The sequence below is a fragment of the Thamnophis sirtalis genome, unplaced genomic scaffold (assembly GCF_051295495.1).
Source record: "Thamnophis sirtalis isolate CommonGarterSnake01/CBP01778 unplaced genomic scaffold, rThaSir2_p1.2 scaffold_6, whole genome shotgun sequence".
Lineage (NCBI taxonomy): Eukaryota > Metazoa > Chordata > Lepidosauria > Squamata > Natricidae > Thamnophis > Thamnophis sirtalis.
The window spans coordinates 38,023,187-38,167,365 of NW_028261386.1; the positions used below are offsets into that span (position 1 = coordinate 38,023,187).

Here is a 144,179-nt window from a genome sequence, read left to right on the forward strand (position 1 = left end):
TTCCGGAGCCTATCCGTCACCCCCGTGGAAAACATAAGCACGCAAGCACAGCCGACACAATTACAGCCCCAGAGAGTGGAGACTCTCGGAAGGAAACCAGAGGCAGCGGGGCAGCTGGGTCCCTCGCCCTCAGAGGGAGGAAGGGCCAGTTGGGAGACGGGCTTTGGTCCTGTTGCCTCTGGTAGACGAAGCTTTACTGGCCCACGGCGAAGATTCCGTCCCTCATCCCGGAGCCTTCAGAACTTGTTCTCATTCGCCCTGGCTTGTGTAGAGGATTCACTCTCTGGGCCTGTAATTGTGCAGGCTGTGTGTGTTTGCATATGTTTTCCACAGGGGTCACAGATGGGCTCTGGAGTTGCTCCATGGCATGGGGCCATGGCTGGAACACGAGGAACATGAGGGGGACCAGCGGGGCCTCATCCTTCTGAAGAGAACCTGTCCCCAAAGAGGGCAGATGTGGTGGCATTGGTCTTGGGATGTTCTGCGGAGCCCGCCAGGGAAGAACACTGCTGCCAGGTACTTTTAACCATATATTTTGCTCCCATGTCTGCGGAATGCTGCAAAAAACCATGAATACAGGCCAGTTGTTGAGTGTTTCAAATGTGATTGGAACACTCAACAAGGTGACCACAATATGTGTGTGTGTGTCTGTTTCTGTGTCTATGTGTGTGTGTGATAGAGACAGACAGAGGCACAGAGAGATAGAGGGAATGAGAGACAGACACAGACACAGAGAGAGGGAGGAGATACACACACAGAGTGAGAGAGACAAACAGACAGACAGACACAGAGAGAGAATCACATAGAGAGACACAAAGGGAGGGAGGGAGAGGCAAAGAGCCACACACAGACACACACAGACACACAGACTCACACACAGAGAGAAAGAGAAATAGAAAGAAAGGAAGAAAAAATAAAGAAAGAAAGAAAAAAGAAAGAAAAAATGAGAGCTGAAAGAAAAAAGAAAAAAGAGACAGAGAGACAAAAGGAAGGAGAGAGAGAGAGAGAGAGTGAGTGAGAGAGTGAGAAAGAAAGAAAACACATGGCCAGCAAGCCACTCCCACCAGATCACATGGCCGGCAAGCCACTCCCACAAAGGAGGCCACACCCACAGAATAGATTCCAAATTTTTTTGAAACCCACCACTGTCACAAATGTAATAATTCACCACACCCTATAATGTTACATACATACATACATACCAGTACATCTTCCTATAACCAAATATTTATTCATATGTAAATCCATAAACCACTGACATTTCAATGTTAGCAAAAAGCCCATGAAATAATTCGATTTATACAAACATCTCATTCTAACAAACAAACTTCATATTCTTCCTTCTTAAGTCTTAATCTTTAGTTCATTCTGTAAAAGCCTCCAAACTTTACTTTCCAGCCATTACAGAATATTTTATTTTTGCCAGTCATCAGAGAGACATTGGTTGAGAATGAAATTATACAACTCTTGAGGTTGAGTTCTAAATCCAAGATATATTTTTCAAAGGTTCTAACACTTTTCAGTATGTATAGAATTTACTTTTGTGAGTTGAATAAATTAGACCATTGGCAGATCAATCTATATTTGATCATTAGATTATTCAACTGATGAATTTTATGCTATTCAGTATTAAAGAATAAATTTACTGCTCAGCAGAGTAGAATAGAATAGAATAGAATTCTTTATTGTCCAAGTGTGATTGGACACACAAAGATTTTGTCTTTGGTGACTTTGGTGCATATGCTCTCAGTGTACATAAAAAGACAAGATACATTCATCAAGAATCATAAAGTACAATACTTAATGATAGTCATAGGGTACAAATAAGCAATCAGGAAGCAATCAATATCAGTATAAATCATAAGGATATAAGCAACAAAGTTACAGTCCTTCAGTCATGTGGGAGGAGATGGGTGATAGGAACGATAAGAAGACTAATAGTAATAGAAATGCAGCCTTAGTGAATGTTTTAACAGTGGTGAGGGAATTATTTGTTTATCAGAGTGATGGCATTTGGGGAAAAACTTCTCGTGTCTAGTTGTCTTGGTGTGCAGTGCTCTACAACATCATTTTGAGGATAGGAGATGAAACAATTTATATCCAGAATGCGAGGAGTCTGTAAATATTTTCACAGCCCTCTTTTTGACTCGTGCAGTGTACAAGTCCTCAATGGAAGGCAAGTTGGCAGTAATTGTTTTTTCAGCAGTTCTGATTATCCTCTGAAGTCTGTGTTTGTCTTGTTGGGTTGCAGAACCAAACCAGAGAGTTATGGAGGTGCAGATGACAGACTCAATAACTCCTATGTAGAACTGTATCAGTAGCTCCTTGGGCAGTTTGAGTAATTGTAGGCATCACATTATTTGTAGGGTTCTTCCATTTAAAAATCAAACTAGCTTCAAGAAGGAGGCCTACATTCCAAAATGCTTATTAATCCTGATGTAGACTTTAATTAAATTTTCAACCATAATAAATGTGTTTGTTATGGTTGTTAAGTATGTTAGTAAGTTATATGTACTGAAGTCTGGTTCCTGTGATATTTGTGTAACTAGAGAGGGTTTGTGGTACTGAGAAATTTTGTTAGCCAAACAAAGCAATTTTAATTACACTTTGCATTTAATAAAAAGTGCCATTCATTAGCTTCCTATATGCCAACTATTTTTATTGACAACATAGAATGCATGAGTAAGAAAGTTAGCACCCACCATCTCCTAGAAGAATGAAATATTCTAAGAAATATTAAAAAGGCAGAATATTATATTTCCTTGAATGAGATAAGGAGAAACATGTTTTAAAGACAAAGCAGCTGCCTGCAATTCCCTGCCCCCCCCCCCTTCAGCTCCAGGGTGATGGGATTAAGACCTTCACATTCAGGTCATGATAGGATTAGCTTCATTACCTCATTACCTAGGAAGATTCAACTAAGCCTGGGACTCAAACAACCTACAAAGTTACCCCTGCATGGCCCCATGGGAGTCTGACAACCATTCAGGATACCTGCCCTTACACAAGAACAGGAAGCTCTAAGGCAGGCCCCAAGAGAGGGTATAAATCTCTCTGTCTCTCACACACATGTGCTCAATTGCCCAGGACCTCAAACCATGTGATCCTGTCCACCATTAAACCATCTTTCCAAACAGCTTCCACATTTCCAGTCTTTTTCCTCACTTGGAACTGAACCCAGATGGACATTTCTTCCAACACATGTAATTTATGGCTGTGTTTTTGGAGAGCTTATTCTTTCCATAGCTGTATGAATTGAGCATTTATTTTACACTTGCAAGAGAAAAAACAATGCCTTCAGACAAGACTTCTGTCTGAAGTCATTGTTGAAAGGAGTACAACACAGTCCTTTCAACAGTTCCAAGAAGGCTCCACACCAATTTGCACCACTCAGGTGACCCTGAGGACACAAATAAATCTCCGGGTGATCTTAATGACCCACTAAAAGAATGCAAATGACCAGTTGTCTGCAAGGAGTATAAATCCTTCCATTCCCCACCATCTAGTTAGAGCTGAAGAAGCTTCTTGGATGAGAAGCAAAAGCGAAATGTCTTCAAAGAAAAACAAGAAAGTCCAGTTGCCTTTTGAAAAAGCACCTTTGGGACAATGACTTCAGAGTATAGTTATATTTATAAACTAAGAGAATACAGCAGTGGTGGGTTCCGGATCCTGTTGCAACTGGTACAATTGCAACGGAGGCTGGTGTCCACCACATGAACATGCGCAGCACATGCGCACCACACACATGCATCCTTACCTCTTGCGACGCCTCCGCGAGCCTGTGATGCTCCAGCTGCTTAGCGGAGCATCGTGCAGGCACCGTGTGCATCATGCACGTGTGCATAAGCGCTGAAGAGCTCAAATACAGATAAGGAGCTCGGGCGGGCAGGTGGGCCCTCCGGAGCACCATACCGGACCGGTACCTGGTGCTCCAGGCAGTTTTGCTGCACAATTCTACTGCACTGAAGTAAATGCAAATAACTTGCGCTTTGATGAATATTTGTTTAAGACAAACATTCCTCTGGGTTATATCACATCTTTATAAATTCTTTAATGTAGCTTCCCACATTCTGGTGCCTTCCAAGGTAAGACTAAGGTGTTAGTCTAATTCTTGGAGATAATCCATCAGGAAAGTATCTGATTTTTTTAAAAAATAAATCATTATGGACTAACTTTACACAACCAACCAACAAAGCCGTGTCCGATCCATTGCAACCTCATGGACAATGTTCCTCCAGGCCTTCCTGTCCTCTACCATCCACTAGAGTAAATTTAAGCTCACACCTACTGCTTTGTTGATTCCATCCAGCCACCTCATTCTCTGTCGTCCCTTTCTTATTTTGTCCTCAATTGTTCCCAGTATTAGGCTCTTCTCCTGTGAGTTCTTCCTTCTCGTTAGGTGGCCAAAGTATTGGAGTTTCTTCTTCAGGATCTGGCCTTCTAAAGAGAAGTCAGGGTTGATCTCCTCCAGGCCTGCCAGTTTGATTGCCTTGCAGGAGTCTTCTCTAGCACCATAGTTCAAAGGCCTCAATTCTTTGGCGCTCAGCCTTTCTTATGGTCCAACTTTCACAGCCATACATTGCAACTGGGAAAACCATAGCCTTGACTATACACACTTTTGTTGGCAGGATGATGTCTCTGCTTTTTAGTATGCTGTCTAGATTTGCCATAGCTTTCCTCCACAGGAGCAAGGATCTTTTTTATTTATTTATTGGCTGCAGTCCCCATCTGTGGTAATCTTGGAGCCCCGGAAAATAAAATCTGTCACTGTGTCCATTTCTTCCCCAGGAATTGAAAGTACCAGATACCATGATCTTAGTTTTCTTAATGTTGAGTTTCAAGCCAACTTTTGCACTCTCCTTCTTCACCCACATCAAGAGCCAAACTATAATTTGGTTTAATGTAATATATGGACTTACCTATAGATGGCACAGATTTCTTGTCCCCATTGCTTTACAAAACTTAAATAAAACTATTAATAAACTAGATGGTCTAAAAGGTGATTCCAAATGCTATTATTTATATGGCAGGGTAGGGGGAGAGGTGGTGTGCCACTATATTTAAAAACCATATAAACTTTCAAAAACTTTGCCACAAGACTCCTTGCTGAATTTCCTCTTCACTGTAAAATAATGGTTTCTCTGTACTGAGAGTATTGTCAGTATTTTGTTTGGAGAACGATAATTTCTTTTCTATCTGAATGGTTGTAGTTTGTTTTAAAAAACCATAAAAAGCTCAAACATGCCTCCTGGTGGACAAGAATAAATAATAAACTTATCAAGATAGACTTAGCAATAAGGATATTTTCCCCAACTTTTCTTTTTAGGTCTGATGGGGATGCAGTTAGGAATGACAGTTTAACATATTTAGAAAGCACCAGACTGAAAAAAAAGGAGCAATAAAGAATATAGATAGATAGATGATGAGAGAGAGAGAGAGAGATAGACAGACAGAAGACATATGGCATGGCCAGCTCAACATCACTCATCTCGGGTACACCCTTGGTGGCCCGGGTAGGATTGGGGTAACCCATTGCAGGAGCCTGTTGCGGTTGAATACCTGGGGGGTGGGTACAACGGCCTCCTGAAGGCCAGCCCTCCCAAGCTCCATTTTTGCTAGCAGAGGCACCGTAGGCCGGTTCTTCGCTGTTTCCAGGGCAGTCGCAAGGGCCAGATCTAAGCACCCTGTGGGCTAGATCTGGCCCACGGGCCTTGAGTTTGACACCCCTGTTCTAACAGGTCTGTTGGCACTGCATTTTGAACCATTTAAATTTCAGAATCCATATGGCCATGAATTACCATCACTAAGCCTTCCAGCTCCAAATAGGGCCACATCTAGAGCACCAGCCTGACTCTATAGTTATGCAGTAACCATGAGTCCTTCCCAAAAGGAAGACTGAATGCCATCAGAGAATTGAAAGGCTTTTGGACAATCAATAATTCAGCTTGCAGGATGAGGCACAACCATTTCATCCCATCCAGATTTTGATAGCCGTTAGTCATCTGGACAAAACAATCACTTTATTTCCAGCCAAATCTGCCCAATCTGAATAGCAATGAACAACTGGGTATCACCTATATTGATACACCTCATCCCAAACCAATGATTTCCCCATATAATACACATACATACATACATACACACACACACACACACATATATATAGCAATAGCAAGTAGACTTATATACTGCTTCATAGTGCTTTACAGCCTTTCTAAGCGGTTTACATAGTCAACATATTGTCCCCAACAATCTGGGTCCTTTTACCAACCTTGGAAGGATGGAAGGCTGAGTCAACCTTGAACCTGGTGAGAATCAATCTTCCAAACTGCTGGCAGCCGGTGATCAGCAGAAGTAGCCTGCAATACTGCACTCTAACCACTGGGCCACCGCGGCTCAGTACATATATGTTGAATAACATGGGGGGTAGGGTGCTTTGTAGTAGTTTGTCCAGAAAGAAGCAGGGAGTTGAATAGATTGCACAGAGGTACAAGATCCAAAAACACTCTGAACAAATGGGGCTATCCAGGGCTTGTTCTGTGATTATAGTGACATGCAGATAACAGATATGTGTACCTGCCCTTTGTGTCCTGATCAGTGTTCACTTGAGGACTTCATGGCAGTGCAATAGAACACAATGTTGCTAATTTCTGGGCAAGATCTATTTAATTTGTACATATTTTAATCTTGTAATTTTAAATTTTATGTCATATAGTATGCCTTATTTTAATTGTGATGCTTCTAACACAAATACATAAATAACAAGACATTAGTATCTCTTCAGATGTTATCAATTTGAGCTGTGCAGCACTTGATTTGATTCCATAAGAGTTTTTGGCTATGCAGTAGCATATATAGCACTATTCTTTTAACTTCTTAAAGCAGCTACATTCTTTCCTTGAGATTATATGGCATTTGCTGAGGATCAAGAGGCCAGAATAATAACATGAAATGATTACATTGAAAGGCTCTTATTTATTTATGTAGAACTTCATTCTTTATTATCTCTGACAACCTGTAATATTACAGATAAGGCAAATGTATTATGGAGTGAAATGTCTTTAATTATATTTCTTTGGAATATAACATAGCCTGAATAACAATTAGAAGAAAAAATAAGATTGCATAGCAAACAGATACAATAGCTAAAAGAATATGCCAAATAAATGTATATTCCATGCGAAGTATAACTTTTCTCATAGAAAAAGCTTTCATCTAACTCTGAAAGACTGTTATATATTCTAATGCAGCTTCCTAGACAACTTCCATAATTCGGATGTAGCCATTGCCTGCATCAAATGGACCTCCACCATTGATGAGCCAGCTTCTCCATGAGAAACCAAGATGCTTGGATGGTAGAATTTGGATGAGTAACCACCATAAACCATGGAGGACCCTTCAGACTGTCACTCACCATGTCCTGGTCAGTTCAGTGCTTGACTATTGAGATGTACTCTACATGTAAGTACCCTTGAAGATCTCCCAGAAGCTTCAACTGGTCCAAAATGCAGAAGCATAAGCAGTGGTAGGCATGCCTTGGTATTTCCATGTAACACGTTTGCGCTAGTAGTACTAGTTGCCAGTTTGCTTCTGGGTGTGATTCAAGTTGCTGATTGTACAGTAAATCCAATCTGGCAGGGTTAGCATACTCCAAGTTCCTTTGATTAAACAATGCATCTATCCTAAAACCTAGAAGCACAACTCCCTATAGCAATGTCTTCCTTGAGATTCAAGCAGACCCCACCCTACTGGTGTTTCAAGGGGCCCAGAAACTCTTAAGATTATGGGGCTTGTTTTTTCTTTGTTCTCATCCAATATTGCCATCTTTTTTTGGTTGTCCCCTTATTTTTAGATGTTTTTAACAATTGATAAACTACTCACAAGTTGCTAGGAATTGGGGGGGGGGGGTTTATAAATTTAATAAATAAATAAAATAAAATTGATCAGAACTATAGGCTAGACTGGAAAGTTAGAAAAATATACTGGAAAAAGACAATGGCAAACCACTTCCATACTGTTGCAAAAAAAATGTATGAAAGTGTTCAGTAACACACCAAGGATTGAGCTTGCCTCAGACATACAACCTTTCTTGGGTAAGCATGTAGCACAAAATATTTTACTTTATTTAAATACAGTAAAATTATGCAGATTAATTATGCAAAATAATACAGATTATTTAAATTTAAATAAATTTAAATAATCTGCACAATTGTTCTCCAATCGCTTAATAATCTATTGTCTCAAAAAGTTAATATTTGGTAAAACTTTTAAGAGGGCCGGGTGCTGCATAGAATCAGAAGTCAGGCTATGTATCTGCAATATAAAAACAGATGAAGTACTAAAAGGTAAAGTATACTAAACACAAGTTCAGCTCCTGGTGATAGGATGGACACAAAGATATTGCTTATTTGACAGTAATAGAGACCAAGAGAGAATGCTATAAAAAGCAAGAGAGCTTGCCCTTCGCTTCTTCAGGATATTTTTATTTATTTATTTTTCAGTCCACGCTATAAGAGGTTTCCTAGTGGTCTTTCATCTAAAAAGTAACCATGCTTAACGATGATAGTTTTGCCTTCCCCTTTTCCGAACACCTGAGTGAATCCATTTCCCCTTTTGTTTTCAGTGCGGTCCTACCATTACTGAGCGTGAGTAGGGACTGACTATGTTAAATAATCAGTTTCCCTGCTTTTCTTGTACAAGTATGTCCCTTTCTCGTCCTTCTCTGAAGCCAAGGCGCCGCCAAGAGAAGCCCCAGAGCCGAACCTCTCCATGCGTGTGTACAGCGCTCAATCCCCTCGGAGAGCGATTGCGCCACCGCCATGTGGGCGCGCGCGCGCTTTTCGCGTTCCCTTTTTTTTTTCCCCTAGCGCGCCCAACGGGCATCTTGCTCTCGGCGGCGTGAACCAATGGCAGGCGGGGAAGCCTTTCCTATATCCGATGACGACAGCGAGGCACAGAAGAGCGCGCAACCAAACGCCTCATCGGTCACGGCGACCCGAAAACTGCCAGGGAGAAGCTGGCTGTTGTTTTTTTTCCCTTCCCATCCTTGCTCGGCGCTTTGTGAGCGACGCCAACTGCCGCCATTTTGTGAGCGTGTCCAGCCTCCGCCCCCATCCCTGTCCATTCCGCGCGCGCCATTGGTCCTTTTTTCCCGTCTTTCTCTCTCTCTTGTTAGCGAGCGGGCGGGCGCCATGTTTGTAAGGAAGACATAATCAGAGCAGCTCATCTCTCCGGCCAACGTGTCCCGTCTTCCTCCCTTCCGCTCTGCCTGTTTCTTCCTGCTGCCTCCTTCCTCCGTATGGTCTGTGTGTACCGAACTCCTCCTCATAAGCCGCATTTATCTCCCATCTCTTTTTTCCCCCGTGAGGTGCAGGACAGCCTCCCCTCGGACGGCCGTTTAAAAAAAAGTGTAGCTTATTTTTGTGTTCCCCCCAATTCAGTAAATCAGTGAGGGAAGTCTTGTTCGCCGTTGCACGGAGGGGACACCTCGCGTCGTCCACCCTTGTAGACGCAGCGCCGCCGCTCCCTCGTGTGTGTTTGTGTGTGCGCACGACTGCGCGCCGCCTCCACCTCCTCTCCCTGCGCCCTACGACTGGCAGCAGCGTCCTGCCTTCCTCCCCCCTTCCTCCTCCTCCTCCCTGCACACAGGCACAGCCAGCACAATGGCCTTTGAAAGCCTATTCTCCAAGCCCCCAAACCCAGTTCTTGACCAAAACATGCCCGACTCTGACAGGCAACATGCAGGGGACGAAAGGTCGAGTAACGTTCTTCTCTTTCTCTTTCTCTCTCTCCGCTTCTCAATGGTGATAATTAACAGTGATAATAACTAAGAATGATGGTATGCTATGTGATGATGATGATGATGATAATGGTGGTAATGACGATGTCTTAAATGTGCCTAGGTGAATTTAAGGAAAGAAAATGTCTATAGTATTGTATGGGGGAAAGTCACCTTCAGCCTGAGGTAGGGGTGGGTTTTTTTTTCTTTTTAGTCTAGATACAAGGATGTTTTTAAGGGTGGGTGATAACTTCAAGGTGCATTTTGCATGCATTTTTTACATTTCCTTTTTTTTAACATTTTTTTTTCATAAAATGCACTTTACATTGGCTGTGTGTAATGTCACTGTTGTTCTTAATCCCCTGTCTCATTGCCATTTGAACTCAAAGGCAGACTGTATCCCCTCATATATGTAACATATATGAAGCTGTATAACAATGTATACACCTTACACATTAACTAGAACTCTTTGTATGTGTGTATATATGAGGTTTTGTCAGATTTTTCTCTTTGCCAGTTTACAATTCTAATTCCATAATCTGACAAACCAGAGGCATTTGCTGGTTTGAGGTCCTGCTCCTTTTCTCTCTCTCTCTCTATCTGCCTGTCTCTCTGCAAATGTTTGCTTTCATACAGATATGGCTTTCTTCACTAATTTGTTTTTAAACATGTGGAAACCTGAAATTATTTCTCCCACATTTTCCAACATGTATGCAAAAAATTTCTTTACATCAAGATTTGTAATGGAGGTCCCATTAATAGACAAGTCTCCTATAATCCCGGTGTCCCTCCACAAGTATGTACAATGCTATTTTATGAAAGTGATACAAAACATTACATAATACCTTATTCATGCAGCAACACAGTAAGTAGGATATAGCCTTTCCCCTTCTACAAACAGGAATACCAAGGAGAATAGCAATTCAAATGATTTGCCCATAGCTACAGTGAATCAGGTCTGGGCCTCATATATCATGCCTTCAAATCAGCACTTGTTCACTAACATAGTTACAGTGTTAGATTGTTGATTAAACAGTGAATATTTCAAAATGGTTACTGCAGTACAGCATTGTAACTTTTAATACAGGTGGTCCTGGACTTACAATGGTTCATTTAGTGGCTGTTCAAAGTTACAAAGGCATTGAAAAAACTGATTTATGAGCATTTTTCACCCTTATGACTTTGTAGTATCCCGATGATCATGTGATCATAAATTCAGATGCTTGGCAACTGGTTCATACTTACGGCCATTGCTGGGTCCCAAGATCCTGGGATCACCCTTCTGATGAGCAAAGTCAATGGGGAAGCCAGATACACTTAAAAACTATGTTACTAACTTAACAATTGCAGTCATTCACTTAACAACTGTTGCCGGAAATGTTGTAAAATGGGGCCAAAACTCACTTAACAAATGTTTTACTTAACAACACAGATTTTGGGCTCAGTTGTGGTCGTAAATCAAGGACTACCTGTATTAGTCAACCTGAACTGAACTGTCCAGCAAGATAAAGTTTGCATGTTAATTAGTAGAAACAGAACAAAATACCGTGATCTTTTGATAAGTTACAAACTGCAATAATGAATCCAAGATGTATGCAAAACAAAACAAGCTTTTTTCTATACGATTGGACAAAATTTTTACAAAATTATTCATGAAGTATATTGAAGTTGACCAGCCAATCTAAATCTATAAGTGGATCTGTTTAGATAAGTGGAATTATACTAAGGCTAAGAAGGACACCTAAGGCTTAGAAATTGTATGACTGTGCAAAATAGCCCCTAATTAAATTATTCCTGTTAACCATGACAACTGCAATAAAAAGTTCTTATATTCTTTCCTTTTAACCTTCAAGATGTCTCTAATCAATGAAACATATTTTAAATGAATAACTTTAAAGTTGAGGTTACCTTAATTATTTTTGACAGAATAGTAGACAAGAATTGTACTTCCTTATTTTGAAGTAGGAACCTTTCCATGCAATCTATCTCCCCCTCCCCTTCTCTCTTATTAGAAAAGTCAGGAATCTCAAAACAAGTAGTGAAAGTCCACATTCAACTGTGGTATTTCAAATACAATGGAGTTTATCTTGTTCACTGACTTCCATGTAACATTTTGAAGGAAACAAAGGGATGTGCTCTTTTCATTTCAAGAGAGCTCTCATTTTGTTTCAATAAAATGATCTAGAGACAGATCTCAATTATTTAACCTGATGACCCACCTTAGTTCTTAGATACAGCTGCCCATTCTCCTGTTCCATTTTTGCACTGACATAATTAAATATATCTGGAATAGATAAGATAAATGCTTAAACCATTCACTAGTAACTGCCTGAAACTGGATTTCTTGACTATTTTTCTACATGAGAATTCATAAATAAATTGAATTAGTGTACAAAACTTAAAATTTAAATATAGCTTATTCATTTGTAATTGTTTTAACATTTACATATTTAAATATTAATTCAAATGATTTTAATTATCCATTGGCTAATACATTTTCCAATATGCATGCATTAATCTTTGTCTTCATAATATAAAACAATTTGGAATTTAAGATACAAATGAAATTCTATTAGCATCTCTTCGAAAGCATAGAAGTAACAGTGACAACCCCGTATTATATTCCATAGAAGTTCATAATATTGAAGTCTTAGAAGGTATCATAAAAATTTACAGCTATATGGGAGTATTTGGTGCTTCTATGGTTGTCAGAGTTAAATTAATTTCCTTTTTGAAAATTAATACATCATTAATTGCAAGAAGTATGCCACCACTGCACTTAACAGTAAGTGGTTAATGGGATCAGTTTTCACTGATGTGTTTAATATTTTTATATAATTTAAATATTTTTAAATGAGTAATTAAAAGTTTGGTTAAAGTTTGCTATTAAAAATTTGAAAAGAGCATTTCTCAGCTATGCATTATCACATTGTAGTTTATTAGTTTAAAAAACTGATGTAGTTTCAAATGTAAAACTATTTATAATATAGTTTTATAGAGGTCAATTGAAATAATGGAAAGCAAATATATTTTTGCATCTTCATTGTTTACTTTCTATCACGTTTATTATTTTAAAAATCTTTATTGATAGGATCAAGTTAAAAATAGGTTTTGGAGATTTGTCTTCAAAACAATATTTTTCTCTTAAAGTAACAGTATAAGATATATTCTTGTTACACTGTTACTCTGCTTTTGTAATATGATATATAGATACACACACACACACACACACAAACACACACCAATGTGGCAAAAGTATACTTTGTAATTTAAATACTATATATAAAGTTCTTGTATGTCTAAACTATAGATTAAAATTACATCAGTTAAGTTCCTATGGCAGGCATATTGTTAAGTAACTATTATAATATTAAAGGCATAATTACAGTATGTTACGTTTTGAAAAGATCATCTTGTTTCACTTCACTTTGGAAGCTGGATATATTGAACACATCTGAATATTTATAAATTAAGAATCTTATATAACTGTAACCCGAAAATGATTTCGTTTATACCTTAGGGAGCTTATTGCATGCCTGAGCTAAGTCACTTTTCTGAACACATCCTGTTTCTTTGCCAGCTGTGCCAATGTTTCCATTAGCTGTGTTTATTTATTTCCCTTTGTTCTAAGTTTCCCTAGCTCTGTGCATTTTAAATTGGCCTTCTTCAACTTGATACTGTCCAAAAATATTTGATTACAATTCCCAGAAGTTGATATGGAATTCTGGGAATTACAGTTCAACATATCTAGGCAATGCCAATTTGGAGAAGGCCAATTTAAGTGAGCATGAAAAGTAAGGGAATTAAACTTCAGTGTATTATTATGACCTAGAACACTTTGTTCTTCAAAAGTAGCTTTAACTCTGTACCCCTTACTAATTGTGAAAATAAAGAATATTGTAAGAACAGGATATCTTTGTCAGAATATCATACTAGCTTTTGCTACAGGTCTAGGCATCATTTACTAATGTGTGAGATATAGCAATAGCACTTAAACTTATATACTGCTTCACAGTGCTTTACAGCCCTTTCTAAGTGGTTTACAGAGTCAGCATATTACCCCAATAATCTGGGTTCCCATTCTTTTGACCCACGAAATAAGTGCTTGGCCTTCATTTCGGGGAGGTCTTATTATTTTTGAGGTGCGGGAGGCGATGAGTATGGTCACCTCATGGCTGCTGCTGTGTTGCAATATTTTCGGGAGGGTTATTTTAGAGCATGTGCTCAAAAGCCCAATTATTATCTGGGAAGGTCTTATTTTCAGGGAAACGGTAAATAGACTTGGTTTTGGAGTACAATATTTCAAACTGCAAGGCATAATTATATTCTGAATTATCAGTTTGGTGTCTATGATAACAGTATACCTGCTAACCCATTTATAATGATTGCCAAATTCCCTAACCCAAGGAATTTTCTAAAATAACTTGTAATGATAAAAATGGTGGCAAACATGATAAAATACCATCTGCAAACTTATCTTGTATTTCTGGAACTTTCCCAGGATCCAACATAGACCCCAAAGGGCATTCTCAAAAAACAAAACAATAGTGGCTGCTGTTGCTGTTTTATCTACTTTAGAATCTATTCTGAATTGTTTTATGTATTTTTAATTGAAGAACTTTTTAACAAGATAAAAACAATTCAAATAATAGAAAAATCTAAGAAACAAAGACTAGTGGATAAGAAAATAGAGGAAATAGAAAAAAAAAGAAAGAATCTATTATAAATAAGCAACTTCCAATCTTTTTGTTAGCAATTATAAATTCATTTGTATTTTACTCTCTTTTTCCAAATTTACATCATGTAAATTTCTGCAAGCTTTCTTTTCTAATAGCCAGACTCATAAATCACAAGGTCATTTTTCTTTTATCTTTTTTTTTTCAGCAAAAAGGCCATAAGGGTTTCTAGACACCATTTTTGCTAGTTCTATCGTCTTTCCCAATCTTTTCTCCGTTGTGGGTATTTCAGATTCTTTCCATTTTTGTGCATATAAAAAAATATTACAGCAAGAATCATACATAAAAATAATCTTCTATGGTTCTTTTTTTATTAACTGTCCATTAACCTTGGCAAACAAATTTCTAATTTCAGTTGAATGTTGATTATTAAAATTATTTGTTTGCTTATATGTACTTGAACCCCAAAATGTCTGATTTTTTTTACAAGTCCATAGGCATGATAAAATTACTCCTCATTTTGTCCACATTTCCAACACAAATTTGAAATACTTTTATATATTCTAGACAATTTTTCTAGAGTCATATATCAGTGATATATCATTTTATTTAAAAAAATCTCTTTTAAGGTATAACAATGTAAATTTTAATCCCATAAACCACATTTTCCCACTGTTCCATCAGTATATTGTGTCCAAAGTTCTTACACCAATTTTACAATCTTCCACTTGTTGTTCTGCTTCAAATTTCAATGAACATTTATATATTTATTCAGTTACATGTTTATCATTTGTACATAGTTGAATTTTTGTTCTGCTATGTGCCAAATGTCCTATTATCTGCTTTAAATCTTTTATAAAAAAATGAAAACTAAATTCTTCAGCAGCCAATTGCTCTCTTGATTTTATCTTATGTATTCTGTGTTTGCATTCTATCAACTCTCAGTATTTAACCAGTTTTCTTTATGTATTCTTTCTTTCCTGTATGTTTCCTATGCTGAGGTAAAGGCATTTTCAGACACAGTCAGGGTTTATATTTGTTCCATATTTTCAGCATAGCACTTCTGATATGAATCTTAAAATCTGCATTAGCCTGTACTTTAGGTTGTACCATAGAAAACTGCCAAAAATGTTCCCCTAATACAATTTTAAAAGCATAAATTATAAACAGCCATGAATAAATTTTCAAGTTAATACCAACAATTTATTTTGTTTGAATCAGTTTGGTATACAGCTAAGGTGCTTGGTAGAAACCAGAAGATAGTCTTTTTAGTCTTCTCTTAAACATGAAAGCCAATTGATTGAATTTGGATCAGTCAAGCTCTTAGTCCATCTCACAAGATTATTCTGTGGAAAATCTGAAGTGGAGCATTAGTGTATATGCTGTCTTGAGTTCAGCAAAAGTAAAATAAATAAAATAATACATAACTATAATGTATGTAAAGTAACCTTCAAACAAAGGAAACAAACATAGCAACATTAAAAATACTATTTGGCTTATTTAATTGGGTAAACTAATATGTTTACTAATATAATATTTCATAATTTTATGTATTTATACATATATTGTAATTATATATTATAAAATAAATGGATAATTCATTTAGTCCATTATTTTTAGCAATATTATTTTTATCTGGTATACAATTGTAACTTCAGTACAAAGTGTATTTTTGCCCCACAACAGCAATTTTTGATGTAGGGCTTAGAGACCAGAATAGAAACCAGTCTCCACACATATAGTATCACAGCTTATTTCATTGTACTTTACTGTCTCAAAAAAATATTTCTTTCAAATTTTAAATCAGAATGTCTTAATCTTCTAGCAGATATTGTAGTGATTGTGCCACTGAGAAAGATCTAAATAATTTGTAATGTTGGATTTTAGTCTATATGTTTTGCTACTTTCTGCTTCTATAAGTAGTCCTCAACTTATGACCAGTTGCTTACAAACAAAAAATTACGATTCACCCAGACCAATGCTTAACAGCCTATAAAGCACTTCTGGCCATCACAAAATGTCATCCCACGTACAAACATATATCCTTGTTGTCACATAACTGCATGTCAGGCATTTAACAACCAGCCTGCCTTTAACATCAGTTGGGGCAGCCCATGGTAACATGACTGTAATTTTTGTCATTTTTTGCCAGTTTCCTGAAAAAACTACTCATTTGGAAGAATGGATTTGCATTTATGACTGTGGTATTCATTAAATGACCATAGTGATTTGCTTAATAGCTGCCATTGAAACAAATCAGGTCTAGTCACATTGCTGTCTTTACTTATGACTGTAAAAACATATAACCAGAAGTCTGGTCCCTATTGTGATTGTAAGTTGAGGATTACCTGTATTAATATATTTGTATATTGGTAATTAGGAATTATATAGTTCTGAAGTATTTTGAGAATTAGTTATATTTATTAAGATAATACTAAGAAAATTGAAATTGCATGGTCTGATATAAGAAATACAATAAACATGAAATATTTAGAAATATGAAATATAAATAAATATATTGCTAATTTAGGGTGAACATATTTAAATGCATGTCACTATTTTGACTAGTAGATACATGGAAGTAAAACAATTTTGCATTGTTTCCTGCAATCTTCCAAATTCTTATTTTATCTAATTTTATCTTTCTTAAGCAGAGAGGATGGTGAACTTGAAGATGGTGAAATAGATGATGCTGGACTTGAGGAAGATAAGGAAGAAAAGGGCACAAAAGTTGAAGATAAACCTAAGAATGAAAAATCTCATAGGAAATCACGAAAGAAGCGCAAAAAGGAAAAAGAGAAGAAAAAATCAAAAAGGAGAAGGCGAGATAAACATAAGGTATGAAGTGCTCTTTAGCATGCTATGCAGTTTATTTCTAACTAATAATTATTTCCCATTTAAACAAAATGTAAAACTATACTGGAATACTTCTGCTTTAATTAGGTCACTGAATATTAACTCCTTAAAACAGTCCACTGAACCTTAATCACATGCTGATTCTAACATTCTTACCCCCATGTGAACTGAAATGTGTACTGGCAAGGCTCATTAAGTTTCCAATACTTCATAAGACTATATTCACAACCTTAATTGGTGATAAACTGATCTTTGTGCCAATTTGTCTTGTATAACCCTAGCTTGCACTTGTAGTAATTTCAATCATACAGATAGATATGTGTGAAATCTCTCTCTCTCTCTCTCTCACTCACACACACACACAAATACACACACAATACTACAGCAATCATTGTATAAATGTTATTCCTTTTCAGCATAATTCACCTTCTAGTGATGATAGTTCTGACTATAGCATTGACTCTGATGTTGAACGTACAGAAAGATCTCATAAGAAAGGAGCTGGTTTCTATAGAGATTATGAGTCTTCATTCCTTCAGGTACAGCTTTTAAAAAAACTTCATTTTGTTTGTTTTTCCATGCTGTTTAAATAGTTGCTTGATTATTTTTCTCAAAAGATGTGAACTATTTTTTAAATTAATTATATTGGATTAGTTTAGACATATAAGTGCACTGTATTATTTTCAAAAATATGTAAATATAGTTTATTTATTCCCTAAACAAATAATTCTTATTCCATGTTTGCTACTCTTCACAATGTGGAGGTAAGGGATAAGTACCGTATTTCCCCAAAAATAAGACAGGGTCTTATTTTCTTTTGACACCCCCCCAAATAATCACTTGGCCTTATTTTCGGGGAGGTCTTATTATTTTTGAGGTGCAGGTGGCAGCGAGTGTGGTTACCTCACGGCTGCTAATGTGTTGCAGTATTTTCGGGGAGGGCTTATTTTCGGGGGAGGGCTTATTTTAGGGCATGTGCTCAGAAGCACAATTGGGCTTATTATCCAGAGGGGTCTTATTTTGGGGGAAACAGGGTACTGTAAATATAACACTGCTAGTCGTTGACTTACAACCACAATTGGGACCGAAATTATTGTCAATAGTCATTGCCATCATAAATTAAGTCAGATCCAAATTTATGATAATTTTACAGCAGTCTTTAAATAAATCACTGCAGTTGTTAAGCAAATCATATGGTCATTAACCAAATCCAACTTCCCCAGTGGGGTGTGTTTTCCTTTTTTTTTGGTCAGAAATTAGTAAAACAGGTCAAAATTGCGATCACATGATCACAGGACACTGCAACTGGAAATAAATATGAGCCAGTTGCCAAACTCTCAAATTGCAATCATGTGACCGCAGGAATGCAACTGTCATAAGTGTAAGTACGAGTCATAAGTCACTTTTTCCAAGGCTGTCATAACCTTAAACTATTGTTAAATGAACGGTTGTAAGTCAAGGGCTACCTGTATAAAGGACTATAAAAGGATGTCGCCTTTTTGGAGTGACTAAAATTTCCAAGCCTTTTTCAGGTGAGTAAAATCTCCGGTCAAAATGAAACAATTTTTATTTCTGCCCTTTTCCCAGTTTGTATAAAAACCTTCATTTAATTCATGTGTTTTGAAAGAAAATGGATATTATTTTAGATTTCTGATAATCTGATATCTCTACCATATTATTTTTTGTAATAGCGTATAGTGAAGCTGCAGATACATGTTGATTAAATAAGTTTCCATGAATTCTGTACAGCTGCGTGTTACACCATGTATGATATTGACAGTATGAGATAAAAGACAAGCAAATCCAATAAATATCTCTTACGGAAACAGACATTTCAAAGCTTCTTATGTTCCTCAGTTTATAAGAAAGTCTCACAGTTTGACTATTGTAATACACTCTACATGAGCTATACTTGAAGAGTATTTGGAAGCTACAGCTGCTGCAGAGTGCAATGGTGCAGGCAGTTCTTGGGGCCGAAGAATGGCCCATAGAACACCACTGCTGCCAGTTTGCTTCCAAGTGCAATTCAAGGTGTTGGTAATCACCTTTACAGACCTTCAATAGCAATAGCAATAGCAGTTAGACTTATATACCGCTTCATAGGGCTTTCAGCCCTCTCTAAGCGGTTTACAGAGTCAGCATATTGCCCCCACAGTCTGGGTCCTCATTTTACCCACCTCGGAAGGATGGAAGGCTGAGTCAACCTTGAGCCGGTGAGATTTGAACCGCCAAACTGCAGCTTAGCAGTCAGCTGAAGTGGCTGCAGTACTGCACTCTAACCACTGAGCCACCTCGGCTCCTTCATGTTATGGGTCCAGGGTATTTGGGGCGCCACTTCATTCAACTGAGATTGGCCTGCCTCACCCATGCCAGCAGAGGAGGCATGCTGCAGACCCTGTCAGGCCCCTTATTCCAGCGGGCAAAGTTCAGAAGGAGGACCTTTTCTGCCATTGCATTTGCCCTCTGGAACATTTCCCCCCTCTCCCCCTGGTGTCAGATCAGCCCCAATCCTACTGCTCTTGTGCCAGCTAGCTTGGGGGCCCAAATGGGGGAACATCCAAAATGGATAGTGGAGAAGGTTGATCAACTAACAACAGTATTATAAATGTTTCACTTCAGAAAAAATAATTTAAATCAAATCATTTCTACTTAACATTTTCAGCAATCACACAAACCTAATATGATTGGAATTAATGTCAACATTTTAAAAATAAATAAAAAGGGAATCCAGAAGGGAAATTTTCCAGGCAGTTTAATATAATACTGATCTTTTTCTTCTTTCTGGAGTTCATCAAATTGGCTATTGTCCTGTATAAACAGGAAATGAACATTGGACAAACAAAAGATATGAAAGTACAGTGCCTCTAGAATAAGAAGGTACAGGTTTTGTATGTATATCTTTATCTCCCACCAGAATGAGTGAAAAGAGGATGTAAGGGAAAACTGCTTGTACCAGAGGTGTTTGTATCCATGCAGGTTTAATTTTATTGCAACAAAAATGATGCAATCAAATGAATATTCAATAATGTCATGTTACTTTGACCTCAAACAGAATATTGATTCAAATCTATTAAAATCTGTGTTTCAGAGGAGCTCTTAACTACTTTTAAAACTTTCTTATCTATCTTAATAGCTTACATATACAGTATATAGTTAGCTTCCCATGGAGAAAGAATCTGCGCTTTGCTTGAAAATATATTGTCTTCTATAACCCACATTACATGAATTATATATACAATGTGGAGGAAACCATTGATTTTGAAAAAGACATGGAATAATCCAATTATTTCATTTTAGAATCTTTCAACACTACTATATACTCATAATTAAATGAGCAGACATCTTACCCCAGTAACTGTCAATTTGTCTGGGGGTAATCACTAGAAACAGTTCCCCCCCCTTTTTTGAAAATTTGTAAGAATAATATGCCGATAGTATATTTTTTTAAATTACAGTAAAGAAAACTTTAGAAGAGTAAATGCTACTATATATATATATATATATATATATATATATATATATATATATATATATATATATATATATATATGTAACTCATGTAGAATCTTGATATCTTGTTACATTAATATACTAGAGATTTATTCTTAATTAGTATTCTCATATGCTTCTAATTATCTTTATGTTTTATCCAGCAAGGGCATATTTCAGGAAAATATAACCCTTCACAGAAGATACAGCATAATAAAAAATCAAAAAGCAAAGATTATGATAATTACAGTGATGATTTTGGCTACAATGAAGATGAAAAAGATGATTTTGCTGACCAGTTAAAGCAATATAGACAAGCTAAAGAAACTAATGAGTTAGAAGTTCCGATTTCAAAAGAACCAGGGAAAAAGCAAGGGATGAAAGGGATTCACAAAGGTAAGGCAGTAATCAAAGAACAATTAAATCTGGGTTTGTACCTATCTATGCAGAATGGAATACAGAGTCACATTTATTATTACAGAACTTCACTATTAATCCATTAGTGGCAATAAAAATGGTCAATAATCATCTCACCATTAATCATACCACCATTATATTTCCAGTGAGTTTAATTATATTTTTATAGGTTCATTAGCCTTATGGCTTTTGTCTTCCAATCTAAACTGCTTTCCTATGTCCAGAAAGGTTCATTCAGATATAAATCATCAGAAATTTTAACATAAGAGAACATAGACAACATAGTTATATTATTCCAGTAGGACAATTACATATGAATAAAAAAGGAATTATATGTATAATGTTTTTACCTGAACGTAATTTTTGTAAGTAAGCATGTTACTTGAGAATGGCTAGCATTATTATTGACGATACATATCCTTTTATGCCTTTCAATGAGAGATGTATGCTTTTTCTCAGAACTCTGCTTAATTGAAGATCAGGTGAAAAGCAGAGAATTCCTTTATCTTTATTATTGCTGAAAAGTCCCTTTCCCATACAGTTATTGAATTCTGTCATGCGTTTAGACATTCTACAGAAATGTATTTGCCCTGTAAATTAAACATGGATCATGGATCTGAAAAGCCTAAAACTTTGGGGAGTAAATGAATTGATTTTGTAACTTCAATCGTATGTCTAATCGTTAAATAGTCTTGTGCAAAAAGATTCCAAACTGCTCCTCAGCTAATACTCTGAAGAAGCACATTAAAAGCACAATTAAGTTTTCCTGCTTCAAAAACAGTTTGAATACTTACTTTACTGTTTATCCAAATTTAAGTTGCCAGAACATTAAAATTGGGAATGGAAAATTTTCAGAAAGCACTTTTTTTCCTAGATGGTAGTTGATTGCATTTAATTATATAGCTGGTAATCAAAACAGCTTCAAGGCTTAGTGATAACATTAATTTGTTTATTTAGAGCATATTTATCCTGTAGGGTCCCATGTAGCTTGCAATAAAAATACATAAAAAATCACAAACCAGAATTACCAAAATAGCAATAAAATATTTAAATATTAAATAAAGCAAGATTATACATGAGCGAGATTGTATGTCCCTTTGTTTATATCTTATATTTTGATAAGTTAAATAAATTTATTTAAAAATGAAGCCTAGATAAATTTATCAAAAAGATGTTCTTATTCCAGTCATACAGATTGTGGAGTTTTGAGATGTACAAAGAATACTCTGAAAATTATTTCAACATGTAGGATTCATACAGAAGCAATCCATTAATATTCTGCCCATAAATCTTTCAAATATTTAAAGGTCAGTAATGCCAGCACTTTTGATTAAATTCAGAAACAAATTATAAGCCCATGTACCTATTTTAGCAAGAGAGTTTTACACTCCATTTATGCAGTATTTGATAGTAAATGAACGGCAGCCTCCTAGCCCATTTCAAAATAATGTCAGAGGCAGCTTTATATGAAGCACATTGCAATAGGCCAGAAGTAATGTAATCAAAGTATGCATTATTTTGGAAATAAGCTTAACATGGCCACATAGCAGGAGATCTATCTATATAATTGATATAGCCATGCACTTAATGGATAGGTCTCTGGATGGCATACAGTTGAAACAAAACAATTACTGTATTTTTCAGAGTATAAGATGCAACTTTTTTCCTCAAAAAAGAGGCTGAAAATCTGGGTGTGTCTTATACATCGAATACAGCATTTTTTGGCTCCCAAAGCCCCGCCCCTTCACAAAAATGGCCACGCATATCCTTACGAAGGCTTTCAGAGAGCTCCTAGGGGCTGGGGAGGGCAAAAATGAGCAAAAAATGGGCCATTTCCCCAGCCCCCAGCAGCACTCTATAAGCCTCCATAAGGCTATGCATGCAATTTTTTTGACAAAAACGGGCCCATTTTTGTGAAAAATGGGCCGTTTTTTGCTCATTTTTGCCCTCCCACCTCTTCAGGAGCACACTGCAAGCCCCCCCCCCAACTATTCATGCCTTTTATTTGAAAAAAAAGGGGGGCATTTTTGGGAGGTTTGCAGAGTGCAGAAAGTTTTTTTTTTCCTTTCGGAAAGCTCTTTAGTTAGAGTGATTGATGAGAATTAGATTGATCAAGTGCTGTGCCACCAGAAACAAGTCTTAGGTGCTGCAGGTTGATTTCCTTCTCCAGTACATGGATAAATACACCTGGAAACATCTCCCTACCTACCTATCTACTCTCTCTCTCCCTCCCTCCCTACTGTATTTCTCTCTCTCTATCCCTCTATCTACCTACCTACTCTCTCTCACTCCCTACCTACCTACTATATTTCTCTCTCTCTCCTTCTCTATCCTTCTATCTACCTACCTACTTTTTTAAAAAATTTGCCTCTTCAAAACCTTGGTGCGTCTTATACTCTGAAAAATACGGTAAAAACACAGCTTTATAAACTTTTAAAATTAAAAATATGAATATATTCACTGCAGAGTGAATGGGAGAGTGCATTCAAGGTCCATATAGTTATAATATACTTCTATTTACATTGGATCTCCAAACTTGCTGACAAAACCATGTTTTAAGAGATTTCCGGAAAGTCAGTAGGTCTAGACCAGGGGTGTCAAACTTGTGGCCTGGGGCCCCGATGCATCACATGCTGGCCCCGTCTGGTTTAGCTAAGGAGGAAAAGTACGTCAATAGCAATAGCAATAGCAGTAGACTTATATACCGCTTCATAGGCCTTTCAGGCCTCTCTAAGCGGTTTACAGAGAGTCAGCATATTGCCCCCAACAATCTGGGTCCTCATTTTACCCACCTCGGAAGGATGGAAGGCTGAGTCAACCCTGAGCCGGTGAGATTTGAACCGCTGACCTGCTGATCTAGCAGTAGCCTGCAGTGCTGCATTTAACCACTGCACCACCTTGTCAGTACATCATGTGACGCTACCGTGACAACACAAGTTTGACACCGCTGGTCTAGGCAATCTCATCAAAGAGCAGCTGTTATAGCAGAGAAGGCTCACTTTTTGGATCCATGTCAGATGGAATTCCTTAGCAGATGTGATCTTGCTCTTCCTGCCAGACTTGACTGGATAGGTAGATGTAACCAGGACAGGTTGTCCCACAGATAATCCAGCCCCATACCACATAGGACCTCAAAGGTTAAAAAATAGCATTTTGAGTTGAATTTAGAAGCAATCTAGCAATCACGAAATAGAGATGTAAGATACTCAAGTTCTAGCAGCACACATTTGATCTCACTACTATATTTTGCAGAAGTTGAAGCTTGCAGATACTTCCCAACTGTAACCCGACTTAGAGCTCATTTCAGTAATTCAGGAGGAGACCAGGGTATGAGTAATTGAGAGTAGAACCTCCCAATTCAGGAAAAGGCACAATTGGTGCACAACACAGAGTTGTGCAAAGGCTTTCCTAGCTACAGCTGCTACCAAGCAGGAGTCATGAGTTCAGGAGAACCCCCAGATTGTACACAAGGTCTGTTTGGCACCATGTAATCCCATCCAACACCAAAATGGTACTTTCTCAGATTCAGGAGACTTTGAAACCTCAAGCCACTCAGCCACTCAGATAAAGATGTATAACTGGGTATCATCAGTATATTGTATTGATGATACCTCATCCCATGGCAATGGATATTCTTACACAGTAGTTTTATCTAGAACTAAACTGGAGTGGAGAGATTACTGAATATATGGAATCTTACATAGAAGGAGTCAAGGGTGGGATCTCTCACTCCCAAATAACAGCTGGGGAGGATGAAAGAGATCCAGCACAATACAGTGCCATCCACTTCCACCCTATGGAGCTGATCCAGAAGGATACTGTAGTCAGTGGTATCAGAGGCCACCAAGACGTCAAGTAGAGCCATATGTGGACTGTCCCCATCCTACTCCTACTAGAGGTCATCCAAAAGCATGACCAATGCTGTTTCAGTCCCTATACCTGAATCCTCACTGAAAGGAATCTATATAATAGATAGTATATATGAGGCATCCAGATCTGGGGACATAATATTTGTATGGAATAACTTTAAAAATACTTTTCCTATATACAAATTATATGTAATATTTTGCAAATAGGTTCTAAACTTGCCAAAATTAATTACATTGTTTTATAAACTAAATTTTGACAATTTTCTTAGTGGCTGCCTGGTCCACACACATGGCTTTTCAAAACAATACTTTGTACAGCTACCTTGACTCCAGTCATTCAAATGAAATGATGCTTCAGTATGGAAAAGTGATGTGCTCAGTCTTGATACCTCCAATTGAAATTTTGAGGCTCACCAATTTGCCTCATCAGAAATATTTAGAAGGCCAGTAAAATAGCTGCCTCAAATAACCTGGCCAGTTCCATTGGGATGTTTTTTTACAAAACCTGGATTTGCCAATGGGCCTGGGGACCCCAGAATGGGATGGAGCCCATCAAGTGGTTTATTTGATGGATTGATTGTTGTTGCCAGGAGGGAGGAGTATTTTTTATTGTTTTTATATTGGATTTGTATCTTTTTAAGCCACACAAAGCACAAAGTCATTGAGACTGATTTGGGGAGCTATATATATTTTCTTAAACAAATAAATGACAAGCAGGGTGATGTTTCACTTTGGAAAGCTATGTTGAAGGGGTGTTGCACTGAAGGCTTTATCAAAATAAAAACTGAGTATAATGCAAAATTTGTGTGTTACACAATTTTTTTTTAAATATATCAAAATCAGAAACAACAAATAACAATTTGTTACTAGATAATCTTAGAAAATTTTTAAAAATCCTTCACAGAATAACTTAAAGCTGGTGCATGTGGTGGTAGTTTCCAGACCTAATGCACTATATGTGGGGTTCCCTTTTGTCTACTCTGGACATTTTACAGGTAGTTCTCATCTTACAACAGTTCATTTAGTTCAAAGTTACAGTAGCACTGAAAAAAGTGACATGACAATTTTTCACACTTATGACAGTTGCAGCATCCCCATGGTCATATGATTTACATTTGGATGCTGGACAACTGACTCACATTTATGATAGTTGCCGTGTGATCGCCTTTTACAACCTGACAGGCAAAGTCAACCAGGAAACCAGATTCATTTAACCATGTTATTAATTCAACAACTGCAGTGATTCACTTAACAAATGTGGCGAGAAAAGTCATAAAATGGGGCAAAACTCACTTAACAAATATCTCACTTAGCAACATAAAATTGGGGCTTAATTGTGGTTGTAAATTGAGGATTATCTGTATTTGGTACAGAAATTAGAAGTCAGGTTGGTCTCAAGAACAACACAAAACGATTACGTTTTGGTTGCCAATTTGTTCCAGGCCAAAAAAGAAGAGCCTACTTAGATTACGCCAAGGCTACTTGAGAAAAAAAATTTTTTACAGGAAGCTCCACAGCTAGTTAATACTTAGAAATACTAGAAAATACTTGCTTGCCTACTGTTGCTGCAATGTATATGCTGGCATTTAGGGTCAAGCCTTTTATGTTACTGCTTTAGTTCTTTGAAATTCAGTCTCTTACATGATTGAAGGATACAACTTCCTTATTAATTTTCAAGAAGTCCTTAAGTCATCTTCTTGCACAGACTTAACAATTAAGTTAATGGTCAACTTTATCAATGGACATTATTTGTGTTAAATTTGCTTTACTATAAACTGCCAAGAAACTTTAAAAGTTGGCACTATATTAAGTTTAATGAATAATCACTAAATAGAAAAATATAAGTGGTATGTATTATAGTTTTTCTTCTGCACCATAATAAGTAATAAATCATTATATTCATCCAGAAATTTGTAATCTTTTAGGTGCTACACAAACAAGCAATAGTTATGGCATTGGCCGAGGGCGCAGCATGCAAAAGAAACTGAAACGTAAAGATCGTGGAAGAGGAAGAGGGGTAAATAAAGGATCTGAGGAAGTAAGTGGAAATGGTTTAGTGCATTAAAAATAGTGGCTTTATCAGCTTAATTCAAAACTGCAGTGTAAAATGCTGTGCATTGTAGAATGCTTTATTTTTCTTTTAATGGTCTTAGAACTAAGATAACTGTATTATGAAAGTAAAAGTAACATAACTAAGATAAATGTTAATAGTCAATGATAGCTGCATTTGCAAAATCAGACTAATACAAATATAATCCTGGTGAGCTTACTAGCAGGAAAATTTGGTTGGACAGCAGCCAGTGGTTGAATTGTCACTTTTATATCCCTGCTACTTAAGACAAAACAATTTAAAAAATCAGTTTTATTGGATTTTGATTTTCAAGATAGCTTTTTATTATTTGCTTGTTTATAAAGATGGAATCCTTCTCTATAGCTGTACCCAACATTGGTATCTTTTATGATAAGATATATGTTCATATATCTGTATCTATGTATGCATGGAAATTGGAACATCTTACCCCTCTGAGATGAGATCAACTACCAACTTTCTGACCTTTCCATAAGGATCTGAAGACATGGCTTCACCAGATGACTGTAGGGCTCCAATAGGGGAGCGTCACACTGGAGGTGGTTGATGAATTAAGAAGCAATCCTATCTCCCCTCTGCACATCCTTTTCCCTCCCTCCCCATCTTTTAACTATACTATTTTTCATTGTAATTTTCATTTTTATTGTTTTAGAAATATTTATCTTTTATGACTTCAATGCTTTTAATTCTATAAATGCCCTGAGTTGTCTGAAATGAGATGGGTTGCAAATAAATTTAATAAATAATAAATGATTAGTTTAACCATGAAATAGGTATTTTATCTTGTCTTTAACTGTTTTGTGTTTGAGTGAACCTTTGAGGAATAATCACATTAAAATGGAGCCTTTATTTAACAGGAAATGAAGCCAGTAAAGAAATGGCCAACTATGAGTCAGGCATTCATAAACCAGCATACTGTGGAACACAAGGGAAAACAAATTTGTAAATATTTCTTAGAAGCCCGATGTATTAAGGTGAATATATAATTGTACTTTTTCTCTCAAAAAAGTAAGCAGTTTATAGATTTTATTTTAGTTTGTTTAAAGTTTAATTATTTATTACATCATTTTACTCTGCTAAATCCATTCATTGTTATGGTAATCAAAACCCAATGTTCATAAAAATTATATCCAGCATTTACTAGATTTGAGGGAACTTTTCATGTATTCAGCATAAATGATACTAGAGAAAATTATTGCTTAGAATAATAAGATTGATGCATATGTTTTGTTTGGCCATACTTTCTAAAATTTTACATGAACTTTCATATTTAGTATTGAATATATATGTTCTACTACTTAGCAGTTCCATCAATATGTGAATACGGAGACTGTTGATAGAATGTAATCTGTTTTCTAGTTTTATAACCATCTATTTGCAATTCATTTTATCTTTTTAATGTAACATTAACGTTTAATTTTCTTTTGTGGAGTAAAATAAAACAGTATGAAATGTAAAAAGTCACAATTGAAACTTATAATCTCTTTTATGTTACAGGGAGACCAGTGTAAATTTGATCATGATGCAGAAATAGAAAAGAAAAAAGAAATCTGTAAATTTTACATTCAGGGTTATTGTTCCAAAGGAGAAAACTGCATTTACATGCATAATATCCTTTGACAAAAACATTTCAGTCGTATTATAATCAAAGCTGAAGTTATAGCACGTTAAATGTTCCATTTGTAATAGAGTAGTTCCTATGGACTAGAGGCTTTAAATGTTAGTAAGTAACGATTTTAGGAATGTATTCTTTTTTCCTCTCTTTTGAAAGAATAATTTATAACAATTTTTAGAAAGATACACCAGATTAAAGATACAACAAAGTAGAGAAATGATTAATAATGGAACATACATAAAAGCATTATGGAAAAACTTTTTAGCGATGCTTTCCCTCTTTCTCTTTTATTTATTTCTTTAACCACTGCTTAAATTTGCATAAACTTTGTTATGAACACAATAAACTTCAACTTACAGTTTATTGTAACATATGGTTAACAATAAATTCCTGAGGAATCATGAGAATTGTGACTACTTCCAAAGAGGTCCGTCATTAAGCAAAGCGCCCATGTGATTTCTTAATTGAACCACAAACCCTACTTTTCTTATAGCAGTTGTCAAGTGCGGTATGGGATGCCTTGGCTGGGAAGGAAGCCCTGGAAAGGCCTAGGCCTACTCTGCAACACCTCCCCAACTCACCCATAGCCTGCCCCAGGTCTCCAAGAGTGTCCCCCATCCACTGTATGCACTCTATGCTCTGATTCCTGTCACTGGATCCAACACAGTTGGGTCACCTCTCCTTACCTTCTTCATACCAGTTCACTTATCTTTTCCATAAATTACCTAGCAGAAGTGGCTGAGGTACCATCTGACCCTCCTATAAAGAGGTTGCATAGTAGTGTTCTGGAAGCAGTTGCCATTTTAGAAGCGGCCACAATTCTCATGATTCCTCAGGAGTTTATTTCAAGCATACGTTACAATAAACCTTTTTTAAGCAGGTAATACAAAATTATGGGAATTTCACTAGTATCTTAATTAGTTTCCTTAATATTTGATCACATGAATTTCCTTGCAAGTTCTATCATACAGGAGCAAAATGCTACCACGGTGACAAATGTAAGTTTTCTCATGATCCTCTAACTAAAGAGACAAAAGAACTGCTTGATAAGGTAAGTAATGCTATCTAAACCAAACTTTGTATTTCAAAATCAAACTTTGATCTAAAGCAAACTTTGTAATAGGAAATGCTTCCAGTTTTTCAAAAAAGCTAGATAAATTGATTAAGAATCAGTTGCACGTGAAATGCACCTGAACAACTAAAAAACAGAACTATTTTTGTTCTTCCTGTAAACTGTATGCTACAAAGCAAAAAATCAATTTATATATTTTAGTGGAAGAATTTTGGCCTAATCTTTTATTAATATATTTAAGGAACTACAACTACTCAGGAAATCTAATCTGTTTCCATGTGTTATCTCTATTTTTCTATTACACATCAGATACCTAATGAAGGAGAATAGATTATGACTTTCTTAAAAAATATAATATCCTTTAGTAACTATTTTTTGTCTTTTGTAACATGTACACATAAGCACATTAAAGCAATTTACAGTGTTGTATGTGAGTTTATGTATGCATGTGAAATAAAGGATTTGTTCCAAACAGATGTGAAATTGGAAGGGAACCAGGATATTTCCCTGTGCGAGAGGTAATCCTCTAACACAAACCAGAAAATGCTTCTGGTTCTTTATTTGTCTCTACTGACTGAAGAACAAAACATATTCATATTCAATTGAATTTGGCATAAGAAGGGGTAGTGTGTATTCAGCAGGTTATTCCTTTTCTTTACCTCCAGATTTGGTGGGGAGAGGGTATTTTGAATTTGTGATGTATGAATTCACTCTTTCCATGTAAAGAAGGATACATGTAATTGTTGAATTCTAATCAATTAGGAAACTTATTGAGAAATTGTTTTCTTATAAAATACCCTATTCCTCCACAGTTAAAACAGAACAGAATGACAGAGTTGGAAGGGACCCTGGGTGACTTCTAGTACAACCCCCTGCACAAGCAGGAGACCCTATACCATTTCAGACAATGGGTTGTTCAATCTCTTTTAAAAGTCTCCAGTGTTGGAGCATTCACAACTCCTGGAGGCAACTCCTTCCACTGATTAATTGTTCTAACTATCAGGAAATTTTTCCTTACTTCTAGTTTGGTTCTCTTCTTCATTAGTCTCTATCCATTGCTTTTTGTCCTGCCTTCAGGTGCTTTGGAGAATAGATTGACCCCTTGTAGCAGCCTTCAAATATTGGAACACTGCTGTCATGTCACCCCAGTCCTTCTTTTCATTAAACTAGACATGCCCAATTCCTGCAACAGTTCTTCATATGTTTGAGCCTCCAGCCCCCTAATCGTCTTTGTTACTTTTCTCTGCACTTTTTCTAGATTCTTATCATCTTTTCTATATCATGGTGACCAAAACTGGATACAATATTCCAAGTGTGGTCTTACCACATCATTATAAAGTGGTATTATATAAAGTTTTGGAACATTCCCTTAATGCTAAGAATTTGAATGGTGGTCTGTAAAATCAAGTTTGAGAAATGAATGGAAAGTTTTCAAAAAGCTATGTATTCATTTCTTTCCCCCTTGCCCAATAATTTTGACATGAAAAGGTACAGGTCAGACAGTAGCTAAAAATAATTTTATTGAAAATATTCCACATATAAATTATCTTTAAATGCCACTACTCAGCTTCTACTATGTTATACCTTACTCTTTTAGAAAAATCATGGAGCAGGAGAAACTGGGCAGCATGGAAATGACCTTTAAAATGAATCTATGTATTGTCTGTTTAGTGCCAGTTTTGTCCTGTAGCTTCTGTTTTGGGACATGTTGGTGGGGAAAGCTGATTAGCAGTTGTTTCAGGGTGCTCCCTCTGTAAGATCTAGCTTCAAGGCAGCTGGATGATAGACAGAGGTGGAATTTGTCCCTTGCCATATATACTTTAATTAATGGGCCCAGTACTATTCTGTGGTCCAGTTTATGCCTGATTTTTTATTAAACGTTCATAGACAGAAATTTTGAAGAATTATTCCAAATTAATTAGTACTGATGTTTTAATGTTGTCATAGTTTTGAAGTATTCTCATTTAATCTGAGCTATATAGAGCAGGTATCAGAGATCTCAATAAGTGCTTTTGCCATTAATATCTAGAATAGGTGCCAATAGTCCATATATTCTGATTATATTCTAATGTGGTTTTAGGTACTGAATACTGAAGAAGAGCCTCAGAATGATGATGAAAAAGAAGTGGAAGAACTTAGGAAACGTGGCATAGTTCCTCTTCCTAAGCCACCTCCGGGGGTTGGACTTTTGCCCACTCCACCAGAGCCATATTCATTTATGGAGGAAGATGCAGAAAACTTTCAGGATCCCTCTGGTGAATTCAAGAAAATTCCATCTCTTTTTGAAATAGTTGTGAAACCTACTGTGGATTTAGCACATAAAATTGGGAAAACGTAAGTCTAGGAATTAAAACTATGCATGAAATTTTAATGAGGAACCCAATTTTCTGAATCTATTTGTATACAAATATACCTGACCTGGCTTTTTGTTTTACAGTCCACCAGCATTCTATAATAGTACATCACCCCCTGGACCAGAGTTTGAAGGGAATGATCCACACATGTATAACACAGAATCAAGCCCAGGACATAATGGACCAACAGGGCACCCAGGTTCTCCTGGTCATCCCTGTATTGGTCCAGTGGTCCCACATAGTCCACCTTTGCAGCCAGTTCCTGCAGGATACTTAGGAGCACAAGGTCAAGCTGGTGGACCTATGCATGGAAATCAGGGTGGCCCACCTTTAACACCACCTGGTGTGTCATACAACTGTGCAGTTGCTCAAGAACATATGGCAAACATGCCCAGAGACAATCACTGCCCACCTGGTCCACCATATCAGCACATTCCTAGTGAACGGCAGCCAAATCCTGCATATGAGACTCTTCAGAATCCACCTAATTTCTATGACAACTACTATTCACATCAGGCTGTGCATAATTTCCAAACAACCAATAATACAAATGGTAAGTTTTAATTTATAAAATTGTTTCATTTTAGTTCATCACTCTGAACTGAACAATCTTATCTGTTGATAGTCATCCAAGTTTTCTGCAGGCATTCAGTATCCAAAGTTGAGAGTTAAGTGTGATATGGCTAAGAGGATAAGCATTAAAGCCTCATCTCTAGAATTTTTGGAACTGCAGGCATTTCTCAAGATCTTTACCCACTGAGTTCTGGGTTTTTTAGGTTTTGGGGGTTTGGTGATAGTAGGGAAAGAGTATCCACATATTTGTCTACTTACAAGTTTTTCTGCAATCAGGAATCCCTTTTTGCTAAGTTTTAGATGTAGGGAAATATGTAAATAAATGTATCTTAAATACACTTCCTAAATCTCTTGAAATTATAAGAAGCAATCTATGAGTAAAGTTTAAAAGTTTGCAGTTTAGGGTGAATGCTTGCAGACAGCTTGTCTTAATCCTTAATTAAAGCTATATATGTAAGTTTTTTCAAAATGCATGTATTATGTAATAGGAAAATTATGAAAGGAAAAGTGTTGTAATCTATATATTCTGCATTGAAACAGTTTCACTTCTTTCTAGTATTTTCGTAAGTGGGATATTGGATAAATGTATTGGATGTATTAAACACTCACTTATAACAGAGGGGAATGTGAGTGTGTATTTAAGTCATTCTTGACTCCTAGCAACTGCTTGGAAAAAACCATGCAGTTTTCTTGGTAAGATTTTAGGAAGTGGCTTGCCATTGTCTTTTTCCTAGGACTAAGAAAATTATTTGACCTAAAGCTGGCTTAATGCATAAGGCATTGTCTCCCTGTTTTTAGCCTGATGCCCTAAACCATAGGTGTTCAAACTTGATCGTGTCACATGACGTATCAGGACTTTTTTGCCTTTGTGGAGCCGGGATGGACATGGCCTGCCTGTGATGCATCCGGCCCGCGGGCCACCAGCATGACACCCTTGCCCTAACCATTACATCAAGACAGATCTCATATCATATTATGTATACATTTATATTTTCCTAAAGGAGTGTATTGCAACGATTCATTTCTGTTCGGGAGCCTATCATTTCTGCCTCAGCAAGTAAAATGTTAGTCATTAGCTTTCTTCATGCAGAATATTTGCCTGCTTGCACAGTCCTTCGGAAGGGGATGTGTGCCTTCTTGAGTGCTACTACTTTGAACTGAAAAGCTGGTAAAAAGTGAAGTCATGATGGCTTAGGAATCCTTAAAGACATACTTGAGAACACTGGGCCTTTTCTATATTAGAGCCAACTTTTTTAAAGTTCAGTTTTGTTTAGAGAATTCTAGATATTTTTCCTGCACAGTTATCAAAGAGCCCCAAACTATTTTAGAGGAACTATCACACAACTATACTTGATTTTATAGTTGGTTTATTAAATGATACTAAATAACTTCTAAAGTTTCATAATAAACACTAATTATTTGTAATACTTAATGCAGATGCTACATGGCAAGGAGACTTTACAGAACACCAGTCTTACATAAATTCTTCAGATTCACATAACAGTGGAAATGAATATGAATCAGATTGTGCCACTACAGCAGGACACAATTCGGCTATGAATGTACCTGATTTTCTTCCTGCAATGCAGAAAGCCCTTTTTGTAAGGCTCAGTCAAAAACATCAAGATGATGGAGAACAGATGAGCAATCAGTGTCAAAGGTCACTAAGTAGAGAAGAAGGTATTTTCAGATTGTGCTTTTGTCAAATACAATACTATGTTGTTTCTTTTTCAGATATCGGAATACTTTACTGTATTCTTCATTGTAATTTTTATTAAGTTCACCATTTATTTTATAATCAGATTCCAATTGGTCCAAGAAAAGAGGATTCTATGGCTGAATCTCTCATGAAACGCATGCACGTGTCTGCTATAGAACAGTCATACAAATAGGCGGAGTCCCTCTTATATGTTAGCATAACATTGAGCTATATTTCTCTTTTTCCATAAATTTTATTTTCATTATAAGATAAAAAGTACAGAAAAAAACAAGTTAAATTTTAAAAAGCGCAGAGAGGAAAAAATGGTAACTTCCAACTTTTTTCATTACAGTAAAATATACATACACAGACACATGTGCACACATACATATACAAACACATACACAACTTTACCCTTTTGCTTTACATTTTATAATATTTCAAACCATTTCTATAATAAGAAAATCATTCTATTGATTTAAAATTTCATTTATTTCAGTTTCAGGCAAAAAGTTCAGAAGCAGTTTCCAAATAGAAACAAAAATAGATAAAGTCTCTTTTTAATTAAAACAGTCAGTTTCCTCATCTCTGATAACTCCATCACCTTTACTGTGTACTCTTCTATTGTGGACACCAGCGTATCTTTCTATGAGCCTTTTTGCTAATGGCTAATAAAAATGGATATATTCAGAATACAACTATGCAACACCACCCAAAAATAAATTGTCTGAAATTTTACAGGATTTTAGTGATCTTACGTTCCTCGTAATACTCTTTTTCTACTGCCTTTATTATCTTTTTGAATAATTTCAGGTACCAAACATACATAACAGTGCTTCCTTCTTCTACTTCCCTCACAAAAATAACCCTGTGAGATGGGTTGGGCTGAGAAAGAGAGATTGACCAAAGGTCACCTAGCTGGCTAATCTATAATAATGTTTTAAAAATTACATTTTTGTTTCTAAATAAAATGAAATGTAAAAAAAAAATGTTTTAAATTTGGAGTTATGCAGGGGGTATTTTGGATTTCTTATATACTTTTAGCGCTTCAAAAGTGCTTAAAATCCAGATTGAGATATTATCTAAATAGTTATATAGCCACAATGTTTTTTAAAATGTTTAACTTTTGAAGGTTTTAGAGTTGAATTTTGATGATTACAAGATGAAAATTTACACAGGTATACAGCTAAACCATTTATCTTCTTGTTTTTATACTGTATTTGTCATTTTAATAGAAGCTTAAAATTTCATAATAGTGCTTTACAACTTTCATTCATACGAAATGATAGAATCTTATTTTAGACAATATATAGCATGTTCCTCAGATTTAATGATCTCTTTTTTCCTTTTAGATGATAATGTAAATTGGTACTCTAGTAGTGAAGAAGAAGAAGGAAGTAGTGTTAAATCCATACTGAAGACCTTAAAAAAACAAAGTGAAACATTTCGAAATAAGCAGTCAGCAGATCAGCAACTGCGTGTTATGCCTGTTGACCCGAGACTTGCTAAGGAACGTGGTTCAGGAAACCAGGCTGTTGATCCAAGACTCAGATCAGCTTCAAGAGCAAATGCTAGGAAATCATCAGAATCAGGAGTCTTGGACCCAAGGCTTGCACGAGATCCAAGAACTTTAAAGGGTAATGAAAGTAGTCATGGAAGCTCCTCTACTAGTGGAGCAAAACTGGATGTGCATTACCCACAGCCTGTTGTCAAGATCATGCAAAAAGGATTGGATGAAGATGATGAAGATGCTGAAAGAGAGTTAAGAGACAGAGCTTTTCTCATACCGTTGGAACCTCTTCCTGGAGTAACATTACGAGATCCAAGATCTCAGCTTAGACAGTTCAGCCATATTAAAATGGACATTGTTCTAAGCAAACCCAATTTTGCTAAGCATATTGTATGGGCTCCTGAAGATTTACTCCCAGTACCTTTGCCAAAACCAGATCCAGTATCTTCAATCAATTTACCCCTTCCTCCACTTATAGCTGATCAGCGATTTAATCAATTAAGGAATAGCAAAAGTGATTCTATCCTAAGTACGGTTCCCTCTGATCCACGACTAGCAGCAAAAGCAAAAAATAATATAAATTTAGCAAACAGGAGTGGATCTTTGGAGCACTCTACAGATTTGCATCCTGGTAATACAAATAAACTAGGAGATCCTCGCTTACAAAAATCCACTGATCCCAGGCTGCATAGACTGTCCAGTACAGACTCCCATCATGGAACGGTGAAGGAACTTTTGCCTTCAAAAACTGATCCTAGGTTGGCCAGATCCAGCACTAGTACATCACAGTCCTCGGAAGCTGCAATCTTCCAGTCTGACTCAGATACATTGCCTCCCTATGCACCTAAGTTGTCATCTGCAAGTTCCAAACTAGGGACTTCTAGTTCAATAATAAGTGGTATTAGTTTGTATGATCCAAGAAATCATACTTCATTGGATTCTTCTCCAGTTAATTCTGGAGAGAATGGAGAGAACCAGAAAAAGGGTATTTTGAAAAACACTGGTCAGAATGAAGTAGCCACCTCAGAAGAACAGTTGCCTCAAAAAGCATCCCTGCATGTAGAAAAACATGTGGAAGCATTTGGGGAAACCAATTCAGAGAAAGTAGCTAATCTGAATAAATCTCAGGCTAAACACTCCAGTTCTGCTCCAGCGGTGCACAACCTTCCTATCCAAGCTTTATCAGGGTTAATCAGACCACAATACAGTGATCAGAGGCAAGTAAGGCAGCCTGGGCAGATCACTCCAGCGCTAGAAAATGATCCAAATGGGGAATCGGATGACAAATCGCTGAAAGATGTTTTCAAGACTTTTGACCCAACTGCTTCACCATTTTGTTAGCTAATTGTTAAGATTTTTTACCATTGTGAATAATGCCAGTTTCCGCAGTTTTGTAACTGGGTTTACCTCTATGCTTTATTTATTTTTAAATTATAACCAGAAATACTTTGGGGCTGCTATTTTCAGAACCACATGCAGTAATACTATAGTGTTTGCCAATTTGGTATTTTCTATATAAGTTTCCCATTTCAGGGATATGAATCATTGATCCGTTTAAATAAAAGTGTATATCATGTTAGGTCCAAAAGAAGCACTTTCATTGTAAATCATCATTAAGGGATTCAATTTGAAGACTTGTATATGTGTAATGTGTCTTTTCAGAATCAGCATTTTATGTTTGCCACTTTTGTATGATTGTACAGTTTCAAGCAATATAATGTACATTACTATGAGAAACATTATTTAAGATGATAATTATCTAATCTTCTTGAGCCCAACTTGTTAAGCATTTGACACAGGGCAACATTTTTTTACTCATGACTGATATTCTTAGCCTAAAAATACTGTATTACATACTGAGGAGCGGAATAAACTTTTTAAAGTATTTTATTCTATGCTGTATATATGCAAAGGACATAACTAAAACATTATTGTTAAAATAGAAAACACCTAGGTCTATAAAATGTATTTACTTTTTCATGTATACCCTATTCTCTATTGTGTTATGTCACATTGTGGTGTTCATGTATTCAATGTATTTTTGTATTCTGCTACTTAATTTGTATTGCTTTTTTGTATTGTAATGACAGTAACATGTATTCATGTGTCTGGCATTTTTAACAAATTAAAAGAGTGAAATCTCTGACTTTCCTCAAGTGGTTTGCTTAGATCTTTGATTTCATGAACAGAAAATTTCATTAATTTTTGCTGTAATTCTGATTTCTTATGTTGCCAACCAGGCATGTGGTATCTCAGTGGCTAAGATGCTGAGCTTGTCATTTAGAAGGTTGGCAGTTCGAATCCCTAGCATCATGTAATGGAGTAAGGCTGCATGTGTAGGGGAACCTTTACCTTTATGTTGTCAACCACCTCTGGTGAAGACCATTTCAAATAACTTCCAGGCCAAAATATTACAGCTGGTAATTTTTATTTTGCAAAAATCAAAAGCTTCAATTAATTGGGGCAAATAATTGAGGAGGAAAACATTCACTAAGCAAACTGAATAGATTGTAAGGAGGTGTGTGCGTGGGGGTGTGTGATATCCAAGTGCTAAGCATTAAGATGCATTAAACTTATGAGGAAATGGGAATTCTGTGGAAGTCTCTTATGTTTCTATCAGGTTTAACACCCTTTCCCCCCAACATCAAAATTGTGGCTGTGATCAAGAAACAGAAGCCCCATTCGTTTTAAAATATGCAATTGACACCCCTCCCCCATCCGATATCTGCACCTAGCCAATAAAAAGGATTAGGTTTTTTTATAACTATAATATCTGTATTTTTAAAAAAATCTAAGGTGCATTATGTCAGCCAATGTAGTTAACAGTGACTTTCAGAAATGTTGAAAGTATTCTCCAGGACATCTGTCTCCGGGAGTCTTAGGCATACAATATTATATTTACTGGGTCTCTAAAGTAAAGAATATACTTTGCTAAAACAACTCTATTAAAGGTTAAAATAAGCTGATGTTTATATTAGTTTAGCATTCATGTTATATCAGCATCAAGGCTTATAAAAATATTTGTCAGATTCATCTGAGACATAAGAAACTAGCTGTCCATTCCGAACAGATGAATGGCCTTTCCATAAATTCTCTTACATTTTTCTGAGTCAATTATTTTATAATTCTGTTCTCGGGTATGACAAACACCACATGGAAAGTAGCCTGACATACTAATTTCATTCCCAAATCAAAATGTTAGAAACTAAGCAAACCAAGTTTGATTAGTATAGGGAAATAGGCTAGACTGCTAATTCAACAAACATCCTGGAAAGAATGTAAATAGGAAACTGACAGACTTCCAAAGATGAAGAAACAGAAGAAAACAAAATGGATGGGGGGGGGGGGATTGCTGAGAAGAGAAAAAAATATCTTAACTCATCCTAACTCCTTATTTTAAGGCTAATTTTTCTAATTGTGCTTAAACTTTATACCTTCAGTAGTTTCATCATACTGGCAGACTTCACTTGTGACCAAAATTGGGATCAGCAGCTCCATTGTAAAGCATGGGGAATCATGTGACTGCTTTCCTTTTTCTACTCCTCCACTCTCTGGACTGCTCATCCCACTAATGTGCTAATTAGCAAGAAGGGAATGTTCTAGTTACATTGATAGGAGAGGAAAGGATTACAAGAGAATAAGAAGGTATACAATGGGTATACATGTTGAAAGGAATGTGGCTGAAGCAATGAGTATGCTTGGCATACACCTGATGGTGTGCCAGTTTATTCTCGTATTCTGTCGCTGGGGCGGGAGGTGGGGAGTGATTTTATTACATTAATTTATTTGATTTTTTTATTTTATTGTTTTTAGATGTGATTTTTATATGCTGTAAGCTGCCTTGAGTCGCCATGGGCGAATAGGCGACTAAATTTAATAATAAATAAAAAATAAAATAAATATTTCCTATTGCTTCCTATTGAAAAACAATGGGTCAGGACAGAGACAACATGTGGCTACAATGGCAATCATGTGACTGAGGGACGCTGCAAAGGTTATAAATGTGGGCATTGGTTGTAAAGTCATTTTTTCAGCATCGTTATAATTTTGAACGATTGCTGAATGAAGCAGTTGCTAAGTGAGGACTACTTGTATTTAGAGGGACTGGATTTTTACTATTATAATAAAGTTCCAAGGTCACAGAGGTGAAAGAGGACTGGGCCACAGCCCTGTTTTGCAGAGACCCAACTCCTCTTTGTCTGAATTCAAACTTTCCTTGGTCCCATACGAATGAAGACTCTTCCTCCATTGGGTGCAAAATGCAGCTGTATTTGATTCTTCTATATCAGGAGATGGGTTTTGCAAACCCTGAAGGAGTGGAAATGAGAAAAATGTTACACAGTTTTAACATTAAAACGGTTCATGGCAAAATGTTTTAGTGTTATAAGTTAAAGGTGTCCCTTGCACATACGTGCTAGTCGTTCCCGACTCTAGAGAGTGGTGCTCATCTCCTTTTCAAAGCCGAAGAGCCAGCACTGTCCGAAGACGTCTCCGTGGTCATGTGGCCAGCATGACTAAACATCAAAGGGTTACGGAACGCTGTTACCTTCCCACCAAAGGTGGTCCCTATTTTTCTACTTGCATTTTTATATGCTTTCTAACTGCTAGGTTGGCAGAAGCTGGGACAAGTAATGGGAACTCACTCCGTTATGCGGCTCTAGGGATTTGAACCACTGAACTGCCGACTTTTCTGATTGACAAGCTCAGCGTCTTAGCTGCTGAGCCATCTTAGTGTTATACACCCTTAGTGTTATACAATCTCTTAAAAAAACTTCCCATCAAAATATTTTAGGACACAAAAAGGAACATTGAGAACATTGATCAAAATTCAAGAATACCTACAAGGAAGATTTTATTGCTGCAGCAATATTGTGGGAAGAGAAGTTAATTCATTGTCTTCTACCTCTAAGGTCTTCCTCCAGTTCCAAACCTATTTGTAATTCCTTCTGAAGAATTATTATTATCTGCTTATTTAGTTTATAGCCTATATGTCCTACAAAGATAGAAGATAGCTCTTCTTCCTCCTTTCATGCGATACCAAAGCATGTGAGCAAGAGCGAGTTAGGCTGAGATACTATGGCAGTGTTCACTTGACAAGTTTACCCCATGGTTACTAGAGCTGAGGTAGCACAGTGGTTAGAATGCAGTTGTCAGGTGCTGCTTCATTTAATAATCAGGAAAGAAACCACTCAACTCCATTCTTAGAATTAAGTGTACTTTTACTAATTACAAACGATGAGTAGCAAAGCAAAGCTGAATCTGAGTAAATTGGCGTGAAAGCAATGGATATCATGTATAATTCAATCCCCTCCCCTTGGCGCCCCATTTCATAGTCCAATAATAATTCACCCAACTGTCAGGTGGGAGATATCTTCAAAAAGCATCATCAGGCTGGAATGCTGGACAGTTGGCCTTGGCGGGAAACTCCCTTCTTCCACATGCACAGCTTCTAATAACAATCCTCCAGCACATAATGATTCCCCTCCCAAATACCATGCCCCCTCTCCCCGTTTCAGTGGCAGCAGAAGCAGCAGCGAAGCAGAGGCTGACAGCAGTACTGCAGGTTACTTCAGCTGACCGCTAGCTGCAGTTCGGCAGTTCAAATCTCACTGGCTCAAGGTTAACTCAGCTTAAAATGAATCCAGATTGTTGGGGACAATAGGCTGACTCTGTAAACCGCTTAGAGGGGGCTGTAAAGCACTATGAAGCAGTATATAAGTCTAAAGTGCTATTGCTAATACAGGTAGTTGTAACTTAGCACAAACCATGTACTGGAGTGTTACAGTGCAATGGATCCACAATTATAGGAAATAGCATATGTAATATGATTTATATTAAAAATGGAGTCCAAACATACACTGGAACATTTATGGCACTATTGGTATATTGTGCTAAATTTAACTGAATAGAAATGGAGCAGGTTGGAGGTTAGATATTTATATTAGCTTTATCCAATCTGGCACTTCCAGATGTATTTCCCACTAGCTGAGAAAATTCTGGTAATTGCAATTATCAGAATGAGAGGGTGCTGCCATGTATGAAAGATTTATTTGGACTTTCAAGTTCACATTAATACTTGCTACAAAATATGTTCTGAAGAATACCGTAATTTACTCACTTTGACACAAGCTGCTTCTGCTGCCATAAGCATTTGAAGAACTCCCTGGAAGAGATTTTGAGCGTTGCTTACAAGGTGTTCCACAGACGACCTACTGCTTCCTGTTGATGCAATTACCCTTGGAAGTAATAAGAGAAAACATTATGTAACACCTAAAGGAGAAAAAGGTGTAACAAGAAAAATGGATTCAGTTATAGGAATCTTAACAGTTAATACTTTCACTTCTAGACACATATCTTTTGAGTTTGTTAGGGCAAACTTTTTTTATTCTTTTAGTAATAAACCTTGGTTGAACAGAAGACCCAGCTAACTGCTTCCAAATAATAGAAAACTGTGCAGATGTTCTGAAGTTCCTATGTTTTCCAAACCTCCTTTTCTCAGGTACTAAGAAGATCACAACATCAGTAGTTATTCAACACTAAACAACAATTAAAACATTCTAATGAGGATTGAGTGTGCTCAGCTATGCTCATCTGATTGGGACTGGGGCACAGAATAAAGAAAATGGAATTTGCTAGAAATAGGCTGACTGGTTAGAAACTTTTTCTGCAGATTTCACATTGGATTATTTTGTTGAAGAGTTCACTTTTTATGAGATGACTTTAAATTTGATCATGAATTGGAAACTGAAATCAATGGGATCTATGTAAAATTATGTCTAAGCTCATTCATTTCATTTTAGCTATTCTAAGTCATTTATAAATATAACTATGATATCAATTTGAACCCAAATTTAGTTGAACTAAAAGGCTACATACAGGCAGTCCTTGACTTACAACCACAGGTGGGACTGAAATTTCTGTCAATAATCAATGTGCCCATAAAACGCAATATTACGTGTCTGCATCACTTAGCAACCACAATTCCAGCGCACCCCATTGTTAACCAAATTCCACCAGTCATTAGTGAAGGACCTACCTATGCCAAGCTTGGTTTCAAGCTTGGTTTCTCCTTGCCTTGCCTTCACCAAACCTTGGGGAAGTCTGGGTCTCGGGACCACACCTAATTCAACTCTTTTTTATCTGTCTCCCCCACCAGATCTGCCCTTTTGGTCACCTTGCATCTTGCCTTGTGGTGTGGCAAGTAGCTCCAGAACCACACAGGTGGGGCTTCTTAGTGCACTGCAGTTCAAAGGCTTCAAGAAGCTCCTGAGCTGGAGTGCAGCATGAAGCACCAATCACTCTAGGAAGCTACAGCATAACAATGTGAAACTGCAGCCCAGCAGCACACTGTCACAGACCAGAAGTGCAACCTTCTCAGGAAGCCCCAGCAGCACAGCACAAAGCTGCAGCCCAGCAACTCAGCACAAAACTCCAGCCACTTCAGCTCAGCCACCGTCGCTGCCCTGCACTGTCACTCCAGATGAACTCTGCCACATCCCGTGAGGAAACCGCTGTAGATGTACGGAAAAAGGCCTCTTGGCTAGCACAGGGGTCACAACCTTAAATACTAATAATAATAAGAGCCACGAAGGTCCTAACCAGAAGCTCCCTGTTCAATTCTGGAGCCGACTGGAAGTCCAGTTTCCCTACCATAGAGTCTCCTCCTAGCTCAGCATCCCTTTTTCCTCTACCTGTCCTAACTGAAAATCCTATCAATTGTGGAGCCGACCGGTGATAGGGAGCCACGGCAGAGGATGAAAAAGCCACATGCGGCTCCAGAGCCGCAGGTTGCTGACCCCTGGGCTAGCAGATATGTACCTCACAAAGGGCCAGGCTGGGCATGCTTCGTCAGAAGCAGAGCAAGAAGACTGTGAAGATTAGCTAGAGATGCAGGATCTGCTAAGTACAGAGGGACAAAAGGGCATAGATGGGAGAGACAGGTAGGTGAGGAGGAGTTGAAATGTCCCTGAAGTTGTAAGTGTGAGAAAGCTGCCAAGCACCTGAATTTTGATCACAATTGCTGGGTTGCTGCAATGGCTGTAATTTCAGGGATAGGTCATAAGTACCTTCATTTAGCACCACTGTAAATTCATGTGGTCCCTGAACAAATGGTTGTAAGTTGAGAACTATCTGTAAATTAATAAGACAAATCAGATACAGTATTTCACTTCAATTACTTTAAGTTCAGTGAAAATTAAGTACAACTAACAGTCTGGATCCAAAGTAATTCAAAGATGTTTTCTGGCTACCTTTAAAAAGGTCAGCACTTATGTAATTTCATTGATACAAATTAAAAGAAATAGAGATTGGTGGCACAGGTGTCCAGTACCCCTTCTCTCTGCACATTCTTGGATTACAACTCACATTCTCCAACTATTAGCCTATGTTGCTCTGAGCTGCTGAAGATCATTTTGAATTATGTCATATTACGGAAAGGACAGTACCCTTGGCACTGGAAGAAAAAAATATGGATATAATTTGTTTCATATTGCAAGGAAAAATTATTTCAAAAATCTAGTTACCGGGTAATGATGCTAAGCTGATAGTTAATTGTTTTTGTTTTCTCCAAGGCACACAGCAGTTCAGCTGCACATCTTTCATCTAAGCAATCCTTTGAAATTCTGACAGCAAATTTCACCAGTGCTTCCCCTCCAGCAATAACTTGAATAGCAGTGGCAATGACTCCCTCTTTCGTCTAAACAAAAAGCAGTTATAAAAAAAACAGGAGTGAATGAACATTATCTAACTCTCCATTAATACATTTCTATTCTTCATCTGAAGAACTCGGGCCAATGGCCTGAAGCTAGTTTATGCAGCTGATATACTTCAACAGTACCTCTCTGATCATGTGGCCAAGATAATTGCATTTCTCTGACATTAATGCTAACAAGAAAAGGTTTCTTCAGATATATTCAAAATAAAAGTCTTAGTATGTCAATTACTCAATGAAGACATCAAAATGTTAACAGAAAAAATAGAAACAATGGAATTATTTAGTTCCTATTCATGCTCAGTGTTCCACTATGAAGTTTGAAAAACAGAATTACAAGGTAGAACTGAAGCTTGAGATTGACAGAAAACATGATGAGCATAAAGCTGAAGCAACATGACTAGTGGTCTAACCTTTCCCCCACCAACTGGGAAATAAAATCAAATTCAAGATAAATGATAAACCCTAACTAATTAAAAATAATAACAGCTACAGGCTAGATCAGTGTTTCTTAAACATTGGTCCACAACGTTTCTTAGAATATCTCAGAGGTCCACAAAATCAAAATTATTTGCCAGATTGTGAAGATATTTACAAAGATTTAAAATATTTTAAAAATAAACTAGAAATAGAAATATGAGTCATTATGAGCTTTATTAAAAATATATGCTTTTTCATGAAAAATATGTTGTTTATGTCAATATCTAATGAGTTTAATATGAATATGAACATGAGTTTAATATTGAATCATGTTTACATGATTTAATAAGTAGGTTTTCTACAAATGCACCTATTCTGATTTTAATATAGTAAATATCAATAAATACATTCCATAAAAACAAACACTTTTGGGATTCTTCGTAATATTTAAAAGTGGGAAGGAGCTCAGACATCCAAAAATGTAAGAAACCCTGGGATAAATAAAGCTCAGTTGGAAAAGCAATACACAGAATGCTTTTGGCGCACCAGAGGAAGGTGCTGGTATATCATATTTAGTGATCCTGTGAAAGAAACAGCCCACAAGAAATTAATGAACTGTAAGTAAATATTGAACACAATTTGACATTACAGAGAGTACCTTATTTGAACAGAAAAACAGGAAGAAGAGGAAATGAAGTTTTTAACACATCTTTTGAAAAAAGAAATAAAAAGTTTAACCTAGAGTCAGAGCCATCCAATAAGTTCCATGGCTGAGACACAGATCTGAAAGTCTACCCATAATCCAATGCTTCAATCTTATGTCTTTAGAGTTCAGTGTTCCAGCAGGCTAGCATTTATCCTCTCCCAAATTTTGCTTCATTTACATAAAAGTAAAGACATCTTCAGGTTCAGCTTGACTCCTGCTGATTACATGGACACATCCATGCTGTTTTTGTAATACAGTAATATGGAGGTGATCTGCCATAGCTTTTTTCCAGGAATATTTTGTTTTAATTTCTGCTTTAGCCTACTGCTTTGGAATTCCCTGCTGATCTCCATTTATATATGAACAAGGAATGTTCAATTTGCAAGAGGAGCTACTCTAGCAGAATTTTAAAAATATTTTTCTCCTGAAATAAAAATAAAATCATTATCCCCAACACGTTTTTTTTCATGCAAAACTGTTGGAGAGGAAATACCATGATTGGCCCTTTCCTTTTTAGAAACTGGGCCATGTATGACACTTGAATTCTCATTTCCTCGATTATTTGTGGAATAAGACAGCCATGGTTCTCCGAGTCTCCCAGTGAGGAAGTTGGACTGGATCTCAAACTGTATTCAGGGTGATTAGGCTGGAAATCATTTGGAAGATCTTCCCAATGCTGTAGAGATAACAAAACAATTTACTTATCTCTCAAGCTCCAGGATGTTCATATTCTTACAAAAATGTTTATGCTATGATGTAACCTACCACCACAACCAACCTCCAGAAATTATGGTGGCAAGTCTGCCATTTGGCCATGCTGCCTGATAACCACTAATGTTATCAGAATTGTGAGGTCCCAAGCAAAGACCTAAAGACATAATGTGTCCACTCAATGCTTCTCCTCCCTAGTTTCATTGCTGAACTCCAGCAAAATAAGTGCAATGGTGGCTGTGCAACTGCTTGAAGACCTTGGATGATTATCAGGATCCTTCTCAGTCAGTTAGAATCCAGAATGGAATGGAAAGGGCATTGGTAGCACTTTGGGATGATCTCTGGCATGGTCAAGATAGTGGCTGTATGGCCATTCTTGCCTTATTTGATCTGTCAGCAGCTTTCAATATTATCAACCCTTGTACCCTTCTGGATCAATTCAGGGGATTGGTGTTGGGTTGTCTCTTTCTCCAGAATCAATTCCAGTCAGTGGCAATTGGGGGGAGGGGAGAGATTCTACCCCGGATGAAACTGTGTGGGGTGCTGCAGGGATCAAGCTCTCACCTCCCCTATTTAACATCTGTAGGAAACCATTGGGTGAAATCATACATTGCCATGAGCTGAGGCATTATCTTTATGCTGATGATACCCACTTACACCTCTCTTCCACAGGCAAATTAAGCAATGCAGTGGACCTCTTATCCCAGCATCAAGAGACTAGAGGCTCTGGATGGGGAACAGCAGGCTTCAACTGAACCCTGGCAAGGGTAGCCCTCTGGGTCTAGGACTATACATCTTTGGTACTGGTTGGAGTTGCACTGCGTCAAACAGACCCTGTGCACAATCTGGAGACTCCTGCTCGATTAGCAGGTGGTAGTATAGAGAGTGAGCCTTTGCACAACTTCATATTGTGTTTCAGCTGTGCTTGATCCTAGATCAAAGGGCACTACTCATGGTTAAGTCTTGCCCTGGTCACCTTCTGCTTGGGCTACTTCAATGTGTTCTACCTGGGGTTGCCTTTGAAATATATCAGGAAACTTCTGCTTCTGCAAAATTCAGCAGTGTGAGGAGTTATGTATTTCATGCAGAACACACATTACACCTCTGGCTTTGTGAATTGCATTGATTATCAATTTGTTTCCAAGCCCAATTCAATGTGCTGATGTTGACCTTTAAAGCCCTTCATGACATGGGTTTGAGGGATTATCTCTCTTCGACTTACTCTGCCTGTTCCACCAAATCCAGCAAAGAGGACATCTTATGGGTTCTGTCACCTAGGGAGCTAAAATGTAGTCCCCTAGATGACAGAGTGACTGGCCTTCTCTGTAGTGACACCTGCACTGTGGAATCTTCTCCCTCTGAAGAGAGCATGGTCTTTTTCTGAGTTTCTGAAGATTCCTCAAGATTTGGTTGTGTCAGCAGGCTGGAGAGCCCCAAGGGACTGATGAGCTAAAGTGGTGAACATGATTTTAAAAGGGCTGAAAATTCTGCTCCAGGCCATTGTAATAATATCAGTGTCATTGCTATGCCCGTGTCTCTCAACATTCCACAAATATTATTAAAAACATCAGCATCCACTATTAAACATAATGATTCAAAATAGTGAAAAGCGCATTGCGACCTGACCATGTAAAACCTGCTGTCCTATAACTGTGTCCTCATACTGGACACAAGGTCACACTTTCTGTATGGCTATAATTTAAAACATATGTAAGTCTTTTGTGCTTTAGGAGGAGGTCAATATTACCATGGTAATTTTGTCACTGGCAGAAAAAAATCCTTCTCCAGCCTTGATGGCTTTGTGTCCTGGGGACGGGGTGTTCTGATGCTGCGTGCAATCTTCTTTCTTCAACGAGGAAGGCTGGATGGAATAAATATGTTCCTCATCATTTTGTAAGCACCTTCTAACGACTTGCAGAACTGTTTCACTGATGCCCTTCGTGGACTGAAGCTGCCTCACAAGGTACCCAGCTTTGGCAGACCACTCATACAGAAGACTATCTACCAGATAATGACGCTGGTCTAGTTGGCTGTGGAATTGTCCAACTAGTCCCATAATTTCATCCGTAAGGAGGAGAAGATTCTCTGTAGTGGTGAGTAAATTCTCTTTCGGCTTTAGACATTTGGATGGCTCCTCCAGTGCATCCCGGATGACTTTGTCCACTTTTTGGATATTTGCTTTGAGGAAGGCTGCCTTTCTTCCAAAGGTCTCCTTTGGGATAAGGTCACTGTTACTTCCAGTGCCATTTGATATAAATTGGCTTAATCTGACAACACTCTGGATGCTGCTCAAGTATTCTCCATTGAGTCCATTCAATTGAAGCAAGACGGCTTTGGTTGTTAGAGCAAGTTTTCTTTGGAGAACCTCAAACTGAACCAATACACTGGGAGCAGCTATTGGAGAGACTGCCAGAGCATTTGCAACTTGAAGCAGAGATTCTGTCAATATTTTGATCTGTTCTGTTTGAGATGGGATCTCATGCTCAATACTTTGTCTAGCACATAACAGAATTGACAACTTAGCAGCTTCCTGTATTCTAACAGAATTTTCAGATACTGTTGTCAGCGTGCTCTGCAAGCAAAGCCGGTATTTCATTTTAGTTTGTAACTCTTTTAAGGCCAATACATCTCTTCCTATAAACTGATCTACAATATTTAACAATGCTTGGATGGTAACAGACCACAGAATGCAACTTGCATCCAATCTGTCCTGTTTAGCGAAATCAGGGTGAGATTTACTAATATCCTGTGCTTTTTCAAGGAGGTATTTTGTTCTAGTTTGTACACAAGTGAACTTAGTTTGAACTCGCAGGAAAATTTCCTGAAGGCTGGAACACTCGGGGACCAATTTTCTGTCATCTGAATGGACCACTTTGCTAATTAACTGAACCAGCGTCTCTAAAATCTCCATGATCTCATCGAAACTTTGGATTTCATCATGAGAACTACATGGAGGCATAAAGCCAATTAACTGCCTTGCCAGCCTGTACCAAGAACTTACAACAAAAGTCAGACTGTGCTTTGTCTCGTCAATCTTCTCAGAAAGCAAAATAGCTGTTTGCAGCAGTTGCTCTGAATTGAGAACAGGGTTTACCTCTACTTCTCTAGCTAATCCAATAAAATGAGGGATTAACCCCACTATTTCTTTATAATGCAATAGTTTATCAGACATAGGTGACTCAACAATCTGTAAGGCTTCTTTGGCTGCATCAATACAACAGTTAGCAAGCTCCAGCAAATCAGCACAAGTATCATTCAGGCGTATAGCATCATGTATACTTGTTGCTATTGTCAGCTCTCTAATCAGTGGGTGTAAATCAACTCTTCTGACTGCATCTTTCTGGTATATAATATTTCTTCTGGGAAATTTTGGAGGAGGACAATAGGATGGTTTAAATTTGTCCAAAGAGCCAACCAGCAATTCTGCATTATCTGAACTATTTTGTTTTATGAAACTTTGTGTACTAAATTCCATAGGATCCTGTGAAGTAAGGGCATTTGGAATATCTATGGAAATATTGAAATCATGGACACCATCCCGAAGTGGACTAAGAATATCTGGCTGATTACATTCATCTAGCCCCTTTTGGACATTACAAGCAAACTCTATCAATTCCCTTGTCCTCTTTGAATATTCTTCTTTAGCTTGCAGACTGGTCATTCTTGCCATACACCAATTTATGCTAAGTTCTGCCTGTGTTATGGCATTTTTCAGTTGTTTAATTAAAACCAAGAGCCCATTCCGGAAAATGGGATCTCTGGCTTGGGCCCCAAACCTACTAGTAAACTCAACTATCTGTGTTGCTTGTCTGCACAATCTAGACGTGTGCCAAAAAAAATGTTCGAAGTGCTGCATATCTAAAGCTTTTTCACTTGCCTCTTTGTGTCTCACCATCTCTTGAACAGATGCATCAAGGAATTCATGCAAATCAAGTATTTTGTCCAAACACATCATCAAACTTTCTGCTGTGCTTGACCATATTTGAGACAAGAAGTTTAATTTTTTAGACACATCACCATTTCCTGGAAAAAGGCTCAGTTCACTCAGGAGACCAGGCACTGTGGCAAGAAGTCTATTAAATTGGTCTATACACTGTTCAATATCTTCAACAGTTTCCCTTTCAGTGCATGTAACAAGAATCAAATTGGCTGCTTTAAGCATCTGCGTGGAATGGCTGAAGAATGTGGTAATCAAAGGTTTCAATTTTCTTAGGCGGCCTTCCTGTCCAACATGAGAACATGGCTCCACAGCAGCTTCTATCAGTCTCCTCATGGGGCCTTTAATGTCAACCAAACTATCCAAAATCTGATAGATAACAGCAGAACCTATTACTTGATTAAGATGTTCCAGTTCGGTTTTCATGGCAAAACATTCCTCTTTTATATTTTCTTTTGGAAAGCCATTAAATGTGCTTTCATCCACGACAATCACTTTTCTGAATTTCAGTAAATGACGGCAAAGTTGAATTAGCTCTTGCTTTAGAGTTGCTCTTGATGAATCAGCAAACAGCATGCAATAGAAAATTAGAACTTCTACAGGTAAGTTTAATTTATCTTCACGTAGATGAATTGGCTGTGGGCTAGACACAAGGCCTAGAAATTGATGCAAATGCTGGGGGAAAAGGCCATACCTTTCATGCAATTTTTTTGTTCTTCCTATGCTGCTCTTCAACAAGGATATCAATATTTTTACACTATTTTTTGCTAAATCAAAAATATAATTTTTTGAGAGGTTCATTTGCTGCTCCTGGGGATACTGAAGCTGGCTGACTTTTGCTGTGAACAACATAGGGATGCTGTTTTTAAGGGTCTGCAGGGTTTGAGCTAAATGTTTCCGCTGCAAAGATTCTTTAAGATCCCAAAGGAGTTTTTCCATCAGATTGGTGAGTAACAGGAGAGCCTCTGAAAAGGGGCGAGAAGCACTTAGCACCGCTGATACATCTTTAGCAGAGTCCAGCATCAGCAGGCAATCAAATAGCCAACGAGCAGCTTGGATTATCCGCCTGATGGTAGAATCCTCTTGTGCCCAGAGAACCTTGTAAATCAAAATTTAAAATATAATACTAACGTCAGCAATTGTTAAGAGAAGTCTCATTTTACAGCAGTCAAGATCATTTCCATAATTTATTTGGCAAAAGTTATTTGGCAATCTTAACAACAGTGTCATATGGGGGCCTTTCTCCCCAGTTAAGTTAAAATACCATCAACCTATCTTTGATTTGCTGCCCCCATTGTCAATTCCTATCCTGCATCTAATTCTAAAGATGCAATATATGTTAGGCAAAGTGATTGGTTGATTCTACCATTCATCACATCACCACCAAGTGGAAAACACATCTGCCTTCTATAGTCCATAGTCCAGTGGGAATGAGGCAAATCTAGCTATAGGACTGTACAGCTTCGCTAGGCATCTTCCTGGCTCCTCTTCTTTGTCCATACTATTCTGCTATAATTCTAGTTGAACAAAGATTAGAAAAACCACGAGTCATGAAGGAAGCCTAGTCACTGTTATTTATGATTTCTCTCCCCTGCCTTTTCATCCATTATTTAATTACAAAATACTTACTTCCCAATACCTCCTTGCTCTGTTTAGGAGGCATTTGGGGGTGGGGGGAGGAAATGCCCTATTATTATGCTATTTCACTTGTGAAAGAGCAATAGAATTAAAACACTTAGGAGTATAAGCAGCCTATTGCACAATTCTGATAAACCACAATCTAACTTTACATGCTGCCAATTGCTTCCATCTTTCTGTAGACAATGTAAAATGCTGACATGCCTATAACATATTTGTAGTATAATAAACTGGAGGTTTCTCTGAAGGACATATTTTCAGACAAGACCAATCATCCCTTTCTGTAGTGCATTTAAAACAGATAATAAGCTGTCTTGTTAATATGATTAGAAAGAATCTGAAAACTTACTATTATGCAGTAAAGAATTAGCAATATACAACTAGAACTACTTTCTCTGTACATATTATATAGTCCACTAGGACTATCAATCCCATTAAACAAACCAGACTAAGAAATCAACTCCATAAGTATAAATATAATCTTTATTGCCATTGTACTTAAATACAAGAAATTGGTTGTATGAGAAGTCTAAAACTACTTTTAATGAAATCAGCCATAAAGACAGAAACTTACAAGTCTGGTTCTGCTATACCTCTTATTCCTTTTTATGCTTCAGTGAATTAGGGAGGTATCTGAGCCACTTCCAAACAAAATCTCCATTGTGGACTTAAACTATGTTTCATGCCCTCATTGCCCTGGCAACTGATCTTGCATATCTCTATCAAGGTCATCTTCCTCACTCTCTATAATTGATATTACTAGTAATAAAAAATGGCTGCACTGCCACATCAGTAAGATCTTTGTTGCATGGAGATAATTATTGTTATAATTAGAATGACCTCCTAGATTCTCCTTCTACTCCATAATTCTTTTCTCACCCCTCAAATTGAGATAACAAAATGAGGCTCCTAAGATAATCCTCTTGATAGCCAAGCATTTTCTACTCATGTATTTTAGTAGTAGCTACTCATAAGAAAGAGGTACAAATCAATTATTTGTTTTCTTGTTGGGGTGGAATGTACTGGCAGAACACAACTGTATCATCATTTAAAAATGACTACAGATCTAGCCATCCTTAAAGGCATATAGATAGTTGAACCTTGGGCAGCCTATATGTATCTGAGATTTGCCGTTTGCAGAAACTTAAATACCCATTGTGGGACATAGGAGTATAAAGAGTATAGAAAAATTGAGCCATGCTCTATTTTTCATTCCTATCAAAAACCTCAGAAGCAACCAGATAGAAGGCAAGGAAGATCTTACTTTAGCAACAAGCTTTCATAAATGCTCTGCATATATCTGACTAGCTGCTATGCCAAACATGCCAAACTATGCTTCAATAGATAGGAATAAATTTAGTGTACTTTTATGGTTCCCACAAGTATCCTTTTTGCAGAAACAGCCAATTCTTCTACAGAACTACAAGCATTGGGTTGAATGATAAGCTTCTGAACAGCAAGAAGGATGTTTTTCCCTGATATCAGGAGAGTTTGAGTTGCAGGCACCATCTCCTTCTCAAGGACCTCATCATCAGATTCTTCAGCCAGCCTGGAATGGGACAAAAGATGTGGCTCTTAGTTCAGTTAATGGAAGCAGGAACTATAAACAAAATCAGTCTTTGAGGTCACGCACATATCCTACACGTAGCATTGTTCTACACAGCTTCTTTTTGAGTCGCAAATCTACATTTCCTTCCTATAATGTATAAATTACTTGATGGTTAGCTTGAGTCTAAAATTCACAATTAAATAGCTTATATTTTAAAATAAATATTACCTTCTAGCAATACAGCCAAGTTCTTCTGTAGCTTTTACTAATTCTTCTGCAGTTGTCTCTAAATTGGCAAAAGCTTCATGGGTAATTTCTCTCTGCTCAATTGCTATTATTAAATTGTAAAGTTCAGCAATCATGGGCAAAATAATTCTATGCGTGGATTTGGTATAAACAATAGCACTGATGTCATACAGGGAAAAGCATTCTACTGCTTCTGTTTTGGAAATAAAAGACACAATTATCTGAGTTATATTTATTAGATAAATATATTTAAATATTATGATACATGAATTATAAAGTTCTGAAGGATATTTCTGAAGCGAATTCTTATAAAAAACCATAAGCAAGTCTACACTTTTTGTATCAGATCTCCACAGATATCTCAATTTTAGTCAACTCTTATTTTTAAACATCTTAATTGTTTGTTTGATGCTACTGGCATTTCTGCCAACAGTGGTAGATGTTGAGGGTGGAAAATTTGAAGAGAATTTTTCACAAGGACTGTTAAAACCAAGTTGTCCAAATTTTCTTTTCAAATTTATATTTTTCAAAATATAAGAGGCACCAGAGTATAAGACACACCAAAATTCTGAAGAGGTAAATTTTAAAAAAAGTTTTTGCCCTCCCCAATCCCCAGGAGCACTCTACAAGCCTCCCAAACCCTCTGCACGTCCATTTTTGTGAAAAACGAGATGTGCAGGGCAGGGTTTCGGGAACCCCAAAATGCTGTATTCATATAAGACGCACCCAGATTTTCATCCTCTTGGCGGGGGGGGGGGAGGTGTGTCTTACACTCTGAAAAATACTGCAAAGCCATTCAAAACAAATCAAATTGACAGTAGCAGGCATGTTAAAAAGTTCATATTCTTGTTTATCCAATCTCAAAACACTTTCTAAAAAGAATGAATTGTTTTTGCACTACAGATAAGGTGAGCAGATAGCACCTTTTGGCTCCATAAGCAATATCACTCACATAAGAACATAATGAAGTGAAAGAGTTAATAAAACATGTAGTGTTATTTACTATACTCTAGCTAACAAACACTATCAATAAAAGTGTAAACATTTTTTAAATGAAACAGCTGAAATTATATACTTTTATTGCTTTCTTCAAATGTGTGTGTGTCTCTACACACACATATGGTTTTAACATTGCTTATCACACAAGTCTTAGCAATTATTTCTTAGGATCATCTTCAATATTCTCCATTTGCCAAACATTTTAAAATCTAATTATACATATCGAATTAAACATGTCCTAGGGGAAAAGCTTCATGTGTAATTAGTTATTTATGCATGTTATCTACCACCTCAGTTCAAATGGAGGGCAGGCAATTTCCAGAAATTAAAACAAACTTTCCATCAGTCAAACTCTTACATTCCAGGCCAAACTGCTTCTCCCTCCTAGTATCAGGCTTTCTCCAAAGTTCCTTTTCAGATGATACATCCAGAAATTTCTCCATTTTTGTAAACCCTCCCATGTCCCCTTCTAATACTACTTTTTCATCTTGGAAGTAGATCTGCTTACTAGGAGATGACCAGCTCAGACCAATGCAGCAGCAATCCTGTATGGGAATCAATTTATTGAATCCAGTAGAGCTGATTTCTCAATAGATATGGACATTTGAGTAAGCTTATGTTTCACTGCCAGTAAAAAAAAAAGCCCTTTCAAAAATCATCTCCAGCTACATACATGTTCTACCAGTTCTCTACTTTACCTATCTTTGCCATCTTCTCCCCATATGTCATTCCTTGCAGCTTAAAAAACATCCAATCTCAAAGTCCACTAATTAAAAACCCAGCCTGCAACGAAAATGAAATAAAACACTTGAAACAAGGGAGAAAAAGGAGGAAGAAAAGAAATTGCAGTATAAGAAAAAAAAAGACAAATAGAGATTCTCAAAGTAGTTTTCTTCTTCACCCAAAGAGCAATAAATTCAGTTTATGTACTATCAGGGTGGAAGTCAGGACATAGCCCGAAGCTCAATGATTGCAAATAGAAAGTCTAAGTTCCGACCCTGATATTTCTAGATCAGTTTTCTAAAGATCAGCAACAAGTGATATGAAGAATTCTCTACCTGACATCCTGAAGAGGTCTTGCTAGTCAGAGTTGACAAAACTGAACTAGATACATGCGATAATACCAGTAATGGTATCCTCTTTTCTTCACTACCGGTTCTGTAGCAGGAGTGTGCGTGCAGAAGATCCGTGATGATGTCTGGGTAGGTGGGCGGGGCCTCACGCCGCCACCACTACTGGTTTGCCCAAACCAGTGCAAACTGGCAGAATACCATCTCTGGATAATACCAGGTGGCTTCCTCTGAATGTATAAATTATTTTCTTTATCTATGAGGACAATTAAAATTTCAAATTAGTCTGAAAATCAAAAGACTCACAGGCTGCTGAACCATGAATTCACTTTGCATTTCTCTTTTCAGCATGAAAAATAAGAATGACAACCCAGACAGTTTTCCTTTTCAAGGAACTATTCAGATAGATACCAGCTTAAGGGAGCTGCCGGCAACAGAGCAAGAGCAAGCAAAAAGAACAAGATAATAATTTCCTATGTTACTTAAGGTGGGCCCTGATAGTTCTGAGGATGCATTCTTCACTGATACATGCAACATGAGAACACAGCTTTTATAAATAATTAAACAAGCTTATTTACTAGTAATAGGAACCTCTTAGAAAATGAGATGTGGTAACTTTCCAAAGCCCAAATCATCAGTCAGTCACAATTATGGCACAAATAATCCTGTCTTTAGTATTAAAATCCCCCTCCACAAAGGAATATAGCAATAGCAATAGCAATAGCAGTAGACTTATATACCGCTTCATAGGCCTTTCAGGCCTCTCTAAGCGGTTTACAGAGAGTCAGCATATTGCCCCCAACAATCTGGGTCCTCATTTTACCCACCTCGGAAGGATGGAAGGCTGAGTCAACCCTGAGCCGGTGAGATTTGAACCGCTGACCTGCTGATCTAGCAGTAGCCTGCAGTGCTGCATTTAACCACTGCGCCACCTTGGAAGCAGAGCAATAAGCTTTGAATCACACAGGAATGGCCTGGTGTGCTCCATATTGTCTGAAATTCAGTAGTACAAGTTCTACATCTGTGCTTGAACAATGGGCAAACTCTAAGTTTTTGAATTCTATACCAATAATTTTGAAGCTAACAGGGGACAACAGAAATCAATTTTACACACTTTCATGTATACAGACATCTGTAAGGGGGGGAAACTCATTTGTTCTTCGTATACCATGGTCTGAACAGCTGATCTTTTTCTGTCTGAAGAATTTTTTTATAAGTACAAGTCCCTTATTAGGAGATTTGAATTCCATACATTCATTTGTACGTTTGATTTTCATTATTAAATAATTTACTCATTTAATCATATAACATAACATGAATATGTAACATTAATTTTACTTACCGCAAAGGAGATGCATGCTTTGTCTGGGCTTTCTTCTTCTCCTTCTCCTTCTCCTTTGGTACATAACAGACATCTTTAATTTTTAAAACCTGAGAAAAAAAGCTCTTAAATCAAATTAAATACTGCACTTTTTAATTCAGGCACATATTCCTACAGTAACCATCAAGGAAGCCCAGAAGCAGGACAGGAGAAGCAATAGCCACCACCACCACCACCACCACCACCACCACCACCACCACCACCACCATTACGACCTTGAAATTGTTACTTTCAGATACACTGTCTTTGATCCTGGAGGAACACCACAGAACCAACTTTTTGCAGCGGGTAGCTTCTCTTTGTCCTAGAATGTTTATGTGTTTGTTCAAAGTCCATATCCATTTGACATACGTACAAGCAATCAAAATCAATTTCTCTCTGGTCAACTGACAAAGACCCCAAAAGGTAGAGATAATGTTACAATGTCATTGTAGAAGTTTGGCTAGAATTTTTAAATTAAGGCCCTATTCCCCTTTTCTATTGTTTTTTAAATTCAATGAGCTGGATTAAAGGCTATCTGTCAGATCCCTAACACGATACTGTCATTCTTCTGGGGCAATGGATGAATTTGTCAGTTATTGCTTTCTTCCTTTCAACCTTTCACTTGTCCTAGCACCTAGCTGCCCTGGGATTTTCTCACCTTTTGCGGAATGTGTGGGGAGGGAGGGCCATGTGGTTCGTGTCATTCTGAAGCCTGCAGAAGATGACCCAGAGAACAAGCGCTTATCAAATTCTCAGGAAAGCAGTTACAATAACATCTCCACACCTGCAGATTGGCCAATCCACATGGACCGAAGGGAGTGGTTTCTAATTCCTTTATCCTAACTGTATGGCCTGAGGAAACCTCAGAATCTGCTTTCCTTTGTCCTGCTATCACTTCTGTTCAATAAAAGGTTCCTTCTGAAATGCTGAAGTTTCAAGGGTCTTCACTTTCTTGAGCAAGGAGGAGAGGCCGGACCTTACATATAAGTGGCTCAGCACATCCATTTTTTGTTCCTAAAAAAAAGTTGAAAATCACCTGGTTATTTTTTCTCAGCTTGAAACAAATTGAAATGGTACATTTTCTGGGAGAAAAAAACAGATGGCACAGCCCCCCCCCCAATACTCATGGGCAGCAATGCGTTGGGACCAAGCTAGCCTTCTAGTTGCCTAACACCCATTAAAATCGTCCTAGCAGCTGACACTCATCTGCAGTAACAATAAACAAGCATGAAAGCACACTCCCATAAAGATTTCCTCCTTGGGGAAAGACCTGAGGGGGGGGGGGGGGTTCCAGTTACATCAATCATAGAAGGGAGGGGAGCGGGGACCCAGCAGTGCACTGTTTCTCAATCACAGCAAACTTTAATAAGAGTGGACTTCAATTCCCAGAATTCCTCTCTGTCTGGGGAATTCTGGGAATTGAAGTCCGTAGTCGTAAAGTTACCGAGGTTGAGAAACACCGCTTTAGCGGGATGAAAAGAGGCGCAGGTGGGCTTTTGCTCTGCAGTCCACGCTCACGCGTCTCCTTCGCTTCGCTCCCCACCAATGCTAATCGAAACACAGCAATGCTGTGCTAGGCGGGTCTTTCCTCTTTTTTTTTCTTTTACAATCACCCGAAAGAACGTATAATCTGGGCCAAATTGCGGCAAGATTCCTTCCGGCTGCGTGTGGTGGGCCGGGCAGCAAAAAAACGGAACCCCCTTTTCCACTTTATTGGATGAAGAATAGACCAAGTATTGTTATTTTTTCCCAAGCCAGCCTAACGCAGGCTCCTTCCACCCTAAAACCGGATAGCTCCGAATTAACCGCACGGGAAGCCTCTGAGGGGGAACCGAGAGGGCGGCGCGACTCAATTACTCTTTTTACGTCGTGAGGCAACCGCCGAGGCTCGGCCCCTCGCTGGATCCGCCTCTTTCGGCGCTGGCCCCGCTGGGGAGGAGTTCTCATGGCAATGGGCGAGCCTCCGCGTCCAGAGGCACAAGGCAACCCGGCAGATGGGCGGCTACCCTCCTGCAGCCAAGGGGGCCGGCGGTTCGGGCTTGTCAGCGTCCTCCGGAGGATGGGCAAGCTGGAGGGATTCTACGGGAGCAGCAGCGGCTCTGCCCCGGCCGCCGCTTTGGGATGCTGAGCCGCCGCGTCGTCAGCATGTAGGCAGCGCTGCAGGAAGTGCTTGAGAGTTCAGGCGAGAGAGCGGCTGGCCGAGAGAGTTCAAGCGGCTTTCCTTCGGGCGCGGCTCACGAGGGAAATCGGGCCGAGCAACCCCCTTCTTCTTCCCCCCCCCCCTTCAGCCCGGGACTCAGCTGGTGCCTCAGCCGGAGCAGACGGCAGCCCGCGGCGCGGCGCCCACCCCAGCTTGCAAAGAGAGCGCCTCCTTCTGCGATGCCGGCTTTAATATCTTTTAAAGGCAGCCGAGAGGCGTCGGTTTGCGTGAATGGGCGGGATTGATGCCCCTTTAATTAGGGTTTTCCAGCTCGGTCTTCCAAGTGACCGGTGACTTCCCACCCACCCCTTCCCATCCCCACCCCCACCCCTAGAAGGCTAAGAACCTACTACGGTTCAAAGATGTACACGTTTGTGGTGCGAGATGAAAACAGCAGCATCTATGCTGAAGTCTCTAAAATTCTCCTCTCCACTGGACAATGGAAGAGGCTCAAAAGAGATAATCCCAGATTCAACCTCATGTTGGGCGAGAGAAACAGGCTGCCTTTTGGGAGGCTGGGTAAGCAAGCCGCACGCGCGAAGCTGGGCACACCCGGCCGGTGGGGTGGGGGGCAACCTTTCTGCGGAGCTCGTCGGGAAGAAGGGGGTTCTTGGCTTTTCCCAAGTCCCGGCACCTCAACGGCCTCCAAAGACCCCACTGATCTGCATGCGACAGCCGAAGTTTGGAAGTGTTGGCTAGAGGGGTGCGGTAGGGAACGCCTGCCAAACCGGGGTCTGCAGATGTTAGCAATGGGGTGTTGTCTGCTGCAACATTAGGAGTGACTTTATCCTTAGCAAGCAAATGAGACTAGCTGGATGCCAGGTTGTGAAAAAGGGTGGATGGGTGTATCTGCTGGGGTTAGAAAATATTGCAGGGAAACACAAGTACTGAATTTTTTTTTTTTTACATTTTCTTGTTTAAATCGGGGCAGAATCATCCGTTAAGTTAGCATTGCTATTGATATCTTTATTTTGCAACAATATATTCCCTCCCCTGGAAAAGAGATATCTAAAATCAAAATAAAATCACAGTAATGTAGTTTTTACAGCTTTTGTAATAATTGATTCTGCATTCAAATTGGCATGTCAGTGATTTTTTTCCCCAGTGTGAATACAACTTTGCTGACTTCTTTTGCCATTTTAAAAAAATACCTTTTTTATTTTGCAATAATATTTTATGTTGCTCACCAATAGCAAACTATAGAACATGATTGTGTCAGATAACAGGCATCCAGTTCTCTGCCTTTTTCTTCAAGTTGATTTGAACTGGGTGTGGGGTATATTTAAATAGACTACAGACTGGATTTTCTATGAGGAGTGAATTTTAAAGACTGGATATATTTCTTGAAATGATTCATAATAAAGGCAGAGGGAAAAATCTCTAAGCATTACTAATTTCCGTAACCCGTTGAGAATATTACAGTATGCATAGACCCGGTGTTTTTAGTGTGTTTACTCAGAGTGCAGTCCCCATTCACTTGGGAGCAAGTGCCAGGAACCTCAAATGGGATTTAGCTTTGAGTAGATGCATGTAGTAATGTGCTACATGTCTCTGTTAGATTGTGACTGAGGCCAGGATTATGAATATAATGGATTTTTACAATGATTTTTATTCACATGAATTGTGGAAATGTCTTTCCACCCTGGGGTAATCTTTGAAAAATACTAACATTCAATTAAAAAGCCATTAATGATTATAAATAAGCAACAGGTTTCTTTAACTTGGCATCTTTCAGTCTGATTCCCTGAATTCTCAGTCAGTATGGTATAAAACTTTGAACTGAATTGTTCAAAGTTATTGGTTCAGTTACTTGGATACTGATCCACTTTTCAGTGGAAGAAATTTGTAAAATCCATTTTTTTCCACTGAAAAGTGGATGAGCAATTCAGATCAAAGTTTTATGCCATACTGATTGAGAATTTAGGGAGTTGGACTGAAAGATGCCTCTTGCTATAATTTAAAAGAAGAAGCTTATTTTCAAGTGGGCTGTTTTAAAATTCAGTTCATGGACTCTGCATTAGTCTTTCAAAAGCGAAGAAGAATGGCTTCCTTTTATATAGCGGCTTCTTATATTATTGTGATGTTAGAGAGTCCCAACAATCATTCCATTTATTGTTATACGCATGCAGGTTTCACTGGCATCAGAAGGAGACAGTCATCCAGGCCTCTGGATGGCCTTGGTTGCACTCACAAACTGAGTAGTATTGAACTTAATTAGAACTTAGGTGGGCACTTCTAGAGAATTCTAGGGCTATAGAGTAGACTGAAGTCGTCAAGCCCATCCTCCATCCCCCCCCCCCCCCCCCGACAGTGGCAAATTACCATTCTACTCCTGCCAAGAAGATGACTTGGTTATTCCACATAGACACAAGGAATTGAGCTCAACCTAAAAGGCTTTGCTTTTACATTTATAGGTATGGTTAATCTGGAGGTCCCATTGGATTTAATCCAAGAATAATGGCAATTGCTAAGAGAGGGCTGGGCTCTCCACTGATTTTTTTTAAGAGGTTGGAGAGTTATCTGTTAGGAGATGCTTTAATTTGGATTCTTGCATGGAGTAGCAGATTGGACCTGAGGTCATAATTGGCTTCTTTTAATTCTACAGTGGTGTGACTTGCTGAATGTGGGAAATGACCTGGAATGACTGGAGCAGGAGGACCAAATCCTATAATTATGTTTAGCTAAGGATATTTATTACCACTGAAGGTAATAGCATAGCCATCTCCAATTAAACACTAGAACAAATTTGTCCCTTTTTGATTCTCCAACCTTCTCCAAGTTTGTATCCTCCTAATGTGTGAATTGACTACAACTCCATTCTTGCTCACAGATAATGATGTAGCCTCACAACATTTCAAGAGCACAAGTTTGAGAAAGCATGCTCCAGAGGGTGAGCTCTGAACCAATAGACTAATGTTTTAAAAAGGCTAACAAAATATGTAACTAAAAATAAAAAGTGTAAAAGTGCTTTGTACACTGAAAGTGTAACTAAAACCAACCTATTTTAGTCTGTAATAATAAGAGGTGAGGGAGCTCATGTTTTTGAGGCTGTGGAAAAAAATAGAAGAGAAAGCAAAATACTGCAATAACCAGTATAAAAGTAATGAATCACACCCAAACTCCTGCCTAAAGCAAGAGAGAAAGAATTGTGGTACCTCAAGGACTAACAGACCTCTAGAACTGCTTTTCACTCTTAGTTCCTGAAAAATGGTTCATTACATTTGAGTTAGAAAGATATAACTGATTTACATGCAACTTACAGATTTCTATTCAATATAGACATACCTTTTGTTTCCCAAACACTATTTTTGTGGAGGGTATTTAGAGTGGTTTAACACTTAATATTTCTCTGACAAAAATAGGTCTCCTTTGAATTTTCTAGTAAAACAGAACATTCAGAACAAATGTGTGGTCATAACATTGCAGCTGTGATTTTTATGCTGAACTGGATCCTGCTTAAACCAAACAAGAGCTTATGACCCATTTATTAAAAGAAGGGGCAGAATCATTGAAATTGCCTTGGGGTATTGTGTTCATATGAGATTTCTGCTCCCTGGACTGCACCTCCTTTCACAAAAGTATCTACTTCGTGATTTACATCTGCTGCAAATCTTAGCCATGATTTCAAAAAGAATTGACAATACCTTTGCTCCTATTTTTGAAGTTGGAATGAAATAAACAGGTAATTGGACTCTACCGCCCTAAAAGTCAGCCTCCCTGTCTCCCCTGGCCAGTACATTGCCTGGAAGTACAAGAATTAGAGTCCAATACATCTGGAGGACATCCGTTAGGAATCAGCCACTAAGTGATGCTGGCAGTTGCTTAATTTAAAATAGGATGAGTGTTCCAGCAAATGCCAGGGTGTATAATGTCATAAACATTCTGACTCTATAACAGATTATGTGCTTTATTGTGCTGAAGGCCACTATTCAGGGTATGAGTAAGCAAAGTAAAAAGTTTAATGTAAAGAAAAATATGCTTGTTTAAGAGAAGTATTCATTATGCATGATTAAATTTAGCTGCCGTTACCAAGTCGTAAATCACCTTTTCAGCAGAAGGCAAAATCCTGTGGTACATTTATTCAGGAGACTATAAATGTTGGTGTGGTTCAGAGGTGAGTTGCTGCTGGCATTACTGCTGGTTCGTAACCTGCATGCAACGTGCGTGCATGCACTGTTCAATGTATATTGTTCTGCGCACATGCAGTCATTCAATTCCAAAATGCCGGTGGCCAAGTGGCAGCAAGGGAACCAGTTCGGGGGCATGGCAGGCCTGGATTGCTGCTGGTTCTGCAACCCAGGGCTGAATTCCACTACTGGTTCAGCTGAACCGGCAGTAACCCATCTCTGGTGTGGTTCCTTTATCAGACACCTGATGTCTTTCAGTCCTATGGCTGAAACTGGAACAACTACAATTTCTGTGCCAAAAGGGGTATCTGTGTTACTGTGGCAATAAATTTTGTTTTCTTTCCTCCTCTGATAGGTATCAATATGTTGTTAATAATACCAAGGTTGGGAATGGATGGATTTTAGGAAATTGTTTGATTTCTCTTTTCAATGCAACAGTCCTGTCAGCAAGGAATTAGTTTGGCTGAACTATCCAGTGTCTGGTTACATTTTGTTTCTTCCCCAAATTCTGCCTCTATGTTAAAAACAAAACCTGGGAATAATTGGCTCAGAATCCCTCACTAGCAAAGGAATTAATAGGCTCCCTGATATTAAAGAAACTATTATAGTGGCGGTGACTTTTAGTTCAGGTTGTCTTTGCTACTTTTGACCTAGGTTTCTCTTGATTTCAAGAGTAAACTGATTAATCTTGCTTAAGGGATAACAAGGGACTGGGGTCTATTAAAATCATAATAATGATTTTAATATTTTACATAATATGTGTAATGTTCTGGATTTGTAGCAGAAATATGTGAATATGGTACCGTTTGGTAACTCCTTAAACCAAATATGACTTTTTCTGGGATCACATCACAGCTCTGGGGGGCTGAAAACAGACAACTCTCATCCTGGCAAATGGATGCTTTGAGAAGTTACCAACTTCTGTGAAAGCAGCTTTGTGGACTACCAAGCCCTAATATTGATACTTTATAACCACCTAACCCAATATGCTGCTCACATGTTTTAGAATTGCGGTTCCCAGAATTCCTAGCCAGCATAGCTAAGTCTAACCTTTTGTAAGGCTAATGTTCCAACCTATTTTGGAAAAGCTTGCCCATGTTGGTTTTGACAAATCAAGGGATGATATATTGAGTTTCTTTTATCCCATATGAAACTTGAACATTTTTTTTATAAACTGAAGAAGGCATGGAAAAGTAATGACATTATTAAAAGCAAAATCTGAGCAGCTTGCCAGAAGAATTGAGATCAAAGCAATTAGAACTGAGGATTGAGTAACATGAGTCAGCAGTGAAAGAGGTCTGTTTAAAAGACTAATGGATTGCATTAGCAGAAGCTTTTTGTCCATCGGCAGGGAGAAAGTGACAAAATTATATTATGAGATCATGATACAAACCTTGCAATTTATATACTTGTCTCCAGTGTTGAGACACATATAAAAGGATAGAAACTGTGTCCTGACGTTGCATGGCTGTCATCTTTTTTTTATATAATTGTGGTTATTTGTCTCTGTTCATGTCCACCTGTCAAGAATGGTACTGGACTTACTAGTCTTTGAATAAGGACTCAGATGATGATGCAATTTGTCCAGGTTTGGAAACTTTGGGGATTCCACACAGTTTCAAACAAGGAGTATAAGTGCTGCATGGTATCCTTAGGTAATGGAGATGAAGGATATTTATGGTAGGGAAGGGAAGTTTGGGTTGCAGAGTAGATAAGATAAGACTGTCTTTTAAAAAGAAAGCAAGGAGCTATAGTATTGCAAAAATGAATTATAGCCTCCAAAATTGAGAACCTAGAAGACAATAAATAACAATCTGAAGAAAAATAACAATATTTGGGGATTTTTGGAATGACAAGCAAAATATTTAGACTGCAATGATTTATTTCCTTTCCTTTAATTTAAGAAAAAGATCAATAGGTGTGGTTTTCCTGCCTTAATTGACAAAGTCTCAGTGTCTAAAATTTAAGTTCATCAGAACTGATTAAGAAAATAGAATAAAAGCTTTCTGGCAAGAATATGATGTATTCTTTTGAAGAGCATGAAGCTCCAGTGTCAATTATGTATCCATGGTCTTAGACTTTTTCCATATTCACATTTTTTAGAAAAAGAAGAAAAACAAGAAAAATCAGAAAACATTCTATTGTTTTACATATTATATTGAATCTCAATTTTTGATTTATTACTGTTGTCAGTTTGGGGTTTTTGAGGCTTTAAATTTATCCTTTCAATACACTTCTGATTCTGAAAACTGTAGGTTACTTGAATTGAAAAAGCTTGATTCTTTTACATATTATCTGTATATGGGAACCGTAATGTTCTAATTCAATAGTTAATGTTACTACAAAGTAATAGACAATATGGAGGAAGGAATAAAGGGAGTAATGTACAGAAATCTTGTCTTACTGCATTCATTTTTCCCCAAAAAAATATTCAATTTTTTTAATGTTTCAATTTTTTTCTGGAAAAAATCCAAAGGTTATGCTTCTCTCCATCCCCGCTTCCCTAATTATATTTTCCTTTTACTCCAATTTTAAGTTTTTAGCAAGATTACACCCTCTATATATAGCTTGGCAGGTTCCTCTGAAATTCTGTAGCCCTCACATTTTATTTTTTCCTTAACCATTTCTTTTGGTTTATGCTGGGTTACTATATTAATGCTTCTATTACATCTAGTGCAGCAGAATCCTTTCACTGATCAAAAGTGTTAGGATAACTACTGGACTTAATGAATTATATTTTTCCATTTTGTTTAAGCACCATCTCTTTTATTCTCAATCGCCATTGTTTCCATTCCAAGAAAAGTTTTTGCTTCCTGGTCCTCTAGTATTTTGGGGATGGGAGGAATGGAATCCCTCTTCACTTCTCTTTATTAACTGCAGCAATACTTGCTAAGTACATTTGACAAAGGAATCTAAACATCAGAATATTTCCCTAATCTTGTCAAATTCTTCAAGCAGCCCCACCAAAACAAAGGTGGGCAAGCCTGAATCTAGTTAAACCTTGATGTGGAACTAGATAGCTGACAATATTCTTTCACTGTTTAGATAGTATTATTTATTAGCCCACGCATAGTTATGGTGAGAGTTCTTAATCATCTTCCAACAATATGTATTTAAATCAAATATATGCAAGATATACCAGTTGCTGATGTCAAAAATTCTGCAGTAAACAACTTTTTTGTTTTTAAAAAAGTGGAGGTTAATAATGGTGACATCTATATTAATGGTTATTTATATTTGTTTAAAAACATTTCTAGAATGCAAACAACATGGATATTAACATTCCCTTTTCATAGGTCATGAACCTGGACTTACACAGTTGGTGAACTACTACAGAGGGGCTGATAAACTTTGTCGAAAAGCTTCTTTAGTGAGGTAAGATATTGTTGCTTGATTGTTTACATGTAATAGTGGGGTCCATGCTGCCTTTTGTCAATTTCCTGAAGTTGCGCCAATTCGAACGTGGGATGCTCAGCTTGTTACTGGTTAATCATTGCAACTGTTTTAGATGTGAAAAAGAGCAATTTGCATTCCAAATGCTTATCAAAAAAGAAAAGAAGAAAGAAAAATGTGAATACAAATGAGCAGTCAAAGCCGATATGTTATTTATCTGTAAAAATAAAGAGGTTGTGGGTCTTAATGCATGGCCATTCAGCGTAAATGTAGATAAAATTAATTCAGTATTATGCTCTCCGTCTTAGTAAAAGGGTTGTAGACATTGGATTTCAGGAGGGCAACCCATTTGTGCTTGCTGTGCGGCTGCTTTGTTACTCTGTATGTAGTTAGGTTTATTTAAATGTCTGGTTGCCTTTTGGGGAACAAATCCCTTGGAATTCTCCTCTTGGTTACCTTCTCAGTGCTGCCATTAATGGTCAATTAATTTCAAATACAGGAAATTTGCTGCTGCCTTGTGACTTCAAACTGGCATTGCCTCATTTTCAGATATGGATGCTCAATAATTATTTTCAGGTCACAGATCTTGGGAACTGGAATGATTTTTGAATGTAATTGATAACCTTCTGTTCATTTTCCTTAATAGCAACAAAGCAAATACTTTTCTTGAAGGGTGGAGCCTTCTTTCAATTTTCAAGGCTATGAAAAGCCAAGTATATATATATATTAAAAAATCAATAAATAAAATGACTAGAGGTATTACTTTATAATTCTTCTAGAATTGTGCTGCTTGGCTAAAAATTGCATGACAGGCCACTCTCTTTCAGTGAAAAAGAGTGCTAGAGGGCATGTTTTAATGGATAATACACATTTGGATTATATGTGACCTTTATGCTCTGTTGATTTACATATACTAATAAGCCTTAAGGATATGAAATCCATTAAGTTCTGGTTGGCATTTCTAATCTCTGACCTTTCTTGAAACATAAAATAAAATGTTTGTGGGCTTTGCCAAATGTTTTATTGTGTTTTAGGATTCATTTAAAATATTGCAAAATGTGTAACCAGTTTTTAGACATTTTAACTGGCACAACAAGAATATACTTTTTCCTTAAACCGTTGGTAAATTTGATTCCAAATCTGTCTTTTCCAACCAATTATTTGTAGAATATTTGTTGCTCTCCAAGTAAATCTGTCTGGTCCATTAATCCATTAAAAACCTTCTTAAATTCCTATTCAGCTTTATGGCGTTTTTTATATTAAGTTACTAATTAGCTTTTCTTCTATTCTGAGTTGAAGTTTTACTCACTACCTATTCACCAGGTAGTTTTTCAAATTGTTGTTTGGAAGACCTCTTAACTGTAAAATAATTGTAAATCCTAGGGTGATTAGAAAACAAGGTCGAGTGTCCTTAAAAGCTCTATCGTTGTTAAGAGCATCGTATAAATTAATTTTGAAGGAACCAGGTTAATCTCCAAAACAGAATATTTCAACAAGAGAATAATTATGGAAGCTATCGAAATAGAGAAACACCCCCACAACATGAATAAGCATGACAATACCTCCCGCCTACCAGACATCTGGAAACCAGCCCTAGTCAACAAATAATCCCCACCCACCACCCAGGCCATTACAACACGAAACAACAATAGACACACAGCCAGCACCAATCAACATCAATCTACCAATCATGATACAACCACACAAGCAATCATTCCACTTACTGAAACAAAGCCAGCACTCCACACACACACACACACACACACCAAGATTTATAGAAAGACGGCGGCTCCGATCACACTTTAAGCCCAAAACCCAGCCTGAAGGTGGCGAGTGAGACCTTGCTGGAACTTTGCCAAGACGATCTCAATCTTACATGGGAAAAGACCCAAATATACAATAATTACTTGAAATAACAACAATTGTTCCCATGTCCTCTCTATGAGGTTCCTAGAAGTTGAGTAGCTGGCTGCTGTGGGATCAGAAAGCCAGAGATCTTTGGCTGATCCACTGGAATTGTCTTTTTACTGACAGGGAAATAAAAGGGGCTTCAAAAGGTATCAAAATGTGCTCATAGGCAGCTAGTGCACAGGGCCTATCATGAGTATTTATATAAATAGACAGGAACAGCTATAAAATCCTTAATTATCTAATTAATATAGAATAATATGTATTTGAAAACTGGCATGAAGTATTGTTCTGAAGGAGGCCTCATTCTTCGGGATCATAATACTGATTGTTTCAGTTTCAGTCATTGAGACTTATTTTATGGGTTTGAAGAAGACATCTGTTTTTGGAACATGTCTTTCATGACAGATATTTTAGAACAGCACCCACCTCAATATTAACTATCTTGAGTAGCAATAGTTATCAGGAGTTTTTGAGAAGCATTTTCCCTTGTCTAGATATCAAAGAAACTGAAGCGGCTACATGCAAAGTTAGTGGTCTAGTAATAAGCTGCATTTGTCCTTCAAGACATACGTAGATGACTAAGGAATAGAGAATGTATTATTTCCATCATAGGAATATTTTCCCAAAAAGAAGTTTTCCTATAATTTTGAAAATACATGCTTTGAGAAATAGAGTCACTGGGTTGCTGTATTCATTTCCATACTGTGTTCTGTAAAACAGAAATGATTGGATTGATCCAAATGGGCTGGAGGCAATTGGCAATAGTAATATGAAAGATGTAATATGTTTATTAAGTAATATGTTTAAATCAACAAGACCAGCTAAGATTATCTATCTATCTATCTATCTATCTATCTATCTATCTATCTATCTATCTATCTATCTATCTATCTATCTATCTATCTATCTATCTATCTATCTATCTACCTACCTACCTACCTACCTACCTACCTACCTACCTACCTATCTACCTATCTACCTGCCCCACCCCTCTCTCTCTCCAGGTTAATCAAGACAAGTCCTGAATTGGTGGAGGGTTGCACGTGGTTTCCAGAATCCTATGTGATTTATCCAACTGATTTGAAGACACCAGTAGCTCCAGCTGAGAATGGGCTTCAACATCTGATAAACAACACAAGAACAGATGAAAGGGAAGTCTTTCTGTCATCCTATCAGAAGAGGAAAGAGAGTGGAGAAGGAAATGTGTGGATAGCCAAATCTTCAGCAGGAGCCAAAGGTTAATTTCTGACAAAGACTCTGGAATGCATTACTTTTATTTGTATAGTTTTTTTGTTTATCCAAGAGATGTTAGGGAGCCATGAGTATAAAAACCATGGCTTATTAGTAAAAAAAAATACTACTTTGTGCTAAGCCACAATATGATGTGTTTGTTTTATACCTAGTATATCTCATAGAGCAAAAACTGTTTTTCAATCAAATGTTTGGGTTTATTGGGATACATTAGCAATTGTGGCCTATTTGACAAACCATGGGTAAAATAAACCATGGTATAGTTTGATACTCATTCAGCCAGGATAATTTGGCATAATTTGATTAAAACCGATAGAGAGAATGTTGATACTAAAGCCAGTTTAAAATTATTCCCTTCCGTAAGGTCAAATAGTGTGTAGTAGCTTTGTTGCAGATCTGCTGAGACCACAACTCCACTGACAAAGATAGTTGAGTAAGAAAAGTAACCACGCCTGCTTTTTGAGGTCCAGCAACAGCAGTCAAAGCTTTATTACTATACTAGCGGCCTAGAAAACTGAACTTTCTTGCAGACCTTTCATTACCTGACTAGGTAACATCTTCAGCGCTAGAAGAGAGTGGGGCTTGCTCTCTCTTTATTTAAAGAGTTTGCCGTTTTCGTGGGGTATATTTTTCTCCTTGGTAGTTCCTTGATTTCAGCTATGCTCCAGCCAGGTAATGAAATACCTATAAGAAAACAGTCAAGTTCAGCGATCACCATCAATTCATCAACCCTGAGTTACTCTCCTATCTCTTCTATTGATACTCAAAGTTATAGGTTAATCTCCCCGAAAAGTTTTGAGTTACAATTCTAGGAATGTTAGGATTGAATTGTTGATATTTTATTTAGTACTTCTCTATCCAACTCCTTATTTTTTCAATTAGGTGAAGGAATTCTTATTTCTTCAGAGGCTACTGAACTTCTGGATTTTATAGATAATCAAGGACAAGTGCATGTGATTCAAAAATACCTGGAGAAGCCTATGCTCTTAGAACCAGGTCACCGCAAATTTGATATTAGGTAATGATTTCCTTTTAAAAAAATACTTTGTGCCTGAGGTGCTTTTCATTAATTTTCTGTCGATTTAGATTTCTTCAACTAGAGTGGATATATGCATTTGTATTGCTTTTTTAGTTTTATGTAAATATTTTTTAATTCACTTTAATTACCAAGTATCATCAGATATTTGTTATTAAATCTGATTCTTCTGATTTGGAATTGTGATACCTATTTTTTTTTTAAAAATATACCCTGTAATATGTTGTTTTTATAACTTTCAGAAGTTGGGTCCTGGTGGATCACCAGTATAGCATCTACCTCTACAGAGAAGGTGTTCTACGGACCTCTTCAGAACCTTACAATAGTGCTAATTTCCTGGACAAAACCTGTCATTTGACCAATCACTGCATACAGAAAGAATATTCTAAAAACTATGGGAGATATGAAGAAGGGAATGAAATGTTTTTTGAAGAGTTTAATCAGTACTTGGTGAATACTTTGAACGTTACTTTAGAAAATACAATCTTACTGCAAGTCAAAAATATAATAAGGTATGTATTTGTCTTTTATTTTCATCCTAGCCTATCCGCAAGAATCTTTTTTGCACAATTATTATTCATATATTATTTGCACTCTAACAACCTGAGACTAGAGACTAAGAGGCTAAAGACATCCAATGTGGTCCCTGGAGGCTGTGGGAAGTTTCCCCTGGAATCTGAATTGTGAATGTGTCAGAGAATGGAGAAAAAGGGCAGGAATTTTTCAGTCTCTCCCCCTCCCTCTCTCACACACATACACACAGTCTTTCTCTATTAGCAGTGATATTTAATATTTAGCTCCCTTTTTTTGCTGTATGAAACTAATTTTAGGAATACCCAACAATTTCCTCCTCCATTATAGGTAGTCCTTGACTTATGACCACAATTGAGTCCAAAATTTCTGTTACTAAGCGAGACAGCTTTAAGTGAGTTTCAACCCATTTTATGACCTTTCGGGCCAGAGTTGTTAAGTGAAATATGGTAGTTGTTAGTAACGTGGTTGTTAAGTGAATCTGGCTTCCCCACTGACTTTGCTTGTCAGCAGGTAACAAATGGTGATACATGATCCCAGGACACAACAACTGTCGTAAATACATGCCAGTTGCCAATCATTCGAATTTTGATCATGTAACCAAAGGGATGCTGCAGTGGTTGTAAGTGTGGAAAAGATCAGAAGTAACTTTTTTCATTGTTGTTAACTTCGAATGGTTACTAAACAAATGGTTGTAAGTTGAGGACCACCTGTAATTAATGTTTCTACCATTTTGTATGTTTATACTATAAGGCAAGTTTATTCAGGCACAGAGTTTCTAGGTGCCTTACTTTATAGCAAGCCCGCTTTCCATACAAAAAACCCTTCATGTGTATCATCAGGATGACTTGCATCATGTGAAGTCCATTACCTGCCACGGAATGCTGCTTGCAAACGTTTATGCTAAGATGAAACATTTACAAATTTAATGCAGTTCCTAAAATAAAACTCAGGTGGTTAAAGACACCAGGCTTGTCAGCTGGAAAGCTGACAGCCCAGCTTCAAGACCCAAGTGCAATGCAATGGTGTGAGCTTCCATTACTTGGCCCAGCTCCTACCCATCTAGTAGTTTGAAAGCATGTAAATGTGAGTAGATAAATAGGTATCACTTCAGTGGAAAAGTAACAGCCTTCCGTGCTCTTGGCATATAGCCATGCTGGCCACATGACCATCAAAAGAGTCTTTGGACAGTGCTGGCTCCCTTGGCTAAGAAACCGATATGAGCACCACCCCTAGTTGGACACAACTGGACAGGGAAACCTTTACTTTAGACAATTATAAGGGAATTTGGCTTACCTTAACTGTCTTTCTAAAGAAAACCCTCCATTGACTGTTTCATTGTATGTTTTGCTAATTTTGGACAGTGTAGATTTTAGGTATTGCATACAAAATCATTTACTTATTGGGCTCCAGATATCCTGGAAAACAACAACTACAATTTCCCACCACCTTGACCAGTACAGTTATATGGAGTGAAAATTCCAAAACAACTGGGAAACGGGTCCTGGAAAGCTACCATAAATACTTAACCTGTTCACACAAGTTATTGAGTCAAAACTATAAAAGTACATTAGGGATTTAATGCAATTTGTGAACCCATTCAGTGAGCGAATTCTACCGTCTAACCCTATTCAGTGACTTTACTGTTATTTTAAGCAAAGATATTCAGCATTGGCATTTCTTTTTAGTACCCTGATTTAAATATTGAAGGTGTTGGAGAAAGCATAATTTAAAATAATTCAATGATGGAATATTTCATTCTATTCACAGAAGCTGCCTTATGTGTATAGAACCTGCTATCAGTACCAAACACCTTCATTATCAGAGTTTCCAGCTCTTTGGTTTTGATTTCATGGTGGATGAGGACTTGAAAGTTTGGCTAATTGAAGTCAACGGTGCTCCTGCATGTGCCCAGTAAGCATCCTTCTAAATGTCCCCTTGAATATGTTAATGGTGCATAATGACTTCCTTCGAGTTTATTGTAAACTTGTTTTGAACTGATAAGACTGTCCATAGGCAGCATTTGGATAGGTGGACTATAGGTTCTAGTTTTTTCCCACCTTTCCCTCCTTGCTGGGTTTTATTTGATTCGATCTGATTTATATAGTTGCTCATTTCATCTTTGTTACTCTAGGTGGCTTACAAAATCCCTCCCCCCCAATATATATAATAGCCGTAGAAGCAAAAAGTTAAAAACAATTTAACAACCACATGGGTAGTGTCAATGGGAGACCACAATCTATTCAGGAACAGTACAACATTTTACTATTGTACTGCTTTGTACCACTGTCTGTTCCTAGGCCAGAGGGCAAAGCCTTCTGGAAGGCCATCATTCAAAGCTGCATTCTTATACAACTGCCAAGGTCAAAGCATGACAGCCTAGCCTATTCCTGCTTATCTTGGATATTCTTCCTTCCCTTAAAAAAAATTTTTTTTCTTGCCTGATGCTCCAAACAGCCCTGATTGATTGGCTCTAAATGTCTTACACTGTTCCAAATATTTTTTGTGTTGGGAATGCCTAGCTGGAGGCAAGATCCATCAGCCTGGCTGTTGATTCTGCTCATTCTAGCTAAGGTAATCAAAAAAGGAGATGGCCAACTGGGAAACCCTCTGCCTAGACCAGTGATGGGCAACCTTTTTGGCGTGGTGTGTCAAAAATCGGCAAAAAATCGAGCATAACTCGCGTTGTGTGTCACTTCGACAAAAACATAATTTTGCGCAATTTATAGTTTAAACTACAAAAATATATAATTGCAATATAATTGTATTTAATAAACCAAAAACAAATTATTTAACATAGCTGCTTAGTAACTTCTTTGTTCATCAGTCGATTTCGTATGTTGCCCTTGATATTATTATCAGTATCACTTACCAACGGTCCTGCTTAGCAACCAAAATGTTGGCTCAGAAACTCTGGCATTGAAGTGTGCAAGTCTTAAAGCTGTCAAGTTACAAGACCCTTGCACCCCTAACCCTTTAGGAAAAAAAACCCAGGGGTCTTCAAACCTGACAGCTTTAAGCCTTGTGGACTTCAACTCTTCAACTAAAAGAGAGACTGATAAATATTAAAAAAAATAAAACCAAAAAGCAGCTACTGCAGTGGCTTAGAATTTTACTCAATTACTGTTGAGCCCATGGAAAGTTCTGCAGCCCCAGGAGCAAAGGAAGGGGGACGGAGAGAGAGAGAGATTGGCTGTTTGGGGTGCTTGAAACCACCTGGCCCTCCCCAAAGAAAACCCTCATTTGCAGGATGAGCCTCGACTGGCTCTGCCCAACGGGGTTACCCCAAGCGCCATTGGGCAGCGACGGATGCTTATCCTTTTTCCTTCGGCTGCTTCAGCTGGGACTTCAGACAGCCCAAGGGAGGGACTTTATCGGGCCTCCCCCTCCCCACCCTTTGAATGAAGGTGTGATATGGCTCCTCCATCCCTGCTCTTTAACCCAGCCAGAATTACAGGAGGGCTGCCCCCGTTCTGCTTTCCGGGGTGGATCTTAGCCGAGGGACACCAAGACCCCAGAATGGGTGGGGGGTGGGGGAAGAGCTTCTTGACAGAGGCCACGATCGACTTTTGGAAGTTGTGTTTTCGTAAAATAAGATCAACCTTTGGATGTGTTTGTTCCGCTCGGCCAGCGGCGTTTTCTCCCACTTAATCCCGGCGGATCCTGATATCTGAGCTGGAAAACTGCAACCCCCCCGGAAATGATGACGCCCCGCTGAGTAGCTGGGACTTGCAGAAAAAGGCTGCAGAGAGAGAAGCGTTCGATCCGTAATCCGTCTGTGGGGGGCGCTGGGGACAGGCCGGGCCCCTTCTTCCCACCTCTATCCCCCCCCCCACTCTTGAGGGACAAGCCCTTTCCCCTGTCCCAACGGTGGAATTTGAGGCTACCTCTGCTTTCCCTCTCCCTCCCTCAGTTGTGCAGCAGCGGCAGCGGCAGCTCTCAGCCTGGGCGGCAGCGTCACGCAGGCTGTGGAAGGAGGAGGAGGAGGAGGGAACCAAAGAGAGCTTTTACCGAGTCTGCGCCCCACAGCCAGGACTGTCCTGGCGCCTCAAGCCGCGTTTCTTCCTGCAAAGCCCTTCTGGCGTCAAGCGGAACTCTCGGGTTGCCCGAAGGGCTTTGCAGGAAGAAACGCGGCTTGAGGCGCAAGGACGATCCTGGCTGTGGGGCGCAGACCCGGTAAAAGCCTCTCTTTGGTTGGTTCCCTCCTCCTCCTCCTCCTTCCACAGCCTGCGTGACGCTGCCGCCCAGGCTGAGAGCTGCCACTGAAACAAGTTTGGGGAGCATGTGCGTGTCACCCGAAATGGCTACGCGTGTCAGCACTGACACGCGTGTCATAGGTTCGCCATCACTGGCCTAGACAATCCCACTCCAATCTCTTCTCACTTCTAGGGAACAGCTAAGTTGAGGAAATCAGATCAAATAGAATTATGTGGTAAGACAGTAATACTGTAATTTAGGGGATCTACATCTTTGTGCTTTCTTATGTTTGCTTTATGCTGGAGATGAGAACTATGAAAAATATGCAACAGAAGATTTTTTGCTAAGGAATACATGGGAAAGACCTAATGTATGAAGGGGCCTTTTTTTCTATTGGTTCATCTTTCCATAGAACTAAAGTGACCAGATTTTAAGATGGGTAAAGCGGGACACCATTGACCGGGGGGCGGGGGGCTCGGAGCACCTGAGCTGTACAAAAAAAAAGGGCTGTAAAAGCACCATGAAGCGTTACCCCTGCCGCCGCCTCCTCCTCCTCCACTGTGCTTTTGAGGAGCCATTGGGCCTTTTTTTCCTGCTCCCGCCCCCTCCGCCACCTTCCTATTGGCTCCCGCGGCCTCATGGCTCCTCAAAAGCACAGCAGAGGAAGAGGAGGCGGCAGCGGCAGGGGTAACGTTTCATGGTGCTTTTACAGCCCTCTCTGAACAGTTTACAGGATGGAAAGGGGAGGGAGGAGAAGGAATGAAGGAAGGAAAGAAGGAAGATAAGGTAGGGAAGGAGGGAGGGAGGAGAAAGGGAGAAGAAGGAAGGAAGAAAGGAAGGAAAGAAGGAAGGAAGGGAAGGTAGATAGGGAAGGAAAGGAGAGAAGGATGAAGGGAGAAGGAAGAAAGGAAGGAAGGGAAGGTAGATAGGGAAGGAAAGAAGGAGGGAAGCAGGAAGGGGAGGAGGGAGAAGGGAGGAAGAAAGGAAGGAAAGAAGGGAGAGGAGGAAAGAGGGGAGGGAGGCAAAAGGGAGGAAGGGGAAAGGGAGGAAGGGAAGAGAAGGGAGGGAGGGAGGAAGAACCCGGCTTTTCCAAGAAGGGTCTGCTCCGGGCCGGGGAGGGCGAACCAAGAAGTTTAGATGGGACTTTGCTGGTGGTTGCAAAGCAGCCTTCCCCCGATTTCCTTCCCCCAACACCCCCCAACCCTTTCAAAAGCCACTCCCATCGCCAGCCTCTCCTAACCAGATTCCCGCCTGCTTCCCCTCAGCTCACCTGGACCAGGTTGCTGATGGCGGCTTGCACAGCGGCCACCGGGGCGGTGAGGTCCGGGATGGCCTTGCCATCTACCTCGCCCTCCTCGTGCATGATGACCAGGTGGGAGATCTGCTGGGCCACCGGCTCCAGGATGCTCTCGATGGTGCGGGTGTGGAAGACCGGCATGGCTGCAGGGAGAGCAGCACCCAAGAGAAGCGGGCAAAAAAAAAAAAAAAACTTCCAGCGGCTGAGCCACTTGGTCCGGGACCGAGCACTGGAAAATTGGGACTTTTTGAACACGCCACGGGACAAATTTTTAAAAATCGGGACTGTCCCGCCAAAAGCGGGACATTACAAGAACTGATCTGCAGCTATTTCTCAGGGTGTTGTGGCAAGGAGATATTTTCCTACCTTGCACTATGAGATTGATGAATATAGAACATATACAAAATGATATTCTACTATTGTTCTTGGAATCATTTAAGAGTAGAGCTTAATAAATGCAAGTCTGGCTGAGTTTGAGGTACTTACAGAAATCTGGATAAAGACATATTGGAAAGCAAATGATCTCCATTTGTGGCAACTGCATGAATGGATATTTTTCTTTTTCTTCCACGCAACTGCTGGGAGTATTTGCAGGCAGAAGCTCAAAGGAGACTGCAACTGTTGCATATTTATGAAAGAAAATCCACTGTAATCCCTTGAATTGCAAAAGGATCAATTCAAAAAGGCGCCTCCAGTGATTTTATTTACCATTACCTTCTCCGGTTTCCCCTACTTCACTGGAGAAATAATTGAAAGCTGTTAAAGTGGAGAAAGAAGTTACCACTAACTCTCTTTTGTGACAAAGAGCTCAATTAGTATCGAAGTATACTAGCATTTCATGTCTGTTTGTAGTGGCTCAAGATAAATAGCTCAAGATGCTATTTTCAGCTAGTATGGGGGGGGTGGCGCAGTGATAAAGAGCAAGTGTTTTGATACATTCCTAGATCCATGGCTAGCACCTGCTGTCTGAGCATATGTTTAATACTCTTACTGAGATGGTTGTTGCCATTCATTTTGAATCCTTGCAAATGTTTGATTGATTGGGAACCTGAAAATTATTCTCTTCCCAACACAATAAAGTCAAAACCTTCATCTTTCAATTGAAATTTATAGACTTTATTCTGAGCCTAGTTGAGATCAATTAACAGATTATAAATGATAATCATAATGAAATTAAAAGTAAACTGGACTCTCAGCCATGGTGCCAACTAAATGCAACTAAATAAGTTTATTGCAACTAAGTAAGTTTAGTGTAACATATAAACATTTTTTTAAAAATGTTAAAAAAAAACAACGTATAGATAAACAGTGGAAGGGATTTTATCAATCTCTTAAGAGTAATATGATATTCCAAATTTTAATTGCTGCAATATCCCAATGTCCATGGATTTTGCTCTCCAAAGGTAAAGAAAGGACTCTAACGTTGAAAGAAGAAATCCAACATCAGAGTCTTCTTACTTCACCTTTGTCAGTCTCCAAACCCAGCTATTCCCAACATAAAAAGTTTGGTTTCAGGAAGGCTCCAAAACACTCACTGTGGAGATTTTACAGTGAGCTGGAAATCTGCTGGTTTTTACACCATCTTAGTGCTCATTGATTACATGTCATCAAGATGGCAGCAGTGTTCTACAGCTGCCCCAAAAAGCTAACAGTCCTAGGCTGCATTAACAGAGGGATAGAATCCAGATCAGGTTAGTACCACTCTATAATGCCTTCATAAAACCACACTTGGAATATTGCATCCAGTTTTGATCACCATATAAAAAAGATGTTGAGACTAGAAAGAGTGCAGAGAAGAGCAACAAAGATGATTATGGGACTGAAGCAGTGGTGGGTTTCCAAATTTTTTACTACTGGTTCGCTCGCGCGCTCTCTTGCACGCATCCGATGCTTCTGCACATGCACAGAAGCGTCCAGGTGGGTGGGAGGAATCTCCCCCCGCTACTACCGGTTCACCTGATTCTGGCCGAACTGGGAGGAACCCTCCTCTGGACTGAAGGCTAAAACATATGAAGAATGTTACAGGAAATTGGTATGTTTAATTAAATGAAAAGAAGGACTAAGGGTGACATGATAGTATTGTTTCAATATCTCAGAGGCTGCCATAAAGAAGAGGGAATAAAGGTATTCTTCAAAGCACCTGAGGGTAGGACAAGAAACAGTGGATGGAATTTAATCAAGGAGAGAACCAACCTAGAACTGGGGATAAATTTCTTGACAGTTAAAACAATTAATCAGTGCAACAACTTGCCTTCAGGAGTTGTGATTAATCAGTGGAACAACTTGCCTCCAGAAGGTGTAGGTGCTCCTACACTGGAGGTTTTTAATTAGATATTGGACAACCATTTGCCTGAAATAGCATAGGGTTTCCTGCTTGCTCAGGGTATTGGACTTGGAGACCTTCAAGGTCATTTGCAATCCCACTATTCTTTATTAAGATGGTGTCAATATTTAGTGATCTTTTACAGGTTGGTATCCTGCTTGGCCCTTTAGGTCATCCAGTATTGCATCCATCATTACTATAATCAAGTCCAACTGCCTTGCATCTTGAATCTTCCCCTCTAAGGAAATGGTTTTGAAAAAGATCCAGCACAGAGTGGCTTCCTTTGTAGCCTATGGCATCAGAGGCTTCCAGGGACAGGTGTTGGATATCCCTGCCTATCCTTCTAACAGCAGTTTATGAAGCAGTGAAAAATAAAGTAACATATGTGCTCAAGTCAGGAGCACAGAAGCAATGATCTAACAGTTGGAATCTATTCTTGTCTTCTGGGAGAGGTTAATTCCTGTCTCCAGTGGAGGAAAAGAAACCCGCACTTAAAATCTTATGTACATCTGCTGTAGCTTTCAGCCAGAAATACAGCTACTTCTGAGCATAATCAAAATCAGTAAGTCGACAATTGTAAAATCAGCTTGTTGACAAGGCCAAGATTGCAGTTATTGTAGATCAATGTTTGAGATGTTAATCAGTATTTTACAAACATCATTTTAATTACTGTTTTCCACCTTTTGGTTTTTAGGAAACTTTATGCAGAGCTTTGTCAAGGTATTGTAGACCTAGCCATCTCTTGCATCTTTCCTCTGAATGATACCATTCAAAAACAGAATCAACCATCTGTATTTATAAAGTTGTCATAATTAAGGATAAAACGAACACACTGGAATGCGTCCACCTGTTTGGATCCAGGGAAGACCAAGAAGCACTGAACATTGCATCTGCACATCATGCCAAAAAGAAGAAGGGAAAAAGTGGCATAATTTTTTAATTTCAGGAGAGGAACATTTCAGAGGAAAGCCCCAGATGAACCAAAAAGCTCTCATCGACTCTAAATGTTTTAAAGCATTGTTTCAATAACAAATCCTGTAACCGAAGCCTATCTTTATGTTTGAGGACAACGTAATCGTTTTTTTTAAATGTCGGGTATGATCAAGTCTTGTCTTTATCTTTTTCCTTCTAATTTAATAAATTGTTTTAGCAAATGCAACTATCAGTATCCTTGAGAGACTGAAGATTTTTCCACAAAGAGTTGTGGATCCTTTCTTTCTTTACTTGCTGCAGTTCTAGTGCCTTAGCTTTGTTCCTAACAACTCTCCTCATTTGTTTTGTTTGTACCATGTTGTTTTTAAACTAAAACAAAAAAGATGCCCTGTTTTGTGTGGTATGAAGTTTCATCAATATCTTTGCCTTTATATATATTTATTTGTGTCTTCATTTTAAAAAAAGTATGTTCTTTGCAAAAGATCAACTGTGGGAGACTACAAAACTGTATCATTTTTTCTTCTGACAAGCTGGCACAATTGCAAAATCCTATTATATTCTTGTGTTTTTTTAAAAAAAAAGAACACCTCATCTCTTTGCTTGTCTTTCTATCTTATGAAAATGTTTCTTAGATAGTGAAATTGAAGCTTTTAAAGGGCCTTGATCCTTTCCTTGTTCCACAGACATTGGTTGGATTCATGCTTTGCGATGACCATGATATGTGAATTCATCCAGTAAGGCATCCTAATACATGGAATCCAGGCTATTATTCAATGAACCCTGCTTAAAATCGGGGTTAAGTAAAATAGTCATTTTATCTCAGTTTACATAGCATAGCAAAACAATAGTTTGGTTGTTGAAGTCCACATTATTCCATCTCTGTCATTTTTGAATTCGTATTCCCTTTCTAATTTGTCCAATCTGAGTAACCAACCAGCTAATCACATCCATGGTAACCGAGTCCAAATCATGACTGAGCATGTTTTGTCTCATTGGAAAAATGGCATATAACAATGAATAAATTGTACCATGCATGAACCCAGCCAAATATGCATTAGCAGTTAAGAAGTGAAGACTCTTCACTCAGAACCAGCATTCTCTCTATTGCTGTTCTAGAGAAAGAGTACATAGGAGAATGGTTGGATCTAGGGAACTTGCTGTCAGTCCATAGGAAGAAAATGGAGTCTGATCAGATATCACTCATGTCTTCATTTCATTGGGCCTCTTCTAAAATTAGGGCTAACATGGATATGCAAACTTATAGTCAGCAAGAATGCATTCAATGAAGCAGCATAACTGATTTTTATAACCTATCACTGTAAAACATCCTTTCTCAATATTAAAATAGAACTTTCCCAGAGCTATTTCATGCCTGACTTCCATAAATCAGGCATTCTCTTATCATTATGAGAAGAGAACTTCTCATTATTACTCTGACAGTTTGTATATTTACAAAAGGCACTGAATCCACAGACCCTCTGATCCTAAAATTAACACTTTTATTTTAGTGTGTGATTTATTACATTAAAAAATTAACTGTCTCCTTGCAAGACTGCTAATTACTGTCTTAAGCAAAACATGTTACTTAGGCCAAGTGCAATGGGAAAAAAACATACAAAAACATTTAAGGCAAGAATTCTCTTAATATTCAAAGAGATAGGCAAAACAGTTCAGATTACATAACTACACTATCATAGTTATAGGTATCACAAATATAGCAAATAGTGTAAACAGTCTGTATGATGTTAGTGCCTTCAGAATATTAGCAGAAAAGGAGACACTAACTACAAATGTATATCCTGAACTAATATGTACTTATAAATAGGTTCAGTTATTTGAAACTACCTACAGGTACTTGGATCATAGCCTTATGCTGAAAATTCAGGAAGCCACAACACACTTTGCTAATATTTCTTGTTAACATCGTTAGACATATTATATACATACATTGTCATTCTAGACACCACTGCATGTTGCATGCTATAATATTTTAGGTCAAAGCTGTAGGACAGCTTTATAATTTAGGAAGATGAAATAAAATTAGCCGTTTGTCAGTGGACCAATGAGCATGATCTGGCAGATGTAAACCACCAGTTAAAAGTCTTGCTTCTATTGAAGTAAAAAAAAAAGGAAAATTGATTGACTGACTATTGGGGCTTGTTGGAAGACAATTATAGCATTACTCCTAATTATTACATTCATAAGATATCAATCTTATTGTATTCAGACTGACTCAGATTGGATGGGAATTACAATATTATTATTACTACTATTGTGTACATTCATAGAGTATAAACTGTATTGTTCTTGTATTGACTAACATAGGCTTATGCTTAAAATTTGCAGTCACATTCTCAAGCAGGCAGAAGAAATATAGCTAAACCCATTAGGATTTAAAACCAAGGAGAGATGTTGAATCAGAATGGTTATCTGATTAATTATAATACTGTAGAGTGGAGAAAAGAGAATATGGTCCTGGATAGAATTCATGGAGGGGCCACACATAAGACAGATAGAGGTAAGGAATTGGCAGTGTGGACTTCAACTCCCAGAATTCCTCTTGAATAATAGGCTTTGACTAGCTTGCAAGTATGTACTCTGAATATAATGAAATAGTGTTGGCCTAATAAAAATTATGTGAAGTGTTTGCAAATATATAGTATTCCCTAAGGGATGGGAATATTCATGATTTTTGCTTAAGTCGCAGGTTTTTTTTTCAGCTGAGGATGTTTGCTTTGCTATATTTATTTAACATTAAAATAATTAAGAGAAAGGAGTATAAGGTATTTTTGCCACCTTGAATTATTTGCTAAATTAATAAAAGTGGAATTAAAAAACCAAACTAGCTATTTTAATACCCTAAGTTTTTATTCAATGTCCTAAGTTTACTAGGTAAGCTTAGTTTGAGAACTGATATCCTGAGGAATATCCTTTCAGCTGTTCAGTTCTTATTTGCAATTACTAAGTATTGGCATCCAGATGTCCTTAGGATATGCCTCATTTTACATAGATGTTGAAATGTTAGTGTTCATGCTTCTTTAAAAAAAACATACTTTTACGTTTATTGTAACCACAGTGTCATATCTGTTTGTCCATTAATTATAATTTCCCCCTTATTTTTATAGTGTTATTTCAATGGTGAAAGGGCAGGATGTAACTGTCAGTAAAACTACTATGTTTTTTTTAAATTATGTATTATTTGCATTCAGTCTTTGCATAGACAAAACAAAATTCAGTACAATGTTATTTTCCTTTATATACATGTTGTATAAATTAAGGCAGCAAGCAAAAATTGAAGCTATACAGGATAACTTTATGAAATAATTCATAGATGCAGAATTTACTTTTAACTTTTGGACTCAATGTTTAATACTGTAAGTATTTGGGAAAGCCTTATATAGGAATATTAAAATAGCACACCTGATTATTTGAAACAAAATCTCTTAAAAGGGCTGTATTCCACCTTAAGCAATTGTCTGTATGGCCTTTTCTGATATTGGGTATATATTTCACACTGTATCTGATTTGTGTGTCTTTCATAATGTGATGGAATCATGCATGCTAGTATTATTAGGCAGTGAAAATCCTTTGGTCAGTAGATTTATTCCAACAGAATTAGGGAACTGGGGATCTACAATTTTTCAAAGCAGTTAAGTAGTAAAGCACTAAACTATAAATACTTATATACTCAGAACATTTGTTCCATGAAGTGATTGAAGTTTTGTATACTAGATATTGGCAAAAATATTATCTTAAATAGGAAAGTTTGTTCAATAATGAATAAATGAATGAACCTGATTTGTTTCTATAGCAAACATTTAAAAATGAGGTTGTGTGTTATGTCCAAATGTTCATGTACAATATCCAGCTATTTTGGTAATGCTTTGACAATGATGGGGATAGAAATTCTGGATACAGCAGTTGAGGAAGACTGCTAGAAGAACATGTACAACTGCCAATTAAATAAATAAAAACATAAATACATAAGCCCAATCATTTCATGACTAAAGCACTAGTGGTAAGCTGATATATCTCTGCCTTTCAAGTTAATACCAGTTATTTCTGTCTTTTAAATACAGCTGCACTGCAAAATTTGTTAATGTCATTTTATTTAATTATACAGAGCTCTCCTCCCTGAAGATATGATACTAAGTGACCATGAAGCACCAGTGTTTTGCAAAGAATTTGATAACAGATATGAAAAGAATAAAATAGGTCATTTCCGTTCTTTTGGAGATGTTTCAAAGTCAAAACTCTCACCAAATACTTGAAACAAATATTTTAGATTTAAAAAAAAGAAAAAGCTTTGCACACTGAAATAATTCAGTTCTTTGAACATGCACAATTCTTTTAAGCAATTAATTGCATACCAATGTATTTTGCTAATGGAGTAAGGGGCACAATGTGACGTTTATACAGTAAATTTCTCTCTTTCCGTCCACTCCACTCTGGTGGGGCTATCCGAATTTGCTTTTCGGATTCCTTCAGCCCTATAGAAGAAATTGGAAGGAGTGGGCAAGAGGCATTTGGGAATTTCCATGGAAGGGAGGACCAGTAGATAAAAGCAAAAGAAAACATCCCCCAAATAGGATAGTGACACTGGAAAATAATAATCTTTAAAATTACAATGATTTTTGAAATAGTAAATACATATGGCACCAAACTACAATTCTATGAATGTCTATGTAGAATAGTCCCTTTCTTCAAAAATAAGCATCCATAAGACTGAACTGTTATTCAAAGGTTGGCATCAGATTTGTTTCCACTAATTACTTACTTTGAACTTGGTTTTGCTTTGCTTAACAATTTATGTGGGGTCCTCCAACGGATGTCTGTAGATGGAATAGACTTGGAAAGAAAAGGGCCATGGATTAATAGCAATAGCACTTATATACCGCTTCACAATGCTTTTACAGACCTCTCTAAGCCGTTTATAGAGTCAGCATATTGCTCTCAACAATCTGGGTCCTCATAATAATAGACCATTATAAAATTAAAGACAGTTTTAATTAATTTTAGTAACTAAGTAAGTTTGTCAGCATTCCTTCTTAATTGTGATTAAGCCTTCAGCAAATATAGTAGCAGAAATTCTATTGGTGTAGTTTTCCAGGCTAGAAGACAATTCTAATCTTGCTTTAGGCACAAAGCCACCTGCCTGACCTTGGGCTGGTCACGCTCTCTCAGTCCCAGGAAGCAAGCAATAGCAATCACTCCCCAAATCTTGGCAAAAAAAACTGCAGATATGTCCAGGCAGCTGCCAGGAGTCAAGGCACACACACACGTGCACACAATGTACACCAAAGTTTTCCCCTATTGTAGATCGCCTACAAAGTTTTCCCCTATTGTAGATCGCCTTCTAGGTTTTTTTGAAGTACATGCATATCCTGCCTTTCATCTAGAAACTTAAGGTTGCATGTGCACCATCCTTTTCTCCCTGTTAGAACTAAGCGTGCATTGCTGGCCCAAAGTCCCTGAGCATTTGTGGTTCAGGGCAGATTTGAATCAAGGTCTACCTGAACTTAGTGCAAAAAATTAACCACTGCACCACAGTGTTGCTGAGATGAAGGTATAGCTCCTTTTTGATGAATCAAATGGCAAATATATAAAATAATTTCTCCTAGAATGTGACAGAAACCAACAAATCCTTTCCTCCTTTGGATTTTCTCATGTGTGTTGAATTATTTTAACTAACTGGAGGCCAGTGGTGGGTTCCTATCGGTTTGGACCAGTTTGGCCAAACCAGTAGTGGTTTGGTGGCCTAGGTCGCTCGAACTGACAGCAATCCAGGCCTGCCATGCCCCTGAACCGTTTCGCCAGGCGGCGCCATGGGCACCGCCATTTTGTTTTTCATTCTGCACATGCACAGAACAATTTTAATTGTACTGTGCATGCACGCCTGCGCACAAAGCACGCACACAAGCAAACCAGCAGTAGTGCCTGCCAAAACCCACCCCTGCTGGTGACCATATTAGGCTCAGTTCTACCTGTCATGCAAAATGCTGTTAAGTTAAGAATATTAAATGAATATAAATATGAATGTAATCATTCAAAGGTTAGGTTTTCTATTGGTGATGGAGACATAATGAAGCTTTACTGTAACCATAAGATACTGTTTTACTTGTAGGAAAGGTTTTTTTTAGTTTACAACAATTGTGTTACTTTACAACAGCTGTGTCAACAAGACATATATTGTGACTACAATTTTACTAACACGTTCATGCTGTTTCTGCCTCCAAACCAAATTAACTCTGGAATCAGGCCTCCATATTACACTGTTTGAAAAAGTTCAGAAATACACACACTCTAAAATTACACCATATTAATTTTTTCTATGTCTTCAGAAAGTTATAGTGTGGTTTTATACATTTGTGTCTGATGGAATATACTGTATGACTGTAAGCAATGCATGTATTGCTGATATTTGTATTCAAACCTCTCTTAAATGAATTAAAAATATAAAATCTGACTTTATTTGTGGACCATATATATGTTTGCCTCAATTCATGAGCGGAGGTGGCGCAGTGGTTAAATGTAGCACTGCAGGCTGACTGCAGTTCAGCAGTTCGGCTGTTCAAATCTCACCGGCTCAGGGTTGACTCAGCCTTCCATCCTTCCAAGGTGGGTAAAATGAGGACCCGGATTGTTGTTGGGGGCAATATGCTGACTCTGTAAACCGCTTAGAGAGGGCTGAAAGCCCTATGAAGCGGTATATAAGTCTAACTGCTATTGCTATTGCTATTAATAAAGATGCATTAAAATATATGAAAGCATGGGTACATACATCTAAATGACATAATTGCCTTTTACAGCATTCTCTAATCCTCCTAAAATTAGCTTTGTTTTATTATTGTATTACCTTTTTAAATAGGTGTAGCAATACCACAAACTGCATAGTAAAAATGTGATTGTATTTACCTTCCTCTGATCCTGCAGAATCTGTATTACTGACAACTGATAATTCTCAAACTAAACACTTGCTTAATAACAAATATGATTTAAATTGACTCCTTCCATCTTTCCTCTTGGCTATACTTCATCCATATATTACTGTACTTACCCTGTTCTTAATTGAAATGCAATACATTTTTCTGCCTTTCATTACATATGAAACTATGAAACAAAATTTTATTGAGTGATTTTATTTTGCCTTTAGTTTTATAATTCATAGGGATTTTTGCTTATTTAGCTGGCAAGTTTAAAAAATTACTCTAGCATTCAACAAAATAGCCATTAGATAATACTAGGACCTTTATTTATTTATGAATAACAAATAATCGCAGAGTCAGGCAGCTTTATAAATATTTATATGAGATTTATAAGGCCACCCAACTCCATGGCAACCCTGGGTGGTTTACAACAATAAAAACATACAAAACCCTTATAACAAAGGAGAAAAATGCCTGTCTATAAAAGAAAAGCAGCCATCTCAACATGCATAATCCAGTAGGAGACTTATTACCCATTCTATCCCCAAGATATGGGAAGGGGGGAGCTCAGCCATATTTTAAATACCTTTTAAATGATTCTATTATTAAAGGCTATAACAACGAAATCTGAAAAGCCCAATATTCTCACTCTCTCTTGTATCAAAAGGAATCAATTCGCACAATCTTGCATTTCTGTCTCATTTCTTTTTCCATTTCAGAGCTACGCTAGTGTTTAGATAAAGGCTTTTTCATGGCTACCTCTATACCGCTTTACACCTACTCTGAAGTGACAGATTACAGACATAGGGCTTTATCTAGATGTGAAACAAGAGGGGCAAGAGCAGAAGCCCACACATCAGGGACATCAAGTTAAATCTCCCCCCTAGTGCCACCATTGACTGGAGCAGCTCAGAGAAAGAAGAAACACTGCAGGAGAGTGCCCCCACCCTCAAGTCCACTTCTTGGTGATCAAGAAAGATAGTATGCCATTGAGAGATGAAGAAAAACCAGGATGGTTGTACTACTCTCATCCTGGGTCCATCAGAAGTCGTTAACAAGCACAAACAATGCTCCATAATATGCCTCAATTTGAAACCTAACTAAGAATTACTAGGAATCAGACATCATTTACCGTATATTTAATGAAGTATTATTATTAATTGAAAGGAGTCTAGAGAATCCTTGAATTGGAAAACTGATGAAATTTTGAGAACTGTTGAATTTTCAATGATTTCTTGAGGAAGAGGTGTGCTATATAGCTTCCTTCAAGACATCCTCTCCCTAACGGGGTTGATACAATGCATGAATTCAGCTACATATCATTTCCCAAGCAGCCTTCACCCACTAAGAGGGCTATGAACCCAGTAAACAGATGGTTGGATTCAGAGTGGTGGGTTCTTGTACTCTGTTTTATAGTTTTTAACATGTAAATCACAGTAGATAAATTACAGCTTTGAGTCTGGACTGTGGGTGTTTTCTGTTATTTTGTGAGTTTTGAGTTTGTATTTTTTCTTTCCCACATTTATACCCATTGTACTGTTCCCTTTCAGGATAAGAAACATCATGGAGAGCACAGAAAAGGAGTAAGAAATAGAAAGAGCAAAAGAAAATGAACATGAGGCAAAAAAAGAAAAGATAACTAAAACTATCACTATCCAATGCCTTTCCATCCTACCAGCCCTGCTAGTTTCCTTTGCAACCATATCCCATTTAATTATTGTATTCTATATCTTACTACACGGTGTTCTATGACTTTTGGAATATATGTTTTTCCCCATTGTATTTGTTTTTCTTAGTAAAATATTGAACCAGTTTTTATTTTGCCCTGAAGACAAACCAGGTCTTCCTGTAGTGGTAAAAGCCCCCTTTTTGTGCTACCTAGAAACTCTCCAGCTATGCTATTAAAACAAAAGCACCATTTTCTGCTACTCAAACCAGGAAACACAGAACAGCAGTCAGGTTAGCCTAAAATATGTATCTCTCAGTTAAAAAAAACATTATCGTGCCATCACAAAAGGTATTAACCTCTGGCTGTCAGAAAAGTGTCGTTATATTATTAATTTACATGGTAATTTAACATACTACTGTATACGTGAGTCCCCTCCAACTCTACTATTCGAAAAGTTGTGCCAATGCAAATCAAATATGAAGATTTCACTGCTGGTTTCCCCCCCACCGTGCTAAATTGTATCTTCTGCACCACAGAAGCTGCTTTTCTAAAAACTGTAGCATCCCCATAGCTTTTTCCACTTTGCATTACTAAAAGTAAAGAATTCGGCTCCAAATCCAATTCTTTGGCAGCAAAAATGGAACTCTTACTAATTACTCCCACATCTTACAGAGAAAGACAAAGTGAGCGCATTGCATCCTGGGAGCAAAAGGCTCTTCTCGCTTGCTTCGACCCTACCAACTACAAGTCCCAGCAAGCTTTGGGAGAAAAGAGGGAAGGAAGGTAAAGACGCCTGTGTCCGTCTGTCTTCCGGTAAGAGAAACACTCACATGGTTGTTCGCACATGAGAAAGCATGGATGCTGCGGACAAATGGAGGAATTTGCCCAGCGGTCCCAGCCTCAAGCATCTTACAGCGGCGGACTACGGCTTGCCCAGAGAGCAACAGAGGCCTGCCCTTCAGGATATTGCACGGGCTCATATTGAGTCGTTCAACTACGCTGTAAGCGAAGGGCTGAACTGTGCCGCGCAGGTGAGAAAGTTGAAGGGGAAAGGTTTTTTTAAAAATACTATGTTTTGGAATCGGATTAAGGATCGGGGGGGAATCGAAAAGGAACCTGGATATAAAATAATATAAAAGTGAAGCTTTTGCTTATTAGAGAAGAGACACTCCACGCCTTTTGGAGATTCCGCCTCAGCAAATCAAATAGTGCTTAGGGGGGAAAAACGGTACTGTATGCGATGCAGTATTTTCATTGTATTTATCATATCTCTTTAACAGACTTGGTTGTAAATAAAAAATTGAGGGAAAGGAATTTTTGATGTAATGTATATAGTTTCTAGAAAAGTTTCATGCTGGAGTTTAACAACCCCCAGCATGCTATGATGTTTTACTGCATTTGGTTACTATGGTTGGAAGAAGAGGTACAGTTTGGAAAAAATGTGGAAAGGTGGGTTTTTTTTTTGTAAATTCACTTTTTTATGTGTTTGTAAATTCACATTTCTCTAGTTATGTTTCTCGCCTATGTTCTTTCCTATGCTTTTTGGCTGTTAATTATATTGGTTAGCTCCAGCATAGGGAAGCGTTTCCTCTGTGAGAACATATTTATTGTAGTCCAGTGTTTCTCAACCTTGGCAACTTGAAGATGTCCGGACTTCAACTCCCGGAATTCCCCAGCCAGCAAATGCTGGCTGGGGAATTCTGGGAGTTGAAGTCCTGACATCTTCAAGTTGCCAAGGTTGAGAAACACTGTTGTTGTCATTTATCAGGTTTATACTAATGTATGGTAGATGTCATAAATGAAATCTTGACCATTTCTTTTGTTTTTTAATTCCACTCTTCATCTGAAAAAGGCTCTCACTTTGGCTTCCAAACTCATAATTTAAAAGTCTTGACAAAGAAAAGGATAATGATGGAACAAGGAAAGAAAAGAAAGCTGGCCTGTTAGACACAAGGTTACAAATCAGGAAAGACCAAAGATGGGTAGTTTCTCTGCTTGGTTGCCTGACAGAATGGCTGCTGTTAGTTGACAATTGAGAAAGCGAAAAGTACCTGTGCATTGAGACAATGTTATTTGATATCCCAGCCATAAAAATCTCTTTTCCGTCTAGGATAGATTTTTTTAGATCCTTTCTAGTTCTAATTGGCATAAGATAAACTCTTATTTTTCTTTTAAAGGATATTCCTCCTTTGGAGTTTGCTTTTAAGAATGATCGGATTACTTTGGCCTTTTCAGGGGCCACTATCAGCCCTCCTATGGTACCAAAAGGGAGTATATGTAAAGAGTTGAAAGTTTATCCAGCAGAATGCCGAGCACGTAGAAGCACCTACCGTGGGAAACTGACTGTAAGTAGAGGAATAAAATAGCAATAGCTCTTAATACTTAGACTTATATACTGCTTCATAGTGCTTTACAATCCTCTGTAAGCAATTTACAAGAATCAGCATATTGCCCCCATTAATTTGGGTCCTCATTTTACAAACCTTAGAAAGAAGCCTTGAGCTACTCCTAGTTGAACTCCTGGTAGTTGGCAAAATTCGCCTGCAATACTGCATTCTAATCTATGAGCCACTATGGCTCTTATACTTCCAAATGTTTTAGAACTTTGTTTAAAGCAGAGTTCCCTGATGTTTCCAGCTTTGCGGACCGACTTGGGAGGGATGGATGACACCAGTGGCTGGCAAGTACGCATTCCATTTCTGCAAGCAGGCCTGCTGCTCACACATGGAAGATGCACACCCTCACATGCCCATACTCACCAGCTGTTTCCACAGCCCAATTGCAAACCTCTCATGGCCCACAGGTTGGGGGACCCTTGGTTTAAAGCAGTGGTTCCCAAAGTGGGTGGTACCGCCCCCTGGGGGGCAGTGGAATGATTTAGGGGGGCGCTAAGAGGCAAAGGGGGCAGCAGGGGGGCACTAAGAGGCAAGGGAGTGGCAGGGGGCGCTAAGAGGCAAGGAAGGTGGCAGAGAAGTGCTGGAGGTGGCTCTTTCGCAGGGCGCAAGACTCTACTTGGAATGACAGGGCCATAAAAGGGGATATAGTGTGTTGTGTGTAAATAACAAGCCCCAGAAAGGCCATCCAGCCTCAAGCGAGAGCCTCACACCAGCGATAGGGAAGAAAATGGAGAAACGCACACCTATGGGTGCATTTAAAAGCAAAGCAGAGAAGCTAACTCGTTTCTTTCCCAAGGCTCCTTCTCCCCGCTTGGGAGCTCCTCTTGAAATCCTTACCCACAAAGCAAGGGCTTTGCCTGGCTATTCTGTTTTGTGCCCCTCCTCCCTGATTTATTTATTTTTAAAAAACCCGGATTGAAAAAAGCGATCCAGGGTCGCCGTAGGAGCCGAGCTTCCTTCAGTGAGTTGAGGCACCAAAGCCTATCGGCCTCCCGTCTGCTTTGCAGTCCAGAAGTGGGAGAGCGGAGAGGCGGGTTCCTAAGCCCAAGAGGGAGAGGGAGAGAGGAGGGTCCTGGAGGGTTGCTGAGTCTCTTTGGAAGAGGAGGCAGAGGATGGGCTGCCTCTTTTTCTCTGCCGATCTGCGCTGGAGCAGCAGCCCTTGCCAGCCAGCAGCGCGGAAGGAGTGCTCTGCCCATCCCACCGCTGGAGCCTATGTTTCTCTCCCACCCACCCACCCACCCGCCTTGGCCCACGAATGTCAAGCCTGCAGTGCCCCCCGGCTGCTTCGGCCCAGGCCCCGCCGGTTTCATTAAGTGTGGAGCAGGCCAAAGGCGAGGCGGAGCAGGTTTCGAGGGAAGGCGAGCATGCAAAGGGGTTGCAGGGAGACCTAGTGATGCAATGGCAGAGGCCTTCCTGCATGGCGACAGAGTTTTATTCTCCTCCAAAACCATGTCTTCCCTCCCTCCGCCCTGCCTCCCCGAAAACTTCTGGCCCAAATTTTTCTGCCGCTGCCCTTCCTGCCGCCGGTGCTCAGGCTGCTCCCTGGCCCCAGAGAGAAGAGTGCCCTGCCAATCATAAATTCAGCAGGGAAGCTGAGGAGGCGAGTGGGAAATACATGGGGGGAAGGAATCTGTCATACCTGCATGGAAGATTTGCGTGACAGTAAATGGAATGGTTTCATTGGAAGTCGGGAAGAAATGAGCCATTTCAATATTTAAGGTTTAAATCTAGAAATCAGGGGTTCTAGTTTTGGGTACCACAAGTTCCCCCTGTGGCTTGTGCAGACAAAGAGAGGATCAGAGTCTTGAGCTCTGCCTGTAACCAGGTTTTTAAAAACGGGGATCCTCTGGGTCCCACATCCTGGATTTCTGCCTACAGTTTGGGAAATAGCTGATTGCCCCTTCCTTTGAAAAGACTTTTTTTTCTGGTATCACTTCATCAAGCCCATCCATCACATTAAGAATTTAGTGAACAGTGAAGTAGTTACTAAATTTTACTGCATTTACTAAGTTACTAGTTACTAAGGTTCTTGATAAATGACTATCAGACTTTGAAAACCTGGTATCACTGGATCATGTTTGATATATATTATAGGTAAATGTTCTTTAGACAGTTTGTTACAAGAATTTAGAGTGGGTTTTTTTCTTTGAATAGAAATCCCAGTACTCCTTCAAAGCTATTTTTTTCCTAAAATCACTGTTTTTTCCTCCTTTATAGGCTGATGTCAGCTGGTCAGTTAATGGAATTCCTAAAGGAATTATTAAACAGACTCTTGGGAATATTCCAATTATGGTGAAATCTAAATTCTGTCATCTCCATAACCTTTCTCCCAAAGCACTTATCCAACACCATGAAGAAGAAGAGGTATTATTTAATTTGGCTGGTTTGTGTGTAAAGCAAAAGCTATTTTGTAATTTCTGTGGATTTTAAATATCCATTTTAGAAGTACTCCTCTGAGATTTTCTCTCTTTTTTCTTTGGAGAAATAAGCTCCATTTATTATTGTTAAATGTATATAATTACTATTGGATGTAGAGTTATATCAGTTTTTAAGATGGAAAATCTTATGGTAATAATTCAACACTTTAAAAATACAAAAAAAAAAAAATCCAAGAAACTTAAGACAATATTGCAATAGTCTTAATTTAGATTGCCTATTTTTCTGTACTTAAAGTGTTGAATATATGTAAAAAGATAGGGCTTGTGAAAAATAAAAGTTTCAAAAATGTTGTTTTCCCCGCAATTTTGTAATTCACTTTTTCTAGGTTGATCAGCTGAAATATTTCATCCTTTTTGGCCTGATAACTTGGTTTATGATTAATGATCATTTCTTTCACTTTTGGCAGGAAATGGGTGGTTATTTCATAATTAATGGAATAGAAAAGTTGATAAGAATGATGATTATGCCTCGGCGCAACTTTCCTCTTGCAATGATAAAACCAAAATGGAAATCTAGAGGCCCGGGCTACACAGAATATGGTAACCTTTGACTTACAAATTGACTTTGTTCACATCATTTTACTATTCTCTTGTAGAATGTATTTTGGATACATTGTATTCTACAATTTTGTTTCTGATATAATTGGATCTGTAATATTTTATGACATTTCTAAATCTGAATGGTGAGAAAGTCTGTGCTGTTGACTTCCCTTCTCTAATTATGTTTATCCCATCTTCACAAAATCCATCATTCACAGGTTTTGGTTCAGTTGTGAGAAAACACTAAAAAATGTCCCCAAAGTGTAGATTGATTTCATACACAGTGCTAAACGTATACCGTGTTTCCCCGAAAATACGACCTGTCCTGAAACTAAAGCCTTGCCACATTTTTCGCGTGGGCAAAAATATAAGTCCACCCCCAAAAATAAGCCCCCTGGACAATCGCTCCCTCCGGCCAGGCAGAGCAGTGCTGGCTGACCTAGCGGTATCCCGAAGGTGCCAAGCCACAGGAACAAGTTGGGGGGTAAAGGCACTCATGTTGCTTGGTGATTTTGGGGTACCGCTAGGTCGGTCAGCGGCGCTGTGCCCAGCTGAAGAGGGGGGTTTGCCAGGCAGCTGCTCTCTTGCGAGCGGGCTCCCGAAGAGCTGGGCACAGCCTCAGAGTCGAATGCCTGTGTTGCGCTGTCGCAGCAGCAACACAGCAGCAATGAGGTGACCACGCTCGCAAGCAGCCGCCCGGCAACCCCCCTTTCCAGCCAGGCACAGCACCACTTACCGATCTAGGGGTACCTGGAAGGCACCAAGCAACGCGAGCGTCTGTTCACCACCCTCCGCCTCCCGTGGCTCGGCACCTTCGGAATGCCCCTAGGTGAGTGAATGGGGCTCTGCATGGCTGGAGAGGGGGGTTCCACAAGCGGCTTTTCCGCTCCCCACTCGCGCGACTTGCAGGCTCACAATGCCCTTGGCTAACTCTGCAGAGCCAGGGCATCTCTGACGCCACCCACTGCTTGGTTTTTTTTTTTTTTTCAGCTTTCAAAGCACGGAGGACAATAGCAATAGCAGTTAGACTTATATACCACTTCATAGGGCTTTCAGCCCTCTCTAAGCGGTTTACAGAGTCAGCATATTGCCCCCACAGTCTGGGTCCTCATTTCACCCACCTCGGAAGGATGGAAGGCTGAGTCAACCTTGAGCCGGTGAGATTTGAACCGCTGAACTGCAGATAACAGTCAGCTGAAGTGGCCTGCAGTACTGCACCCTAACCACTGCACCACCTCGGCTCTATACTCGGCTCTGGACAGATGCCATTCTGGGAGCACGCTCTATGGTTGTGGGCTGCAGCGCGTACAACCACAGAGCGTACTCCCAGAGCGGCATCTGTCCTCCATTGTGGCTTCCAAAGCACGGAGGTAGGATACTGCTGTGGGAGTATGCTCTATGGTTGTATGCTACCATAGAGCGTACTTCCAGAGCGGCATCTGCCCAAGGCCATATTTCATGGATCAAAAAAATATAAGACTCTGTCGTGTTTTCAGGGAAACACAGTAGTTTTAAAGTTTTAAACAACTCCAAAATGAACAAATTACATTATGGCTTAGTGTGTTCTGTGACCTAGGCCATTATGATACGGAAGGACAATAAATGGGAAAAATCATATTAAACTGTATTTAACATTATGTGATAATCTTATTTTAAATTAAATGTGCTTTTCACCATACTCATTACTCATTCAGTCCTCCCTTCTTGGAGATTGATTGATTCTTGGAGATTGATTCAGACAGGCCTTTTGATTGAAAATTGTAATGTGCCCCTCCATGTTCAATCTCGCACCAGTTCCTAATGTTTGCCTTAGGTAACCCTTGGGTGCAACTACTAATTTAGCAACCATTCAAAGTTACAACAATGCTGAATGAGGGGGACCTTATGACCAGCTCTCAAAGCAACTTGGAATTACATGATCTCCATTTGCAACTTTCACAACCAACTTCCCGCAAGCAAAATCAATGGGAAAGCTGGCTGGAAGTCACAAGTTGCTTCTGCTGTTTTTTCTCCCAGTGAGCCCCTGGGCAGCTTGGGGATCTTATACTCTGTAGTGGTAGCCTGAAACACCTGCCCACTCTCTGTAATGCCTGCCTGTAACTGGCCTGCTTGTCTGGGATGCAGTTTCATCATCTTCCCACATGTTGTTCAGATGCAGCCCTCACTTTAAGAACTCACAATCCTCCAGTTAGCCTATGCTTAAGATCAGAAATGATTTAAATTGTTTAAAGTTGGTTCAGCAAGAAGAAGCTAAGGTCAATGTAGAATGTTATTAATTTTTTTTTTTTTTAAATTTATTTTTATTTTTTTCTCAACAGATTTTAGACTGTTTGTTAGAAATCCATACCGTGTACGGGTTCTGGGAAGTCAGGAGGGGGGAAGTTGGAGGGGGGTTGGGGGAGAGGGTGGAGGGAGGGAGGGGTATATATTAGGCTAGACAAGAATTTGGTGGTAAACTAGAATTATTTTGACATACAAAAAATTGTACTTCGATGTCTTACTGATTGAGGAATGATGAAATGTTTGCCTTAAAAGAAATAAAACTTTTGAAACGAAAGAACTCACAGTCCTCACTTAACAATGGCAGGCAACAAGGACTCCCAGAATTGTTGTCACAAAGTGATGTGATAATGTCACTCCTTGTGACCACATTGCTTAGTGAAGGAATTTCTGCTCCTAGTTACATTGTAAGCTGAAGACTACCTGTATTTCTAGGTAGTAACTTGTTGCATTCAGCAAAAGAAAGGCATTGCATGCCTGCTATCTAATGGCACAAGGCTGGCTAGGCATTCTGGGAAGAATAACTCCAGTACATCTGTAGGTCATAAATTATCTGGGGAAGGCAATTTTGATAATAATATGAAACAGTAATATTAAGACTTGTATCTTTTGATGGTGTTTAGGGGTCTCAATGCACTGTGTTAAAGATGAGCATACATCTGTTAACATGACCTTACACTACCTTGATAGTGGTTCAGTGATGGTGAATTTCATCTATCAGAAGGAGCTGTTCTTTATCCCACTGGGATTTCTCCTTAAGGTATTGTCATTACATTTTGTTCTCAGAGAGCTATGATTTCCAGAAGTATAAGATGTGGGGCAATAACCTTGTTTGCCAAACCATAATAAAAATTACTTCCATCCAGTTCAGCAGCAACTTGAAGCAATAAAAAACAGGTATATTTTTCTTAGAAGGCTGTTTAGGGTTTTATTGTAGTCAACATAGCTGATGTAAATGGTTATTCACAACACAGTGACTCTGACCTGATTCAGTTACAGAAATCAAATCCTGAATTGGTTGGCCAGGCTAATACAACATGTGTATCTCAAACACAGTTCAGTGGTAGAGAAACTATTTTTAGATATTACTGTCTGCAGAGATGGGGTTCTATTTCTGGAAGTTATTCACCTTTTCCAAATCATTATGAGGCCACTATTATCAAATTATGTAATTTAGAATACTATAAAATGTGTCCAGAGTGAGATTAGGAATATGAATATAATAAATCCAGTAAATGATTTTATGAATTCTTTATTAATAAGCTCCAAGCCATCTAAAAATTCCAACTTTTTATTTTTCTGCTCCAGGCATTGGTTGGTTTCTCAGACTTTCAGATTTTCCAAGAACTGATTAAAGGGAAAGAAGATGATACATTTTATAAGAACTGTGTCTCTCAAATGCTGAGGCTGGTCACAGAGGATGGCTGTCTGACCCAGAAGCAAGTGCTGATCTTCTTAGGACAGCGCTTCAGAGTAAAATTGAACCTTCCTGATTGGTATTCTAATGAGCGTGTTGGAGAGTTCCTTTTCAAGTACGTACAGCTGTTTAGGATCAGACTGAATCCGAGCCTACATTGGGGTGCATCTGGAAAAATTATCAATGTCTTAAGCGTTTCCTAATGAACCATACTTTCTGTGTTGTGTGAAGCATTGCCTTTTCATTTGAATCATCTAAATTTTGTGTTGAGTTCTCAGTGTCATGCTTGACCAAGAATATAAATTATGGTTGGAGGCTATAGAAAGGGCCAGCTATATTTGGCCTGGAGGAATCAGATATGTTTGGCTTGAGAATGGCTGCATGATTCACATATATGAACAACTGTTTATCAAATGTCTACACTGGTCATCTCAGCTAAACAACTCTTCTTATGTAAGAGGGCAAATACTTTATTTCCTTAAAGCCTGAAAATTTAATCTATCTTTTGATTAATAGAATTACTATCTTAGAGTTATATGGATATTCTTTGTAAAATTTTCCTGGAGTAGGGTGAATCATTAAATTCAGATGCAGATTCATCTTATTAATAGGACTACATAAAATTTGCCTAAAAGACAATGTAGGTTTTAGCTGAATGCTAGAAGAAACTTCAGATAGTCCTTGACTTATAATTGCTTGCTTAACAATGGTCCATAATTATGATGGCCCCGTAAAGGATGCTTTACAGCCCACAAAGCACTTGGTCATGTGATCATGATGACCTGCTTAGCAACCTGTTTGCCCTTAAAACTGATTGCCAAGCATCCCACAATCATAGGACCATTTGCAATTTCCTCTACTGGCTTCTCCAGAAAGTCAATGGGGAAGCTGGCATGAAAGGTTACAAGTTGCAGTTGCCTGCTGAGAGGACTCCTTCTTTTCTTGGGCTGGCTGAAAGAACTGCCTCTCAAAAGTGCAGAAACAGAACTGAAATCCTGAAGATTTCAGCTCCATTCTTGTACCCCACCAAAAGTGCATGGGCCCCCAAGGGTGAATGAGTCTCTGCACAGGTTGTGCAAGAGTATCTCTCCACTCAAGGGCTTGGATTTCAGCAGTGAGGATTTTCAGCTCCTCAGCAGAGCTTCCCAGAGTTTATTTTTATAAAAAAACAACCCGAGGCACCCCACATTCCTTACCTGGGAGTCTTATCATATAAACCACCTGTGTGATTGCTGAACAACCACAACTAGGAATGCCAGGATTGCAGTTGTTAAACAAAATTACATTGGCACTCAGGTGATATCTCGCATAATAATCGCTTTGCTCAACAACTGAAGTTCTGGTCCAATTGTGGTCCTAAGACAAGGACTACCTGTTCTTGACAGAATTATGGAACAAAATTGTTTGGAAATTCTCTCATTGATCCTTATATTTTAAATAGTCCTAAAACATAGGCAAAGCAACATATCAAGCAAATTTATATTTATGTTTCTGAGATTATATAATAAGTCACATGGCCTTATCTAATGATAAAGAATTCATAGCTCTTGGTAAAATGATAGATTCCATAAATGTATAATATCACTGAGAAAGACATTACTCATCTTGGTTTTCTGACTATTCTGGACAGATTACAATTTTCAACAGAAGGCACTGCCTTGTCTTGTTGATGGAGTTAGATGAATGAACTTCCAGGGAACAGTGAGGCTGAAGGTTAAACAGGAAAATTTATAAAAATCCAGAAGGCAGCAAATTATGTTTTATTGCCAAAAATATATATATTTCTCCCTGAAGTCTCCAGCAATTGAGTTACTTTTGAAGGAAACTTTGCTGTTACATTTGAAATTCCGCCTTCTAATAGGTAATACCAGTTCTCTTTAGTAATTTTATTCCACATTAAATCCTAATGCATTTGAGATAGAAACAGTTGCCCCCTTATGTCAATGAAATATTTACTAAATCTAGTACCTTTGAGACATTTTGGACTTCAAATCTCATGAGCCCTAGTCTGTGTGACCTGAAGGAAAGCATTGTGATATTTATAGTCAAAATCTTCTGAATAACGTTGGCTATTTTTTCTACATTAATATACTGAATTTATTCCAATAAAAAATAAAATTTATTTTAGGGTATGGATTAGTTTTTTCTTAATCCATATTGTATAACAGAGTGAATGCTGATTGATTGGGAAGATGATTAAGGAAATTCAGAGGGTGATTTGTTCTTATTAATTGTTCCTATAGCCAGTGCATCTGCATACATTTGAAAACGAAAGCTGAGAAATTCTACTTGCTTTGTTTCATGACACGAAAGCTTTTTACTTTATCCAAAGAGGGTTGCATGGAGGACAATCCTGACAGCTTAATGAATCAAGAAGTGCTCACATCAGGACAACTTTATCTCATGTTTTTAAAGGTAATGCTTTTAAATTTGTCCCCTCTCCCCTTCTTTTCCCAACATGGTTATGCACACATGTATTCACATTGTGTACAGACAGGCTTCCACTGCTGGGTTCCTGTAACATATTAGGCCCTAATGTGATTCATTTTATTTTGGGATTACCATGTCTGAACTACAATTTTCATTTGTAAACCATAGTTTACAATAGGTCAGGAATTAGCCTTTTGGTCTCTTGAAGAATGGCACACCATCTGGGGTAAGGGGACAGTCTCTGAGGCACAGCTAAAACTTCTGAGCCTCTTGATTATCATTGAGTAGTGTAAAAATTGGAATGGGAGTGGGAGGCTTTTGGGGAATAAATCACTCCCGTTCCTGTCCTCAATACCATCCGGGGACCAGCCCAGCTCTGGTACGTCCCATGCATGACTGCTGTCTCCACCAACGTTGGAGAATGGGGCGTTGGATCTTACCTGATACGTCCCTTCTCTAGGCAGGTGAAGACAGCGGTCATCCCCACCCTGGGTTCCTGGCCTAGTGACAGTGGGCATTATGGAGCTAAGGGGGGAATTTTAGTTTAATTTTTTTGGAGGATTGAAAGCAGTCAACCAATGCACAGCAGTCTACTTATCTCCTTCGTCACAAAAGCGGGAGGACACTCCCCCAAGGCGATGACATCACTTTGGTAGACTCAGTTCTATTAGTTACTGACTGAGTTAACCCATGCATGACCGCTGTCTCCACCTGCCTAGAAAAGGGGCGTATCAGGTAAGAACCAACGCCCCATTCTTGCCTTGTTGCAAACCCCACTGGTGTTTTGTCTATGGCACTGAGTCATGGAATAATTTGCTACAAACTGTTGACAAAAGGGGCATCACTTGAAGTTGAACATCCAAGAAAGTTGCATTTCAGAATCTTACAAATGCCTATTTGGGTTCCGTCAAAGTATTTGTTGACCCTTCATTTAAAATATAGTGACTAAATTGCTATTAATAGATTAGTTAACATTTTCTTAATTTACCTTACCTTACAGTCTACTCTTAAATATCTATAAATCAACTTACTGAAATTTTCATTTACTTGTATATACTTCATACGGTAACATAGAAGATGTTTGTTTTAAAGCCCCTCTATCTTATTTCCTGTCTTTCAGGAGAAGATGGAAACTTGGCTACACTCAGTTAAACTAGCATTAGATAAGAAAGCCCAGAGGTCAAATTTAACGATTACTTCAGAAAACATGATAAAGATTCTTGGCTTGGGAGTAGATCTCACCCGGATGCTTGAATATCTCCTGGCAACTGGTAACCTGCGCTCAAAGTCAGGTAGGATTGTCTGCAATCTAATTATACATCTGTCTTTTTTTCTAATGAAATTGGTACAATATTATACTCCTAAAGGGCCTTAATTGAATTATTGAATAAAATTAGATGTCAACTCTGCTCCAGAGTTGTATGAAAAAGGATTTTCAAAAAATAATGACTTCTCTTTTTTTGTAATGTATACTGTGATGGGTTTCCTCTGTTCCAGCTTAATAGCAAATATTGTAATCATAGTTCATAAAAGAGTTACATTGAATTCTTAACTTCATTTGTCCATTTGAACCAGTGCTGCAAATTGCAAAATTACCAAAACATTTCCATCTCAGCAGACATATTGCTAGATCTTACCTCTAGGGGGTAAGGGATGTATTGCACATATTCCACACCTACTTAAAAGTGTCTTCTTAAAAGAGCATATTTTCCTGGTTTTGTATTGACTGATTATATGCCATTAAGTAGTGTTTACTCTTAGAAACCACAAAGTTGCTGCATAATCTCTGAAAATTACCTTTTCAGTTAAGAAGGTACATGACTACCATACACCACCAGGAAAAGTTGCAACTTCTTAAAAGAAAGCAATTTTGGCTTCGTGTATGAAATACACAAATTCCTTGAATTTATGTGAATCTTTTAGCTAGTTCTCTATAGGCATTTTGGGGCAAATCAGTCAGCTTGTTCACGTGTGCCACTGAAACTTAATGGCACAGAGATAGTGTATTCCTTGTTGTGCCTGGCTCTTCCCATGAGTACCTGCATCCAAGCCAAATTCACAGTTTGTTTAACATGATTTTGTTCTTTGCCTCATTCCCAAGCACTGTAGATGGGTAGATGTTTGTGGTGAAATTTCCATGTTGCCTAGCTTTTCTCACCCTATAAACATTTAGAAAAACTTAAAATTCTAGAAAAAAAATTAAAATTCAGATAATTCAAAATAAGAAAAAGAAAGATTCAGATCTGCTGTTTGTGCATGATGTATCACAATTCTTTAACTTTGTTTATTTTTATACAGATTTGTATGTGGATTCTTGAGTATTTTACTTTTAAGCCACCAAGAATTATTTAGAAAGGGAAATGGGTGGTATAAAAATTTGATTAAAAAATGAATAGCTTTTTGTTCTCAAATTTTGACGATTTGAATGTTGAATCTTAAATTTTCTTAGGATGGAGTGTACAGATGAAAACCCATATAATTAACTTACATATTTGAGTTTTGTTTGTTGTATTCAAAAGTGCTTTTTTTTTCTGTGTGTGACCATTTTTTGCTTTGGGATCAGCTCTTCTCAGCTAATCCTCTTCCAAAATTACATTTCTGCAACCCGTGAGAGCAATGCAGAGTAAAAAAAAAAACTGTATCCCAAGAGGAGATTAGGGAATCCATGCAATGCCTGCGAAACTTCTTGCTCTTTTCTGATCTCTTTACTCCTAAGAGTACTGATATTCCTTGTCTAAAATCTGAAGTTCTAACACTTGGTACGTGTCTCCCTGAGAAATGCAAATGTAGCTAGAGCTTAGTTTTTGCCAAACTCTGTTCATAATAAAAGCATTAAACTGCTGCTGTTCAAAAACAATTGGTCTAAGTACAGAACTGGAGAAGATCAGATTTCTATTATTTTCCTCTTACCCACCCATTATGACTTTCTAAGGTTTGGGCATGCTGCAAGCATCAGGTCTATGTGTGATAGCAGACAAGCTGAACTTCTTCCGCTACCTCTCCCATTTCCGCTGCGTGCACAGAGGAGCTGCTTTTATGAAGATGAGAACCACAACAGTGCGCAAGCTGTTGCCAGAGTCCTGGGGCTTCCTCTGTCCTGTCCACACGCCAGATGGGGAGCCTTGTGGCTTGATGAACCATATGACAGCCCCCTGTGAAATCGTAACCAAGACTTTCCACACGGTATCTCTGCTACCGTTGCTTTGCTCTTTAGGTGAGTGTTAATCATTTGGAATGGTCAGAAAATGCTTTTATGGAAAACCAATCCTCGTATGAGGATGATCACTTTTTCAGAAGTATAAATTCTGCATGTGTACAATCATTTATAAAGCAGTGGTCTTTTCCCTGGATCTGAAGGATCTTAATATTCCCTGGAAAATGTATCCGAATCCTCAGATCAATAGCAATACTCCAGTTATCCATCTTTCTTCATAAAGTATGGCTGCATCTTAACAGTATTATACAACCATCCTATGGGTCATGAATAGGCAAGCCAGAAGCAACCAAAGTAGCTGTGTGAAACTGGCACAATTCCAGTAACAATTCAAAGAAAAGTATATCTCATGCACTTGAACACATTCTGCAGCAATTATTCTGAAGGATGTGCAGAAGACTTCTCGTAGTCCTCAATTTATGAACACATTTGAAACCAGAATTTCTGTTGTTAGGTAAGGCAGATGTAAAGTGAATCACACCTGATTTTATTATCTTTTTTTGCCATGGTTGTTAAGCAAATCAGGCTTCCCCCATTGTCTTTGCTTGTCAGAAACTGGCTGTGAAGGTTGCAGTCACCTGACCCTGGGATGCTGCAACCAATGTAACTGCATACCAGTTGCCAAGCACCTAAATTTTGATCATGTGACCATGCTGCAACGTTTGTAAGTGTGAAGATCAGCCATAAGTCACTATTTTCAATACTATTGTAACATCAAATGGTGCTAAATGGATGATTAAAAGACGATTGTATTTAGAAGCAGATTATCTCTGCCTGAAATTAAAAGTGGGGGAGAAATCATTCTCATACATGTTTTATGCGAACTTACATAATTCATATTCCTGAAAATGGAATGGAATTGCACCTAACTGGACACTTTTCAACAATGTAATAATGCAGCATGTGATTTAAGTTAAATGGCAAAGGTTACACAAAAATGTGCACAATTTGCACTTGACATGCTTTGTGTTGGGAAAAAAATATTTGCATACAATATACATTTAGAGAATGGAGACAAAAGGTATAGTTGAAAAAACACCCAATTATTGTGCAAATTTTAAAACACTAAAAGCACATGGAAGCAAGACAAAATGAAATTGGAATAAGAAAGAACTTACCGAGATTGAAGACACATCCCTCCATCCCTATTTTTAAAATAATCTTCCTGCCCAATAAGTGCAGCCACACAGAACTAGGTAGACTAAGGGATTTTTCATACATAAACTTCAAACTGACCACTGATGATATTTATGCCTTCTTTTATGTAATTTCAAATACTTGACTATTAGTTATCACAACAGACCCTTAAACTTGTTGCAATCCAGTGATTCATTTCCTTTTAATCAATTTCTTCTCCATTCCCTCCTAGCAAAACAGTAATATCTATGTTATTAATAAAATTAATTTATGTAACTTATAACTTTTAAGAACTGAGCTTCTTTGAGTCCTCATTTTCGCTTTTATAATGTTTATTATGCCTTTTAGATAGTAAACCTGGAGGCAGATCTTGCCTTACTATTTATATTTATAAGCCTTTCTGGAAGCTTTTTGGCTGAATACTGAGGAAAATGTGCTTTTAAGAAATAGCATTAGATGTACAGTAACATAATGGAAAAGACACCTCAAGGAGTTAACTGTCTATTATTATTTAAGTTAAAATAGTGCTGTAATAATGTTTTTTACTTGCAAGAAGAATATCAAAAAATAAGATTTTTTTAAAAAGGATTGATCTCAAGATGTTTCACAAAGTGTAATCTGGCTATCAGATGAATCTCAGAAAGCCTCAAATTGTATCAGTGGACCATAACAGCCAGTCTCTAAAGATGGATGAACTGACAACAGCTCAAGTAGCATGACAAGATAGTTCATTTTTGTGAACCTTATGAAATAAACCATTAATTCTCCAGAGGCAGAGATGAGGCAGATAAAATGAGATTTTTTTCACCAACTTGCTTAGTTTGTGGTTAAATTGGGGCTTTGAATATATTAGGTTCAAATGCAACATTTTTGTTGCTGTAATTGGTTTTCAGATTTTCCCATTTTTTATATTAAAAAGAAATTCTACCATTGTCTTCCATATACTTCCACACATAATAAGGGTTCCTTGATCAAAGCAAATCCAATCTGTGCATTTACCGAATGGCCATGCTGGGGAATTTTAGGAATTGCAGTTCCAGAATACCAGTGAGAAGATAATTAAATTGGACTCCACTAACTTTCTGGGAAGTTTCTGTACAGTTGTTCATAACATGATAAGCATTGCCACAAAATGTTTCCATAGGTGTCACCCCAGTTGATGGTGTACCAAACCAACCTTATGCTGAATGTTATCCAGTTACATTAGATGGAGCTCTGGTGGGCTGGATAGAGAAGGATCAGGCTCCTGATCTTGTAGAGACTTTCCGGCGCTTCAAGGTGAGTCTTCTTTGCTTAACTTCAAAGTATATCTCAGTTCCACTCTCTTGGAAAATTGTATCATTTCATTGATTGGGTGATGGCACCCATGATTGTCATTCAGGATTGGATGATTTTCCAGGTGTGTTTATACCTCCTTTAGAAGTCATACCGGTAGCTCTTGGCAAATTCACTTCATGTCTCTCCTTCCTCCCTTTTAATTCTCTTTAAATCTTACAAGGCTTATTATCACTACCTGTGAATTACTTTAAATGCTAACTATTTCTCCTTTCTGCTGAAGGATATGAAAAACAAATCATTTTGAGTTTTGATATCTGTTAACAGGCAACGCAAGAAAAGAAGATTCCAGGTTGGACAGAAGTGGTGCTCATTCCGATGACAGGGAAACCCAGTCTCTACCCAGGACTTTTTATTTTCACTACCCCTTGTAGAATGATGCGTCCTGTACAAAACTTAGCTTTGGGGAAAGAAGAATGGATTGGCACGATGGAACAGGTAACACTTTTAATATTTATAAGAAAGCATCAGCTAATCCAAAACTAATTTATTGTATTTCAGCAATTGGGGGTGGGGGTGGTGAGAAAGAGATGCAGAATACAGATGCGCCAAAATTATACTAGGTATGAGTTGGAGAATGTCTTAAATACATTTTCAGAATTCTCCTACATTATCAGAAGATCTTTCCAGAATCCAGGTGGTTCTTGTTTCCTGACCTTGCCAGCCTCTCAGGATTTGATAGAGGGCACTGAAATGAAATGAAATGAAAAGTGGGCAAAATTGCGTAAGGCTGCCAAATCTTACAAGAGCTTGACAGTTTCAAATCTTGCATTCCCCCCACCCCAATGTTGCAAGCATATTTTGCCCCTGAAAGCATGAAAATTTTGTTGAACATTTTGGTGATATTGTGAGCTTTTAAAAAAGAAATACTTATTTGGGGGTGGGGGGTGTAGTTGAGAGATCCTGGAAATGTGTTTCTGACCACTGGTACATGTGATCAGTAATAGCTTAGTTGTGTAGCTGAACCCTTTTTCTTAAGATTAGCAAGTGTCCATTTTAAATAATAAGTAACAGACTGTTGTGCTCACTTAATCTCAGATTTCTATGTTTTCAAATATCACTAGCTCAAGAATAAAGCATCTGTTGTGTGTTTCCTTCCCTCCTCCATTATCCATTCAAGCTGAAAAAGTACAGTTGCTTGAATCCCTGGGGAGCTGGGTCAGTATGTATAATACTGAGCAGTTCCCAGTATTTCTCTTACAATTTAGAACAAATTGCTATCAAATTGCAGTCAATAACAATATCATTAATAAGAACTTTGAATTTTGTCCAATTGGCTGCATATCTAAGGCTATTAATTCCGGTTGCTGCCTTTTTTAATTTTGTCAGTCTAAATATCAGATATTTTAACTTGGGTAGATACATTTTTAGAAAAAAAAACATGAGATATGATTCCATTATCATAAACTCTAATATAAAGTGTATTGAAAACAATGGCCTTCTGGATATTGCATATTAAGATTGAATTTTTCTGCAGTGGGCTGCTAAAATTTTACTGGATTAGTTTTGCAGAATGATTATTCTTGTAATAATAAGAACTGGAAGCAGTTCAGTGGATTTGATAGCTTTTGAAAGTGATGGAAACTGGTTCCCCCTTAGGTATTCATGAACATTGCAGTATCCAAGGATGAAATTCAACCTGGGTTGACCACTCACCAGGAGCTTTTCCCCTATAGCATGCTAAGTGTGGTGGCATGTTTCATTCCTTTCTCTGATCACAACCAAAGTCCAAGAAACATGTACCAGTGTCAGATGGGTAAGTATTTACTGTTTTCTAACTATACTAATAATTAAATTATTTCCATTGCATGCATCTTTGTAAGCAAGCAGGCAGAAGCAACTAGACCCACACATGAAAGGTTCAAGCTCACCACCGTTATATTCTGCCTATTACAGACTGTCAGTAATAAAGCCTGGGAACAGATAAAGTTCTATGGAGTTTAAAGGGAGGGTGTGTGTCCCCCAGCTAGATCTATTGTGGTTGCACAAGGACTCAAGACTAAATCCACACTTGACGCCTCCCCCTTGTCTGGCTAGGTATTTCCTTACAAGAAATGACTACATCTATGCATAGGAATTATCAACAAGGTTTCTAAGGACTTCTATGTTTTGCACAACTATAGTCTTTTAAAAAGGAATAGAATACAAATTGGGAATATTCCAAGAAAAACATGAAATGTGCTGAGCAGTAGAAAATGAGAGGAAGAGATAAGACTATTGCAGCATGAACATAATAGAGAACCTTAGAAAAAAGTGACGTTGATTACTATAAATTGGAGTATTTTATTGTCTTATTACATGTCACATTTTTGTAAAAGTTACTGTTGTTCTTTGATACATTGCTCTTTCCAATTTCTTTTATATATTATATTTATATACTATATTTACCAAAAGGAAGATTAATTATTTTCCATTAAAATTGTCTTGACATGTATTTATTTCTTATTTCACTAATATTTATTCTGCCTCAGCTCCAGAGACTCTTAGTGGCTAACATGCAAATAACTATTGATAAAATGCAATAATCCTAACATAAATATAATAAAAATAGTATAAAACAAGTCATGACAAAAAAAATGTACATAAAAGGAACCCAGGCATTCCTGTCTTTTTGATGCCACAAAATTCCCGCTGTTTTGCCACAGACACTTCTGTCCCTAGAAATTTCTTATAGATGTTAAATAAAATGGGAATGAGCTTCACGGCATGTAATCTGTTTCCTCAAGGATCCTGTATAACTGCAACTCAACTGATTTCTCCAAAATCTGCCTTAAAAAGAGGATATTGGAAGCTGGCTGGCAGTCATCTAATGCAAACAGAATTTATAAACAAGACAAAACCCAACCACATTTTTGAAGTTGGCAGCCCTTATCCCCTTTCTCAAAGAGGCAGTGCTCATCTCTGAAATCCCTACAATTCATTCCCCCTGCCCCGGGATTCTCAAAGGGCTAGATGGGGCAAGGAGCCAACATGCTGGTGTCTGAGCACATTCCACAGAGGACCCTGTTCCTATCAGTGACATGCTTTAACCAATCGTCACTGGAGACTGAGGGATGTAATTAGCGTTAAATATAGTTGTTGGATGGATGGACTCCTCTGATGCAATAAGAACAGAGCTGCCTTGAGACACTGTTGTCCTTGTGTCCTCAGAGATGCCACATTCATTCTGCCTCTATTACAGAGGCTCCCTACATTATCCCCTTGAGCTCCTTGATAAACCACGGAGCACCTCAGGATTTGCAGACTGGGAGGATTCTTAGGCTAAGGGTCAGATTATAACTGGAGCCTTGAGACAAACATTCTTTAAGAGAAACAGAGAAACCATTTCTCTCGCTGAGGGGAAGAACAAAAGGGTTGAGATGAAAGAACCTCTTCTATCCTTGGATTCCATACCTATTTTTCTGGAGAAACCTTTTTTCTCTAGGATCAGCAAGGGACTCTTCTCTTATGCCTGGTTGCAGATACCGTTACTTGTTCTTTTGTTGTTGTAGCGGTTTTTCTGGCTCTGCCATTCCGGAAATAAGATTTTGGACTAATATGGATGTATGCATCTCCAGGATGTGCATTGCATTTTTTTATTTAATCTTCTTAAAATTAGAAGCATAGTTTCACTAGACACTGGGATCCAGACATTATGATAGGCCAGCCTGGCAGAGTTGTAGACATGTTTGTAGAGTTTCTTCAGGGTTAGTATGAAGCAGACAAGATTAATCCACGGCAATTCTATTTTTACATATTGGACATGTAGCACTGAAGTTACATTGAGTATATTCTTAGAAAGGAGAAGAAGGGATTAAATATTCAGTGGCAGAGAAGAAACTTGAGCTGGCAAATTTGGATGGCTCACTGAACAAAATAGTTCTTACGTGTGAGAGAGGGAGGGAAGGAAGGAGCAAGTTTGCAACCAGTTCAGGATATTTGCACCTTTATTCCTGTTCAGTCTCTTCTGATTAGCAAAAACTCTTGGGTTTTTTTTTCCATAGCCAATTGTCTGTTAAATGATAAATTATCAAATTAGGCATGAAAACATGTGATTTGCAATCAATTTATGGCCATTCCCTTAATGAAAGTTGCAATATATTCTTGAATACCTTTTCCAACTGTAGATAATCCTTCTGTGTTTTTTTTTCTTCCCCTCTTCTACCCCCACTTGTGACTCCTAGGTAAGCAGACAATGGGTTTTCCACTTTTGACTTTCCCATATCGATCTGATGACAAATTATACCGGCTTCAGACTCCTCAAAGCCCGTTAGTTCGGCCATCCATATATGATTATTACAGTATGGACTCTTATCCCATTGGAACAAATGCCGTTGTTGCTGTGATCTCCTATAGCGGTTATGATATGGAAGATGCAATGGTAAGGCCATAGTAAAACGGATATGGATAGAAGGAAATTTTTCTTTTTGTACTTGTGAAAATCACATGAAGAACTTGATTTTCCAAATGCAGGTAGTCCTCAAGTTACAACAGCATCCCCATGGTCACGTGATCAAAATTCAGACGACTGGCAACTGATTCATATTTATGACAGTTGCAATGTCCTGGAGTTATGTCATCACTGTTTGTAACCTTCTGACAGGCAAAGACAATGGGGAAGCCAGATTCATTAAACAACTGGCAAAAGGTTGTAAAATGGGACAAGACTGACTTAACAAATATTCCACTTAGCAACAGAAATTTTGCACTCAGTTGTGGTCATAAGCCGAGGACTACCTGTAATGGTCTTTATCTCTGTGGTAAAAATATTTCTACCTCATCAAGTGGGAACGAAAAGTCATTCTTTGTAGAAAGTACCTGACAAGAATTTTCTTGAAAGGAGTTGCATACATGAGCATCATTGCTTAAAAAAAGGCTCACCTATTAGTCTACATTTGTTATAACATATCAGAGGTTAAGAGATGGTTTTAAAATTCAAAAACAACAATTTTCATGTAACTTGGAAATGTGAAACTTTGTTTAAACTTAATCTAAAACAATGAAGTTCTGCCTGTCGCCATTCAAGTCAGGCCCATGGCTTGGGATATCTTTTGAGGGTGGGATAACAATTTCAGGCACTTTGAAATCCAAGCAGCCCTTCCCCAAACACCAATAGCTTCAAAGTGACACCCTTTTGGTTTGTGGTGCCACTGGCTGCACCCTTCCCATGCTGTACATAGTACCCAATACATATGGAAGTGGGTTAGGTTTTGTACAAAGTAGGGAAAACTGAAAGTAACTATTATTGTGTTTCCCATAATGTGGAAAGCAAAATCATTTACATTTATAAAGGCATTGTCTCCTTTATTCAGTGTGAACTTGTATTCCCTTAGATCCTGAGCAAGTCTTCTTGGGAGAGAGGATTTGCACATGGCAGCATCTACAAGACAGAACGTATTGATCTTGCAGAAAAAGTAAAGCAAGGAGAAGACAATCTAGTGTTTGGGATTGGGCATGATAAACCTGTGCAGAGTTTGGACCCCGATGGCCTGCCCTACGTTGGAGCTAGACTTCAATATGGAGATCCTTACTATAGCTATGTGAATCTCAACACAGGGGAAAGCTTTGTGACCTACCATAAGTAAGTGCTGGTTGTTGGTGTTTCAGCGTTGTTTCCAATAGAAATCTAGAAAATGCTTTTTATAAATCTCATGGATATCTCTCAATTGTTTGGGTTCCATAGCATAATACTTTAACTATGGCCCTGTTGGATCAGGTCCTTGGCCCAGTCCAGCAGTCTTATAGTGGTCAATCAACTGTACAAGATAGTTTGCTTGTCTCCAAGCAGATGATGTTCAGAGGCAGTCACATTACTATCAAGGTTAATACCCATTGATCCCTAGCAGGTAGCTTGCCTATCTAAACAACTCAAAAATATTGTCTATAGAAAAAAAAAGTATGAGTTTTGAAACTGTGTTTCCCCCAGAATGTGCATGTTGTTACCATTTTTTCCAATGATGTTGTTTGAGTAAGCGACCTTAGGAAAGTCAGGTTCTCATTTACCACATTTTTTCTACAAGTATTTTTTCTCTCTCCCTCTCCCCTCACTTCTCATAGCTGCAAGACCTTTGTTGACTTGCTTCCTTTCAGATCAGGCAGATATTTTTACTATGGAAGCAAAAGAAAATTAATGGAAGAAGCTTAATAGGAAAAAAACCCCTTCTCTTCCTCCCTAGCATTCTATTTTAGCGGTATATTGCCTCTGGATATGGTATTGTTGTGTAGCGATGAATGCCAGTAGCAAATAATAAAATTAGTGAATTAATTTAATCCCTGTTTGTGGCTTTCTGAATTGCCATTCTCCAATAAGCATCAAGGGAACCTATAAATTAGCTATGTAGTCTATGTGCAGAGGATGTTCTGCCTCAGCATTGTAGTGGAAAAATAATATTTTGTTCAATTCCCTAGAATCCACTTGTCAATTTAATTTGGTGATCCCAACTTTTTACTTATAAGGGGAGAAAGGAAAACAATATTTTCCTTCTTTCTGTGTGTCACAAATAATTATACACAGTAAAGCTCATGTCCACCCCATGAAAAACAGCTGTTTCTGCCTTGGAAGGAGTTTTTTTCTGTTTTCACTATCATTTTGTAAATCTGTATTGAATATACTACCTCAACCAACTTTAAAATTCCTCAGCAGCTTGTTAAAAGTACTTTCAGTGTTTTAATTTTATGCATGTAAAAACAAAGTGTTTCTGAGCAAAACATGACTAGGTCTGATTGAGAATTGCTTGACTCTGAGGTAAGAAACAGGAAGCTGTTACGTAGTTGGCAGCATATTTGACCATTAATTTCTTGGATATCATCATGCCACTGTAAATGTAATGAAAAGGAAGAAAAATTAGGTGAGCATTTTAAAATTCATGGCACATTTCCTGGTGCCTGGACATCAAAGTCCAGATAATTTTTTGGAAGTTGTTTTTTCAACTGTTATCCACAATGTTAGATTATGTGCCCAGCTATTTCAGTCTGATCTGTGTTAGCAGACAACAGAAGCTGCAAAATCACAGGTGAAGGCACTTTCAAGAGATATGTGTCTTTTGAACTGAAAGTCCAACAGTTGGACCCCTAACTTTTTGACTTCCAAAAGGCATGCTCTAAGATTAAACTTAGACTTTATGTTCCTTTTCTACAAATACTTTCTTCTGCATACAAAACAGCCTGAAAACAATTACCGTTAAGATTCAGAATGCTATTACATTGAGAGAATCTGCATTTTTTTGTATGTATAGCATTAGCATGGTTATCATCTTCTGTTTAGTCTCTATTTAATGCAAGTACTTATTTCCTCCCAAAATATGTTGGAAATTTCCTGTAGAAGCTCTTCTGGTAGTAATTAAACTCTTTCCTTTTTTCCCAGGAATAAAGAAACTTGTATTGTAGATAACATCAAGGTGTGCAGTAATGACACTGGAACTGGAAGATTCAAGTGTGTATGCATCACTTTCAGAGTCCCCCGGAATCCAACAATTGGGGACAAATTTGCCAGCCGTCATGGACAGAAAGGCATCTTGAGCCGATTGTGGCCAGCTGAAGACATGCCCTTTACCGAAAGTGGAATGGTGCCAGACATCCTCTTCAACCCTCACGGTTTTCCATCCAGAATGACCATTGGCATGCTGATTGAGAGCATGGCGGGAAAATCAGCCTCACTTCATGGACTCTGTCATGATGCAACCCCATTTACGTTTTCTGAAGAGAATTCTGCTGTGGAATACTTTGGCAAGCTGCTGAAGGCTGCCGGCTATAATTACTATGGGACGGAAAGGATGTACAGTGGGGTATCTGGAGTAGAGCTCGAAGCAGACATTTTCATTGGTCTTGTGTACTATCAGCGCCTGAGGCACATGGTCTCTGACAAATTTCAGGTGAGGACTACAGGGGCCCGAGATAAAGTCACCAACCAGCCCATTGGAGGAAGAAATGTACAGGGCGGCATCCGCTTTGGGGAAATGGAACGAGATGCTCTGTTGGCTCATGGCACGTCCTTTTTGCTGCACGATCGTCTCTTCAATTGCTCAGATCGTTCAGTGGCCCATGTTTGTGTTGACTGTGGTAGTCTTCTCTCACCTCTCTTGAAAGCTCCACCAGCCTGGTGCACCACTCGCGCCCGACAATACGTTTGCGCCTCTTGTGACCAAAGTAACACCATTGAAACAATTGCTGTCCCTTATGTCTTCCGCTGCTTTGTGGCAGAATTGGCTGCCATTAATGTCAAAGTGAAACTTGATGTACAGCAAATATGACAACTGAGCTGTCCTTTTCTAATTTTGTAGAAGTTATATATAAAAGGACTTATTTGTGTAGTACTGTAAGATCTGACTGATGCATATTTATAAGGAAAGGGGCACTCTGCATATTGTCTACAAGAAAAAAAAACATGCTAGAGATGTTTGGAATTATTTAATAAGCTAAATAGCACATGGGTCTTTCTAAAAGGATTGAATGCTAATTTCATTTAATGCAATACTCCTTGTTCTCAGAAAGCCCAATAATTTTTCTTTCACTCTTTGGGATTTACAGCTGTCCCTGACAGCAAAGAAAGGCTGGAAATGTAGAAAATGACATTCAGAAGCTTTTTCCATAGAAAATAAGTAGATGTCCCTATTCCATTTCAGTATTTAATAACTATTTACATTTAAGCAGAACATTATTTTGATTGCAGCCTAATTGATAGCACTGAGAAGTGATATCAAAGTGCCTTTATAGCACCTTCCTTGATGTGGATATTATAAGGAAAGGAGAAAGTGCAACATGATGGCTTGTTCTTTTTATTTTGCAACTACCTTGAATTAAAGATTAAAGGAGTTCTGTTTTGTATTTAATAAATACCCAGAAAGTTTCTGTAATATTTTCACTTTCCATTTTGAAGGGAGATGGTTGCACTGTCTGCTTCAGTTGTTATTTTTATCTGTTTGACATTCAGCCATGACTTATCAGTCATGACCTGTATATGTGTCTTTCATAATCTGTATCCTGCATCTGGCAAGATGTCATGATTTGAAAGTGACTTAGGAATGGAGTAGTTCTTGTTTTGCCCTTCCCCATTTACCTAACGTCATTCAGAACAGAAAGAAAATTGCAATTTGTATTCAAATGATTTTTCCCTATTAAAGTACTTGTGGACTTTTTTAGAATACTGCTGAAATGTTGCCTATCTTGATCATAAATCTACAGAAAAAAGTCTGTGTGGGATAAAGATTAAGCTTTTTCAAATAAATTTTTAAGTCAAATGGGTACTGATTTTAGTGGATTTCATTCTAGGTTAATTTTAAAGTTCCATTTAGGCTTTTGCCTGGATAAAAAATAAATGTATAATCTCAAGTATATTTATTGAAGATCATCACAGTTCATTGCATTTCATTTAGGGTGTTTGAGCCTGGTGTATGCAGAAAGCTAGAAAGAAGAAACCAAAGATTTAAAAAAGATATATGATTGGCAAACAATTTGTGTTCCTCAGTGAGGTTGTGATTAAAAAGGAATTGTTAGTCAGATTTCTAGAAAGTCATAGATTGAATATTTTATTGCTTCAGTAATATGTGTTTTTGGCATCTGAACCAGTGTAAAATTGACTGATCAGTGAGCAGAAAAAAGGAAAAATAAAAACAGAAATTCAGGGTCTAGCCTCTCTATTTCACCACATACATTTGGACATTAGTCCTATCTATAGCCAAGGCAAGAGTTTCAATTATGGGACTCCAGTCTCAACTTCATAGCTTCTTATCCTAAATTGTATCACAAATCACAAGTATTTAGTAATGTTAAAATGGCTACAGCTTTCATCCTTATGAAAAGTATGATGTGAATACACCTTTATCCATGGTAATCTTTTTTAATGACTTTTTGCACAATGCACATAAATGCACAGATTATCAAAAGGCTGAAGGTTGATGCCTTGATTCTGTCCTGTATAAGGTGGGGCAGACAAGCATTCAACATTCTGTTGTTATATCTTATCACAATAAAGTAACGTTCCTCGAATTATTGTGGTATCTGTTTCACATAAGCTTTTTCAAAATCAGTGAAGGTTGGCTAATCCTACCTTCTGCTGGAATTATTTATCCAAATAGCATTTTGTCATTATTAGTGACATTGTGCAGTCATAATGTCACTAATAAGCTCAAATTTAACTCAAGACTGACAGCCCCAAAGAACCTTTTACTTATTCATGACACCCAAATTCACATATTCCATTTTGCTAATTCATTTTTGGTCTCAACTAGGAGAAAGGCAGTAAGAGATGAGATCTTTGAGTCCTACATTACTGCCCATCTTCTGCCTCTGGAACAAAGTAGAGGAAGAACAGTATAGAGAGAAATAATTGGTACGTGTATCAAAAATTCATTCAATGCAGCCTTGTGCTAATTCAGTTTAAACCAAGGAAGCTTTTTTCTGTTTTCATCTAACCACAGGAACGTTTCCACATCTCAAAACTAGTTAAGCATCTAAATCACATTTGAACAAGAATATCAGCAACCATTGTCTTGCTTTTTTATTTATAAACAGCCAGGTTAATGAACAATCTCTAACCACTGTAGCCTTTTTAATATTAAAGCCTCTTTAATATTTAATAATGTTTAATAAAATAAGCCTCTTTCATTACTGTGACATTTGAACACACACCATATTGCTTCGAACAGGAAACCTGAGAGCACCTTTCCCAGAAATTACATCAACACCTGTGTTCAAATTTGCATATCTTTTTTTAAAAAACCAATATTTTTCTGTAAACAGTAAATTGAAAACAGAAACTGCATGTCACTAATAATGACAAAATGTTATTTGCATAAATAATCCCAACAGAAGGTAGGATTAGCCAACCTTGACTGATTTTGAAAAAGCTTAAGTGGCTTTGGACTTCACAGGGATCACCAGGGAACTGCACAGCTGTTAGTTTAGACTGGGATTTTTTTTTTTTAAGTCTAAAGGCTGAACACCATAGCAACCACTTCCATTGCAAGAAAATTATATGGGCATGTCCATGCAGTCATTAAGGAACAGGACTCAATGATTCTCAATCGTAGCAACTTGAACATGTGTAGAATTCCCAGAATTGCCCAACTACCATTCTGAGAGTTGAAGTCCATACATCTTAAAGTTGCCAAGGTTGAGAAAAGTGTCCTAACCTATAAGTACAGGAAGAGAAAATGTTTAATGGATGGCAAATGAGTGGGGCATGTGGCCATTACAATGATTCTGTCCTAACCTTTCACCAGTCTTGCAATTCAAGTTATTATTTCACCCAACATTATTCAAACTTCTGTTTAGGAACTGTCATTTGTTTTCCAAAATATCTTACACAACATGGGCTTAGTAGTATGAATTATTGAAGAAGCTGCTGTTCCAATAGGTAATGTGTTTTTCTCCCCTAATCATAAAATGTGCCTTTTGGTTTTCCTATAAAAGGAATAAAGTAGACATGGCAAAATTTAGGATGGGTTCATGTAGCCCACTAACCCAAAGCCAAATAGCTTAATGCATCATATTTAAAGCCAGAGTGTTAAGAAACTATGATTTGTTGCCAAGCATTTTCTACAAATCTGTCCAGTTACAGGTTATTCACTATACCATAATCGGACAACCATGATTTAGTACAAGTAACTATGCTTTATAAAGAGGATCAACTTTGTATCTCATTCATAACCTCTCCAAACGATAATAGGCATCAACAGAGAAAAACAGATTTAGAGAAATAAAAAGCTGCCTTGCCAACTATCAGCATTTTACATGTAGCCACTTAGTAATACAGCATCAACAGCAGGTGCACTTCCACAAGTTGTGACACATGACTTTTGGTTAAACTGCAGAGCACAAATATTCAGGTGCACGTTTGCTTCCAACAAGCAGAGGCTGATTTTGTGGCTTAAAAGATGTTAGCAGCTAGACATTGTTTCAGGGTTTTTTAAATTCTTCACTCCTTGCTAATTTTCAATTTAAGCTGACACTTCTGTTTAAAAAGCTTTGTAGACAAGTATTTGAAAAAAATCAGTTGTAAGTAAAATGATACCTGATACACATTGTTAATTGCTTCCAGGTGCAATGAGTACCAAAAACAATGAGTAGCACAATTTTTCCCCCCACAAGGAATAATGTAGTGAGTCACAAGGCAGCCAACACTGACATGTTCTAGCGTGTGTGTTGAGTATCAAACAAATAATGAGTACTGGGACAAAATGTTCATGTCAAAATGCATTGAGTTCCAAATTCCATGAGTTTCAAATCAGTACAGCACCAAGGAATCATTAGCCATCCTCCAAATTGGTGCTATCTAGTGAATTGGGGAGCTATAACTCACTATATTGGGAAGATACTCCATTGGGAAAGGTGAATTGTCTATAAAGAGGCTTGATTGTGATGTTTCCACATACTTATATCTTCATTTTCTCCCTTAAAGATATTGTCCCAATACTCCTTTAATAAATCATGGATTAATAAATCACAATGAAAAATGCCTATGGAGATTCTCAGTCATGCAGGTCATGGTTGTCCCAAGGGTGCTTTTTTCAAGAGGCATTTGGACTTTTGGTTTTTCTTTTTTTCCCCTCAGAGCTGAAGAAGCTTCTTAGATGTGAAGTGAAACGTCTTTAAAAAAACAACAAAGTCCAATTGCCTCTTGAAAAAGCACCTTTGGGACACAATGAAAAATCTTTTTCATTTCCCGGTGTCACTTGAAACCAGGCAAGCAACAACTCGTAACTGATTGGCAACTTCAAGAAACTGAGCAAGATTGTTATGTATAACTGCTGCAAATTTATTATATGCACAACAATTAATTTTGAAATACCCACAACAGAGGAATGGTTGCTGAAGATGACAAAATTAGCTGAGATGGCAAACTTAACCACAAGGACAGTATCTACATTTATTAGTACTGGAAACCTGCTATGGACTTTTTGCTGAAAAAAAGAAAAAATGAACTATTCTTTAGAAAGAATAGACTTTGAAAATAATTTATGTTACAACCATAGAGTAAAATATAAACATACTTATAATTATCGTTAAGACCAGAAGTTGCTTCTATATAACTTTTTTCTACTTATTACTTTGCACTTTTTCATTTATTTTTCTTTCAAAATGTTTATTACATTATATTTTTAAAATTAAACACACACACTCATACACCCTGCAATCTCACAATCCAGAGTCTTTATGTTTATAACATTTGCCTCCCCTGTGAACCTTTATTTAACAAGCGAAGGAAATCTACTGGCTGCTGTACTCTCATTTTTTCTTTTGGCCCCAGTCAAATATGCTCAAAATGGTGGGAATATTGGTTGGGCTCCATCTGGCAGATCACACATCCTCTATTGTTGCTATCAATGTCTTCTATTTTGAGACCAAACTAAACCCAAATATTTGCAGTTATATTTAATTATATGTATTTAAATTATTTTTATAAGCCATGGTCTGTGAAATAAGTGATTCATTTCACTTCACACATCACACTAAGTCCTAACTAAAGAAACCACATTACAATTAAGCGAGAAATTTGAGCCAAGTTAAGACTGGAGACTTTTAGGTTCCTTGTCTCACCTATATCTAGCAAAAGAATGTGAAAGAAACACATGAAAATATGAATATATCACAACATAGAAATCATCTTTGTATATTGGCTTTCATGGAAACAAACTTTTATTTTTAACAGTACACTCAATCATTTTAGAAACCTGAAAGGCCAAGAGTTTATATTACATATTTATTTCTTATCCAACAGAGCGCTAAATCTCCCATTCAAGTTTCCAACTCCACAACTTTGTCATGCTTTTCTTTCCCAAGGCTTTGGTTTCTGAGTCATCTGAGATGGTGTTGGACTCCCATTCGTGGCAGAGATATTTAGCTTCTGGAGCCCAGGGATGTCCTGTCCACTCTGGAACAGGTGAAGGATTTCTGAAAACGACACGGAGGTATCTGGAGCAGGAGGTGACTCGGCAGGGTTATTCTGTCTGTCTTCCTTGCTATCACTTCCTGCCCGGGGAAATCCACTTGCGGTCTCCGCTACAGCAGATTCCATTCTTCGGAAAGCTAATCAACGTTAATCAGCGTTAAACAACGGTGATCATCCGGTCATTAGTGGAAAAGAGGAAACCTCAGGCACGTCCCTAAACACGGGGAGAGAGATGGGAAAATCATCTTTGCCCGCACCTGTCCCCCCCCTCCCCCAATCCTCAACGCTAACAATGAACAGCCAGTCGCCTGTGAAAAGGCTTATTCCCAAGTAGTCCCGGACTCTGGAGTGGATCACTCCTTCATTTGGAAGGTCTCATACACTTAGCAATCATGGGCGGATTTCCTCGTAATTCGTGGGAAACGGAGCTGAGGACTCGGCCTGCCACCCTCATCACGATCGCTTTTGTTTGGTGTTTCCAAAGAGCGACAGCTCCCTGGACTTTCAGGCTGAACATGCTGGGTACCATTTCCTTCAGGGACCGCTTCTCCCCACCACCACCCCAAACTCCCGTGTCGTGAATAGCGTGTTTACTGCAAAGCAGAGCCCAGCAGTGCTTCCTAAAAACCCGGCAACTTCAAAGAGCCAGAGAAGCCGCCCTGTTGTCCTAAAGATCCACGCTTCGGCCAGATCTTTCCCGTCCAGTCTGTCCAGAAGAAACGCTCCCCACCCCCCACCCCCGCCTTACCCATTTCAGAAAGAGGCTCCGTGAAAAAGGACCTTCAACGGCAAACCATTTTTCCCCAAAGCGAAATCCCGCCCGCTTTACGGAATCCTTCTGGTTTCCCGGAAGTTACAATTAAGGCGGCCGGGAGTCGGGAATGAGGACAGGCCGTACCAAGACCGATTTATTAGCGGGGAAATATCACAACTTGCAACTGGGCCTCTTTCGTTAACGAGAAATAAGGCTTTATTTCCTGTGGCCTAAGCAAAAATCGAAGCGTATTTGGCTAACCTTTGAAAGATATACTAAATGACTGGGGGGGGGGGGGGGGGGCACCCGGATTTTTGGCAGCCCAGGTCTGATATTCATAAATTGAAAGGGTCCCTGAAGGATCATTAGAGCATACACAGAGTATGACCTAATTCAGTTTTTGTTAAATGTTGAGCTGAGCAATTTGGGTTGCCATTGTAACCTAATGTGCCAACTGCATAGAGAAAAATCTTACAAAGTTTAACTCAAGTGCTTTTCAAACTTGGCAATTCTAAGAAGTATGGACTTCAATTCCCAGAATTCCCCAGCCAGCATTAGGGGGTTGAAGTCCACACATTTTAAAAGTTGTCAAGTTTGAAAAACGCGGAGTTGAACGCTAATTTACACTTCATATGAATTTCCAGAGAGGTAGTCTGGTGTAAAAAGGCAAGAGGGATGGGTCCTGGTTAGAACGTGGATGAGAAAGCAAGAAATACTATGAAAGTGGCAGGTCTTTAAAAATTGAAGAAGAAAAAAATCCCAGAAGGCAGCAGTGGAAAACTATTTTCATATTTGCCAAGATGGTTCTGATTTTTTTGTATAGCTCACATCTGTTATCTCTAAACTACAGTACATTTTTGATTGTGTTTGCTTTATAATTTTTTTTTTCTCTTTATGTTTTAATTCAAAGTATCCCAGAGCCACAAACATGGAGTGCACAGCTGTATAAAATGAATAAATAACTCATTAAGTCATGAGTAGCAGAGCTGACTTGACTTGACTTTTAGCTGAATTACTTGTTTGGAAAAGCCACCAAGAATATTGTAGCATTTCAAAGATTAATACTAATTATTATTATTAATACTAATTATTAATATTAATGGACTATAGGCTACACTATTAAATGCCTTGACAGCCAGTAAATAGACAGCCATTGTTGAAAATGGATTGATCAAGGACAGAATTACCTAAGAAATTACCATTAACAAATCTGGTCACTTTTTAGAATTCCCTGTATTTATGACTCTCTCCAATAATTGCCTATTTCAAGACAATGTTCCTTCAAACTAAAGACATTGAGTCTGATTCAAGAAAGTTTGTTAGTTCAAGAGTTTAAAAACCTGTTCCAGTTGTCTTCCTTATTCCTCCAAATAGATTTAGGATTAGGATTTAGGATTTTATTAATATTTATAGGCCGCCCTTTTCCCTGAGGGGACTCAGGGCGGCTTACATAAAATAGGGAGGGGGGGGTACAAAACAATAAACATAAAACAATACATAAAAGTAAAATAGTACACAACATTCATTCATCATTCGGGTGGGGACAGATTGTGATCTTTATCCCCAGGCCTGACGGGATAGCCAGGTCTTAAGGGCTGTGCGGAAGGTCTGGACGGTGGTGAGGGTACGAATCTCCACGGGGAGATCGTTCCAAAGGGTCGGAGCTACTACTGAAAAGGCTCTCCTCCGTGTGGTTGCCAGTCGACACTGACTGGCAGATGGAACTCGGAGGAGGCCTAATCTATGCGATCTAATTGGTCGCAAGGAGGTAATTGGCAGGAGGCGGTCTCTCAAGTACGCAGATCCACTACCATGAAGGGCTTTATGAGTGACAAGTAGCACCTTGAAGCGCACCCGGAGATCAACAGGTAGCCAGCGCAGCTCGCGGAGGATAGGTGTTATGTGGGCGAACCGAGGTGCACCCACAATCACTCGCACGGTCGCATTCTGGACTAGCTGAAGTCGCCGGATGCTCTTCAAGGGCAGCCCCATGTAGAGCACATTGCAGTATTCCAGCCTAGAGATCACAAGGGCTCGAGTGACTGTTGTGAGGGCCTCCCGGTTCAGGTAGGGTCGCAACTGGCATACCAGGCGAACCTGGGCAAATGCAAGATGAGAGAAATGCTAATTACACTTTGTCTTTAAAAAAATGTAAGTGTGTTGTGTAAGTATATAGTAAGTATGTGGACTTTGAAGAAGCGAGGTAGGTATTTATTGAAAAGTATTGATGCTTTTGAATTTTGGTGTTGGAGAAGATTCCTGAGAACACGTGGACAGCCAAGAAAACAAATCAATAGATCACTGAATAAATCAACCCCAAGTTCTCACATGAGGCACAAGTGACCAGGTTCAAATTATCCTATTTTGGATATATTATGCAGATATCCAACTCACTAGAAAAGATTCTAATGCTAGGAAAGGAGGAAAGAAAGGACGACTAGCAGCCAGCTGGATGGATGGAATTACAGTGATGTCAAATGCATCAGGGAGGAAGTGATTTCAAATGCATTCTGAGAGGAAGACCAGGTCAGGGGCAAATTGTCATGGAGAAAGTCCATCTGTGTAGTCACGAAGAATAAAAAATGACTTGATGATACATTAACAGTCAATATATATGCTGTCCAGGAACAGTTTTGAGATAGTTAGAACCGATAAATAAATGTGAATGTGTATATGTACAGGTGTTCATGCTTCAAATACAATTGCTTTTTAATACGAGTGTAAAATCTGTTTGTGGCAATGGCAATGCAAAGAGACAAGCCATTTTGAAAAGATTAAAAAGGAGAGTGATATAAGCAAAAACCTTGAGGTTTTTGCCAAGCAGCTGTGCAGCTGTTACCAATGGGAAAGGAAAACGGTGGTCAGAAAGAACTTCAGTTGAGTTTTGTCAGTTACAAACACACATTTTCAGAAGCATCCTTGTTCCTTGAAATGATGCTATGGGCTTTCCAAATGAACTTGGCCTGGAGGCCATTTGGGCATCTCTTGGTCATTGCAGTTCTCCAGCTTATGATATGTGAGTAAAATTTTCAGAACTTCTTTGGAAAAAAAAGGGGGGGAACCATTGGAAAAACATAGGTGAATTTCATAAATAAGGCAATGGTCTTGGAAGACCTGTAAAAATTAAGGGAATGAAGAAAAGTGATAGTACGAGAGGGAAAGGAACTATATTTTTATGGAAAAAAAGATAAATCCCAGGGAACCTCCAAAACAATAACAATCTTAATAATGCACTATTATTTCCCTAGGAGAAAATAGTCTTCTAAACTAATTTTGTGCATGCATCTTTATAATAAACCATTTCTTTGGATAACAGGTCACCATTCCTTAAGTCTATTTTCAACTCTGACACCACCACTCTATCTGGAAATAAATGGTGAAAGAAAGACCCTGTTTGTATGTTTGGTGAATGATTTATCAGAGAACTCACTGGGAGTCATTTGGTTTTCCAATGGAAATGGGAGCATGTTGGACTCTTATACTTATGGCATTTTGAAGGAAGAGGATGGCTCTTTCAGCACAATCGCACAAATTTCCATACCCAGCAAAGAATTTGAATCATGGAATATTGTCATTTGCTCGGTTGCACAAAATAAAAACTCAAGAATATGGAACACTACCTATCTACAAAGCTCTGGTATTTATCAAAGGGGGAGGGAAATATTTAAGTGTAAAAATACATTAAATTATAATATGGCAATTGTTCATAAATTGGATTAATTCTGACTTAATGATTGTTTATTAAATAAAGCAGAGTTGGCTACTTTAGCATCCCATGCTGAACCGTATAATTATTGCTTACAAGTGCGCCTGAATTCACAAAACAAGCAAAAAACAAATACACTGGGGCTTTTGTTCTCAAAATAAAGTAATAAATTAATTTGTGCATGCTGACCCCATATAAATAAATGACAATTTTATTAGTGTTGGCCAGCAAAAAATAGACATGTCAGTTATCTTTAATAACTAAAGTGGGTGCTTAAAAGCTTGTGAGTGTTTCTGAATTTTCAATATTTCTGCATAAATATTATGTAAAACACGATCTATTCTCCACACAAGTCCTAAAACGTAAATGAAGAAAACTCAATTAAAAATCAACCTGTTAATTAACTTTACTAAAGATATGAATTACTTGAAAGCTTTAAGGATTTAAGAAAATAATGTTTCATATTTACTATTATTTTTTTCCCCAGAGGAGCAACATATGGATGATCTGTGTCTGTCTGAAAGTCAAGGAGGTAAACACAGAATATTTCCTTATTTTCCAAGTATTTAGAGAGTCAGTTTCCAGAGAGGACTTGCTTTTCTTCATTTGATCACTTCTTTTGATCATTGTTATTGTACTCTATCTTTTCTCAGTCAACAGAAAGGCTGCCCTTGTAGAGCATGCAGAAACTTCAACTGGTGAGAATGTGGCTGCAAGAGTAATAAATGGTGCCAACCTCATGGCACGTGTAGCACCACTACTCCATAAGCTGCACTATCTGACGGTGTGTTTCTGGGTGTAATTCCAGGTGCTTATCATCTGTAAAGCCCTACGAGGCTTGATACACAGTTACCCTAGTGCAGTGCAGTGACCTTTTCCAGACCAAGTGCCTAAAGTGCTCGCGCGAATGCGTACACATTCACCCAACCTCCCAAAATGCAATGCCAGCATGGCCTCGCACCTGCACCTCACCTCCCACATGCATACTGCCTCCCTGTGCATGTGTGTGCAGCCCCCCTGCACACACACCGCCCCCATGCATGCACAGACCCGAAGACTAGATGGCTGGTGGGAGGCCAGTGCGCATGCATGGCAAAGCTAAACTAGGGTGATGGCTTGCATGCCCACAGAGATGGCACTGAGTGCCACTTCTGGCATGCATGCCATAGGTTCGCCATCACAGCCCTAGTACCTGTCCTTTTCCACAAGTTTCTATCCATCCAATCCAACAGATTGAACATGGTGTAGATCCCATCAGCCAAAGAGTGTCAGCTGCTAGCAACTAGAAGACAGCCTTTTTAAATATAATCCTGCCTTATGGAATATTCTCTCCTCAAAGGTTAAAATGGCCCCAATCCTGTTGGCTTTTTGCAAAACTGTAAAAACTTGACTGTGTACCCTGGCCTGGGGCTTGGAATGTGTTAAAGGCCCCATTACTTAGCTTTACTATTAGTTGATTAATCACCATCGCTGTTATTTATGCTTATTGATTTTGTGGTTGTTAAAATCATTTAAATGTTTTTAATTGTTTTATCATTTTAAAATTGTAAGCTGCCCAGAATCACTTGGTTGATTTGGGCGGCTATGGAAATTGAATAAATCAATCAATCAATCATTCCACATAAAACCTATTGAGGAGGTTTAACTAATTCCCAGAATGTTATCAGAATGTTGCATGTCTGAATAATATTTTTTTTGTTTACATGATATATATGACTAAAATAGCTGAAGAAGCAAATTAAAATAATATTTATGGTTTTTCAACCAACAGAGCAAATGACTTATAAAACTGTAGTGACACACATTCACAATTTAATGTACAGTAATACATCCTGGATTTGAATTGTAGTTTAAAGTAAGTTCAAAGAGCTAGCTAATAAAAGCATCAAATGTTTCATTTGAGAACATGAGGACAAAAAATGTGTAAGTATCTGCTACAAATATTTCTCTGCAATACAGTTCTTGTTTCCTTTTTTTATAGTAGTAGAGGAACAGATGTTGTCTACTGAAATTCTGCATAATCGCACACAAGAATTACATATTCTGGCCATCAGAACTTTGCTGTTCAAGATCCTAATGTTTAACGTACTGATGACCTGCTGCATCCTTTACAAAAGATAAGCAAAACTGTAGTGCATTATTACTATAAGATCATTTTTTTTAAATGAAAAGAACTGCCAATGCTATTTTTAAAATGTATGAAATGCTTCAAGGAATCTGGATCAGACTGCCTCAAACAGCGATGAACTGAAATTGGACATCTGTTTATCAGATATCCTACGAATGTAGCACAAGGTCGATTACAGCATTCTTGAGATCACTTCCAATCCTATCATTTTGTGATGTCCATTCAGAATTCCATGATCATAACAAAGTATACAGATATTAACTCCCATGTTCCAGAAACTGGATGATGAAGGCAAACTTTGACAAAACTTTTAATCAGTGGAAACTCTGCATTTGATGGCCTCAAGACACATCGGACTGATTCCATGTTGCTGCTTAATCATTAATACAATGTAAGAATTTAAAATGTGCTGCCTTATTCATTTATTAAACCATTTATGATTCATTAAAGCAGCAGCATCATTTTTTTCAAGCTTGTGTGGAAGTTTGAAAAAAGATGAGCATGCATTAAAGCAGTGTTTCTCAATCTCAGCAACTCTTAAGATGTACGGATTTCAACTCCCAGAATTTCCCAGCTAGCATCCCCCTTTCTCCATTCAGTGGGTTCCCTTAGTCCTTTGGGGTGAAGATGGCTGCTTTGTTCATTGATGCTTTTTCCTCTCAATAAAGGCTTTGATATCTTTGCTTGAGGTCTTTTTCTTTTCATGAGCCATTTTGCAGGGAGCATCCTAAGAACTGGGGAAATGGAGAAGGGAATGGAATCCTTTTCTAGTTTTCCCACTGTTATCTTATCTTCTGCCTTTTATCTACCTGTAGGGGAAGGCAGGAAAACAGGCTGCTAGGAAGTATCTTTAGATTAGTGTACTGTAAACATGATGGGGATTATTGAAAGGAAACAAGTAAAAGGAAAAATGACAAAACAGATAGAGGCAACTGGAATGAGAGGAGTAAATTTTTGCGTGGATCAGGACTTGTCTCTCCTGCCAACAAGGAAGGGGCTAAGATATTAAGACCCTTTTCTAACATTAGCTTAGTGCAATAGTGCAGTTTCTGAAGTGTCAGGCATATCCTGGAGAAAGTAGATGACAGTTCCATATTTCCAACTGCTGATTTGTGACCCAGTTAATATGACTGCATGCTGCCAGATATACTGGCAAAGATAAGTAGGTCAGCAATTATTTGTTATCATATATGACAAATGAAGAGTTACAAAAATGAACCGAGGACGGGCATCTCCAGATTAGGAAACCTAAAGTTTACACTTACAGTAACTGTAGAATAATGACCTATTTAATTGTAGCATAGGGAGATTCCAGCTTTAGTGCCACAAGCTTATGGAACAATTCCTCTGACTTTTAGTTTCCCTCAACATCCAAAATACTAATGCATTCACACAACACAATGGACTCCAAAACAGCTAATCACATTTTAATTTAGCAGACTATGCAAATCCAATCAATATGATTAGATTTAGTGTTTTACACGAAGTCAGTAAATTTGATTAATTAAATTGATGGCTAGATTAATTATGAGTAAGCATCTTGCGCAAATGTAGCTACATGCCTGTAACGGGAAAGCCCCCTACATTCTTCCAAATGACCTCAGCTTTAACTTCCACTAACTCCAGCCAGCTCTGTCAGTGATGAGTGAAACAGCAGCTGTAATTCAGGAACATATGAAGGGCTACAGATTACGTATTATCAGGTTTGTACAAGGACTTTATAAAGTTCTTGAAGTTAAAAGCATACAAATGTTTGGTTACCTTTTGAATTATCATCAAGTCTTTCATCACTTGATGATAACTCAAAAAGTAGCCAAATATTTTGATGAAAGACTAATAACTCAATCCAATGTATATTTATATTTAAAAAGTACAGATGTTTACAGATTAACAGAATTGGAAGGGACCTTGTAGGGAACTAGTTCAACCCCCTGCCCAAGCAGGAGACCCTACACTGTTTCTGACCAATGGCAGTCCAGTCTCTTCTTGAAAGCTTCCAGTGATGAAGCTCTCACAACTTCTGAAGGCAAGTTGTTCAACTGGTTGATAGTTCTCACTATCAGAAAAATTCTCCTTATTTCCCGGTTAAATCTCTCCTTGTTCAGTTTCCATCCATTATTCCTTTTCTGGCCTTCAGGTGCTTTGGAAAATATCTTGACCCCTTCCTCTCTGGCAGCCCCCCAATGAGCGCAGTTATTTGTTCTTAAATGCATTGGATAATTATTCTGTCAGTACATGGAGCAGGATCAGAGCAAGCATGCACGTAATGTAGTTCAGCTAGCAAAAAAAACAGCTTGATGTTTATTTTATTACAAAACTGCTAGCAAAATGAGACAAAGCAGGCAAAAACAGAGAGAGAGGGAGGGAGAGGGGGAGAGATGGTGGGGGAACCACAGGTAAAAATCCACTTTATTTATATACGTCCACATCTAAATATTGAAAGGCAACTATCTCCCAGAATCACAGGGAAAGTGTATTGTGGGAAATAAGTACTGTATGGACAGTTCCAATGTAAGTAGCCTTTAGTTATTCCAGTTTTAAATATTCTATGTATGTTGTGGTAAGAGAAGAGAGATGGAAAGTAGGACAGCAGATAATCCCTACTGTATTCTGCAGCACAAAGAAAACAATTTCATAGATGAGGATGGGATATCAAGAATTGAATTATGCCATACCATCTGATCCCTAGAAACTTTTGTCTCTCCAGACACAAAGGGCTGCAATTTTGAGATATGTGGTTTTAAGCAGAGTGAGGACTTCAAGGTAAGGGGAGGTTTTATTAAATATTTTCCCACTTGTAGCCATACTGATACAACAGAACACCTATGTTTCCATTAAGAAAGGAAAGAGGACAACCAGCAGCAAGGTGGATAGTCAATGGCAACATAGGACACTATTGGAAGAACTAAAGGATCAGGCTACTACTATAATCATGGTGTTCATTTCCATGTGGTCACTAAGAGTTGATAACAATTTGATACCACAAAATCAAGATTGTAATCATTTACAAATTTTTCTAAGAAAAAGTGCCATTGCTCAATGGAACGTACTACTGACCCGCTGCATTTTTGTAAATGAGCGTTCCCACACTGGATATCTTACAGGTGCACTTCAACTTCCATATTCCCTATTCCTCTATCCAGCAGAGAGAAGAAATTGTGGAAATTGGTCCTATATATTTGGAGGGTGCCCATTTGCAGAAAGAAGACTCCTAAGCAGGATGAGGCAGTTGTCTAAGGCAGCTCCCCTTGGACGCCAGCAAGAGACAGCAAACTGTAACCTCATTCTGCTCTTGCATTTGTACTGCCAGGAAATAACATTTCAAATTCACCCATCTCCTCCCATTTATGACTGCATGCTGCAACTTGTTGCTTGTATCCTTATGATTTATATAGATATTGTTTCCTTATTGCTTATTTGTACCCTATGACTATCATTAAGTGCTGTACCCTATGATTCTTGACTAATGTATCCTGTCTTTTTATGTACATTGAGAGCATATGCACTAAAGACAAATTCCATGTGTGTCCAATCACACTTGGCCAATAAAGAATTCTATTCTATTCTAAAATATTTTGGCCAATCCTGAATTGTATTTGTCGTCATTTAGAGTAAGAGGAGACAATTTATGCTCAGCCTCGGCAGGAGCCTATTTCCAAATAGAGTGCCTACCAGATATGTTCAACTACAACTCCCAGAATTTTCATTTAGTTCCATTTCCCCCCCCCTCCCCCCAGGCTCGATCTATTTATAAGCACGAAGCAAGGAAAGGCCCATCTATTTCACATCTTCTTTGTTACTATTTTGAATAAAAGGAAAACCTGAATAATATAAAGTAAGCCTACCGAATTTCACTACTGTACAAGCACTCTATCTCATTCAGCATGACCTCGGTCCAATCAGAAAGGAGCACTTCGCCCCTCCCCCACCCATTCATCCCGTCTTTTGTAACGAATGGGGTGAGCGTAACAAACAGGGACGGAGTCAGACCGGCCAATAAGAGAGTAACGAGGGCAGCACTTCGAGGGTAGAAGGAGAAGGACAAAGCATGCTTATTGGGGAAATGAGAGCGCTATGTGAGCCTTCGATTGGCTGGCAAGCGGAGCATTCCGAGCCGTCCTTTGGAACCTGCCACGACTGTGGCCGCAATTGGTTGGTACAGCTGGTTGTTATAGTTACATTAGAAGAGGAGGCTCCCGGAAGCGGAGGGCGGACTGGGAGTATTAGTTCGTGCGGCTGTTGTGCCTGTGGCGGCGTGGCAACCTTAAGGGAGGTTCTCGATGGCTTCGCGGGTTCCGGGCGTCGGTGCTTTATTGGTCTTGCTGCTGGTTCCGGCTGGGCTGGGGGGAGCCGTCGCTGATGACGGCGACTGGGTTAAATTACCCAATAAATGCGAAGGTGAGCTTGGATTCAGGAGTACGGAGTGAGGGGCGCTGATGGGATCTGGAAGGAGTGGATGAAAAGTCTCAAATCTGTAGCGGCAGTTATTTAAACAGGAGCTTAGACAGGGCAAACTCCTGCCTAGTAAGGTCCAGCTAGGAGGATAATAATAATCTCTCTATATAAAAGGCAAATATCACGCTCTCATCCCGAAATCTCCAGAACCGCCTACATTTCAAGCCTACAAACTTGAAATTTGGCACGTATGCTTCCCTTGGCTTCTAGGTGCTCACTAGGAAAGGATTTTTCGAAATGACCATCAGATCATTAGTATTTCTTATACAGTAATTAACAGGCTCTGATGCTAAATTCTACTCCCCCTCCCCACCTGAAAAGAACTGTTCCAACTGCCAGTTGCCTCACATTCCTGTTACTTCAGTTCAAACTGGCAGACATTCCCCTCTTTCACTCAGGAGCACTCTGGGGCTCCTTACAGTACTATAAACTTTGGACTCAAGGCAGCGGAGCAATATACCCTTATTGTTTCAATCACCTACCACCACTGATCCAATTTTTCCTGCGTAGCCGATCACATGGTTTACTTATGAAGCGCAGGTATCCAGCTAGTGCATCATAAAATAGTTATATGTTTTTTCAAAGATAGCCCCAGAATGAACAGAGCACTGATCTTGTCTTACTTTTGTCAAAAATTTCAGTATTTATTATGTTATAGTCTTTAAAATGCTACAATGTGAAACAGTGTTTGGATATGAAGCAATATATTTATCTCTGGCAGCACTAGAGAAGGCAGCACCTTCTCCTAATTGCTAGATATTTTTAAATTGTAATCATGAGAGTAACATATAGTGAGATAGTAAAATAGATTTACGGGATGAGGCAGGCAACAAAATAGGGAGTAGGGAGTAATTGTGTTTAGAAACTCCTAATATGAAGAAATATTGATATACTTCAAATGTATTATTATTACATTTGTTTGCTGCCCATCTCTCCACAAAGCAACTAATGTAATCATTAATGTAATGACACTAGTGCTACAAAGTTATTTTGGAGGTGTAAAAGAAATGATTTTAATCTGGGAATGATGGGACAATATCCTCATCATTATGTTTTTTATATTGCAGCCTATTAGCTGCTTTGGGTGTTTAAGAGTAGACCTGATATTAATGTTAGTAAATAAAATAAATTCTGTGACAGGACTTTCTTACTGTAGTGAATGATAGCCATTAAATGGCTGTTTTTCAAAAGAGGCTGGGAGTTTTATTTAAAAAATATATGGTATTAATAGAATGGAAAAAGGATCTGAAAAAAATCTTAAAATGGGGCCAGATGAGTAAAAAAGAAAAGAGGAACAGAAAAAACAAGGGAGCCCATGGTTGTGAGTTTTTAAGGTTTCTGAAGTAGGTAGCAGTGAGGCATAAAGAAAGCAAACTGAATTTAGACTGAGAAAATGAGTTCAGCAAATCTAGTTGTGTGGGCTTATTAGAACAGAGAATGTATATTTTGTTTTATTATATGAAGAATTTCTATGGTTGTCCAGTTGCAAAAATGTGGCACTCGGTGGCACAGAGCAATGTATGGTATAAAGAGTTTAGTACTATGTGAATTTTCATTATATCCATGCATAGCGAGTCTTTAAGTTTTGCAAATAGAGTAGTGAAACTACTGGACTGTTTTACAATATGTTTATTGCTATAAGATGGAAAATTGAACAACATTTGTAATATAGGGGATCAGCAGTCACAATTACCATTACTAATTGTTTTGAGTTTTGACTGTATTTAGTTTGCAAGTATGTTGCTTTGGAACTGAAGGCTTCCTTTGATGAAACTGGCAAGACCAAGGAGGTGATTGACACGAAATATGGCTTTCTGGATGGCAAGGGATCCAAAATCAAGTACACAAAATCGTAAGTAGAACAAGGTTGTTGAGAAGTGCAACAGGTTTTTATCTTGGCTAGTCCTTCAGGATTCATAGAGGAGTCCTGAAAATGGATTGAGGGATCAGCAAAATGTTAAAATATGAATTATGAAGTAAAGTGCCATAGCATTGGAAGACAAAAAACTTGGAGGAAACAAATGGACTATTATACTGGTCATTTATTCTCCATAATTAAAGTAACCTGAGTTTTCATTTTCATAGTTGAAATAGTGGGCATCCAGAAATGTCATTTAATTTCCCAGCATTCCTTTCTATCTGCAGGGATATTCGACTGATTGAGGTGACAGAAAATATCTGCAAGAGGCTTTTGGAGTACAATTTGCACAAAGAAAGAGCAGGAAGCAATAGATTTGCAAAGGTTTGTAACTTAAAATTCTTCTAGCACTTATTGCATAATTTTTACAAGCATCAACTTGCATTACTTGTTCCTCACTTTCCTTTAGCTACCTTGATGTTTTCAAAGTATATTCTTTATTCATTCTATTTTAGGGTATATCAGAGACATTTCAAACTCTTCATAACTTGGTGCACAAAGGAGTAAAAGTAGTGATGGACATTCCATATGCGTTATGGAATGAAACCTCTGCAGAAGTGGCTGACCTTAAGAAACAGGTATGGTGGCTGAAGGACCTTTATTTTTATACTGGTATTATTTTTTTAAAAATCTGATAGTAATCACCTAGATCTACATGATGTTAGGTAACTTTGCCTGAGGTTTTCCTTTCCTTTGAATTTACTATTTTTAGCGTTCAACGGCTGCAGGGACATGCAGTGGGTGGGACCTACCTTTTTTCTAGTTTGGAGGACTGGGGCTTTAATTCACAGAAGAATGGATGCGGCTGAATGTGTTTATGTACCTTAAGTCATTTCTAAAAAATATATCATCAATAACTGCTATTCTGCCTCAAAATTTCAATGTGATGCAATCCGGGGAAGCTCTGAGGGACCCCAAGAAGAAGTTTCTAAATGGTTAGCTACTTTAAAAAAATTAATGAAGCATCTCATTAGCTAAAAATTATGTTAATCTGAATATTTACAAATAATTTACAGAATTGTTTCAGGAGGAGACTGCTGAAGCTTCTGTGGTTTACTAGGTCTTTACTCTTAATTCTGCCAATCGCCATTTGGGAAAAAAATGTAAATGTATATTTCTAAAGGCCTGAGTATGGAGGGGGGAGACTAAATAATATTGCACAACAATGGGAATCAGCTATCACTGTACCGTATCTCTTGCCTCAGAATGCTTTCCTTAACATAGCTGAGCTGTCTGTTGCCTGGACTCCATTCTTTAGGGGTCAAGAGGTGCTGCCTAAAATTATTCTGTCATACATATATCAAATAGTGGAGGAGGGATATTGACAGATTATTTAAGTGCAAAGAGAGACAGGAAAAAACTTTTTTTTTTGAGGTGCTTAGGTTCCAAAACCCTAACCCTTTGAACCTTTAATGGCATTAACATTCATTTTTAGATTCTACTTTACAAAATAAAGGAGGCTTTTAAAGATAAAAAAATGTAAATCTAAAATTCTAAAAATACTGACAATGTTACCTCTCTACTCCTTTGTCTTCTGTTATTTTTGGTCTGTTTGTGTTATTCTTCAGTGACATGATTCTGAGGCAACTGAATAGTTATTTTATAACAAATGAAATTATCTACAGTATGTGAAAAGATGTGGTATGAAACTGGATTTGGCATTGCACTGTAATGATTTTGGTTTCCCTCTCATTTTGTCTGCTAGTGTGAGACAATGGTGGAGGAATATGAAGATGTGATTGAAGATTGGTATAAAAACAATCAACAAGAAGACATTTCCCAGTTTCTATGTGCAAATCATGTGTTGAAAGGAAAGGATGCCAGTGAGTTTCCTTTTTGTGGAATTGATTAATGTGGGTGGCTGAGATCTAGTGATGCTTGTACAGCACGGCCCCATCTTTCCCCATCCACCACATGGGAAACATGTTTTTCTGTGCAGTGTCAAGCTCTGCATTTGGGGCAGGATGAAAGACATAAAATAGGTGGGGATAATAATCCATTGGATTCCAATTTCAGAAAAGAACCAACTTGGTAAAAACATATTTCCCCCCCAAAAATTATGCTGAGTTCAGCCTTTAAAACATCTCGGTAGTCAGGTCTGCCTAGGCCAGTGGTGCTGAGTGCCCAAACTGGAATGCTCATGCATGTGTGTGCAAATGCCAGAGCACTGGAAATCTGAAGACCAGCTGGCCAGTGCGCATGTGCGCACCGGCCAGCTGACCTTCAGGTTTCCAGCATGCACATGCGCGCCGGCCAGCTGGTCTTCATGCGTGCTGGATCACTGGAAATCCGAAGACCAGTTGGCCGCCACAAGCATGCCTGTTTTGGGGGCATTTTTCAGGCTATTTTTTCTGGTGCTCTGGTGCCCATGAAGACCATCCGAAAATCAGAAGAGCAGCTGGCGACAACACACATGCCCACAGAGAGGGCTCTGGGTGCCACCACAGGCACAAGTGTCATAGATGTGCCATCATGGGCCTATGCCCACCATGGGGACCCCTTTCTTTAACTTAATGGAAGTATTCTGGTTAGGAAACAAGAACTGACATAGTCAAAGAGGGAGACGTCTGCCCCTTCACTAGACTTTATGAAGAACACCATGATGCCTGGTTGCTCATGCCACATGGGAGAAAGTGTGGCTTATTTAGTTTTAGTTTTTTTTAAAAAAGAATTAATCTATTTTTAAAATTCACACACTATAATTAAAATAAACCATATCTTGGGGTGGGATTCCAATTCTTTGGCACATTATGGATGTGGTTCTAAGGTTCTAATGGTTCTAAGATTTGGCTGGCCACTAGAGTTTGTGAATAAGATTAATTAGAATAAATTAATGAATTTCTTTTCTCAGACCTTTATGAAAACATTTTTTTTTAAATATTACCCTTAAATCAAAACTGTCACTGAGAGCTGCTTCCCATTTTTGTTACTAAGGAAAAAGAGGTAAATAATTTAAATTTTAATAATTTCACAATTCTTACTTTAATTTTTTTTTCTTTATGCTGGAGAAGGATGGAATTGAAAGCCAATTTTATTCATAAGTAGATTTCATTAATTAAAAGGAAGAGGTGACTTAATCAGGCTGCAATGTTAATAGTTTCAGTTGTAGATAATGCAAAGTTTTGTTATGCTTAGTATTAACCTTTGATCTGTTTACCAGAATTGACAGCATTTGCAAGTCCTGTCTTTCCTAAATGTCACATCTTCATAATAGTTCTGTGAAATATTAACCTGGAATCAACTCAGCAGTCCCTGGTCTCAGGAACTAGTAATTTAAACTGAATGGAAATTGTGAAGGTTGAGAGGGAAAGAAAAATAGTGATGTTTAAGTAAAGATAGAGGGAAGTGGCAGTTTGACGATATCTTAGGAACTGTTCTTGTCCTTTGTCTAGGCTGTCTGGAAGAAACGTGGACTGGGAAAAAAGGAGACATGGCAAATACAAGGCAGAAGACCAAGAAAAAGGAAGGCAAGGCAAAAAAGTCTTCAAAGAATAAAAAACGATCCAAGGCTGATCAAGAAAGAGAAAACATGCAACCAAGCACATCAGAGTCACCTGATCAGCCTGAAAAGGAAGATGATCAGAAGCTGGCTCCACTTTCACACAGCACAGATGAACTGTAGGATCTTCAGAGTCCTGTTCCATCCACACTTGTCTTGTGGGTTTGCAAGCTTGTATTTGGACCATTGCGAATTGCTGTGGCCCATGGGAGTTGCAAGAAGATCCATATTGTTGTGATGGGGAAGTGAAGAAATGGGAAATGATCATGATCACTTGAAACGGAATTCTTCAGTGTTGCTACACCTCAGCAAAGACAAGGTACAGGAAGCCAGCTTGTTACTTGTATTCTTTGGTGGACAGTCAAATTAGAAGTGCTGTGGAAGATGCAGTTGAGCTGTTGACTATCTAGTCTATGTGGCTTGCCTTTGGAAACTGAGTTTGCTGCCCTCATTAAGTCCCTATCCCATCACTTTTGACATTGACTTGCTGGACAACATTGGTGAAAAAAGAGAAATGAAAAGGAAAGCATTAACGAAGACAGTCTGATCTTATGGCAGTTCGTTTTCCTGCCATATTCCAGGATTTGGCTGTAATCTGACAGGTCTCTAACTTGTACATTCTATTAGGGGGTGAGATGCATTTACTGCTGTCCTTCCTTATTAAACAGAACACGGTTCATTTGGGATGAAGTGAGAATGAAGGTTCTGCCAGGATAAAGGGCATTGCATTTCTCTTCTGTTTCTTTTTTTAAAAAGTTCTTACTGTATGGAATCAATTCTGCAGCCATTTCAATAAGAGGAGCATTTGTTAATGCTTTCAATCCCCAACATTTGTTTCTGGACATACCATAGTCATGCTTACCATTTCCTTAAGTTTTTTTTTAAATAAAAATGTAGGGTATTTTTTGTATAATTTGTGTTTCATTTAGTTCCTCTATTGACCCTCCATATCTGTTCCAGGGAATGTACCTATTATCTCTGTTCGGTGTTCAAAGTGATGTAACACTGTTTCTTCAAGAGATTGAAAGGAATGAGATAGCTAAGAACCTCCAGGTGCAAAATGGCCAACTAAATATTATTTTCAGACTGAGGTAACATGCTTGTTTCATGTATGACTCATTTATGAGTTCTGTTATTAATCTTTCATTGGACAAAGCATATTTGCAGAGTTGCTGAAAAGTGGTATTAAAATAAAGGTGGTGTCCTGTAAGAGGAACAGTTGTCTCTGACTTGTTTCACACATTATACTAGGTCATAAAGTGATTTGTATATCACTGTTTATGACTTAGAATTGTGTGGTTATTGGATTGGATTGGATTTATTACATTTATATTGTTTGTTTAACACACACACACACACACACACACACACACACACCACATACATATAAATGTAATGGTTGTTTGTTCAAAATCGCTAATCTCCGAAAGTTCTTCATCGATTGCTTTCATCATATTTCATGATTCCATTTCAATGTTTCCAATTGCATTGTTATATTTAATTTTCATAGATTTGATTTATTTTCATTTTGATTTAATTATTTCGTGTTACATTGCGTTGGAATTGAGCTGTGTCGTTTACCATAGTGTTCATTTAGTGAGTATAGTATATTTGGAACAGTTCGGTCTCTTTCCAGCTTTGTCCTGACGGTCCCTTTATATGTGTGGCTGGGCTGCGGCCACACCCTTTCCCCTTTCCGCCCCCACTCTGATGAGCTTTGGCCATTTCCGCCAAGGGGAGTCGAAGCCCTTCGGCCTCCCCCTCCCCTCCTGCTGGGCCTTTGCTGTCTGCAGTGGGGCGCCACCTGTGCCATCCCTCGGCCGCCTCCCCCCACCCTTAAGCCAGCTTACCTCCAGCCAGCCCAGCGGAGCTCCAGAGGAGGCAGAGCCGGAGCGTCTCCTCAGCCTGGCCGCCTGCATGCGCTCTGCACCCCCCTTCACAGCGAGCCAGCTATGGCCTTGCCAAGGCGGCTCCGGCAGGGCGATGGTTGCGGTGTCAGCCTGAGGTGCAGTGGGGCTGGGGCAGCCCCTGGGTGCCCTGTGAGGTGGCACACCGAGGACTTCTCTGAGATCCTGGATGTCTCACTCTCCCGGGCCATCAACTTGGGGGAGCCCAAGCGTAGCTCTTCCTAGGAGATGCTCAACAACTTCCATGAGGCCGACAGCCCCGGCACTGTCTCCCCCAACCAGCCTCGCCCAGCCCAGCAGCCCCGAATCCTGACCAACGGCAGCACCCACCTGCCGCCCCATTACGCCCAGACTGGCCCACAGCAATGTGTGGCCGGGTACAGCATACACACACACACACACACACACACACGATTTAGCACAATGTATGAATCCAGCCAATGTCTGCAAATTTTATTATGAAATTCCTTTGCCATGAGTTGAAAAGAATCGTGGTGTGTCAGAGTGGAGTGATCAAATGGATCACCACTTCTTTAACGCAGGATTGAACACTTGGGTGTAGATATCTGGCCTTTCATTTTGTACTCAAACCATTTTTTCATATTCTTCTCATACTTCTAGTAGGACAAAGCTGGTATGTGTCTTGCTATAAGATATAACAGAAGAGGGTGAGCAAAATGGCAAGAGAAGCTGCTTACAGTTTGCAAATTTTGCAAACTTGCCTTTCATTTCAGATGTTTTCTCACAAAAAAGAAAGCCAGCCTTTACTTTGAGATTTTTAAAATACCCTACCTAGAGTTTGCTGCAATTCAGAACATTCCCTTTTAGAATAAATCCCCTTTTCTTTAGGAGTGGCTGCTATATATGAGCTGCAAAATCCGGACCATCTTTAGATGGTGGCAAAGATACAAAAGCTTGTAACATTTTGCTGCATTCTGTTAATCATCTGGATTTTTGCAGCCCAAATCTGGTAGTCCTATATTTACAGGGCTTTTCACGATTTCATTACAACAGAGATTGCCTTTTTCTCTTGGTACCTTTTTTTTCAGTTGTCTGAAATATTTGTAATGCCGTTTATACATTCCCCACCCCCTTTTTTTTCCTTTCAGGACAAGTGTGCTGCAATCTGACTTGTTGACTACCTTTTTGCTGTGGAAATAATGGTCTTTTAATGTACAAGAGTTGGATGCATTCCTTTCTGTGTATCCTGGACTGAGGTTTCAATCTCTGAATATTTTATCTTGTCGTGGCTTTTCTTTTTTTATTAAAAGTTTTTTTGCAATATAAAAAAGAAATAGAGACAATGAGAAAAGGGGGGAATGACAAGGGGAGAAAGGTGTATAAAAGAAGGAAAGAAAAAGAAAATAAAACCAAAAGCAATGATTCCCAACATCTTTCAGTGCTATAAGATACAAAATACAATTGCAATGCTAAATTTTTACTCATCTAAAACAGTAAATACTAGCTATTTCTTTAATCATGATCTACTTAATCAAATCTCAAACTCAAAATTTAATTTTTTTTTCTCTTTCAAGAACCTAAAGGTGATTTTCCAAATGGAAACAAAACTATTTAGCTTCTTTTCCCTAACAAATGTGGTTAAGTTTGCCAGTTCCACATTTTTTTTCAGTCCATTTCTCTCTTGTGGGAATCCAAGCCGTTTTCCATTTTTGAGTATATGGGATTCTTCTGCCATCAAGATACATAATAAAGTTCCAATTTCCCTCCCTTCTTTTTATCCAATAGTGCTAAAGAAAAACTTCTGATTTCCATTAGAAGTCCATCTTAAGGAACTTCTGAATTTAAAACCTGGAACTTTCCCCAATATTTGTTTGCCTTATAACACATCCACCATGTATGGTAAAAGTGCCCTCTGTACTGTTATATTTCTTGCAAACATTCAAAAATCCTTTGTACATTTTAGATGATTTATCAATCTGACGTTAAATACCACAGATATGTCATTTCATAAAAGTTCTCTTTAAGGTTGTAGTTCAAAGTATATTCCAGTCCTTTGGTCCTCGTATTTTTCCCATTGGTCCAACATAATCAAAATTTCTTTCCATTGAATCATGCAATGCTTAACATATTCACTTTCTAAATTCAACTCCACAGCATTTTATATGCATTAGTTATAAGGTGCTCATCATTAGCACACCTGGCATTTCAAAAAGAAGTACAGAGACACTTGATTATTTAAGCATAGTTATGTTACTGAGATTGCTTAGCTTGTTTGGCCAAACTAGATAGAAATTAGCTAGATAGTGCCATCTAACTAAGATCAGATGTGATTAATACTTGGATGCAGGAATATCTGGAAAGTCCTGTAGTGCACGCTTAACTATTGCTGAAGAAAAATTCTGGAAAAATTAAGTGGCAAATCCTTTGTATATTGTGAACAAAACTCCATGGATTCAGTCCATGAAAGTCACCAAGGGTTGAAGTTTAGTTGAAGGAATCTACTTTTTTTTTTAAGTTTGCTTTTCCAGGGTTAAAATTATTTCTGGATTTTTCCCCCAACCTAAACTGAATTACTGTGGAGATCTTGGTTCATCTTTTTCTGTGAAGTGCAGGCTTACCATTTACCAAGTCAAGATAACACCATTCCTGTCTCTCTCACAATCTATTTGTCTCAATTTTATGCAGAATTACAGAATACTTTTGCTTCTTATACACTTAGTTTGCTTAATAATGTTTAAAATTACAACCAGAGAGGGCAACACATTTTAAATTATATTTACACTACAGTAGTTCTGGGGTTTCTCTGCTTGTAATTAGCTTTTTCCTGTACTTTAAGAATAGATTAAGATCAAAGTAGATAGTCTCTAAGAATATTATATCTAAGATACCTGAAAGCCTTAGGTGGAGCTCCTAGGATTTCCATTAAGTGTCTGGAACCAAAGTTCCTAAACTTTCCCACTTCCCAGCACCCTTGGAGCTTCAGTGAGTTTTTTTCAAAGCACCCCCCGTGCTACTGAACTCGTGGTGTATGACTGATGTTGAGTACTGTTATATTCCCCTTGAAAATTCAAAATAACTTATGGTGTCCTGTGACACTGCAGAGCATATCTTGGGAACTGTAAATCCAGACAGTATTACATATGAATTAAATAATTTTCAATTTAATTTTTACCTTTGTATCATCTGTTCTCTAAAATGAAGCTCCTGACACTCTATTCAAGGACCAGGAGGACTGCAAATACAGGTCCTCTGATGTGCTTATCAACTGCATGTGTTTGACTTATATCTATAACCAGAACTGGGAAAACTTCTGTCATAAATAGCCACAATTGTTATTTTTTGTTTCACAACTGTGCCAGCGATCATTCCCAGTCTTAATTACAGTCATTGAAGACTAGTTGTATTTTTAAATGATTGTACAATTAAACACAAGTACGTTTTCTCACAAGTTTGGTGCAGTGGATAATGCATTGGGCTACGTAAGAACCTAGTGAATTCTTGTCCCACCTTAGGCACAAAACCGGCTGGGTGACTGCACCAGTCATTCTCTCTGTCAGAAAACCATTAAAAACCACTTCTGAAAATTGCCAAAAAACCTGCAGGGGCTTGTCCAGGCAATTGCCAGGAATCAGCAGTTCAATGCAAAAGAAAATTGCTTTTCTCAATGTGAAGATTACATTTTCATTATTTTTTTCTGTCTCAAAAAAGTAATAATCACTTTTAAATGAAAAATATTGGTCTAAAAAGAACACCAGAATAAAATCTAGAGTTGGATAATACTTTCACTGTACCAAACAAAATGGAACAAAACCTGTAAGCTTTTGAATTCTCCAGAGATACTACAAAAAGAAACATTCTCCTGTCTTTTTATTTTCATGTTTACTTTTGTCAATCTGAGGTAAATTTTGTTTTCTATCATCACTTGATGTCTGTAGTGGATTTATTATTTTTTGGTGTGAAATCCTATGTTTGGTTTTTCCATTGATTTTCAGTATGTTATAGCTGCATTGGAGTTTCCGTCAGTATTAGTAAACGTAAGGGAATTTCATTTGGAGCCTGTAGAAAATCTACACTTCATACATTTCCCAACTCTGATCAAGCTATGTTCTTCATAACAAGTTTTTTTTAAAAGAACACTGATGCATTAATACCAGCTTAATAGTAATAAATTTCCAAGGTGACTTGGTAGAAATATCTAAGTCTTTATAGATTACCGGTAGATGCCCAAAAGACATCATGGTTGCACATAGATTTATGATGGAAAAGTCACAATTTGAAGTTAGTGTTTACTTTTGAAAAATACCTAGAAAAAAGTTAATCATCTGTAGGCATTGACTGTAAGCAATGACAAGAAAAAAATGTCTTGGGACATAAAGTCAGATTCCTGTGCTATTCCCATGGGCAATGCAAATTACCTCCATGTTCAATAAGAAGTGTCTGCTATTGCATTTTAATGTAAGTAAACTTATAAACATATGTAGAGTGTCACAGCTGGCTTTGCACTTCGCAATGCAGATCCTCGGTTGGCATCTGCTGCACACTTTGATCCATCTTTCATGTGCAGAAATCTTTGGAAACATTACACCTCTCTTGGCAATGTTTATACCAACTTGTTTGCTGCTGTATAATTTTACAGGCTCCCTTTGATGGACTTGCTAAACAAGTCCATTGATGATAGAAGACATTAAAAAAAACCTTTTTCTTTCTGGGTAGCAGAGTGAAAACGATATTGAATGAATTAACTTGTATACTCAGCAGATAGCAAACTCTGAGTGTCAATTACAGTGGCTTTCTGACAGATTTTTAAAACTCTGCTACACCTTTGAACAGAGCATTTGTTTTATGCATTCTGAAATCTGAATATAAAATCTTGTGAACAGGCAGTAATGCCAGCAGCAACCCACCCTTGGAGCCAGTGCAGCTCATGAAGTAGCAGTGTTAAATGGGTATACTGCAGTGCACTCAGTACTGCACCTGCCTTACAATACGATACAATAGCAGAGAAAGGACCTTGGAGGTCTTCTAGTCCAACCCCCTGCCCAGGCAGGAAACCCTAAACCATTCCAGAGAAATGGCTATCCAACATCTTCTTAAAGATGTCCAGTGTTGGGGCATTCACAACTTCTAGAGGCAAGCTGTCCCACTGATTAATTGTTCTAACTGTCAGGAAATTTCTTCTCAGTTCTGTTGCTTCTCTCCTTGATTAGTTTCCATCCATTGCTTCTTGTTTTACCCTCAGGTGCCTTGGAGAATAGTTTGACTCCCTCTTTTTTGTGGCATCCCCTGAGATATTGGAACACTGTTATCATGTCTCCCCTAGTCCTTTTCATTAAACTAGACATACCCAGTTCCTGCAACCGTTCCTCATATGTTTTAGCCTCCAATCATCTTTGTTGCTCTTCTCTGCACTCTTTCTAGAGTCTCCACATCTTTTCTACATCGTGGCGACCAAAATTCAATGCAATATTCCAAGTGTGGCCTTACCAAGGCATTATAAAGTGGTATTAACACTTCACGTGATCTTGATTCTGTTCCTCTGTCTTTGTCTTCTGGATCAGATGAAGTTCTTAAATGATCTTCAGGAGCATAACTATATTCAGTAAACTGCAATAGTCCTATAGGGAGATGATTATGGCATGGATTAATTTCAGAAGTGC

General features: G+C 38.3%; 6 protein-coding genes across 10 annotated transcripts; 5 read left to right on the top strand and 1 right to left on the bottom strand.

Annotated features, from left to right (window-relative positions):
- Positions 1 to 9,535: 9,535 nt before the first annotated feature.
- ZC3H6 (zinc finger CCCH-type containing 6) lies at positions 9,536 to 38,153 on the top strand. Of its 3 annotated transcripts, XM_014052350.2 has the most exons (12): positions 9,648 to 9,754; positions 17,109 to 17,292; positions 17,727 to 17,849; positions 20,964 to 21,195; positions 27,011 to 27,123; positions 28,032 to 28,148; positions 28,672 to 28,783; positions 29,731 to 29,840; positions 31,942 to 32,195; positions 32,299 to 32,768; positions 34,226 to 34,468; positions 35,840 to 38,153. In XM_014052350.2, exons 1-12 carry the CDS (start codon positions 9,663 to 9,665, stop codon positions 37,336 to 37,338), a joined length of 3,549 nt encoding a protein of 1,182 aa, XP_013907825.2. In that variant the 5' UTR covers positions 9,648 to 9,662; the 3' UTR covers positions 37,339 to 38,153. The 3 variants fall into 3 exon arrangements, with proteins under 3 accessions (XP_087573757.1, XP_013907825.2, XP_087573758.1); XM_087717631.1 differs by lacking the exon at positions 34,226 to 34,468 and having other exon boundaries at positions 9,536 to 9,754; XM_087717632.1 differs by lacking the exons at positions 9,648 to 9,754; positions 17,109 to 17,292; positions 17,727 to 17,849; positions 20,964 to 21,195 and adding an exon at positions 22,413 to 22,523.
- A 1,933-nt stretch (positions 38,154 to 40,086) lies between these two features.
- LOC106538005 (uncharacterized) lies at positions 40,087 to 59,484 on the bottom strand. 2 transcript variants are annotated; one of them, XM_087717630.1, is made up of 11 exons: positions 58,960 to 59,484; positions 58,005 to 58,360; positions 57,326 to 57,378; positions 55,972 to 56,239; positions 53,897 to 54,107; positions 53,485 to 53,668; positions 48,292 to 51,579; positions 46,327 to 46,509; positions 44,520 to 44,692; positions 42,116 to 42,233; positions 40,087 to 40,305 (listed from the first exon to the last, which is right to left on the bottom strand). In XM_087717630.1, exons 4-11 carry the CDS (start codon positions 55,976 to 55,978, stop codon positions 40,135 to 40,137), a joined length of 4,335 nt encoding a protein of 1,444 aa, XP_087573756.1. In that variant the 5' UTR covers positions 55,979 to 56,239; positions 57,326 to 57,378; positions 58,005 to 58,360; positions 58,960 to 59,484; the 3' UTR covers positions 40,087 to 40,134. The 2 variants fall into 2 exon arrangements, with proteins under 2 accessions (XP_087573756.1, XP_013907830.2); XM_014052355.2 differs by lacking the exons at positions 55,972 to 56,239; positions 57,326 to 57,378; positions 58,005 to 58,360; positions 58,960 to 59,484 and adding an exon at positions 55,272 to 55,938.
- Positions 59,485 to 59,509: 25 nt separating this feature from the next.
- Positions 59,510 to 81,516, top strand: TTL (tubulin tyrosine ligase). Its single transcript, XM_087717633.1, has 7 exons — positions 59,510 to 60,065; positions 66,970 to 67,048; positions 69,982 to 70,214; positions 71,111 to 71,246; positions 71,507 to 71,776; positions 73,566 to 73,709; positions 80,307 to 81,516. The coding sequence occupies exons 1-7, from the start codon at positions 59,909 to 59,911 to the stop codon at positions 80,422 to 80,424; spliced, it is 1,137 nt and encodes a 378-aa protein (XP_087573759.1). The 5' UTR covers positions 59,510 to 59,908; the 3' UTR covers positions 80,425 to 81,516.
- Positions 81,517 to 89,965: 8,449 nt separating this feature from the next.
- POLR1B (RNA polymerase I subunit B) lies at positions 89,966 to 115,926 on the top strand. Its single transcript, XM_014052356.2, has 15 exons — positions 89,966 to 90,171; positions 91,318 to 91,485; positions 93,754 to 93,900; positions 94,382 to 94,514; positions 97,418 to 97,554; positions 98,103 to 98,326; positions 100,455 to 100,626; positions 101,762 to 101,933; positions 103,574 to 103,855; positions 106,137 to 106,270; positions 106,595 to 106,765; positions 107,927 to 108,083; positions 110,491 to 110,687; positions 111,640 to 111,887; positions 113,670 to 115,926. The coding sequence occupies exons 1-15, from the start codon at positions 89,995 to 89,997 to the stop codon at positions 114,553 to 114,555; spliced, it is 3,405 nt and encodes a 1,134-aa protein (XP_013907831.1). The 5' UTR covers positions 89,966 to 89,994; the 3' UTR covers positions 114,556 to 115,926.
- A 7,111-nt stretch (positions 115,927 to 123,037) lies between these two features.
- Positions 123,038 to 126,775, top strand: PTCRA (pre T cell antigen receptor alpha). Of its 2 annotated transcripts, none has more exons than XM_087717635.1 (3): positions 123,038 to 124,585; positions 125,142 to 125,186; positions 126,639 to 126,775. In XM_087717635.1, exons 1-3 carry the CDS (start codon positions 124,228 to 124,230, stop codon positions 126,773 to 126,775), a joined length of 540 nt encoding a protein of 179 aa, XP_087573761.1. In that variant the 5' UTR covers positions 123,038 to 124,227. The 2 variants fall into 2 exon arrangements, with proteins under 2 accessions (XP_087573761.1, XP_087573760.1); XM_087717634.1 differs by having other exon boundaries at positions 123,039 to 124,585; positions 126,636 to 126,775.
- Positions 126,776 to 130,985: 4,210 nt separating this feature from the next.
- On the top strand, positions 130,986 to 137,870 carry CNPY3 (canopy FGF signaling regulator 3). The gene is made up of 6 exons (XM_014052358.2): positions 130,986 to 131,180; positions 132,966 to 133,089; positions 133,383 to 133,479; positions 133,611 to 133,733; positions 134,861 to 134,978; positions 136,548 to 137,870. Exons 1-6 carry the CDS (start codon positions 131,063 to 131,065, stop codon positions 136,775 to 136,777), a joined length of 810 nt encoding a protein of 269 aa, XP_013907833.2. The 5' UTR covers positions 130,986 to 131,062; the 3' UTR covers positions 136,778 to 137,870.
- Positions 137,871 to 144,179: the final 6,309 nt, after the last annotated feature.

Excerpts from the sequence above, each read along its gene's own strand:
- ZC3H6 (XM_014052350.2), top strand. The coding sequence starts at position 9,663 with ATGGCCTTTGAAAGCCTATTCTCCAAGCCCCCAAACCCAGTTCTTGAC. Across the intron at positions 17,293-17,726 it reads GAAGGCGAGATAAACATAAG|CATAATTCACCTTCTAGTGA; the intron begins GTATGAAGTGCT and ends ATTCCTTTTCAG. Across the intron at positions 21,196-27,010 it reads GATGAAAGGGATTCACAAAG|GTGCTACACAAACAAGCAAT; the intron begins GTAAGGCAGTAA and ends GTAATCTTTTAG.
- LOC106538005 (XM_087717630.1), bottom strand. Across the intron at positions 53,669-53,896 it reads CTTGGCTGTATTGCTAGAAG|GCTGGCTGAAGAATCTGATG; the intron begins GTAATATTTATT and ends GTCCCATTCCAG. Across the intron at positions 46,510-48,291 it reads CCAGTGACAAAATTACCATG|CATTGGGAAGATCTTCCAAA; the intron begins GTAATATTGACC and ends TTATCTCTACAG.
- TTL (XM_087717633.1), top strand. The coding sequence starts at position 59,909 with ATGTACACGTTTGTGGTGCGAGATGAAAACAGCAGCATCTATGCTGAA. Across the intron at positions 67,049-69,981 it reads CGAAAAGCTTCTTTAGTGAG|GTTAATCAAGACAAGTCCTG; the intron begins GTAAGATATTGT and ends CTCTCTCTCCAG. Across the intron at positions 71,777-73,565 it reads CAAGTCAAAAATATAATAAG|AAGCTGCCTTATGTGTATAG; the intron begins GTATGTATTTGT and ends TTCTATTCACAG.
- POLR1B (XM_014052356.2), top strand. The coding sequence starts at position 89,995 with ATGGATGCTGCGGACAAATGGAGGAATTTGCCCAGCGGTCCCAGCCTC. Across the intron at positions 93,901-94,381 it reads AACACCATGAAGAAGAAGAG|GAAATGGGTGGTTATTTCAT; the intron begins GTATTATTTAAT and ends CACTTTTGGCAG. Across the intron at positions 106,271-106,594 it reads AGACTTTCCGGCGCTTCAAG|GCAACGCAAGAAAAGAAGAT; the intron begins GTGAGTCTTCTT and ends ATCTGTTAACAG.
- PTCRA (XM_087717634.1), top strand. The coding sequence starts at position 124,228 with ATGCATCTTTATAATAAACCATTTCTTTGGATAACAGGTCACCATTCC. Across the intron at positions 124,586-125,141 it reads TACCTATCTACAAAGCTCTG|AGGAGCAACATATGGATGAT; the intron begins GTATTTATCAAA and ends TTTTTTCCCCAG. Across the intron at positions 125,187-126,635 it reads TCTGTCTGAAAGTCAAGGAG|TAGTAGAGGAACAGATGTTG; the intron begins GTAAACACAGAA and ends CTTTTTTTATAG.
- CNPY3 (XM_014052358.2), top strand. The coding sequence starts at position 131,063 with ATGGCTTCGCGGGTTCCGGGCGTCGGTGCTTTATTGGTCTTGCTGCTG. Across the intron at positions 131,181-132,965 it reads ATTACCCAATAAATGCGAAG|TTTGCAAGTATGTTGCTTTG; the intron begins GTGAGCTTGGAT and ends GACTGTATTTAG. Across the intron at positions 133,090-133,382 it reads AAAATCAAGTACACAAAATC|GGATATTCGACTGATTGAGG; the intron begins GTAAGTAGAACA and ends TTCTATCTGCAG.